This window comes from Acartia tonsa, chromosome 3 (genome assembly GCF_053477335.1).
Source record: "Acartia tonsa isolate MP-2025a chromosome 3, ASM5347733v1, whole genome shotgun sequence".
Classification (NCBI taxonomy): Eukaryota; Metazoa; Arthropoda; class Copepoda; order Calanoida; family Acartiidae; genus Acartia; species Acartia tonsa.
Window position 1 is genome coordinate 30,634,217 of NC_137262.1, and position 133,486 is coordinate 30,767,702.

Here is a 133,486-nt window from a genome sequence, read left to right on the forward strand (position 1 = left end):
AACTAGTTTGAAATCATTTTTTTTTTCCCTTCTACTTATCAGAAGGAAAGACTTGGTTTAACATGCCTCCCAAATTATTTATAATTTGCTTTGTTAGGCAAGGACAAAATAGTTTGGCTATATCATAAAATCTCCAACCCAATATAGATAAAAGGCATAGATAGCATTTCTTCTCCCTCTTTATTTCTAAGTGTGGAGCTCTTCAAGTCTATTTACCTAATTTCTTGGGGCGGAGCCTTTATGTAAGGGGTAGTAACTCCCTGTACAATTGTTGTGACAAAATCAAACGCTTAAATATTTTCTTACTTGTATGTTTTAGAGAATTAGCTATGTTCAAATTATTGTAAGTTCACAGTTTAATTGATGTAATAAAAACTTTATGAAATATTATAATTGTTTATCTCTAAACATTTATTTTCATACTACTTATGGATGTTGTCATCCTTGTCATTGTAATTTCTGACATTAAGAATATCTGAGAAAGGAAAAATCCATTCATACTCATATTTCTTACCAAGTTATTACATATAATCCTAAAATCATTCACTATCACGATTTAAGTGTACGCTACTGGTGTGTATGATTTACTATTTTGTATTGAGTTAAAGTTTGTGTGTATCAGTTACAAAACTTTCTTTTCTTGTTTTCTTTGTCTTTTTAAGGAGAGTTTTGTTTTATCAGTACAGATTACAATTAACTTGCAAGAATGTTGTGGCACAAAGTATTTTGATAAAGGAGTCTTGTACTACCTAATCAAATACTTCGTTCAGTTTTTGTTGAATATTTAATTCTGAATCTTCATTCTCAATAATTGCCTATTCAAGCATAATCATAACTGAATCATGTTGTCATATAAAAATTTGAGTTTTTTACCCTTAATACCTGAAGAATCTGAATCAGGTTATAGCAGCACATGTTCATTGAGTAATTCAGGTGCTTCAAGTTCTGACCTTTCACTTCCAGACTTGAATGATAATTGTACTATTACTGAATTGGACTTGTTTCTTGCCATTGCTGAAAAACTGATTTCTAGACTAGAAATATATGGCAGTGTATATTCAAATTCTTCTCACTTGAATAGCCATTTTCTATCCTATGAACATTTAAATGTAAGGTTACATTTTGCTCAAGCATTAGCATTTAATATGAAATCTATTACACATATTAAAAAATGTTGTGCTCTAATTCTTCAGATTGAGGAAAGTAAACTTGAGTGGCTAGTTAACTGTCCTAATCATCTTTTTCTATCTCTTACTAAGAAGACTCAACTTGATGTTTCAGCTGACACTGATAGCATTTATGAAGTTGGTTCTTTAGAGGTTGATGTTATTCCTACCAATCTCATACAAAACTCACATGAACTTCATGATAATAATGCTAGGTTTGACAGTTTGGATTTTGCTATTCCTTGCAGAAATACTATTTCCAACTCTTTACCTAAAGCTCAGGATCAGTCTTCATTCTCTATACACAGTAGTTCTTGTTCTAGTCATATTGAAAACATCAATCCAACTCTGGATAATGAAAGGAAGAAGGTTGATATTGTTGATAAAGTTCTGAATAATGAGATGTATTATCTTTCCAAGCTTTTGATTGCTACTTCCAGTAAGGATTTGTCTCATTCTAATTTGGTCTATTTGCACAATAGCCATGTTCCTGTCGTAGATAGGCAAATATCTTCACTTCAACATTCTCTCAGAGACTACATTACTGTCAAATTTCATGATGCTAAGTTAGCTTTATCTGTTGCTGATGTAATTAGGGATGCAATTAATTGGACTGTTGATATTAGACATCTCTTTCTCTCTAAGGAACTTTTCAAGAAATCTCAAGGCCAAAAATTATATGGTAATTTGAGTAAGTTTTCTACAGATCCTAATATTGACATTTACAGATTCTTCCATGAATTTGAGGCTTTAACTATCGATTTTGATTATTCTGCTGAAAGAGCTGAATTTTTGTATTCCAAGTATCTTGTTGAGATTCATCAGGACGAAGTTACAAGATACATGCATGATTATGAAGCTATCAAATCTTACATGATTCATAAATATGGGGATCCTAAACCTATTTTAATGAATCTTATCCAACCTTTAATTGATTTAACAATACCTGACAATCATTCCAATCCTGCTGTTTCAGTTCCATACTACAGAAAGTTTCAAGCTGTTCTTGAAACAATAAATTCTTACCTAGTTTCTAATTCTGAACATTCAAAGGAGTTTGAGGTGTGTATCTTTTCACAAGAGTTTCTTCATAAACTCTTACAGCTCATGCCTCATGATGCTAAGAAAAAATTCTTTAAGCAGATGGATTCGATTAAAGAGGATACTATTCATGTTAAAGGTAAAATAGCATTTAATGTTCTGTTGGATACAATCAGATTTCAGTTCAAAATTCATGATAGAATCTTAAAGCATGATAGTTCTGCTTCAAAGTATTCCAATTGTGACGAGGAGTCATGTATCTCCTATCACAAAAGGATAAAGTCTGTTAACATATCAAAGCAGCCAATTGCTGGTGGGAGATTATTTCCTTGTGTTATTCCTGGACACAATCACAGTGTAAATGAGTGTTCCAAATTCCTCAATCTTTCAACACAGGAAAGAGTTAAGCATAGGAAGGATTTCATATATAAACATTGTGCTGTTTGTCTCCAATCTTCTCTCTCATGTCATGGTGGTAAATGTATAAATATAAAATCTGTTCCACAGATTTTATTATGCAAAGGGTGTAAATCTATGAATAAGATTAATCCTGAAAGACCATGTTATTCTGTATTGTTTTGTCTAACCAATTCACATGGAAAACCACCAGACTCTGAAATCCTAAAAGGTTTGGAAATATACATTCCTGGATTTAAACCTCGTGTAGGACAGAGAGTTTCTATGGAAAAATTTTAAGAATCAAGATGATTAACGTCTTGTTTATCACCATCTGGTTGCATTCTGCAAAAATATCTATTTATTTCAATACCTATCAACTTATATTTTGTGATTTTAATTTCATTGTAATAATATTCAATTATTGTGTTAAAGGTTTCATTAAAAATTTTGTGAGGATTACCTTATTTAAAAAAAATTCTATTTTTATTAATACTGAGGATAGATACAAAGAATACTTCAACAAGTTTTAGAGAGTTTTATCAGTAAAGGGATTATTAGATACCTAACTGAAAAGCTCCCAAGTTATTTACACTATTATTATTATGGTAAAGGTTTTTCAAACAATATAACCATAAAAATGTATTTCTATCTATTTGTCAGTAGAGGTTTTATTATAAATCTAACTGCAAATATGAGTTATTTAATGTTATTATAGTACAGGTTTTTTTTTACAACCTAACTAAATAACATAATTATGACAAATCTTATTTTCAGTAGAGGTTTTATGATAACCTAACTGTAAAAGTATATATATAATTGGTGTTATTAACAGTATGGGTTTTACTAAATAACCTACCTGTTTACGAGGAATGTACGCTATTGTGTTGAAATCTTTGTTGCGGGAGTGTAACAAAATTATATTTGTTTAAATTAATGATTTATGATATTATTTCCACACAAGAAGACGACATTATGAGTTTCGCAGCAATCCCACACCAGCTCTAAATTGCAATATATTTCTATTAAAAATTGTGATTAGTAATTAACTTTGTGATCTTTGTGCTTTTAAGGATTGTATGATATTTAATTATTACTGACTTATTATACTTTCAGACTCCTTAAAGCATTCTTTTAGAACAATCTTAATGTCAAATTAGCTAAAGTTAATGTTCACAATCTTAATTATATATTCTATTATTGTCTAATTAAAACATATAAAACGTATCTAAATAATCAAAATCGTGGTCTCTTTATTTTCTATTCTAAAGGTAAGAATCCTTTTTCATGAGTTTAACTGAAAAAATAAGTACTGATAAATTTCATCATTATTTTAATATTTCCTTTAGGTATATTAATAGTTTACAATAAATAATTTTCAAAATGTTTTTACCTATCAATTTGAAAATACTGAGATTACCGTGATCATAACAACATTTTTTTGTACTTACATGTTATAACAATTATTTTAATCTTTTATGCATATAAAATGTTTAGGAAGAATAGTTGAATGCCCGTTTCTTTACAAAATGAACTAAATTTAGAAAAATATCATTACAAATTGTCAAGTAAAAAACAGGGGGATGTGAAACCGTAAGAATCTCTTGATTCTATAAAAAAAATGGAAAATCTTACCTAACCCTTTAAACCCTGGGTGGGTATTCTTATTGAGACTTTTTAATGCAGACTTTCAGTATTCAAGCAGTGTCATGTATTTGAGGGACGAATAGGTACTAAATTAATATACTATTTCATATTTTGATGTAGATTTGATTCACTAAACTTTGTGTTTGTTTTGTTTGTTTGAAAATTAACTTCCAATAATAAATCTATCAACTCCTTCTCGTACAGCCAATAGCAACACTCTTTCCAGTTCCTTAAAAATATTTTAAATCGTCAATAAAGGGGAAAAAGTGTTTAAAAGGGAAGTGTTAGCACAAAAATCTAAGGGAGGGAGGGTAAATTAGACTGAAAATTACTGCTGTACCCAGTCTTATAAAATACATAGTTAATACGATTATAATAATATCAACCAAGATATATTAAGACAATCAAATCAAAGTTGATTAGTTAGGGACCTGGCTTACAGTTGAGAACATTGAACTATTAAACAAAACTCTAAGATTACTTTCTATAGTTAGATCTCATCTCTCTACATAAGAACACCATATTTTCAACATAACAAAAGAAACTATATTTTTTTACTGGTGGAAAAATATGTAAATACCTGATAGCTTGAGGCATTTGGTAGAAGTATATAGTTAGAGCAGGTATAAGACAATGGCAGCCTACCACTTTCACCTTAAAAACATAAATAATATATATTAGACACAGTTAACTCGAAGCGACAGTAAGAGAAAAAAAATTTCCCAGGCATAAGAATAACTGCTCCTAAAACATCCCAATGAATGTATAAATTGAGTGGAAAAACGAAAATCTGGAAATGAGGGCTTTTCGAGAAAAAGCCAAAAAACACATTCTTGTGATATATGTGAAAAAAACAGTCAATCATTCATACTAAATTTATGCTATTAATCATTTCATTTTCATTTAATGATACTAAAATTAAGTTACTTTCTTATTTCTTGACTTAATAACTTTAGGGACTTTTTGATTGGTTGTTTCAATAAGTTGAGTGTTTAAATGTTTAAACACTAATTTTAATCTACAGAATGGGTAATTTTGTGTATCATCATTGGGGATGTACATCAATTTATTGGCCATTGTCTTATGTTATGACACACAATATTAGTTTGTTTTCCTATTGATAATGATCAAGTGATCTTTTATAGCATCCCTGTAATTGTCTACTTCATCTAAGTTTAAGAAAACCTTTAAAAAGTCTCTTTCCTTATTAATACCAACTTCTGATCTCAATGTATAATCAGATGAATATTTCCTTGTTTCTTCTATATGTTCTATTATACCATTTACATCATGCGATAAGTAATACTTCTTTTAACAATTGTTTTCTTATGAAACTTGGATGAGAGGAGAGGAAGGCAGCTACATGGGTGGGATTTTGCCAAAGGTCCATAGGAGTAAGATTTGTAGGATTATTTGGGCATGAAAAAGGGGTGTTGGACTGTTTCTGGGGTAGGGAAGCGTTGATGGAATGGAGGTAGCTTTGGAGTTTAGGACAATAGTTGGATCTTAATTGGGAGAGGATGGTTCTGTAGTGCCTGGGGAGTTGGATTTCGGAGGGGTTGATGTCAGGGGGAGCTTGATTAAGGACAGGATTAGGGGGGTAAGAATTTATGGCTTGGGTGACAGCTGAGGTGTGGAGTCTGGAGATTGTGGATTTGTAGTTTGTGGGAAGGAACATGGATTGAAGGGTGAATTTTTTGGATCTAGGGCCAGGGCGGGTTGTGACGTTGTGGAAGGATGGGTGGGAGTGTTTCTTGCCATTTTTTGTTGGAATGTTGGTTTACTATTGAGGAGATTTGGTCATTAAGGATTTGAATTTGAGGATCATGGGGGTTGGTTTCTCTTAAGGAGTCTCTTTGCTGGATAAGGGGTTTAGCAGACTGAGGGAGGGTAGGGTTGGAATTTTTGATGAAGCCAGCAGGAACAGTGTGTTTGGAGGCAGTTTGGAGGATTTGGCGGAAAGTGGCTTCACCTTAGGAGCAAGAGGAAGGGTCAGGAAGGTCTTCAAAAAGGGTTTCAGTTTCTAGGGTAAAGGTGTCCCAGTCTGCTTTATGGAAGTTGTGGAAGGTTTTGACCGGACGGGGGGATCTGGTGATTTCAGGAATGGAGAGGAGAATGGGAAGGTGATCAGAACGGAGGGTGGTAAGGGTGTGCCAGGAGAAATCAAGGGCAAGGTGGGCAGAGCATAAGGAAAGGTCAGGGGAGGTAGGTTGGCCATTGGGGGGAAGGCGGGTAGGGGAATCCTCGTTGAGGAGGCAAAGGCTGCTCTAATTGAGAGCTTCCAGCAGAGCCTCCCCACGATTCATGGCAGATTGGTCAAGGGTGATGCGAGTTCCAGGCAGGGTTGTGGGCATTGAAGTCACCGACTAGGATAAGGTCATTTGGATTTTCGAAAAGGAGGTTAAAGTCAGGAGTGTATTGTGGGGGGCAAGAGGAGTGTGGGGGGAGGTAAAGGTTGATGATTTGTAGAGGGGAGCCATTGCGGGAAATTTGGATGCCATCAACCTCAAGGGGGCCATTGGAGAGGTGGTTAAGGTTGAGGTGTGTGAAGGGGATGTCTTCGGCAATGAGGAAGGCTATTCCTCCACCAGGTCGGTCTTGTCGATTCTTTCCTGATGAAGTTATAGCCAGGGAGAGGTTTAGGATTGGATTTGCAGGAGAGTTTAATTTCTTGGAGGCAGATAATTGGGATGTTAAGGGTTGAAATAAGGTTGTGGAGTTCGTCTTGGGTGGTAAGGAGACCATTACAGTTGAATTGGAGGATGAAAGATTCAATAGATTTTATTCCTTGCAAAGTTCTTATAATAAAGCTTTGCTTTTTTACTTCATTTAAGTAGATGTTATTAAACTGTATCATCCTCTTAAGTTCCCTGGCTGGTATAAGTTTATCACTATATAAAGCTATTACTCTTCCTGTTGTTTTTGTACTAATAAAGTTATTAATTTACAGTGTTGTTAGCCTGATGTTTTTCTACCTTTTAGTTTTAAGATTATCTTTAACTACATTAGAAGTCATAATTTCTAACACCCTTTGATCTTCTTCCAAAATTACACCAATATTTCTTCTTCTACTTTTAAACAACAAGGTTGTAGATGGTTTCAACCATAACACATCATTGACAACACTTGACTGGCTTTAGAACAGGTAGACTTGGTATATATGTTTTAGGTTTACCTGCCTTGGAATGACTCTTCCTTTTATAAGTTGTTCCTAATGGAGTTTTTGCTATCAAACAAATACATCAGTTACAATAAATACATGCATAATTATGTGCTGTGTTTTTGCTGCCTTAGATATTCTCTGAAAGCCTGTAAATAATTAAACTGAAATGTTTTTAATAATGACATTAAAGATGCTGAAATGACTGATATAGATTGGATAAAATAACTGATTTAAAGTTTAGTAGTAAGGAATTTAAAAACATTTGAATTGTAAAATTGGGCAATTTTTATATTATAAAATTGTTTTTATAATTTAAAAGTTTTATTTTCAATGAAATTCATATCAGGATTGCTAGATTGTTATGTGTTTAAAAAACCTGCATAAAAGAAGTTGCAAATTGAACTAAATCAAACCTAGATTAAAACACCTTGTGACAGAAATTTGAACTACAACTATATATTTCATTCTGACCTAATTCTAAACTGTTGCAGTTTCAGAAATATGAAACTATGGCGACTAATAGAAAAAAATTTAGTATGAATTGATTGACTGTTTTTTTCACATATATCACAAGAATGTGTTTTTGGCTTTTTCTCGAAAAGCCCTCATTTCCAGATTTTCATTTTTTTACTAAATTGCTACATTCATTGGGATGTTTTAGAAGCAGTTAGTCTTATGCCTGGGAATTTTTTTTTCTCTTGCTGTCGCTTCGAGTGAACTGTGTAGAGTCGGCAATCCGAATCCGAAATCCGCCCAATTTTTAGCAAATCCAGAATCCTTTGAAGACAAAGATCACCCCCCCCCCCCCAATCTCTCCCCACCTACACCACCAAGTGGAGAGATCAGTAAATATGAAAAAACGGAGCTTTAGATTCTTCCCACTATCCGGTATAATATACCTAATCCCTTAATTTATTTTTTTAAAAAGCCTTTTAAAGTATTGCTAGGATCCGGAATCCAGAATCCGTCAAAAAATAAGAATCCGAATTCCGCGAAGAATCGGAATCCGGTCCAAATAGACGGATTGCCATTCCTAATATATATACAACTTTGCTTGCAGTATTCTGCTATTTTGGGAGTGATTTATATGCCTAGTGCAGAAACTGATACATATTAAACAGATAATAGTGGCTACGACCCTGATATCAAGGAGCTCTGTATTCTAAGATTGTATTCCAATACATAAATCTACAAATAGAATTCCTTAAAACCATATATGAAGATGAAGAAAAACTAAATCGTTTCTAAATCTTAGGCTTCAGACAAAAAAAACTTTCTACTTTATATAATTGGCTAATATTTCATTTACCTGTAAAACCAATCTGAAACTTTGGAGACAACTCCTTCCACCCCCCTGGAGGCAAGACTGATGATCCTGTCACAAACTGGACAAATTTTGCCATGTCCTCCTTGGAAAAGTGGGACAGAGCCGTCCAGAACCAACTCAAAACTGTAAGAAACCTAAAAAGACGTTTTTTCCAAGTAATAAACAGAAAAATGAGGGCTTTTTCCACAAGATGCATGTTGAGCAATGTACACCCCTTATTTTTAAAATTGCAAAAAAGGTTGGGGGTAGTTGTTTTCCCATGCCTAAACCCTGAGAAGCTTAATCCTGCGGACTATCACAAGGTGACAAGTAGCTAATATAAACTATCCTATCTTGACCTAAAGTAACAAGCAAGGGCTTGGTGCTTAGTTCAACAAGGCAAAATAATTTAAATAATGATTGCAAGCCTACCTATAAGATTCATAACCAACAGTAGTAAAATTAAGCTTTAAGTCTTCAACATTATATTCTCTTATTCCATGAAGCAGTAACTCCAACTCTCCCTCCTACATTTCATGTTATTATGATTCCTGTAATAATTAGGTACTATTTAGAAAGCGCAGCAACTATATAATCGTTACCAAAAAGTCAACAAATATTTGTATGATATAAGTTTTCTTTTATTTTTTTTATAAACAAAGATTCCTAGATCAACAAGTAAAGCATCTCTATAATAAAATTCTAAAAATGTAAGTATGTCCTAAAACAGAATCCTGTATTTGCACAATTTTGCAACAAGTTTATAATTTTTGTTCATACTTATTAAGTTTTAATACATGTTCATTTGTTATAGTATTTGATTTCAGAGCTTTGTTTTAAGGGTATTGTCATTCTAGTTTAAAAAAAAGATTAGGTATTACAATACAAAATTAAAGAAAACTGAAAAAAATAACGAGTAATCAAAATTATAGAACTAGTAAAACTTAAAGCGTGATTCTGTGTTTTTTTATGCATTCAAAGCATGGAAATTTATAACACGAATTGCGCAGCTAATATATTTGGCTACTTTATAATAACATTCCTCAAACATCTCGAGTATTTCTACAGGTATAATACTGTGCAGTCCTTCCAGCAGAGCATCTGTTTGCTTGGATACACGTTCAACCAGTAGGAACCTTTACAAGAAATTGTCCATTAATCTTTAAAAAGATGAACAAGTGCAGTACATATGTGTTTTGCTTATCAATAAGAGAGGGGGGAGGGAGTTCTGTCACTATTGGGAAAAAAGAGAGTATTGGCTTTGTCTTAGGAGTGAAAGGATAAAGTGTCACCCCCCCCCCCTTAATTGAATAAATATAGAAGATCTAGATTCCTACTCTATGAAATGAGTCAATAGGAAAACAGTGGGGGAACAATCGAGCAATATTATTGGTTAGTATGCAGATTTGGGTAAAAAAAGGGCACATCTAGGGCTATAAATCTATTATTTTTCACAAATAAAGTTTTCTTCCGTTTGTGTGTCTTGCTAAGATTGACCAAAATGCTCACTCTTCGATTTAAAGTCTTATTACACTAGTCCCAAAAGTCTTATAATAACGTTTTCTTAACAACCTTTGGGAATTTTGATTGGTTGGTTTATTCAGTTTTGTTTCCAAACGTTTCAATCACTAACTGTAATCTAAACAAGGGGTAATTGTGTATCATGGAGGATGGACATCAATTTAATGGCAATTGTCTTATCCCTTTAGTTCCCTGATTTATTATTTCTCTCCGAACTATATATAGTGAAAATAATGGAAAATAAACCTTGCAAGTCTGTAGATATATTCCTGCTTGTTCTTTTCATTCACAAGTTTGTGAGATCCTTTGCTGCATAGATCCAAGCTTTTTCTCACACCTGGTCAAGAAAACAGTTGTTAAAATCAAGGTTTTAATAATACAAAACTTTCGTCTTTAATACTTAAAAAATGAATTGAAAAGGAAGTGGAAAATTGTACATTTTTGCACGGAGCACTAGAAAGATAATCGTAAACTTATTGGAAAATTTTCATCGGTAGATTTTTTCGTTATGTTTTTCAGTTCGAAGATTTTTTCTTTCGGTGCTTATGAAAACCATGAGAAACATTGAAAGAAAACTTTGAAAGGCACTAAAAAACATTTAAAAATATTGGAAAATTAAATTGAAACTCTAATATTCATGGCAATCGATAAAACTTACTAGTGCGCGTAAACAGTGAAATCTCAAAGCATTGAAAAAACTAAAAACCTAATCTTAATGAGTTCGCTATTTTTTTTTAATGTTTGTAAAAATGATAATTTTTTTAGATGTTTTTCAAAACGGTTAAGGGAAAAATGTACTTCTTTATAGAAATAAAACAACTTTTTTTCCTGGGCTAGTTTCTTCTTCTTGTGTAAATGTAAGTTGTAGATCATCCACATTATTATCCAGAATATATTTGATCTTACTCTTGTAAAGTTCTGGTGCATCCACTGATAAATGAGTGTACAGAATGTCAGATCCTGTTTTTATTTAAGCATTACACTAGCGGCATTTGATGTTAAAAATTGAAAGAAAACAACACTTTTTGTTAAACAGGAATATTGAAATAAATCTTGGATAAAGTTACAAGGTGGTTTCGTCAAAGAGCCAGTCCTTAAAAAATTTTAAAAAAGAGGGGGGGGGGGGCTCAATATAATCTTAACTCATCTGACAATAATTAAACAAACCAAAACTAACACCCCCCCCCCCCCTCTTTGTATTCACTTTGTTTCAATAATAAGAAGAGAGGGGGATTTGTACTCGACATGGCACTTCTAGGAAAAACTACAATTCCTCTTTTTGCATACACACTAGTGACTTCGCCCCTCGCATCTAGGGGCTCTGCATTCAAAGGTGTAAGAAGGGGAAATAAAATGGGCTTAGATATGAAAATAACATAACCTAAATCTATCCCGGTACCTTCAATAAAAATGAGAACACAACCAGTTTAGTAGTTATTGAAATCTTAAGCTACAGAAAAAACCTTACTACTTTATAGAATAGGATTACGCAAGGTTACAAATAAAAATCTCCGTATAGTTACTGAGAATGTAATGCATAATTGCCTAGCATTTGTGTTAATGTGCTCTTACTCAGCTGTCCTTGTAAATTTAATCTGAAAAGGGTAGTTCAATGAAAAATATGTTCTGATATAGCTGGTTATTCTAAAATTTTCAATGTAAAAAATTATAAAGAAAAAATTAAAAATCTTAATATTCTTATTGCAAAAATGTTAGGTTTAAAACATTACGGATATAACAGCTATAAGCCAACAAGAAATATAAGAAAATTTTAACTCGATACTTCTTTGACTTTATTCATTTTAATTTAGACTAGGGGTGCTATTGATTGGTTGGGCTATTAAGTTGAGTGTCAAAACATTTTCACCAATAATTGACATCTACAGAAGAGGTAATTTTGTGTATCATCATTTGGATGTACATCAATTTATCGGCCATTGTCTCATCCCTAGGTGCTGCTACTATATAAATAATGCTAAAACTCACCTGTAAGTTCTACCAAAACATGACTCATACAAACATTTCCCCAACAACTTTCCAATTAATTTATAATGATCTGTTTTTACATGTTTAGGCGGGTATGGGTTAGGTTGGACCCCGTTACCACCAGCCTCCACCGACATGAAAATCCGGTTTTCAGGGTTGAATATAAACTTTGAGAACAGGTCCATCCATTCGCGGCGTAGACCACCTTGATCTAAACCATCCTCTCCCTTCAATCAAAGAATAATATGATTTATAAATAGATATAGGATTTACCTGGAATGAATATAAATATTGACAGGGGAAAATTTGTCAATAATTTAGCTTGCTAATATGGACCTCATTGGTCAGTTCGTTCATCCCCCCCCCCTTACCATAGTACAGGCAAACATTAAAAAGCATGAATAGAAAAATTCAAAAGTTCAGAAGGTATTTTTAATAAATCACTAAATATGTCAACTTCGTATTATACATTCTATTTTTATTATTCTTTGCCTCGAATTTGATGACAAATAGTTTGAGCCAGTCAGTTTTAGATAAGCTTCGCACACTCTTCAGGGTTGAGTCATAGATGTCGTGACGTTTGATTTTTAGGTAGACCTTTGAGTTTCTTAGATAGTCCACATTTCCTGAAAATATCATCAATAAAATAAAGTAAGGTTTAATTATCCTTTGTTGACTTTTATACATTCTCAATCAAGTGCTAATATACAATATATCTGACTTTACCAGTAAACATACCTCCTTAGCATGTAATGACAGTAAGAATTGAGAATTTTGATCTGATTGTAACAATCGATGTAGGTTTTCATCAATAAACAAAGGTTAACATAAGATTTATTTTTTGACCTTTAGACGGATATACTATTGGCTCTTGGTGATCTATGATATTCTTAGGCTCATTTATCACCTCTAACAATTCTAGATTAATTTAACTTAAGAAATGGTGATTTTAATAACCATTAATTGAACAAAATACTTCAAACAAAAACTAAAAAAGTTACCTAACAACTGCAAGTAAGAATTATTATGATAATCTCTGATCATCTTAGTAAAATGTTCCTTCTTCTCCTCCAGGGAGGAGGCAGCTCCGCCCATCCTTTTCTCCAGACAGGTATAGTAGCCAGCGGCCAGGCCAAGCACGTGTGGCCCTCGCAGAACACATCTAAATGAATAATTTCTTATTTTCTGTCAATGCGTAACTTCAATCAGTGACTGATAAGTCTGCGTATTGGTTTTGCTTTATATCTTTCCATTCTATTAACCATTAAGACAGTGCCATTTAGGCAATAGATTTATTACACTAGTAAGATGCTCAATCAGCCACATTAATCGTCCAACTTAAAAAGAGATTTAGTAACATTAATTATGAATTTAGGAACATAATCACACAAGTGTCAAATTTTGTTAACCAATAATTCAAGAAAATCTGTATTAATAAGGAGGTCTGGAAAAACATTTGAGGGTAGAACTGAACCGAGATATGAGTAATATTTTAAAATATTATGTAAGGGTTAATATCTACCTTGAATTTGGAAAACTTTCATTTATCACAACAAGTTCAGAACATTTGGAATCAAGGCTTAGACTTAACCGGGGACTTATCCTATAATTTTTATATACATTAGTCTTTACTTATTTCTAACAATTACAGCATGCTACTGCGGAATGAAAATATTACTTAAAATACATTTTTAATTGGCCGTAAATAAAAAACAATAATAATATTATTCATTGCGCGGTCTTATTTTTTCTTAATAAACGCTATTTAAGTATTTTAGAATTACCAATTGGATTATTTTATGTACTCTAATAAAGGGAAACTCGCAACTGACAATAATAACGATACCCCCATTTACCCCATCCCCTCCTGTCTGACGAACTGACCAATATACGATGTCCTTTTTGCAACCTAAATTGACGACAATTTTTTTTCATTTAAATATATCCACAATATATATTCTATATCCATTGTAAATGTATATATTCCTATGAGTGACAAGTGTCCATGGAATCACCTTCATCATGTATTCTTTGATTGATAATGTTTTATTTGTCAGGTACACATGTACTGCCTTAGGCTTCTCATACGTTTCTCCTTAATAAACAGGTAAAGTTAAAATTTGAACTTTTAGTTTGGTAGCAAAGCTAATAGCCTAATCTTATGTTTGTAGGCCAGCAAGACGTTCTGAACCTAAATATCTGGCACTTAAATATAATCTCTTTATATTTACTGCCTAAGTCCACATTTTTTCATTTTTTTAGTGTATGTACTTCTTCAATCAATTAACTTTTTACAAGCTTATAATTGCTTTACTTTTTCTTAGTTCCTTTATATATGAAATCTAAAAAGATATAACCAAGGATTTAACCAAGAAAGATGTTTACTATTGTTATTATGAAAATAATCCTACCTAACAATTGAACGAGATCTAGCTGAGTTGATTTATTGTGGATATCAGAGTATTGGTCAGGTAAACAAACTATTATCTGTACACTACATAGTCTATGGTCCTGAAATATATAATATTATAAATATCAGAGTATTAGTTAGGTAAACAAACTATTATCTGTACACTACATAGTCTATAGTCCTAAAATATATAGTATTATAAATATCAGAGTATTAGTTAGGTAAACAAACTATTATCTGTACACTACATAGTCTATGATCCTGAAATATATAATGTTATAAATATCAGAGTATTGGTCAGGAAAACAAACTATTATCTGTACACTACATTACATTGTCTATGATCCTGAAATATATAATATTATAAATATCAGAGTATTAGTTAGGTAAACAAACTATTATCTGTACACTACATAGTCTATAGTCCTAAAATATATAATATTATAAATATCAGAGTATTAGTTAGGTAAACAAACTAGTATCTGTACACTACATAGTCTATGGTCCTGAAATATATATTATAAATATCAGAGTATTAGTTAGGTAAACAAACTATTATCTGTACACTACATAGTCTATGATCAGAGTATTGGTCAGGTCAGGTAAACAAACTATTATTTGTACATTACATAGTCTATGGTCCTGAAATAAACAGGGTGCGGCACATAAATCCGGACTTTTTCTAATTTGTAATTGACTCAATTACCGCCCCTACCCGCCCCCTGAACCGCCTGCAGGCCCTGGTCACCATGTCCCTGTACAAACTGGCGAAGTTCTCCTTGATAGTGGCAATGAGGGAGGTCTTGATGGTATAGGCACGTCTATTGGTGCATGCTTCAAAGTAGCTCTGGGCCAAATAGTCCAATGGATTAAGATCTCGGCTGCTGGGAGGCCACATTTCCTTAGGGGATGAGTAACCGCAGGATCCAAATTCCTATCTTTCAAGCTACCCTTCGACATGGCGGCTCTTATTTGGGCCACAGTTGAGCTAGAACGACGTTTTATACCTTTTTGGAAATGGCATGAATATTTAGCTAGGGTTGTCAGCGCAACCCATAGTCTAAATCCAGATTCATGGTTCCATATGGGCCCCTGTAGACGAGAATCGTGAAATTTTCAAGATTTTTTGCGCTTTTGACATCTCACAATCTGCCACGTGTCAATTTGCCGGAGTACCACGGGCAAGTCAACTTGCATAGAGAACTCTAGTAATTTCTAGTACCTAACCTATGTATCTAACAGTACATTCAGTAAGTTTCATGAGCAATCTGCGCACTTCGAATTTGCTTAGTTGAACATATGCGCGGCCAGCTCAGAGTACACGTCCTACATCGTCCAAAGCTTTTTATGGGTAAAAAGCTCATTACCTATATTTTTCATAGTTGGGTCAAACGTCCTGATCGGTCAAGTATTCTTGGCACTATGGCCGTTTTAAAAAAGTCCGGATTTATGTGCCGCACCCTGTATAATATTATAAATATCAGAATATTAGTTAGGTAAACAAACTATTATCTGTACACTACATAGTCCTATGGTCCTGAAATATATAATATTATAAATATCAGGGTATTGATCAGGAAAACAAACTATTATCTGTACACTACATAGTCTATGATCCTGAAATATATAATATTATAAATATCAGAATATTAGTTAGGTAAACAAACTAATATCTGTACACTACATAGTCTATGGTCCTGAAATATATAATATTATAAATATCAGAGTATTAGTTAGGTAAACAAACTATTATCTGTACACTACATAGTCTATGGTCCTGAAATATATAATATTATAAATATAAGAATATTAGTTAGGTAAACAAACTTAACTATTATCTGTTCACTACATAGTCTATGATCCTGAAATATATAATATTATAAATATCAGAGTATTAGTTAGGTAAACAAACTATTATCTGTACACTACATAGTCTATGGTCCTGAAATATATAATATTATAAATATCAGAGTATTAGTGAGGTAAACAAACTATTATCTGTACACTACATAGTCTATGGTCCTAAAATATATAATATTATAAATATCAGAGTATTAGTTAGGTAAACAAACTATTATCTGTAAACTACATAGTCTATGGTCCTGAAATATATAATATTATAAATATTAGAGTATTAGTTATGTAAACAAACTTAACAATTATCTGTACACTACATAGTCTATGGTCCTGAAATATATATTATAAATATCAGAGTATTAGTTAGGTAAACAAACTATTATCTGTAAACTACATAGTCTATGGTCCTGAAATATATAATATTATAAATATTAGAGTATTAGTTAGGTAAACAAACTTAACAATTATCTGTACACTACATAGTCTATGGTCCTGAAATATATATTATAAATATCAGAGTATTAGTTAGGTAAACAAACTATTATCTGTACACTACATAGTCTATGGTCCTGAAATATATAATATTATAAATATCAGAGTATTGGATAGGTAAACAAACTAATATCTGTACACTACATAGTCCATGGTCCTGAAATATAAAATATTATAAATATCAGAATATTAGTTACGTAACTATTATCTGAACACTACATAGTCTATGGTCCTGAAATATAAATTATTATAAATTTCAGAGTATTAGTTAGGTAAACAAACTATTATCTGTACACTACATAGTCCATGGTCCTGAAATATATAATATTATAAATATCAGAGTATTAGTTAGGTAAACTTAACAATTATCTGTACACTACATAGTCTATGGTCCTGAAATATACAGGGTGAGTCAGAAAAAACTGAGTTTTTCGATTTTCAGAAACAACCAGAAGGAATACAGAAAAAATAATCATATGTCCTTGTTCTCTGTACAAAAGCACATCATATGAAACTTGGAAAAGGTGTTTTTCATTATCTCTAAAAATGCGGCCTCTATGATAGGTGTATGGTGTCAAAAAATGCCTTGTGTGAAAAATGTTGATCAAGAAAAATTAAAATAACTCATCTATTTTGTATAAAAAAATCTTAAAATTTCAATATTTATTTAGAAAAAGGTGTAAGAAAAGTACTTTAATGAGTTTTAAAGGTGAAATGCTTTTTGGCTCTTCACAAAAGCATTTTTAGAATACTGCAATTTGTCATTTTTTCATATTTCTTGATTGTGATGCATTTGGTTTAAAAGAATCTTTTATAATAACGTAGCTAATAGTAAAAAGAAAATAAACTTTTTATTTGACAAAAAAATCTCTTAAGATAGAAAAGTTATCAAGGTTTGAATTTTTAAAATAAAAATGCTTTTTAGAAACCCTACCCTATTTAAATGAAGTTATTATAAATGGATTATAACACACAAGTATAATTTGTCAAAAGGGGGCAGAGATTTTTAAGATTAAATCCAGTCTTGCACCAAATATAGAGGAAATTCAGGGGGAGGGCCGGGGGGGGGGGGGGGGAGGAATTTAGGTAACAAGATGAAATATTTCCGGTCATGAGCTGGTTTTCTAGTCATGGGTTATTAAATCTTAACAATAGATTACAACAAAACGTTTGATTTATAATGTGATAATTTAATTTAAATAAATTGTATTTTTAAGATGTTGAATATTTACATTCTGTTGAATAAAAATTTTAATAATCAAAAAAAATGTTTGCTCATCTTTTTAGAATGGTAGACATTTTTTTTTTATAAATAAATCTACCTAAAAAGTACAAAATAATGGCCGAAAAAGTCATAACACACACTTTTTGAAATCTTTATGCTCTAAAAAGCGCCGTTGTTTTCAGAGATATTCAAAAACACCTTTTCTAAGTTTAATGTATATTTTTATAGAGAACAAGAACCTATAATTGTTTTTTCCATATTCCTACTGGTTGTATCAGAAAATCGGAAAACTCAGTTTTTTCTGACTCACCCTGTATAATATTATAAATATCAGAGTATTAGTTAGGTAAACAAACTATTATCTGTACACTACATAGTCTATGGTCCTGAAATATATAATACTATAAATATCAGAGTATTGGTTAGGTAAACAAACTAATATCTGTACACTACATAGTCTATGGTCCTGAAATATAAAATATTATAAATATCAGAATATTAGTTAGGTAAACAAACTATTATCTGTACACTATATAGTCTATGGTCCTGAAATATATAATATTATAAATATCAGAATATTAGTCAGGTAAACAAACTATTATCTGTACACTACATAGTCTATGGTCCTGAAATATAAAATATTATAAATATCAGAATATTAGTTAGGTAAACAAACTATTATCTGTACACTACATAGTCTATGGTCCTGGGATATATAATATTATAAATACCAGAGTATTAGTTAGGTAAACAAACTATTATCTGTACACTACATAGTCTGTGATCCCGAAATATATATTTTTGAAACTAAAATTTATAATGGGTGCCCCTAGAGGCTAGGGGCAAGTCACCTAGTTTGAATTAAATTTATAATAAAATATTTACCTTATATAAAACATTGATTGTGTAAACACCAGACAGAATAAACCTGGCAGACAGAGAGATTTCTGACGACCTGCAAAATTATTCATTAAGATCATTTAAAAATATAACTATAAATTCTGTTTCTTGTAACTAAAGTATATACTACAGAATGTTATTTGATTTAACCAACTAATTTACCTACTTTAACCTAGTTTATTTAGGACTGTGTATATATATTTAGCCCTTTTTCGGTTTTGTTTTATTAGTCTAGGAGTTGTTTAATACCAATATCTACTCAACAAATACTTATATTATGCTACCTTAAAGTAATTCAAAGTTAGTTGCAAGGTTAAATCAGTCAAGGACCAAACTAATTTTAGCTTAATTAAAAATTCGTAGGTATAACATGAGAATTGCCTGAAAATTTCTCGTTGTTACGATGACATAGGCCAAGTGAATCCCTCTTCATACAACGTAATCAAACATTTAAAAATGCATTACCTGGATTCTACCTGTGTCTCTACTTCATTTAGATTCATGGAAGAATTTGAGATTTCTATTCGTACATCAGAACAATCACTTCTAAAACAAGAATTATCATTTCAAAACAAGCACAGCAATAACAAAATAACAAAAATTGTGCTACATTAAGAGCAGCTTTTTGTAGTATTAATAACGACAATAATATCCAGGGATCTGAAGGGATAAGACAATTGCCGATAAATTCATGTACATTGTACATCCCTTGTCATTATACACAAAATCATCCCTTCTGTTGATTACAATTAGTGGTTGAAACGTTTGGACACTTAAATAAACCAACCAATCAAAATTCAATAAAAGTCTCCAGGGTTATATGAATTAAAATAAGAAAACGTTATCATAAAACTTTGGGGACTATTGTAATAAACAGCCCAATATCATCTCCCTCCCTGGATAACATTATATGTTTTTTTCCCAATAAATTGTAAATAAATGAATGAAAAACTGAATATAGTATTTTATTAAAGTAATTTCATTTTAAGCATTGTATGGTTTAAAATGATTACCCCTTTGTGAAGGCTTTGTCATGAGACCAACGAGTTCGAAACCAAAATCTAAACCATAACATTAGTGAAAATTCAGGGATCTAAAGGGAGAAAAGATTGGTCGATAAATTTATATTTATCCACAATGATGATACACAAAATTGCCCCTTCTGTAGCTTGCAATTAGTGAAGGAAACGTTTGGACACTCAACTTAATGAATCAACCAATCAAAATTTAATAAAAGTCCTCAAAGTTGTTAAACCAACGAATAAGCGAACGTTAATTGAAACTTTGGTAACCAGTGTAGTAAAGAGCCCAATGTCCCCTCCCTCAAAAAAAAACCTGACACTAATTGTTAAAATAATACGACAATTCTAAAGCGAGGCTTTTCTACATTTGAATTAAGCTTACCTTGACGTATGAATGAGATTCTTGTATGCATCTTTTAACTTTAGTTGTGACTGTGTCAGTTGACCTAAAAAATGAATTCCCTTTTATTTTGGGTGTTTTAAAAAAAATAAGGAATATATTTTTTTTAAAGCGAAGCTTTTCTATAATTATGGTCGGTCCGTCCGTCCGTCACAAACGGATAGCTTTTTTAGTTAATTTAGGCATGTTAGAATTGTCCTATCGATGCACGGTGATTCCTTTAGTAGTTAGGTACGATTTAGAAAGTGTAGCAACTCTATAATCATTACAAGAATGTCCGTACGTCCATTTTAAACATGTTGATTTTTTTTGATTTTTTAACAACAAATTTTTTTGTGATCTAATCATCCGATTTTTGGTATGTTTATTCCTGGGACAACAAAGCATAATATTTCAAGCGAAGCAACTTTATAATCAAGCCCTAAAAATGTAAGTATGTCCATAAACATTATCCTGTATCAAGCAGTTTTTCAACAAATTTACACTTACAATTTTGCTTCAACTCTTATATATTTATATTTTGATTATTCAGTTCTGACACTATATAAGTGTTAATGTCCGTTTGTCCTACAGTTTCAGTGCTTCGCTTTTATGGATGTTGTCATCCTTGTATTTAGGTAATTTAATTTACTAAATTTCATATTAAGTAATTTTTTTTTGCAGCTAATTGTTAAAACAAGAAAATGAAGTGAATATAATATAAATAATTTCTATAGCATAAGTAATAAAAGAAACATAAATCATGTGCATTTTAAATTTCTTTTGACAAAAATCGCTTGGATATGCCTAAATAACAGTATTTCAGAGTGATCTTGATAAATCAACGTCTTCTTACCAAAATTGCCCATTAGATCCTCGGGAACGGCAAAAAACGTAAAAAATTCCGCCTATGGCGGAAAATAACGGCAAAACGGTTCGCCGGAGGTGGTTGATGCATAAATAACAAAAGATGTGCCATGAAAAGTTCTACAAAAATGAAGAAATAGTCTATGGCCCTAAAACGACTCCTTACCCCAAAAAAGGGGCAAAAACCGTCATAACGATGTGTTGGCCCCCAATGACAGCTGTAAAACACGTATAGGTTTCGTGATTTTTTTCTGAGTTAATTTCGTTATTGGTATAAGCTGTTCTCTACCTTACTTTATTTTTATTTTACCAAAAATTATACTTAACACAATAATTTAATTTCAAACTATTTTAGATCATTTTGTTTTCAATATTGAAGTTAAAAAAATTATAATTAATTTTTTTTAAATCCTCGAAAATAATTAATTTGGAAAAAAAATCCGCGAACTAAAATTTAAAAAATCCTCGAATTTAAATTTCAAAAATCTACGGGTATAAAAACGGTCCCAATTTTTATTTTGTTTCATTATATTCGTGACTATCCTCAAGAAAGGTTATCTGACTTTCATCAAGAAAGGTATTTTTTTTACTTAATTTATAATAGTTATCTATCGCATCGTATTATAGATAGCTTTCTGCGGATATTAAAATAAAAAGATTCAAGGTTCAAATAATTTTGTTAGATCCTAGGGTTTAACAAAACTGGTATTAATTATATAATTTTATAATATTTACGTAAGCATTTAAATTTGTTATTATTTTATCAAAATTAGATTTTGTGTATTAATTATATTTTATTTTTTAGACTACAAAGAAGTGAATCAGCCGAAAACATGACTTGGAATAAATACAATTTGGATTTGACCAAGAACCCGCCATGTGACAGCCCGCATCTGAACACGGCCCAGCTGTTAGGACCCATCCTGCCGCTGGTATCTGCCACCTTGTTCTTGATGCTGTATGTAACTCAAGATCCCTTAGAGTGCAATGTTGGTTTCTTGGAGTTCGCTTTGGTTGCTGGATGTATTAATTTGTTTATTGTCATCATTGGCCTGGCTTGTAAGATTATGGTAGAGGATGCCTTGGCTGATGGAACGCTAACAAGAAAAGACAATACTGTTGTCTGGCTTATTATTAATTCTCACTATGCGATGCTTCTGTCCCAGGTAATAATGTTCTTTGCTTTCTTTATCTACGCTGCTGTTACGTACAGAAATATAACGTATATGGACCGTGACAGTGAGTATTACTGTGCTGTACACATAACTCGAAGCAGTTACGGTATTTCAGCAATATCCTTTGCTTCCTCTCTCTATGCAACCCTGTACATCATTGCAGTCTGGGTATTTACAAGAAAGGGGGGGTTAAAAGACGACGATAGCATTCAATTGGAAGAGGTGATAGTTTCCCCTGCATCCTCCCCCGCCACCAGAAGTTCATCATCTGCAGGATTCCGCGCGTCACCTGAGCGGCCAAGGAGCATCAGATCCATGGATACATCCAGCTCTGATGATTCATCTGCAGGATTCCAAGCTTCATCTGAGCGGCCAAGGAGCATAAGATCCATGGATACATCCAGTTCTGATGATTCTGGCAGACCAGTTCCTTAACCATTTCATTCTAAACCAGTATTAGATAATGATTTTATGTATGTATTATTGTATTTATATGTATAGTGTATACCTTTTATTTATGTTAGTAATTTATATAATGTCTCGTATTCATTTGAATCCGGTGGATAGTAACCGGTTCTCATCAATACGAAAAAACTATGTCTAGCATCGTATTATATCCAGCTTTCTACGAATATAAAAATGTACAATTATAAGATTAAAGCCAGTTTTAATCTTATAATTGTACATTCTATATCCGCGGAAAGCTGTTTATAATACGATGCGAAAAAATAACTTATTAAATGCATAAAACCCTTTTAATAAAGTAACAGGATGTCTATACCCGTGACCGTAGCTCCACACGTAGCGCATCCGCTCGTATATAATAAAATAAGTAAATAAATAATAATAATATAATATATTTGAATTGTTTTTTACTAATATCCTATAATATAAAGTGGTAAGGTTTTTTGTCTGAAGCTAAAGATCTCGGAAATTACACGTACGAATAGGCTGTGCTTTTTTGGAAAGCTTTATAAATATCTTGTGATGGTTTTAGGATTTTATTATGACATCCCACGCCCTCCCCTAGAGGCTAGAGGCGAAGCAACTAGTCCTTATGATAAAGTAGAAGAATGTTTGTTTGTCTGTTTATCCATACCGAAGGATTTCGCTAACTGCTGAACCGATCGGGTTCTCCTTAACAGGGTAGCTTCTCATAGAAATAATTACCCCTCCCGCAAAAAATTGTTTAACTAAAATTATTTAAATATGAAATATACCTATCCATTCGAATTTTCATAAATATTTATCACGAAACCTATACGTGATTTTCAGCTGTCGTTGGGGGGGGGGGGGGGGCCGCAAAACTTAATAGAATTGACGACCTCTTTATCTGCCCCACCCCCAAAATATTATTTTAGATTTATTTCGCTTGTTGGATATATCCTATTCCTGCATTCGTTTGGAAATTAGAATCGTTACTGCAGAGAGTTTAATCAAATATAGAAATTTATGCTTTTATCAGTCTTTATTTTAATCTTATGCTTTATAAAATTGAAGCTTTTCTATATTTAGGGTCGGTCCGTTCGTCCGTCCATCCGAGATTAATAGCTTTTTTTTCATTAATTTAGGCATGTTAGAGTTGTCCTATCGATTTCAAACTTTGCACAGTGATTCCTGTAGTAATTAGGTACGATTTAGTTTTTTACTTTTTTAACATCAAATTTTTATGTGATCTAATTATCCGATTGTTCTGATTTTTGGTATACTGAACTGATTCCTGGGACAACAGAGTACAAAGCAACTTTATAATCAAGTGCTAAAACTTATGTATATCCATAAACATTATCCTGTATCAAGCAGGTTTTTCAACAAATTTACTCACAATTTTGCTTTGACTCTTATTCATTTAAATTCTGATTATTCAGTTCTGACACTATACAAGTGTTAATGTCCGATTGTCCTACAGTTTCAGTGCTTCGCTTTTATGGATGTTGTCATCCTTGTTTTCAGAAAAATTTGTACTACTTTAAATTAACAAGGCCTTTTTGTCTGTTAGCCAATTGCTTTCTGTTCCTTTGTCTTAATTTCTATTAGCTGATTACAAAATCGCGACAGGGTCTACACCCTGTGGGTAGTTACATTTCTATATCACTAACCTGGTGTCATAACCAAGGTAGTACCCGCGGCCCATGGGCCGGTAACCTCACTCTGCTCGGGGTCTGGAGGTCCTGTATGAATAAAATTAATTTACCTATTATTAATTTATCTTATAATAGCGGTTGCGCTCCTAGGAACTTGAAGCTCTGTATTCAAAACAATTAGGAAAGTAGTAGAATAGCCTAAATCCCCAAATTAGATGGAAAAATTAAACAGCCTAAACGTCCAGGGTCCTATAAGAAGTTCAATTAAATGGAATACTCGATCAGTTCAGTAGTAATTCAAATTGGAATCTTAAGCTACAGACAAAAAAACCTTACTGCATTATATAATAGGCTAACTCTTACGATTCAAGATGGAAATCAAAGGTATCTTTTACGAATTCGAGTTAAAAAAAATCAGATATTAATTTATACTGGACTCTTTAATAAATCCCTAATCAAACAAAAAAAAAAACAATCTCATATAATGAATCATACCTGGACAGATCCACCTGACCCAAGGGCTATGGCGAAACTCCCGACCATTTTAAGGCGAAAATATTCTTTATTCGTCAGCCTTTTCAAGCTGAAAATAAGCCCCTTTCTCCCCTAGAAAAATCTAATGATGAATCATACCTGGACAGATCCACCTGACCCAAGGGCTATGCCGGACCTCCCGACCATTGTAGGAGAAAGATATTCTGTATTCACCAGCTTGTTTGGCAGGGAATATCACCTGCAGTTCTCCCTGTACAAAGACAAATCATTAGGTATTAGAATAGACATACCGCAGCAAAGAAATTAGGAAAGGCTGAACAGAACCTGCACTATCACCAATATTCATTGGTAACTTCGTGTCAAAGTATCTGATAAGGGTAACTACAAATGGACACATATTGACTTTTATAATATACATCAATTTATCGGCCATTGTCTTATCCTTTTTTATTCCTGTGAATACTTATTTTCTGCCATGACAGGTCGTAAGTTACAGATTCCCTGTCTATGAGTATCTGACAGGTTTTGAAAAGACATGTGGACATACCCAACCTCTAGAGTAGGTGCGCTACTGGAAATACTTACATTCTGCCATGACAGGTCATAAGTGACAGGTTCCCTGTCTCTGAGTATTTGACAAGTAATGTAAGGAGATTCATCCACAACATACTTTATCACCTAAAGAAATAATCGTTTATTAATGTGTATGTATGTAGCCTTGATTATCTGAAGTTAGGATTCAAATGCACGAGGAGATTTGAGGTGAGAATCATCTGGCCAATCCTAGATTGGTAAGCTTCGCGCACAGCTGGGTGTATTCTATGTTACATTACAAGCTGACCCGCAATTCTCGTGGAAGCTACTCAATTATTACATCACCCTGGCCTAGAGTTTTGGCAGGTGTTCCATATTAAGCCACCCTAATTAATGGCACTCTCATATGAATGAGGAGCATGGACGAGGGAAAGCACGATTACAGTTGCTTGATAGGTAGGATCCTAACTTCCTACAAATCTCCCTTCTTACAACCTAAGGGCATCTCAGGAAGGTTGTGTGGTTATATTCTGACAAATTGCAACAGCATTTGTCATCCAAGTGCAATATCTATGAGGGGACTTGAACTCGGATTTTCCCAACCACAGCGTAGTGCGCTAACCACTACTCAATGGGACACCCTATCGTTTATTAATATTTTTTTTCATCGAAAGAAAACAAGTAATGTAAAATAGGAGGGAGGGAAGGGAAAATGGGCTGTTTATTACACAAGTCCCAAATGATTTATGATCTATTTATAATCGTTTTCTATTCGTTGGCTTAACAACTTTGGGTACTTTTATTGAATTCTGATTGGTTAGTTCCTTAAGTTAGGTGTCCAAACGTTTCAGCCACTTATTGTAATCTTCACAAGGGCAATTATGTGTATCTTCATTGGGGATGTACATCAATGTATCGGCCATTGTCTTATCACGTTAGATCCCTTGTACCTTAGTGTTAGATGCTGTCCAACTTTCAGGCCACACAACTACAACCTCTTTTCTTCGTGATCTGCAAGTAGAATTATTAGATCTAGAAATGTAATATAATAAAAGGATCTCTGTCTGTGTCAACGTTTAGGATATCAAAAGTGCCATAAAAAATGACGAGAAATCACAGAAATTTAAAACTAGATGCATTTTGTTCATAAAGGCATAAAAATAGAAATATAAAAAAATCTTACTTACTTGAATAGATTGACTGTTACAAAAGATATAATCCCCACTCCAAACCCTAAAATTATATGATATATAAATAGATACTTTCTTTGTTGCCCAAAAGAATCATTTATTAGCTTTGTATAAAATCATAGCAAGCATAAAAGCTGTAGAAGTAAAACATTTTCTGCCAAAGAGCAATTATATCATTTCCAATATGGCCTCGAAACCGATTAATATCCGCTGGATTAGAACAGGTTCTCAGCCGGTTCTTCGGATGATAAGACCGGAATCAAATCTATGATTTACTTTTACTAACCGCAGAAAACTGTCTATAATACAGATGCGATAAATAACTTTTCTTCATTTTCTATAGTTGTATCAAATCCCTATACATGTTAAAATTCTAAACTGGATATAAAATATGTGGATATATTACCAGAAGAAAATTTGTGGTCAATTTAGGTTGCTGACGTGGACCTAATTTGTTGGGTCAGCTCGTTCATCCAGTAGGAGGAGAAGAGATGTGGTTAAGGGGGTGGATAGAGGGTATCGTTATTTTAGCTAGCTTGGAATATCACTTTATTAGAGTACAAGAATATCTGGTGCAACATCAAAGTATTTATATATTTATTACTCTAGCCAATAAAACAACAAAGGATTGCTTCCTACAAAGATATTGCAAATTACCATATAATGCAAATTTAGTCCATCTCCAGAGGAAGGTATGAAACTGTTCGGGTAGACTGTACACAGCCAGGCTCACCCCCAGGGCCAGCCAGAACTCTTTCTGCCGGGAACTCATGTTTACTAAATTTTGGTTTTATACATTACAATAATGGATGTAGAATATACGTGGATATTATGTCACAGGGAAAAATTGTCGTCAAATTATGTTGCTATTTCTGTCATTTATTGGTCAGTTCGTTCATTCAGCAGGTGGGGTAAACTGGGTAGGGGAGAAGGGTGGATCGTTATCTTAGCCCGCTACAAGTAACACTCTATTAGAGTACTAGCGGATACGCCCCTAGAGGCCTCTAGAGACACGTAATTTTTTTTTTTGTCAATCTATGTTAAATCAGCTGATTACTAAAAATATTTTATGTAACATTTTATGTATTGTATAAAAACCTGTTTTGTTCACATTTTGTATTTACATAATCTGAAAATAAATAATTTTCAAGTAAAAACATAATAATATATCAAATTGGCGATGCAATATTTTGTTTACTTAAATTGGGACGCGGTGGGAGTAACACACAACATGTGTGCTTCTCTGACCGCTGCACACATTATTTGTGTCAATATTATTTGTTATTTGTGTGATAACAAAATCTTCGTGGATTCCTGATAGGTGCTTTGAAGATAGTGTTGGTAATCGGACACAGATGATTTCTGCCACCAAAAGAAGAAACAGTTTTCTGACTGCCTGCTTTTTTTCCTGCTACATCATCTCAAGCTTTTATTCAAATCTTTAGATTTCCTTTGTTTCCTTTCTTGGAAACATTGTTTGGTAACTTAACCCCATGACGCTTAACTTAGACGCCCGCCAGATGACCTACCTCCCCCCCCCCCTCCTCCTCACCAACAGTCTCACCACCTCTCTCCCCTCCAAACTTCTGTCAACAACCCCTCCTCATAACTTCAACTACACCTACGTGCCTACAAGATCTATAAACCCGCTAGAAATCCTTTGTGTGCTTTTATTATCTATTTTAGTGTGTGTGAAAGGGAAAATATTTTTCCTTTATTCTTGTGCAGATTCCCCCATATTTTATGGGGTATTTTCACCCGCAAAAGCCTAGGGGCGGGTTCGCTTATTACAGTGATACTTTCAAATCCTGGCAAGAACTCTTGTAGTCTTTTTATTATAAGACTACCTTACAATTTTGACTTTTCCTCAATTTTGTAAGTCCCCAAAAGAGCCCAGTAAACTTAAACTGGGACCCTCCACCTCCATAATCTACTCCTGCCCAAAATGCTTGCTATCAAACAAACCAACCAACTCTAACAAACTAAACTCAAACACCAAACCAATTTAAACATTATCAATAAAATTGTGTATTTAGTTTATTATGCTAGTTATTAATATTTTATATGTATAACAGCTAACCCTTAACCTACTAACACATATCTAATTTATTAATTTTTTAGTTCGTATTTTACTTATTTTATCATGTATGATTTTTTTTCTGTAAGAATAAATCATTTCAACAACAAATATGCACTTTAAATTCTAAATGTTTTGTTCATTAGGGTTATTGAATTTAAAAAATAATCTGAAAATTATCAAAAGTATAACTAACTATGAAAAAAACAGGGATCTAAAGGGATAAGACAGTGGCCGATGCATTCATGTATCCCAATGACGTTACACAAAATTACAAAATTGTAGATTGCAATGAGCGGTTGAAACATTTGGTTCTTAGAGAACATCCTAATTAAAATTCTCTTCCTAAAAAAGCAGGAACCTTATAGCGGATATGCATGTGGTAAAAGATCACTCCCATAATTTACGTTATATCTCCTGTAAAGTTATTCACTGACTAACATAAGAATTTCTAGTAAGATTTTCTTGTTTAATGTCAATGTTGATAACGCTATATATGCAATACGAGATGCGTCATTCATTTGTAAACAAAGACAATTATGTCCAAAGTTAGTGGAAGAATTCCTTAATGAACACTAAGATAATGTTGCCAAAATTTTTTTTCCAGTAGTCATAGTAGTGTACCATTAGTACCAACTACAGCTTGGACCGGATTCAGATTCTTGCAAGAATCCGTCCAAAAAAACGGATTCTCCGCGCGTACTGGGAATAATCTAAAGCTGTCCTTTTAGTGAAATGGGGGGGGGGATCTTTGCCTTCAAAGAGGGGGGGGGGGGGGGGGGCGTTAAAAGAAAAATCGAATTTTAGCCTAATAATTAAGAATCCGAATCCGCTTTAAAAAAAACGGATTCTGGATTCGAAATCTGGATTCCAAAATTGGCCAAACAATCGGGCGCATTCCGGATTCGGATTACCAAACCTAATTTAGACGGAGTAAAAAATCAGCCTTTTCAAGCAAAAGCAGATTTTCTTAAGTTTAAATTTTCGGTTCCTAATATATTGATGTTATTTGGGAATTATTAGATTGTTAATTTCAAATCAAAAACTTCACAAAGATTTATTACGCACAAAAAAATTAGGGTATAGTCATTTTCGTGGCAACGAACCTTAAGAGGCAATTCTTCGTATTTTTCACAGTAGCTTTTCTCCTATTTCTAGCCCCTGCGGGGCAATCACCTAACCCAATATAACCTAACCTAAAATATCCTATAAAAGCCATTTTAAAAATACGCAAATCGCCCCTTAAGGGGCGTAGCCACGAAAAGGACTATTCCCAAAGATTATACAGTAGGTGCGCCACTTAAAATACCAAGAAATACATGAACAAATTCTCAGATTTTAATTGCAAGAATAGAAAAAAAAAACGTAAAGCAATTGTAAAAAGAACACACACACAATTTAATTTAAAGTACATATTTCAGGTTGGGCTACTTCATATCCTAGCCGTTTTTTCAAAAAAACAAATAATAACAAATCCTCGGAAATTGGAAAATATATTGCATCACCATATAGTAGAATACTATAAAAAAAAGACTCATTTGAAATGATATATAGGAACTAGCATAGTATTAAGTTATTATCACAAATTGGGAAAAATGCTTACAAAGTAAGTAATAATATAAACATTATACTTAATCAGTTAAAAAGTATATAAGAAAAAGTAATAATATCTTGCCTTTCGGTATTAAAACAAGGATGACAACATCCATAAGTAGCGAAGCACAAAAATTGTGGATGGGAATACGTAGAAGTAGATTTAACGTGTATTTATTAAAATCAAGAATAGATTTATTGGAGAATATAAACACGAAACCTTGTTTTATTATGTATGATAAATTACATACTAGATGCACATAACAATGGGAAAAAATATTTTGAAACTGTTAATGCAAAAAAGTTTTAAAATTGGACCAAAAACACCAATTGGACCAAAAAAGATATGGGGAAATGTGTCAAACATATAAAAATAGCCAAAAACTTGCTAAAAGGTACTTTGGCTGCCATTGTTTCTTTTCTTAAAACGACAGAAATTTAATTTTAATATCTTTAACTGAAATTTTTTTTTAAATTGGACCATAAACACCAAAGATATGGGTAAAAATGTGAAAAATATAAAAATAGCCAAAAACCTGCAAAAAGGCAGTCTGACTGTCATTGTTGTTTTCTTCAAACAACAGGAAATTTAATTTTGATATCTTTAACTGAAAAAATTTCGAAAATCGGACCATAAACACCAAAGATATGGGGAAAATTGTGAAAAATATAAAAATAGCCAAAAACCTGCAAAAAGGCAGTCTGACCGTCATTTTTGTTTTCTTCAAATGATGGGAAATTTAATTATCTTTAACTTAAAAAATTCTGAAAATCGGAAATTTTTTTTTAAATTGGACCATAAACACCAAAGATATGGGGAAAATTTAGAAAATATAAAAAATAGCCTAAAACCTGATAAAAAGCAGTCCGACCGCCATTGATGTTTTATAGTTAATTGTGCTCCTTAATGATGGGAATGTTGTCAAAAAATTTCAGCTCTCTATCTTTTATAGGAGCCGAGAAAATCACGTTTCCCCCAATTCATTAATTACGGACGGACGGACAGACGGACGGACAGACGGACGGACGGACATAGTTAATTATAGAGTAGCTTCGCTACTAAAAACCAAATGATATGAAAGCATAAGAAAGGGAACATTTTCCCTCCAAAAATGATTTTGGAATCTTATGCATTTGAAACATAAGTAAAAAACTCACAGCTCAGTAAAAAAAAAAAATCATCTTTAATAAAAAGAATTTTAAAAATACATACGATTGACTTAATACTTATGAATACGAATCATATGGATTGAATTTTCAATGAGTAGGTATGTTAATGTAGACACACAAAGAAACCAAAGGGATTGTTCCATGAAATAGATTTAATTTTAGGAATATTTTTATTGTGTTTTTAACAAAATATTATTGAATTAGGTATGTAAACTTAAAGCTGACTTGGATGATTACTAGGTATAGCATCCTGTTTAGCTTAGATTCTAAATTCAATTCATTGAACTATCCCTTAACTTTTCATAGGCACAAATTAATATGGTTTAGTGTTCAGGTCTCGGTTTAAACATTTCTTGATACATTTTCTTCTCCTGAATAAAAAACCTATTATATAAAGTAAAAAGTTTTTTTTGTCTGTAGCTGTAGAATTCGATAACTACTAAACTGATTGAGTTCTCCATTTTATGAAAGCTTCTTTTAGGTCACTGGTATTGTTTTAGGCTATTTAATGTTTGGATTAAAAGTCTTGGGATGGTTTTAGCTTTTTATAAACTTTTTGCTAATACAGATTAATTTTACCCATTCTTTATTTTAAAGAACGCTTACCGATGAAACTTTTTTTTTATCGTTGACGAATCTTAAACAAAAATTTCAGTCTCATAGCTTGAACAGAAATAAAGTTAAATACATTTTCCCTAAAAATGAAATGATTCTCAAAGCGCCACTCATATACCGAATGACAATGCAATGTACAGACTGGATTGATCACAAGAATATTCACTTCAAATGTTTAGAGTTGGGAGTTGAGACAATCCCCTTAGCTATACAGACTTACAATAGGCAATAGAGTAGCTTCGCTACTAAAATGTGTCTTATAATTTAAGTAGGTAGGTACCTTTTTCTTTTTCTCTTCTAGGTGAATTTTACATTCTTGTACATACTTTTCTGCCTCTTTATTCTTTCCTTCTGTTAATTCTGTAACCTTAAACAAAAAATACCTTTTATTTCAGTGACTAGTAGTGGGTACGCCCCTAGAGGCATATTTATGTTAGCAACCTAATTTAAGGATAATTTTTCCCTGTCCTAATATCTACGTATATTCTAAATTCTACGTAAATTCTAAATTTACAATCCATTATGTAAATATTAAAGTACAATATCATTATTACAGATATTGACATAATTACCTTAGAAAAGCACTCTGAAGCTGTATCAAAATCTTTGAGGAGTTTGCAGGCTTGTCCTTTCCTGAACCAGGCCTTCTCATTCTTATCATCTATCTCCAAAACAACCTAAAAGAGATATTGTTTTCATGCAAGAATTAGTATTAAACAATTTATGTGATGTGTTCAAATGTTTCCACAAATACCAAAAAAATATTGATAATGATAAACCCAAGGGTAAAACAATTCGCAGCCACGTGCATCGAGAAAAAAATCCTCATCTGAAAACATTAAATAATGTATATGCCAATCCTCTAGTGGTCCGGGTAAATATGGATAATAAGTGTAGTAGGTGGAATACCATGGCCCCTATAATAGTCGTGGTATAGCAAGTAGTTACAAAGGACAAAGGACGTGAAATCAAAGAGCTGCTTCTGATAGTTGTTTAGTTCCTAATTTCCAAATGGTTGTTTGGAAATATCAGAGTATTTTTAGGCTCCCTGTTTGCCACAATTTATATAAACATAACTACCTATTCTATAGATTAAAATTATTGATAAAAAGTTCAAACACTGCTAGTTTGTACCAACCAATCAAGAGTTAAAAGTCCCCAAAGATTCTAATTTTTCATTGATAGAACGTGTTTGTAAAACATTAGGGAAAAGTATAAAATGTCCCCTCCTACCCTGATTTGAATGAACTTTATTATCCTTACCTCAGCAAAATGTTTTATTCTTTCAGGATTTGCATTCTCTTGCTGTAGCATGACTGCGCACAGGTTGTTGTGGACGGTTATATTCAGCTCTATACATTGGTCTTCAAGCTCCTAAAACAATTCTTATATCAATGAAAGTAATAGGATCACTAGAGTGTGTGTCTGTCCGTCTTTCTGTCTCTCTGTACAGATGTATTTCCCTAACCGCAAAACCTATTTGGTTCTCTTAATAGTGAAGCTTTTGATAGGTCCAGGGAAGGTTTATAAATATTTTGGGGGAGGGTACCGCCACCCTCCTAAAGGAAATGGATAGGACAATAGAATAATCTTCCCCTAAATTGAAATACTGCAAACAGAGAAGATCATTAAAACCTTTGGACCTGTCTTAAATTCACCCATGAAACAATAAAAAATATATTTACCTTTGGAATACTATTCTTTTGTCCAGGATGAACAGACAGTTGCTGGAGAAATGCTGGCGTGCCATGTAGATCTGTATCAATGCCCTAAATAAAATAATGATAGTCGTTTAAAAGGACACCTGCCTTGCTTATAAATTTTAATAGGTCTTGGTTTGTTTTATTATATGTAGTGCCATGCTCAAAAAGTCATATTATACTATCGCTATGTCGGGCACATGACTAGACAAATGAAATGCCTTGAGGATAACTGACCAAACAATTAAAATAAGGGGGTGGGGGTAGTTTTTCGTTTGTTTCATAGTCTTGAATGTTACATTGGGTACTGGGCAACCCTGCAGGTTAGGGCACCGTAGGATTAAGGCATAGGAAGAACCCCCCTCCCCCGCTTATTATCAATTTAATTCAGCAGGTACCTACTCGATACTTCGTGTGAATGCATCTGAAGATCAATAATCCACTAATCACCTTTAGAAAAAGTTTAGCTCTTTGATATTTTCCTGCTGCCCCTCTGAAATCTTTGGCTTTGTACAACTCATTTCCCTCATTTTTAAACCTAAATAAAAATATTTTTTTTGTGGACACATTACAATTATCCGAAAATGTACGGTATTTCTTTGTTTGATCAAAAATACATTTTTGTTACCCCTAAAGGCTCACACTGTAACACTCGATAATTATTATTAGAATTATCATATCGATTTTAAACTTTGCATGACGAAGCCTTTAACAATTAGGTACGATTCAGGAAACGTAGTAACTCTATAATAGTTATCAGAAAGTCCGTATATCTATTCAAAACACGCTGATCTTTTAACATTTTTGGCAACAATTTTTTGTAGGATATAATTATCTTATTGATCTGATTTTTAGATCAATGCTTCCCAGGACAAGGAACAATATTATAATCAAAGCATCTACAAAAAAAGTCCAAAAATTGAAATTAAGTCCTTATACAGTAATTGCAACAAATGTAGGCACATTTTTGTTACCAATTAAAGCTTATTATTAAGTTCCGGCACTATAAGTATTAATGTTGGTTTGAACTACCTTCTGAGTTAAGAGCTTTGCTTTTAAAGTTGTCATCCTAGTTGCATTACGTGCAATTAACATAATTTTTTCGGACGGAACAATAATATATTATAGTTTATCCGAGTCCAGTTCATCAATATCTTGCAGGTAATACCTTTTGGCTTCCTCAAGCTTTTGTTCAATTGACATTTTATTACTCGCTGTGTCCCCATTTGAAGCCATTTTAGAGATCTTATTTTGTCTGAAACTAGAGGAATAAATATTATTAATGCAAAGTTATTGTATTTACAGCATATTTAATATGGAACCATGTCTTAATTTTTTTATTAATCAAAAAATATTTAATTCATCTTTTATTTCCAGTAGGGCTTCGAAACCGATTAAAATCCACTGGATTAGGACCGGAAAAATCATGTATAGCAACGTATTACAGACAATTTTCCACGATTTTTTAAAGTAAAAATCATAAAAATTCCAGTTATGTTAGCCCAGGCCTTCAGTCCCTCGGGTCTAGCAAAATCTTATTATTTTTCAATTTAATATCCGCGGAAAGCCGTCTATAATACAATAGGTATGATAAACTTTCTATGCCTACTTTTATATACCTTACTTTCATGCAACATTTTTTCTTAGGATTGATTTTCACAAAAATATCTAAACAATCCGATTACAATCGCTAAAAGTCTTACCAGTTTAATTGCTAACAAACAAAATATGCCCCTTAGATCAAAGATTTTTAAACATTTTTCATAATTTTCGTTATAGATTTTTTATCGTGATTGCAAGATAACAAAATAAAAATAATTTAGATTATTTGATACTTTATTAACATTACATAATGACAATAACTTAAATATGGAACAATAGGTACAAAGTGCACGGCCTTTAAACAAAACACTTTTTTTCAGAAAACATTTTTTCTTCACATTTTTATTACATTTTGTACAAAACTTTTTACATAAATAATACAGTTTAATATGATTATGAAATACAATTAGTACAAATGCAAATAGTAGGTTTTTTTTTTAAATATTAGTCTTGATAGTAGCTAAGAATTTTTAACAAACTTGAATAAGTTGGGGTGGGAGGGGGGGGGGGGGGTAAAGGGATATGGCTTTCCCTTATCCCTAGTATTAGTCTTTAATGGATAATGATAACTTCAAAAAGAACAATTGCAATACTTTTAAAACCAATATGGTTTCATAGGAATCATGAAATAATACAAAAATAATAATTTAGTGAAGTTATGAAATAAATGAGCATTGATAAATGCGCGAAAAAAGCTTTGAAAAATTCATTAATCGTAAAATAGGCTTTTATCAAAAAAATATTTGAAATTTGTTTTTCAAAATCGAATATGAGCATGATTTTTAAGTCCACGTGGATTGACAAATCACCATAATTCTCCATCTTTATCTTTGAATGGAACTTCAATAACTCGCGGCTTCTCAATAATTCTGGCTGTTCTGTCACCCTTCTCCACAATACCTATGATCCAGGCTTGACTCCCCTCAAGAGATTCGATTTCCTAAAATATTTTTAATTATTATATCATAGAATCCATAAGATCGTTCCTTTCCTTCAAATCTTAACATGAGTGGGGGTGGGGGGGGGATGACGTAAAAGGGGCAGGGGTGTATATTCTACATGGGATCCCCTGCTCAGGGGGGGGGGGGGGGAATAAAAAATAAGTGGTTGGAGGGAAAAAAATGTAAAAATTAAGAAAACTGAAAACATTTTTTCCAATTCCCCCCCTCCTTGGTGAAAAAAACTTTTAAAAATGTGTGGTAGGAGGGATAAAATAAATAAAATATAGAGTTCTATAAATATTTTTCCATTTTCCCCCTACTGGGTGAGAAAAAACTATGGGGGGAAGAAAAACAAAAAATTTTGTAGCAGGGAAAAAAAAATCTTGTGCAGAATATACACCCCTGAAAAGGGGTTTCCCACAAAACAAATTAGAGATAGATCCCCTTAAAAAATTTGAACCCCTAATTATCAGGAATCAAAAGGGATAAAACAATGACAGAAGAATTGATGTATATCCCCAATGATGAATTAAATTAATAAAATTACCCCTTCTGTAAATTACAATTAGTGACACTCAACTTCATGAAACAACCAATCAAAATTTAATTAAAGTCCCCAAAGTTAATAAGAAAACGTTATTATAAAACGTTGTGGACTATTAAAATAAACAACCAAATGCCCCGTCCCTCCCTGCGAACTAGTTAAGTACATTTGCTATCAAAATGTATCGGTATTTACCTTGCAAAATGCAGCAGCTTGTTCTCTTGGTAAACAGATTAATAATCCTCCACTCATCTCACTCACCAGTCCCTAAATTAAATATTAAGTGTTCTTTATATCTTGATTGCAAGATATCTACAATTTTACCCCCTCCCTTCTCATTTAGATTTCACAAACAAAGTTCATTTTATTTTTTCCTCCAGTAAAGTGTATACCTAGGTATTCGGTCAAACAGTCACATTCATATGAAATACTGTCCTAAAAGTCAAAATACTTCTTTTTAACAAATACACATATAAGTTAGAACTCTAGGGGGCTAGGTGTCGCTTCGGGTATTAGACATCTCTCCACGTAAATACACATATATATCCACTAGTAAGTTTTTTTTTGTCGGTAGCTAAAGATCTCAAAATTGCTGGTCCAAATAGGTTTTATTTTTCAGGTAAACTTTATATGTTTCTTGGAGGTGGTTTTAGGCTATTTTCCTGACCACCCCAGCTATCCACTAGAGACTAGGGGTAAAGCAAATAATCTTGTATACACTTTAAGGAAAAAAAGAAGTGTAATGGTCAAGAAATAAATAGGTAAGATATACTTATGGAAATTTAAACACCAAGATTTTTTTTCTCAAAATAGTTTATACCTGTGAAAGTTGAAACATGCTGCCTCTTGCTTTGGCAACACTTGCCATCTTGGCAATTACAGGCAGGTTGTGGATTACAAAAGAGACCTCGTTCTTTTGGCATCTTGCTAGGGCCATGGCATGGCCTATAAAAAATATTTATTAAATGAAAGTAAGGTTGTATGTATATGATAAATAATTTTCTCGTATTCATTCGAATCCGGTGGATAGGAACCGGTTCTCATCCATACGAAAAAACTATGTCTAGCATCGTATTTTATCCAGCTTTTTTTTAGCCGGCGCCTTCGGCACCTCGGGGCTAAAAAAACTAGTTTTAATCTCATAATTGTACTTTCTATATCCGCGGAAAGCCGTTTATAATACGATGCGAGAAATAACTATTCACCACTTTTAAAATGAACATATCATTTAATTTACAAAGGGATGTTTCACTATAGTATTAACTATTTTGCCTCCAATTTGACTAATTAAATAAAATATCCAATCTTATATCTACTTTACTCTCTTATCTAAATTTTTGTGATTTATCAAAATTCTGCCTTCCATCTAATATTTTAATTAAAAAGGCCCTTTTAAATTTCTATTTAAGTCTTTACCTGAAGCTATTTATAATTTTCTACATTTAATCCTAACCCAGGGATCTTGAGTGATATGACAGTGACGGGTAAATTGATGTACATCGCCAATACCACTTCTTTAGATTACTACTATTTGTTGAAAAGTTAGGACACTTATAGCCAAAACCAACTAATCAAACTTTTATAAAAGTTTTAAGCCATCGAATGAGACAGTGTGATATGGTATAAAACTTTAGTTTCCATAATAATATACAGTCTCTCCCTTAACCTAACATGTATCCGAATCATTAAGTCAACTACCTAATTCTTTCTTACCTAAAACGCCGAATCCTGCAATCGACGTGGCGGCATGAGCCTTGTACTTGTGCATCAGTTTGGCGGCTCCCAGATTCAGCCGTGACATCACACTTAGGGCTCGGGAATACGATTTCCTAAACGTTTAGGTATGTAATAAACAGGGATATTAAGGGATAAGACATTGGATTAGAAATTTATATAAATCCATCCCCAAGTACCCTTTTTGTTGAATAATATTATTGTTTAAAACCACCACTTAAAATTCATAGAAGTACCCAAAAACAACGAAGATAACGAAGTTATATAACTTTGGGTACCAGTGTAATTTAAAAGTCTAACGTCCCCTCCCTTTCTGGAAGTAAATGTTACGTTATCCGCTACAGACGGACCAAACTTAATTATAAAAAAGCTTCGCTTTTAAATATGAATAGAACTTACTTAACATCACCCTCATTAACGACCATCTTGACCTTCTGCCACATGGCTGGGTTCGGGTTCTTCAACCAGTTGTAACAGTTGACAGCTATTTGGGTACCCAGGGGCTTTGTCAGGACCAATACGTCTCCTGAAAATATATTGATACAAGAATTAGGTATAATAAAATCAGATTGTCTTTCAAAATGTTATATTCTTTAACTACGACTCGAACGAGAACTTATTAATGAAAAAGGGAGGGGACATTGTACTATAAAGAATACTGGTACCCAAAGTTTTTTAAAAGGCTCTATCAATTTTTAGCTAAACTTTGTGTCCTTCTATTAAATTTTGATTTATTTGAGCAATCTAGACGCGTCCAAACTTTTCAATAGGGTTGGGCCGGATACATATTTGGCCGGATACAGGATATCCGGCTGATTTCTAATGCCGGATATAAAAATTTTCAAAATTGAAAAAAAATATACATATTTGGCCTGATACAGGATATCCGGCTGATTTCTAATGCCGGATATAAAAATTTTCAAAATTGAAAAAAAATATTTCTAAGAGGATAATACCGAGTAATTTTGTTTATTATGAATGGGGGTAAATAATAATTCATATACTAAAGTCAGGGATTCGGATCCGGATCCGCAAGGATCCGCATATTTTTGAGTCCAAGGATCCTTGGACTAAAAAAAAATGCGGAAAAAATGGAAAAATCTACCTAAATTTATATAAAATCTCAGACATTCTCTTGATGAGAGCCAATCTTTAAGGTTTAGGTTCAGACTTGAAAATTAAAAGTATTTTTGACTTTGAATTAAAGAATAAATATTTTTGAAAAATTTGGTGATTTTATTTTTATTGTCAAGGATCCGGAACCGGATCCTACCGGATCCGCACTGACCAAATTTGGAGGATCCGGATCCGCAAAAAATCAATGCGGATCCGAAACCCTGACTAAAGTAACAGGATGTTTGTCTGTCTATGTGTCTGTCTGTGTGTCTGTACCGAAGGATCTCGCTAACCACTGAACCGATCGGGTTCTCCTTAACAAGGTAGCTTCTCATAGGTCCCGGGAAGCTTTATAACTATTTTCTTGGGGGGTGGGACACCCCCAACCCCCCAAAAAAATGAAAAATCCCCCCCCCAAAAAATTTTTTTTTTAATTTGTTAAAACTAAAATTAAAAATGAGGGGGGGGGGGGGGGCAGGCACGCCCCCCCCCCTAAAAAAAAATATTTTTTTTCCTTTTTCTTTTAAAATCTAAAATAAGAAATTGAATTATTAAATTCGACTCTCTCCTCCTCAAGTGCCCCCTAGAGGCCTCTAGGGGCGTAGCCGCTAGTAATTCATATTCCATTGTCATATCTTGAGGGTAAGAAAGTAGCTGGGATGCAATGTCGTTTTACATACCTACAGTACATTTATCTGGAACATTATATTCTGCGGGAGTGCAGACAGCTGTAGCCACACCACCAATCATGCACCACGGGTTGATTACAGTTTCCCCGCCTGTGATGCGCGTCTTGGCTCGCCGCGCAGTGTCTCTGAATCCCTGAATTTAAAATGGATGAAAGGATGATTCTATAAAATATATGTGCCTAGTAAAATTGATCTAAAAATAATTTGTAAGATTAGCTATGTGAAACTATTCTTCACGCCAAGCTTCCTTTTTAGAGAAGCCACTTTCTCTTTAAAATGTCTTCATGTGGATCTCGCTAAATTATATTTCATGAGCAAATAATCGCAAAACTTGCTTCCCCTTATTTTGGAATAAATCGACGATTTTATGTTGATTAAGACATATTCATTTAAGATTGTAAATAATGTAATGATGCTTCTTTGAGTTAATGTAAAACGCAATAGAATAGGTCAGTGCTTATGGTTTAATGTGTTTCAGAGTGGACCAAGCTTGTAATGCTTAAAAATGAAGAAAAGCAAATGTTAAACATTACCTAATTTATAGAAACTTTAATTGACACTCAAATTTGATTAACCTTTCTTTATTCATAGTTTCATTACTTTCTTAGTAAGCTTCTTCACTGTTAGACGTAATCGTCCTTTTACATATTCTGGAATGTTGTTAAGTTTGTCACCTTAAACCAAGAATGAAGTCATACCTTAATCATGAGGGGTAAAATAATATCTCTGTCGCCATTCTCCATTACTTGAGATACAGACAGCTTCATCAATAAATTGTCAACCTAAAGTAAAAATGCATCTTCAAGTATTTTAGACAGTTTTCCACGATAGTAAAATGAGAAAATTCCTGGTTTTTTTTTTTAAATTTTACGCGGAAATAAATGCCTATATGATACGATACAACAAATGATTTTTCAGCATCAATTTCATAGAACCGGTATTAATTCAGCGGAAAAGATTTGTAGTATAAGCCATAATCGAATAGTTATGTATCGCATCTTATTGTAAACAGATTTCCGCGGAGAGTAAAATGAAAAATAGTATAAGATTAGTTCCAGTTTAGTTGACTCAAAGGTAGCTAATTATTTTTTTATTTTTATTCAATTATAATAGAATTTACTTACCTCACAAACTCCCACAGCATACATATTACTGAGGAGAGCAGTGCAGGCAATACGCCCCAGCATGTAGGGATCATCTATGATGGGATAAATAATTTCTTACCTCACAAACTCCCACAGCATACATATTACTGAGGAGAGCAGTGCAGGCAATACGCCCCAGCATGTAGGGATCATCTATGATGGGATAAATAATTTCTTACCTCACAAACTCCCACAGCATACATATTACTGAGGAGAGCAGTGCAGGCAATACGCCCCAGCATGTAGGGATCATCTATGATGGGATAAATAATTTCTTGTGTCTGGAGCATGGCCAGACCTGGAAACCTGTCGCCAGAACCAAGGATGGTCACGTCCATGCTCAAGCCTTGGCTTCCATCCTATATCAAAAAAACAATGTATTTTTTCTCTTAAATAGTATTAGCAGCGAAGCTACTGTGAGAGTGTGTCTGTCTGTCTAGCCCCTTTTATCTATAAGTGCAGATAATTCCCCTTTCTGTCAAAGCACTCTCTTTTACTCACCATTCCCTTCTCAGTTCCTTTATTTATCCTTATCCTCCCACTCACAAACTCTTTTTTTCTTATACTAACTTTACTTTACACCCTCATCCCTTCTTCGCCTACCCAACTCTTCCCATCCCTTCTTCTCCTACCCCTATCTTTCCATCCTTTCGTCTCCTACCCCTATCTTCCCATCCCATCATCCCCCTTCACTAACCCTTTATGCATACATTAATACGTGCAAAAGGTTTAATTTTCTCTACCTTAGATGGATCTGTCTCTGAATTCTGGATTGCTTTCAGTGTGTTGTCAATGGCCGCTGTGCTTACTTTACATTTCTTTGCTCGACACTCAGCGTATCTAAACAAAACAAAAAAGGATTAAAAAGGTTATCTATATATTTCAACAACAAATTAAAAATAAATGGTACCTAAACAACTATAGTAGGTGCTTTCTTAAAATTTATTTCTTGACCACCGAATTCCCCCCCCCCCCCACTATTTTTAATTTAAAACTTGTTTCTAGCCCTTGCCTTGGTATATTCCTACGAGGTACTATATATTGGCAACCGGGCTTTCTTTCCTTTACTTTTACTTAAACTTACGTAAACTAACCAAAATAACACCACAATAGATTTTTCGTCTGTGGTCCAGACTCAATAAGAGGGAAACCGCAAAATATTCTATTGAACCGAAATTTTTTCACGCAGCAAGGAGGAAGTGGGCAAAGGTAAGCAAATATTCTTGATGATTTTGTATATAAATAATACTATACATATAGATACAACTTGAACTTACTTTAGTAAACTGAAAGTTGAGGCTAAACCAACTTTAACTGGATCAAACGGCTCAGTTTCCTAAAAATAAATTAGCTGGTTAAAAAATATTTACATTAAATAGCTGTTTAAGAAGAATTAGGTTAGTATCAACCCCCTATAACACTAAAAATACACCACCCTCCCCTTGATTTAGGTTTAAGGGGGTTGTAAAAATTTTCGGGTGCACTTCGCACATCCACCTTTCAAAACCCTTTGAACACTACTAGAGGTAAATAAGTTTACTTTTACCTTTTCTGGTTGAGGTTTTTGTTTTTTGTTTGGTGGTTCATCCCCTTGTGAAGGAGCGGGGCTACTCCTCTTTGATACATCATTGTTCAAAATACTGTCAGTCTAAAAATATTATCAAATATATATATGTCTAATAAAAGGTAAATCTCTTTATTGTGAGAAAAGTATAATAAAAATTCTTTGGGTACCTACAATTATAATTAATACCTTTCTTACGCAGATTATGACAAATTATGAACTTTTTGTACGACTTCGGATTTTTAAACATACCTAATAAAAAAATATGTTTTACCTGTGAGTTGGAGGACTGGGAATTCACTGATTCAGACCGTACTAAAATAAATATTAAAGATTAGATACCTACAATAGATTTAAGACCCTAGATGGTCAATAAGCATAAATTCATTATCTTTAGGATGAAATATAAATGTAACTGCCTGTTTGTACCGAAAAAGATTAAGGGGAAAAATTATTTTAATTTTATTAAAGACAAACCCTTACCACTTCTAGAAGCTCCCTTGTCCGCGTCCGCTGAAGTTTCCTTTCCATCCATACTGTTTTCATTAGAATTTACAGTACTAGTATTATTTACTCCCCCATCAATCTGTAAATAAATAATATTAATCCCATCCATAATATTTACATTAGAATTTACAGTACTAGTATTATTTACTCCCTCATTAATCTGTAAATAAATTATATTATTCCCATCCGTACTGGTTTCATTAGAATTTACAGTACTAGCATTATTTACTCCCCATCAATCTGTAAATGAATAATATTATTCCAATCCATACTATTTACATTAGAATTTACAATACTAGTATTATTTACTCATCCATCAGTCTGTAAATAAATAATATTATTTCCATCCATACTATTTACATTAGAATTTAGAGTACTAGTATTATTTACTCCTCCATCAATCTGTAAAAAAAAATAATATTATTCCCATCCATAATATTTACATTAGAATTTACAGTACTAGTATTATTTACTCCCTCATCAATCTGTAAATAAATTATATTATTTCCATCCATACTATTTACATTAGAATTTACAGTACTAGTATTATTTACTCCTCCATCAATCTGTAATTAAATAATATTATTCCCATCTATACTGTTTTCATTAGAATTTACAGTACTAGTATTATTTACTCCCTCATCAATCTGTAAATAAATTATATTAATCCCATCCATAATATTTACATTAGAATTTACAGTACTAGTATTATTTAATCCCTCATCAATCTATAAATAAATTATATTATTCCCATCCGTACTGGTTTCATTAGAATTTACAGTACTAGCATTATGTACTCCCCCATCAATCTGTATATGAATAATATTATTTTATGTCAATTCTGTTTTCATTCGAGTTTACATTCCAGTATGGCTTCGAAACCGATTAATATCCGCTGAATAATAACCGGTTATTTCCCTCGTCAATATATGTACATAGAGACTGTAAAGCCCTTTGAGTTGAAAGCTTACCTCGTCCTGGCCGCTTGCGGCTGACAAGTTGCTATCTTCGGCCATCTGTTGGGCCCTCAACGCGTCGACCATTTTAGCAGCCATGGTTACATTCAATATCTAGGTTGGCAATCAATTCAGACGTCTTTATTTCTTCCTGAAATAGAAGCAAGTTTTCAAAAGAATTCTGGGAAAGGTATTATCGTAATCGGAACAAGATACCAAAATAAATGTGTTTTGACTACAGCCTAATATTCCTATATCCCAAGACCTTCTTTAACACTTTTTGCTCTACTTTATGACAAGCATGGCTATAATCCAATTTACACTGCAACAAATGCCGAGCAATACTGTAATGTGAGCAATACTGGAAAATATTTTTAATCGTATTATTGAAAATTGGTTACGATTGTGTAAATAAAAAATATTAGATTAAACTATCTATCGGCAACAAACAAACAAAAACAAGTACCTATCAGCGGATAATGATCTAAATTATGATACAATATTTATTTTATTGCATCGTATTATATATAGTAAAATAAAAAAAATATTAGAATAAAACCTTTTTTATTTTAGCCCCGCGAGGCCGAAGGCCCAGGGTAGTAATGCTTAATTAATCTTATGATTGAATTATACAGGGTTTCGGATCCGCATTGATTTTATGCGGATCCGGATCCTCAAAATTTGGTCAGTGCGGATCCGGATCCGGATGCGGATCCGGATCCTACTGGATCCGGATCTTTGACAATAAAAATAAAATCACCAAATTTTTCAAAAAAAATTTATTCTTTAATTCGAAGTCAAAAATACTTTTAATTTTCAAGTCTGAACCTAAACCTTAAAGATTGGCTCTCATCAAGAGAATATCTGAGATTTTATATAAATTTAGGTAGATTTTTCCATTTTTTCCGCATTTTTTGGAGTCTAAGGATCCGGATCCGCATTTTTTTGCGGATCCGGATCCGGATCCTTGGACTCAAAAATATGCGGATCCTTGCGGATCCGGATCCAGATCCGGATCCGAAACCCTGGAATTATATTACATATGGTTAAACATATAGCAAGTTTAAACTGAACATAAAAACATACCTTTCAGCAAGCTAAAACTTCTTTTGATGACCGCTAAAATCCGTATCTTCCATTTAATAAATCTGAAACAATAGCGCCCTGTCATGTCTTAGAAAACAAGACACAAAGTCATAATACCAAACAAAATATTCTGCGGGTCTCAAAATTATAATAAAAGATTTAACTATTAATTTTTCCTTTTCTGAATTGATTTGCCAAAATAATAATTAAAACAGCTGTAAGTTAAAGTGGAAGAGTACAAATGTAAGTAACATTATATCCATGAATATTAATTTTCTTAGTAATAATTTATAAATCAATTGCCAAAATTAATAAGTGTTGTATACTAAATACGATGCAGGGGTAAAGAATAAGTTTGTAAATTGATTTTTTTAGTTACAAGCAAATTATGAAAATAGTTTTTCAAAATTGAAGATACATTTCCCCCCAGAAAATATTTTATTTAAATTAGTTGATAAAGTTTTGCCACTTCTATCTAGGTATGCCTTTTGAAGTGGCAAATGTTGCCCCTCATGACAGTAGAACTTTCAAGTTAAAAATTGCAGGTAGGGGGGGGGGGGGGGGGGGGGGAGTGCATCTTCCCTTTATTCAGTGAGAATTATGTACAGTATACTAAACTAATCTCAAGTAAATTTGTGTCAGTGTGGTCTCATATGTTCAGTGACAGCAAATAAAAAGTTGAAAATAAGGGAAAAAATAAAAGAGATTAAGCAAAAATCTACAACAAAACATATCTGTATTATACAGCCATTAAACATTAATGACCTGGGCCTTCATCAAACAGACATTCTAATTTTAATCCGACTGTTTACTTCAAGCAAGACATTTTGACATTCAAGATTTTAATCTTACTTCAATTCACAATCTCAATTTTATTGGCAATCTGACTTTGTGATATTTAAAATAAAACAAAATCCTTGACATGCACAGCTGGTTTTATTAGTACACAATAAACATAACAGCTGATTAATAAAGGAATTGTTTTGACTGTAATTCAACAAAGCACATATAAAATAATGATATTTAGTGGGTTTAAATATTGACATAAAAAAGCAATTTTCTACGACAATATGTAATATGTATGTATATAAAACTTTTAAACTATACTTGTATCTTCGCCCTTAGATATTAATTTACATTCTCATTTGGACTCTTTTTGTAGTACTAGCCAAAGTACCTTAGAAACCATTAAAAAGAGCCAAATAGATCAGAATGTAAAAATATCTTAATAACAACCCATTTTAGTACAGAGGAGGGACAGGCAAAATATTGAAGACAAACTAAATTTGCTACCCCCCTTGTAATTTTGAAAAAAGTACTTAAAAATCGCCATTATTTTATACTATTAAGCAAAACAATAAATAAGATATTTTACTTTGATTGTTAAATAATACTAAGGAATAAATAAAATGCATTAACATATTTTTTTAGGCGGTAGGTTGTTACTTTGCATATCTACATATAATGTTACATAAACAAATAGATTAGATCATGTCAAAAAAGCTGCAAAATTCCAATAACCATGCTTTAAGCAATACTTTTTAGCCCAAAATCGGGTTAACTGATATTTTAATTTATTAGAACCAAATTACCAATATCTACAACAGTTCTGAGACAATCAAGATTTAACAACGCACTATTATAGCGCAGCTAAAGTAAACGGACGAAAAATAATCTTTTTTGCACGTTTTGTTGTACTGTGCAAAAATATGTAAATTAATTCTAACTGGCCGCTTGCCTTAGGGTTTTCAATGAATAAAGGAATGCTGCGGCTTTTTGACTTAATCCAAAAGATTCATTAAAAAAATAATTTTCGAACATTTTCTTTTAGACGTGTTTTTAAAGTAACGTTACAGTACTTCATTTCATAGTCGAAAATTATTTTTTTTATAGTTATAGGGGGCAAAAAAGAAGGGTTAGAATTATTGAAAGCTAAACTTTTAAAATTACATTCCCTATGATAAAAATAATATTTGCATTAGAAAAGAAAAGAAACACTACTTTTTAGTTAATAATTTTTATAAATAGATTAAAATAATAAGAGATATGAATGAGTGCATTATTACACACTTTTAAAAGTCATTGTAACTATAGTTTAAGTTATATAAGAAATGTGTAAAACTAATAATAAATTCAACACATTCGCTTGTTGTTGTAGTTGTTAAGAAACACACATTATCATCATCATGAGCAAACTTGCACAGTATTCTTTCTCACAGTACCTCTCTTGCTCTCTCTCCTTCCACTCCGGTTACATTTTTTTATTACATAAAGTATTATTTATCATTAAAAAATTTCGGGCTCTTTTTAGCATTTTTTAAAATCATAATTATCACGCAATCCCGCAGTTTTTGGGGGATTTTTTTTATTATTTTTTCACTGGTGTAATAACCACACTTTCTGCATGACGGGCAGGCCAGGGCACACTTCAGCCAGTTTGCCAAAAATGACATCTGCAGGGCTAAACTTGAGGAGTTTTTTTTGTCGATGGACGTTGATTTTGGATTAATCTCGGGTTTACAGACGTTTTTGATGATTTTATTTTGCTGTGATTTGATTATCAAAGACAGATGATTTTTTTTGTTATGAAGAACCAAATGTTCCAATAAGCAAAGGCTGGTAGGAGTACAATTATTTTCTTATTCTTCTGGTAGCCACAAAGATGGTCAAAATTTTGCAGGTTTTAGTCCATTTTAAAGTGTGGTTTGATTTGGGGTGTTAATTTTAAGTGAGTAAGTGTGTGCTTGTTTTTTTTATTTCAGGGAGGAATGGAACAGAAGTTGGTTATGTTATTTTTAACGGGTTTAGTTGCATTACAAGACTGTTGTTGTTTGGTTGAGGGGGAAGGAGGCTACACTTAACCCCCTGAAATGTTAATTTTATGGGGGGGGGGGGGTAGTAGTAACATATACTCCCCCCAATATCACGTAGAATTTTATCCTCTTAGTGAAGTGAAACAAGCAGTTGTAGCTTGGTCGGATTAGACAATGTTTATCATTTTAATTTAACTTTGCACACTTTTATTTTAAAAAGTAATGTTGTTAAAAATGTGCTGCTAACATGAATATTGATGATTCAATGCTAGTTAGCGCACATAGTTTATCTTCCTATCATTTTAAAATCCATTTAGGAAAGGATGCTTTAAGCATTCTTCAGCTGTAGCGCGTTTGGTCGGATCAAACTCGAGCATCGGTACTAACCATTGCGCAAACTCCTCCGCAATCTGAAATTAAATATCTCATTAAGAATAACTTTTTGTTGTGAAAGTTCTTATTTAGGTAAATGGTTCTTGTGTGGTTTTCGAACCAAAGTAGTCTTTTATACCTAGAAAATACACAGGTAGAAAAAAGTGTCATTTGATATTTAGAAAGCAAGAAAAATTTAAATTCAATCTATAAGTATTTTTGATATTTTAATTCTGAAAATTAACTTTTAATTATCGGAACTATTATTTATCAGAGTAATTACTTCTGTTATAAACAAGGATGAAAACTATACAATCAGTAGAAATGAAAAAGAACAATAACTTATTTTTGTGTCAGAACTCAACTCATTAAGTAGAACATTAATTTGTACGTCTAAACAAAATTGTACAAAGCACAACGGTCTAAGGGTGGAAATTTGGCAAAAAAGTCATGATTAAATTTTCTTATTTTAACTTGATATTATTGATTTACATACCCCAGCCCATGCATAATGGACAAGGAAAAGAAAAAATAACGTTTAGAACGAAGTTTTTTTTTACTTCAAAGTTGGGTCAAATCAATATTTTTTGAAGGTCAAAAATCTACTTTTTATTTTCTACCTAGATATGAAAAATAATTTTTTTTTGCATAAATATCTATTAAAAACTAATTTCGTTCATATTCTTTACAAATATATATACCAAATCAATAAATAAAAACATTTTTATTATATATTTTACCTTAAAAGTGTTAATTTTATGCTTTGAAAGTAAATTTATGAAAAAATTTTCGTCATTTTTTTACTGAAAAATTTAGCAAAAAAAATTAGTTTTCCTCATATTACTCCTAGTTGCGCTACCGACCCCATACCAAACCATATATGATTCTAAATTTTGAGAATATAATACAACTTTAAGTGAAGTTTCCAGAGTGGGGTCGGTAGCGCAACTTTAAAAAATTTTAATCTGAAAATTGCCTGTAAAACCTAAATTTGAGGGGGGGGGGGGAATTACAAACCATAACAGCAATCTTAATTTCTCTGTTATTCCATTACTATTAAAGATAATTGAGTAAAACTTTTTAAAATTAATCAGTAATTACTAGAGGAACAATAATTTTTAAGGAAAACCGCGACTTACCCGCAGTTCCCGCAAAACAAGCCGCCGCCCGCAGATTTTAAAAAACAAAACATTTATTGCATATAGGTCATTTCTTTTTTGATTTTAGTGTTTAGGGAAGGTGTTTGCAACTCTAGTCCTTAGAAGGAAAGTACAAAAATGAATTTTGTAGTAGCGTAGCTACTTTCAAATTCGCTAAGTCCGTCAGTCTGTATGAATCGATATGTAAACATCGTGAATTTCTTTGCTACGACTCAAGACGGTTGAAAGAAAATCTTTTTATGAACATTATCTGTACAAACAACCATCTACTGTAAGATTTATTTGGTCCGTCGGACTGTTGTTAATTCTCTTACAGACATAAGATATCTGTAGGGAAAATTTGATCTACTAAGCAGTTTTATTTTGTAAGAAAGCTGATTTTTTGGTGATGGTTAAGCTCACCAACAAGCATCTACTCTTTAGTTCACTTGGTCCCCTCATCTGTCTGTAAAACTCTAAGAACATTAAGATTTCAAAGAGTAAATGTGTTCGTTTCTTCTGTCTTTTTTTTGTAAGATATGTTATGATTTAGCTGGCAAATACTGTTTTAGTCTATTACTTGGTCTACCGGTTTTTCATTACTGTTCTAAAATGAATTAAATTTTGTTTGATATCAATTTTATGATGTTTATCTTATTTTTGGTTAGATAGGAGGGGGGGGGGGGGTGAGGGGGGCATAGATACAAAAAAATATTTTGGTCAGTTATGAGAATACTTTTTTCCTTTTAAACTCAGTATAATACCTTTAAAAACAGTAAAATTTTAACTTCTGGTTTGGTAGTAGAAAGGGGGGGGGGGTGGCGGTGTTGGCCCCTGTAGGCCCTTGAGGGACAGTACTAAATTTAAATAGATACTTCTAATGGTAAACTATACAAGTAGAAAAAATAGACATAAGGTACTTTACAAAAAAAATAATCAATATCTTTAATGGGAAGCTCGATTATCCAGTCTCAATATTCATTTTCTTTAAGTTTAAAACGACCTAACCTCTCTTAAATAAATTATAAATATTAAAAAGCAGTTGTAAGTGGATAGTAAAAGGTGTATTATAATACTTTTATTTAAATATATCACTTTTTTTATTGACTCCAAACAGCCAAATGAGGTAGCAAATAACACGGCGGAATTCGGCGGTAGACGGCGGTTTCGGCGGGAAATCCTATTATTTATTAATATTCGTTTATCTAGGGTAGTAATTGAATCAGGTTAAAAATTTGGTTCAATTATCTTTAAAAATAACAGAGTAGTAACATAAATTATATTTTAAAAATCACCCCTTTTTGGTTACCCCCCAATCACATTCCTGTGCACGCACCTATACATGACCAACTTTAAAAAGTTGCCTAATGTAATATATTACTCATAACTTTTTATTTTAATGAATTCGGACTGGTAGAAGTGTAAATATTTAAATTTGATTAAAGCTATACCAAATTTCCACTAAACCCCTTAAATAGACCATAGTGCAAAGGGAGGAGTAGGTTGCGCTTAAAATCCGTAGGTAAAGGTGTGAGTTTTAAGGCTTAAAAATAGTAATAGAACGATAATATTCACTAAATATGTGTATTTCTTAATCCGTAGGTAAAGGTGTGAGTTTTAAAGCTTAAAAATAGTAATAGAACGATAATATTCACTAAATATGTGTATTTCTTATTGAAAAGAACTATAGAGTATAGACAAAACATTTTTTAAAAAGTTAACATAAATTTTTATCGTTCTACTACTGTTTTTAACTTAAAACTCACAACCTTTACGGATTTTTAGCGCAACCTACTCCTCCCTTTGTTGCAAAATTGCGCAAATTCACGGTACAGTAAAATGATACAGATGCTTAACTTATAGTATTGTACCTTGTTATCCTAGGAATTATTATCATAAAAATAAAATTAATTGGATAACTTATCATACAAAAAAGTCAAATTGAGCATGTTTTAAATGGACGTAGGGGCTAACTGGTAACGATTATGGAGTTGCTATGCTTGATAAATCGTATCTGATTGTTATAGGGATCATCATGCAACGTTGCAATTCTAAAATGTCTAAATTAAAGAAAAGAGCGTACCGTTAATGACGTACGGACAGTCAGAACCTAATTGTAGAAAAGCTTCGCTTTTTAAAATTTGCTCAAAATCTGTATACCTGTGGGTCCCACTCGTACTTGTCCGTGAGAACATCAAACAAGGGCCAGGGCTTCAGCTTTGTTATGTTGCGCAGCTCACCATTCTTACGGAAAAACTCTTTGCTATACTTTCCTACAAAATAACATCATTTTAGAATGGATTTATTATTACTTGGATCTTACACAAGTTTATCTTGTTCTCTAATAAAGTAGAACTGTAAGCTGGCCAAAACGATACCCTCAATCCACCCCCTTACCCTATCCCCTCCTTACCTCCTTACTTGATGACGTCGCACAACTTTAGTAATGTGGGCTAGATGGTCCTTCACCTAATTAAAACAATTAACCCCTACGGGAAACTAAACCTAGCCTAAAGTGGCTATTTGTCTCGGAATAACTCCAAACAACTCAATAATATTGACTACCATTTAGATTAACCTTATGGGAAACTAAACCTTACCTGACGTGGCAATTTGTCTTGGGATAGGTCCGCACAACTCAATGATGTTGACTACCATTTAGATTAACCTTATGGGAAACTAAACCTTACCTGACGTGGCAATTTGTCTTGGGATAGGTCCGCACAACTCAATGATGTGGGCTAGATGGTCCTCGTCGCGACTGTAATCTTCACCTAAAATCAATAATTAGTGAGATGTTGCTCTAAAAGGGCTAAAATCAGGTGTTTTGGGGTATTTTTAATGATTGAACTTTTCCTCTTGGAGTTTTCTGTTAATATTGTTATTACTCTATTATTGCTAAATCAAGCCTCTAAAACAACTTACATTAGAACTACTTATTTTATTCTTGTAAATACAATTTCTTTAACCAATTCTTCATATTACATTTTTACATGGCATGAAAAAAAATAAAAATATTGATATGTACTGTTGTGTATCCTATATTACAATAGGATATTTGTATATCTTTGTAAAAAGTTGATAGAGAAATTTCTTCTTTAAAACAAAAGCTTATTAAAGGGACATTAATTAAAAGAAGATTCATAAAGAATGTTGCTTAATAACAAACATAAAGCTAGACTAGAAAACACAAACCAAGCAAAACAAAATCATAAAAAACTATATCCTACCAACAACTTAATTTTTTTGCATTTTTATTTGTAAAAAAACATTAATTTCTATGAAACTTACCTATCCATGTATTTAGACTATGTCTAAATACTTTTTACGACAGAAATATTCTTGAGAATTAATGTTTTTTGTTATAGTGAGGTTTCTAATTGATTGTTGACGCATATACGATTAGTGTTTCACCTCTTTCTTATTAAGATTTGTCAGTACTTTTATAAATAAATTTTTCATAGAATGACCAACAAAGATTTATTTTCGTATTTTCATTCATTTTACAAATTCTTATACATAATGTTTCTTTGTTGAAAAAAAATAATAAATTGTGTAGAAATATATCCACATATGTATTTTTTAATGAATTATATCTCCTGAACGGCAGAAAAGTAAACTTATTTAATTTGAGTAAGATTAGGTAGTAAGATAGTCTGTTAACCTATACTTGAAATCTTAGCTGTCATTTATGTACTATCTATCTACTTCTAAAGATCCTAGAACCGACTTTAGGGAGTTGTGATAAAGGAAAGACAGTTTTGATTCAAGGTATATTGGAGTCTTGTTTTATGTAGCCACATCGTTTCAGCGGTTAGCAAGATCCTTCGGTGCACACATACAGACAAATAGACATACTGTTACTTTTATATAAGGATAATAAGTATTCAATGTTAAATTATTAACAGAAGAATTCTCTAACCTGAATGTGGCTCAAAAAGATAGTCTCCAGTGGCCAACTCGAATGCCATGCATGCCAGCGACCAAATATCAGCTGGAGGTCCATAGCCAGCTCCAATCAACACCTGGAAAACAAAAATTGTTTTTAAAAAATGAAAATAAGTTTATAAATTAGGGGGGGGGGGGGAAGTTTTGACACATTTGCATAAACCTGGTGCCTAGGCTTTATCTTTGGACTGAGAGGATAGCCTAGGTTATTAAAGATAAAATCATTCTTATATGATGAATTTCACGAAGTTTTAAGATTTTTTTGCCAGGACTCCAGGTTCCGGAGCTGCAGGCCTCCAGGTGGTCTCTGTACAGGTAAAAATAATTTTTTTTAAAAAAGTTACAGGTCAACTTAAATAACAAAATATGCATCTTTTTTAATGTTATTCACATATTTGAAGAAAAAAACATGCATATTTTGTTTCATAAGCTGACCTCTAAATCATAAAAAAAAAATTATTTACGCAAATGTGTCAAAACTCCCCCCCCCCCCTCCCTTATTTATCAAGGATCAAAACCAACAAAGCAAATATTTGTACAAAATGTATTGTAGAAAAGTCAATACTATTTTAGTACTGTGTATAACTGTCTGCGAAATAACCTAAGCGAGGAATAGATATTTTGATTTTGCTGGCCACGGTAGCTTTCTTAATTTAGCTTGCATTTTTAATAAATATAACAATGGATATAGAATACCTACGTGGATATTGTATGATTTTCTAACAAAACTGTTTCTCCCAGCTAACTAATATAACGTGCCCCCCATCCCCTTCCCTGACCAATGAGGAACTAACCTATATCTGAGGATTATATTAAAAACCTAAATTAAGACGAAAAAAATTCTCCAGTCACAATGTCCATGTATTCTAAATCAATTTATGCAACTTATGCCAGCTTTTGGTGAACAATAGTGTTAAGACGGACAGTCAAAATAAAAAGTAGCAGAGAAGCTACACTACAAGAAAAGCGAAGGCAGCGTACATACCTCAAGAGCTCTGTATTGTCTGGTCTGAATTTCCTCTGTGAAATGATGGTCCACCCAGCAGGCGTTACCCAGGTCAGCTATCTTCACCTGAAGGTCAGGACACACCTCGCGACACGGGTCAGGCTTCAGTCCTAAGCAAAAACAGGGATGACGAAATTCATATAAGTATAGGAAAATAAAACAATGATTAAAACAGGACTTACTTCTCCGTATAATTTGCATAAAAAAAAGGAATACTTGAAATGTAGGTACTTAAATTTCATAACGTATGTTGATATTCGAAGCTTTTAACATTGTGCCTAATTATACTAGGAATCAACATTCAATAAATAGAACAGTAATATAATGTTCTATATATGTTCTAAAAGCTATACAAAAATCAGAATGTTTAAAATAATCGTCCAAACTGTAACCTGCCCAATTATCCTTTAAGGGGAATCAACAGAAATATTTGGGGTTAATATCAATTTAACTCTATTATCCTATCCCTATAAACTTAAATTGATGGGTGTATTACTTTCGAATATTTATCATTTACTTAATATATACTATAACTATAAGCAAACTAATTTACTTTATGACTCAGTAGTTCAGGATGGTTTTATTTACTTTTATGAGTCATCAAATAATCACTAATCAGGTATATGATATCCATTATCATTTATAAATAATAAAATCTCTATCAAACTCATGAGTCATTATAAACTGATTGTTATTATTATTACTAGTGATGGGAATCCGAATCCGGAATCCGAATCCGGAATCCGCCCAATTTTCGGCCAATTTTGGAATCCGAATCCGGATCCGGAATCCGTTTTTTATAGCGGATTCCGGATTCTAAATTGGTAGGCTAAAATTACCGTCTTTTTTCTTACAACTCCCTCTGTTTGAAGGCAAAGATAAAAAAAAAATTTCTACATAACAAATTTTAATAATTACTAATGTGATGTAAATGTTTTAGTTATGCTGGAAGTCAACACTTTAAACAAATCAAGGCTTCAACCAAGTAACATAGTGATAAATTAACGAAAAAAGCTATCCCTCTGTGACGGACGGCCTTTTAAAATACTGCTAGAATCCGGAATCCGAATCCGGAATCCGCAAAAAATAAGAATCCGGAATCCGCAAGAATCCGTCACTTTTTTTGACGGATTCCTTCAGAATCCGGAATCCGAATCCGGCCCAAAAATTCGACGGATTCCCATCCCTAATTATTACTGTCTGTCAATCTATCTGACTGTCTGTTAATCTATCTGACTGTCTGTTAATCTATCTGACTGTCTGTTAATCTGTCTGATTGTCTGTCAATCTATCTAACAGTATGTTAATCTGTCCTGTATTAATCTATCCAACTGTCTGTTATCTATCTGACTGTCTGTTAATCTATCTGACTGTCTGTTAATCTATCTGACTGTCTGTTAATCTATCTGACTGTCTGTTAATCTATCTGACTGTCTATCTATCTGACTGTCTGTTAATCTATCTGACTGTCTGTTTATCTAACTGACTGTCTGTTTATCTATCTGACTGTCTGTTTATCTATCTGACTGTCTGTTAATCAATCTGTCTCTCTGCTATTCTATCTGTCTGTCTTTTAATCTGTCTGATTGTCTGTCAATCTATCTGACAGTCTGTTGATCTGTCCTCTATTAATCTATCTGTCTCTGTTAATATGTCTGTTAATCTATCTGTCTGTCTGTTAAGTTATCTGTATTTATGTTAATCTATTTGTTTGTCTGTAAAACTATATGCATGTCATTGTCTGCTTATCTATCCGGTAATCCTTCTGACTTTTATCAGATAAATACAAATAAAACTTAGATTTTAATATGTAATGTTTACCGTCAAAGGCAAAAAATTAAATTTTTGACCAGGAAAGTCCATTGAAAATAGATTAGAATACACCTACGCCCTAGGCAAACTTTAAAACTGTTTACCTTTGGAGTCATTGTGTGCATTGAAATTGACGGCATCATTGATCTCACTGCTCACACTGATAGATTTCATACTCTGGTCGGCAGCGTTATCCTCCTGCGGTTCAGACCCATACTTGTTGTACTTAATTTTACACTAGCGGATACGCCCCTAGAGGCCTCAATGGACACGTAAAATGTTTTCTTTTCAATCTGTGTTAAAATCAGTTGTTTACCAAAAAGTGTCAAAACGTCTGCTAGGCGGCTCTAGTTATTTGTTTTTATATTTGGCAATTTCTTTTGGAAGGGTGGTCTGGTGGTACCCTCTCCAAAAACATCTATAAACCTTCCCAGGACCTATGAGAAGCATTACTGTAAAGGAGAACCTTATCGGTACAGCAATTATAGAGATCCTTCGCTACACACATACAGAGGTCCTTCTACTTTATTATAAGGAATTGGAATACAAAAAAATTAAATAGTATAATGGTTGAAATTAAAACAAGTAACTTCCACCAGATGAAACTACTTTTGAAACTAAACCTAAGGCACTTGAAAATGTTTACTTAAATTACAAGATTTGTCAATATTAAAATGTATGCCAGTTTGTACACTTACAGCTAGTGCAGATTTTCACCCAACAAATAAGAAAACGAGATTTTAAAATCGGATTGCCTTCTCCTTCCCTACAAATTAGCACAATTTTTATCAAGTATAATTTCCTGGCACTCTGCGGCGGGTGTGTCTCCGCCCTCTTGTACACTTGGGCCGCTAGCGGCAACACCATCTCCTGGAAATATGCAGTATTTATTGACTTAAAACTTTTAAAACATACTTGAAAACTTGGCTAAATTTTTAATCTTGAAAGCATATATTTTACTTTCTAAATCAATTCAATGTAAAATGGGAAATTTAGGGTTTATCAGGGGTGAATATTCTGCAAATTTGACCCGGCTGAGGGGGGGGGGGGGATAAAAAATATGTGGTTGGGGTGGGGGGGGGGGGGGTGAATGTAAAAATTAAGAGAACTGAAAGCATTTTTTCTCCCGTCTTTGGCGAAAAAAACTAAAAGAATATGTGGGAGGGGGAATAATATGAATAAAATAAAGAGTTTTGAGAATATTTTTTCATTTTATCCCCTTCCCTGCTGGAAAAAACTAGGAGAGGAAAAAAAATAAAAATTTATCTTGTGCAGAATATACACCCCTGGGGTTTATTGTAAAAACTTTCAGATTAAAAAAAAAAATAAAATCTTTTAATTTAACAAATAAGTTTTCATTTAGGTTTCCAAAGGTTTTCCAAATGTAAGTGCGATTTTTTTTGGTAATCTTCTTTTAAATCTATGAGCTGTATTTTAAAAATACTGCATATTTTCCTGTATCATTTGTGACAGCAGAGTCAGCAACTGTCACTTCACCATTCTTTTTATCACCGGCACAATTAGTTTCAACTTCAGCAACAACATCTTCGGATTCCTTTGCTTTCTCATCATCCTACAAGAAAAATTATTTTAGTAAAACTTTAGGTGTGTCTAAATATTACAGGAATCAATCGTCATCTATCAGACGAAGACTTTGGAAATTACAGGATATATTGTGAACTACATAATGCACGGGAAAATAGTGACAGGGGGATGAGAAGACATCCAATATGAGGAAAATTTCCATTGTTTAATTTCTTTTTGTTAGTTCCAATACACACTAGAGAATCATGGCGATAGTATATGGGGCAATTATCCATCCATTCAACTACCAAGGTTTTACTTTAGCAAGTTTTTATCCATCTATCCTTTTTTTAAAATTTGATTTGCATAGGACTTATGAAAAGAAAAAAACTTTCAAAGAACTTTAACGTCACATATTTGAATTTTTAAAATTGTTTTTACCTTGGCCTCCAGAGAATTGTTTTGGTCCCTTTCTTCAGATTTCTTGTTTTCTTTCTAAACAAATAAGAAACATATTACCTAGCTAGAATAAAACCCTTTTCCCCCTATCATTTTATTTGTGTATCTTTTTAAAATCATAAACATGTGATGTCTCCCTAACCTTAGTTTCTGTGTCATTAAGAGTAGAATTTGTTGATGATTCGTCCCCTTTATTCTCTTCGGTTTTCTCAGATTCGGTTGTCTAAAGAGAAATATTATTATTCGGGGGATAGAAAAATTTTGCAACTTACTAAGGACCTGGATATGTGTCTATTAATATCTCTAAAATAGTTAATATGAAACTTTTATATTTCAAAGAAACGTGTGTTCTGGTGCTATTCTAGACAAAACAAACTTTTGAAGATAATATTTATATTTGATGCTTATAGTAATTTAGGTTAGATAGAATGAATCTTGAGGGATCGTAGTCTAAGGCCCCGCCGGGTTAGAGCCTCTCACATGGATTAATGAAAGCACCTAGCCTGGCTTATGCAAGGTAGAAAATCGGAATGAATGCTAAGCAGACAGACAGACTAAAAAAATATTGAGAAATCAGCGCTTTACAAACTTTAATTACTATCATTACTTTTTGCAGATTATAATCAGGTTGGAAAACAACTGACTTTTCAAAAATTATAGTTTCATTGAATTTATGCAATTTGTTGTACTTTTATATGATTCATTATATTCAGTAGCGCAATTTTAACAAAATAACTAGTGTATGTCTTTAATTTAATGTAATAAAACATTTGCCCAGTTTTACAGAGGCTTTTATTAAATTACTTTGACCTTATTAGTAAAATGCCATTTCTATTTGTTTTTAGCTGTAAATTACGTAAATCCCTTAATGGGTAAATAAGAAATGTTACTTTTAATTTCGTAAATATTTTTACAATTTCCTAATGTAAAATAAGCAGCTACAATCTCTTAGTAGGCAATAGTAACGCTTCTCTTTAATTAGAATATGAATGTTAGAAACGTTTTATAAAATATCTGTAATCAAATTAAATATGTATTTTATTCTATTCTTACTAATAATTTATATACTTTAAGTTCTTCTTAATTAATGTTTTGGCTTTGTCTATTAATAGCTGCTATACTTAAGAACTAAACTGTTCTTGTTTTGTTTACGGGTAAAAAATAAAGTGGGCATAGACTTTCATTATTGTTCTTCCTTTCAATTTGTTAAAATATTGACTTTGTAAAAATAAACTTTCTTTCTCTACACCACATTTCCTACCTTCCCTTCCTCATTAGTAGATCTTGGATTACCCCCCACTACAGAAATATATATTTCATACAGGATGTTTCAGAAAGTATAAAGATAAAAAATCCTTTTTTTGTTTTGTTTTTAACTATAATAGAGGCTACGCCCCAAGCAACTAGAGGCTCTGTTTTTGAAGGGATAAAATGGGGTTAGAACAACAGCTGAAAACAATTTGGAGCTAAGTAAAGAATACATGGAGAACTTATTCAGTGCAGTAGTTTAAAAGTTTTATTCAAACAAACAATCAAAACAATCTTAAACGAAAAAAGCAAGGTTTAGATAGAGGAGATACAATGTAATGTTTTCCTTCAACTAAGATACTAAAATTATTGAGTTAGATTCAAATAGAAAATAATCTGGTATTCTCAAAAAGAAGAATGCTACTTAACTCAAATTCCTAATTTATCATTTTTTTCTTTTCCGAAAGAATAATTGTAAACTATTTGAGACACCCTGTAGATATTCTCTTGAAAGAGAAGTTTATTATCTGTTCTCAGCAGTATACAGCACAAAAATAATAGAGAAAGTTAGGATCAAATATTTTTTCAAGATTAAGGTAAAAAAAGCTACCCAATAGAAAAATTATTTTATTTCTTTTCTTAAAAAGTACAGTATGCAACTTTTATGCTTTCTTCAATATTGACAAAAGTCTATTTTTGCGTATTCAATGTTTCCTAGATTTTTTGCAACAATTTTTGCATGTTAAGAGTATAAAAGTATCTAATTCAATTCTAAAAAAAAAACGTTTTTAAAGTGTTAACAAGAACCATTTTATTCTTAAACAACGGAGAAAAAACAAGATAAATAAATATGTTTTGGATTGAAAATAGAAGTAAGCTGTAAAATATTTAGGTAGTATTGTACAGCAATTCGCATCGTGTTTGTAACACATAGAAAAACTGACTACATTTGACATAGTCACTAGTGGAAGTACGGAAATACTAGCTATGGAGTAGCTGCGCAAATAAAATCGTTCCAAAAAGTATAATAAATGAAGGCAGGGAGGGGACATTGGGCTGTTTATTACACTAGTACTCAAGTATTGTAATAATGTCTTCTTATTCCTTGGCCTAACAACGTTGGGGGACTTATTAAATTTTGATTGGTTGGTTTAGTTAGTTGAGTGTCCAAACGTTTCAACATATAATGGTAATCTACAGAAGGGATAATTTAGTGTATCACTATTGATGATATACATCAATTTATCGACCATTGTCTTATCCCTTTAGATTCCTGTATTGAATGATACAATGTATTGCATTCTAGTTCTTTTTCTTGATAGTCTATCACATGCAATATTACATATATTACATTCATAAATATCTATTTTTAGGTTCCTTAGATCTGAGCTGCTCAATATTTACATATGTAATTTTGTAGGTTTAATAGAACAGAACGACAATCAGAAAAATTTCTTTTGTAGTAAAAATAGTATTCACATCGTTTAAAGAAGCCGTGTATTACCATAATACTGTACAATATAGTTGGGTATTTTGGTCAAAAAGACAAACAACCCTTTGATTGCACGACCTTTGTCTGAAAGTCCCAACTGTGCAATTGTAATGAGTTGCCCCTGTTTTGGGTGTAGGCATTCCCCCAACTAAAACTATCTAACTCTAGATGCCTGTGCTATGTATGTTGACATCCTTGTCCACAAATCAAATAAGCTAGAGTAAATTCCCTTTTGCCCGACGATACTTAATCATTTCATTTTATTGAAAATTTGTTGAGACTACAATTTTGTTTTCCTAATAACATTTATACACAAACAACAAGTATCAAAAGTGAATTAGAAATGACGAAAGCGTCAAAACGAAGAAATAAACAGAGAGTAAAGCGGGAGGTATTCTGTATAGATTTCGAAGTTTGTAGGCATAGATTTGTTACAGTAAAACAGCTTTATGAATTGACTCGACCCTTAAAGTCTATATAAATTCTTAACAAGTCGGGTATCTAAAAATTTTCCATTTTTTTCTACTTGATTTTTTTAATTAAAAATTTTCTTTTGTTAAATATCCTAATTAGTGTTGTTAATGTGTACAAAATCTTTAATGGAAAATTTTTAAATTCATTGGCATAACCCCGTCAACAGTTAATAGAACACAAAACGCAAATCCAAATTAATTGTCCTTCTCTCCTTTCTTAGACAGCCCTAACTCTGTAGGGCCTATACTTGCGGATATAACCTAACCTAGTGTTATAAACAAATGAAAAAAAGTTAAAAATCTTATACGTTTGGCGGGAAAGGAAGGGGGGGGGGCACTTTTTCACTATATAAGCTTTGAGGAAAATTGCTAATTTTGTATTATAAAAAGTGCAAAATGAATGACATAATTTGATAATATGTGGGAGATATTGTCAGATTATAAAGGTACATTTATCAAATATCTTATTTGGTAGTAGAAAAATATCTATAAAAATAAAATATTTAGTTACCTAATAAAATAATAGTAAGTACATAAAGCTTATATTCAGGGTATTTTGTAAACATAGACATTCCCTGGAAAGTACAACAAATTTCAATCAGCATTTCCTAAATCTTTAGCTGCAGACAAAAAAAACCTTACTACTTTATATCATAGGATAGCAAGAGAAAGAAAATTAATGGTATCATAAATTCATAATACCTAATTACGTTGGACTATGGCATATTTTCCTAGATACCTAATAATGTTTAAGATATAAAAATATAAACCTGATTTTGTTCAATTATTGGTGCTTCTTCAACGTCTGGACTTGTAACACTCATGGCCTACAAAACAAATTTTTAAAACTTTTTTAATTACCTAGGTATGCCATTTATGTTCATAAAAACCTGACTACTAAAAAAAAAGAACACGTAAAACAGCTTTTTGCCCATAAAATGTTCTTATGAAATACCCTTGAGGTTAGGGACAACAATGGTATTAATGATAGTATTTGAAAGTTTTAAACCAAAAAAAAAAAATGTAAGGAAAATCTATTTAACTGCCAACTTTTCCTACTGTTAAACTAATATTTGAAAATGTCCTTACAAATATTTATACTGTGAAAAAAAATTGATTAAGATTTTTTAAAAATTGCTCTTTAATTTTATTCTATTTTTTATTTTTATTTTAAGTGTTTTATTATTTAGGTTTAAATAAAGTAAAAAAAATTTCAACAATAACATGAACAAAAATGAATGAAAAGTATAAGCTAGAATGTTTTTTTTCTATGTATGATATACGTCTATTTCCACAGCAAAATTCCTGCTGGGCTGTAAAGGGTGTAACATTAGTTACAGGATTTAATAGTCATGGATAATTCTTCATTTTGGCAAAAAAAATTATTTTTCTTCTAAGCGAAGCTTTTCGACAAGAATTCTCTTTTTTTACGCCAAAACGGATAGCTTAGATAGAAAATTCAGGCATTATAGAATTTGTCAATAGATTAGAAGCCTTGAATAATATTACACTACTGTAACGTAGTATATAGATTTTAGAAGATTTGCATCTCTATAGGTAGTCATTTACAGTCTGAAAAAAAAGGTTTTTCTTCTACCAAAAAAAAAGATATGCAAGATCTATGTATTATCTTATTAAAAAGAATAAAAAAATTTTAAAAAGACAAATCCATTAAGTTATTAATGACATAGACAAAACACAAGCAACAATTTGTTTGCCTAGAAACTAAACATTAAGATTTGTGCGGTTGTGTGTGTGTGTGTGTAAGTGGGTAGGTGGGTGTGCTTTGCTTCTGAGCATATATACATCTTATAAACAAACAATAGATAAAACATTTTTAGATGCACAATATTCAAGAATTCTTTTATTATGTATTTAAAGGGTCATTTTTTTTTTTTTGGGGGGGGGGGGGGGGGATGTTAATTCAACTATCTCGTTATAAGTGCATAATTTGATAATCCGAATTACGTTACGAAACTTTGCTTGCTAACATGGGATTCGTTTATTGGTCAGTTCGTTTATCTAGTCGGAGGGGAGGGAAATGGGTAAAGGGGGAATAATAATTTTAGTCCACTGCAAGTTTCACTTTATCAGAGAACATGAAAATATGGTGTAAGATCCAAGTAATAATATATTGCATCCAATATTATAGTACCTATTAATCTATTCTATTTGCTCGTATAAACAGACTGTCAAATACTACTTTACGACATGTTGTGTAATATATAAAAATGCGCCTAATGATGCATGTTAGTTAGTTCATGTTAGTTGGAGAAAAATATTTGCATCTAGGTATTCGTGGGTATTTAAAAGTAGCGCAGCTACTTTACAATTCCAATATGCCCGAGCCAACTTTGATATTTTAATATGCATATAAAATTAATTTTACAAGCTGAATTTTACAAAAAATAACAGCAAAAAAAAATCCTAAATATGACTCTTTCCTAAATACATTATCTTATTTGGACAATATATACTAACCCCCCCCCCCCCCCCAAGGACGTCCAAGATTTTTGTTTGGGGAGGCGGGGGGGGGAGGGTAAAATAAAAAAAAATTCAAATTTTTGGGGTACCAACGGAAATACCAAATTAATTTTTTTTTTTTGGGGGGGGGGGGAGCGGGTAATCTTTATATCGTATAAGCAAGGACGTCCAAGCTTTTTTTATTAAGGGGGGGGGGGGGAGGGAATAATCTTTTTTTTTTAAATTGAATGCCCAATGTATAGACGATAGTAAGTAGATATGCCACTCAAAATTTATCTAATCTTTTTGGGCTATGGACGAATTTATTCCCATCTTTAAAAATCACTTAAAAATATTTCTAAATGCGTAAACTAAGCACAAATGTTTAAGTAATTGGACAAATTCTGCTGTCTTGTAAAATAAAATAATCCATTTCCAGTATGGCTTTGAAACCGATTAATATCCAATGGATTATAACCAGTTCTCAGCAACTCTAAAAAATCAAGTTTAGCGTCGTATTACAGACAATTTTCCACGCATTATAAAACAAAAATCATAATATTAATACCAATTTTATTAGACCGGGCCTTCAGCATCTCGGGTCTAAAAAAAACTTAATTTAATTTTATAATTTTTCATTTTAATATCCGCGGAAAGCTGTCTATAACACGATTTAATAAATAACTAATATATTGTTCAAGTTAAGTATAGGTAATGTTGACATAATCTGTCATTTTTTCAATAGAAATGCATTCTTTATGCAATTCAGTTTTGTTTTTCATTTGTTTTTTCCCTTATCGCTAAGATTGTTTCAATTTTTATAATAAAATACATATCTAGCAGCACAGCTACTACATAACTCGGGTTTGTAACACCGTCCGTTTGTCTGTCCGTTTTTGATCGAGAATTTTGCAAAAGGACAAAAAAATCATATTCCATATTATTTTTTTTACAGTTTACTGTTCTGTAGATATTGCTGCGCTTCAAAATTACTGAATTTAATTGTAAAAAGAAACTATATGCTTTTAATAAAATTATCTATTGAAATGATCTATAAATTAGGTCAAGTATCAATAAGTTGAACTAATCAGATAAAGAAATATAATGTTACAATCAGTGTTCAATCATTTCTTTTCTTATAAATTGTGTTTTGTTACAGGGAGGAAGGGGACAATGGACTATTTATAATAAAGTTTTTTATTCGTTTGCTCGTTGATGACCATCAATTTATCAGTCGTTGTCTTATCCCATTAGATCCCTGGTTTTGTCATGATCAGAGTTATGCAATAAGGCAAATAAAGAATCATATAAACTAAGTGTATTCATATTTTACATATAATATAAAAATATCCCTGTCCCAGATATTGACGCTTCCTTAGCCTCGAATCTGTTTCGCTGATCTTGCATAACAACCAAAATATTTTAAAACAGAATAGCAAATAATTTTTACGCAAAAAGAATTGGGGAGAGTTTTATTACTCATAACTTTCATGTTATTTCTTATTAATTTTAATTACTAACTGCTATTGGACAATAAAATCGTACGTTTTGTACGAACAGAAAAGTTTTTATGCGTTTTGTGAAGCCATTTTTACTGGTTTGTAGGTGCACCTCTAGTTTAATGCCTTTCCCAAAGAAATTTGCGTTCTCTCTTTCTCTTTGTGACAAAACTTAGCTTAGTGTAGGTAAAGATTATTTCATGGGCGTGCTACAAATTGGTGGGTGTGCTGTTCACAACATATACATTAAACACTCCCCATAAAAATTCAGTATGAACCTTCTCAAGTCAATTTTAGGAGGGGTACAAAATCTCAGGGGAAAGACAAGGGCCGATAAATTGATGTACAATCATCCCCAATAATGATACACAAAATTACCCCCTTATATAGATTGAAATTAGTGGTTGGAACGTTTAAACACTCAACTTAATTAACCAACCAATCAAAATTCATTAAAGCCCCCAAAGTTGTTAAGCCGACTAATAAGAAAACATTATTGTAAAACGTTGGGGACTTGTGTGATAAACAGCCAACAGGTGGTACAAAATCCTGTGCACGCATTTAGATTACAATATCACAAAATGAAAGCGAAAAAATATACCAGTTTAAATGTTTGTAAGGAAAAAGAAACTATTTCAGTTTCTACGCTTAAAATCATTTTATAGCAGAAAAATACTTTGAAATTTTGCTCTAACAAGAATTGAACAACCGTATATTATCGAAACTCGAAAAAAATAGAGACTTATTAAATCCTAGATACATTTATGTTAAATATGTCCTCTAGGTTTTTAACATTAATGAAAAATTGTCAAGATTTAAGTTATTTTAGAAAAAAAATAAGGCAAATCTTCCTCTCCCTCAACCAAAACATAAAATTAGAAAAGATAGGTATATACACTAAATTCTTTCTACGACTACGCCCTAAAAAGCTTAAGTCACATCATACCATTTGGAAAATATTCTGTAATATAATAAACAGCCTTGAAAATATGTAGGTATAAAAAGATTTATCCTTTCTTGAAAGTTTAAAATGTACACACAACATATTTCAAAATAAAAATCCTCCAAATTTTTGGGTAAAAATCTGTCAATAACAAATTCTGGAAACATTTTTGTGTATGACTTAATCAAATTCAAATCAATCTTTGAGGTTAGGAGGAAGCGAAAAGAAAGATTAGGGATAAGTAAACAGATGGATAGATTCTTAAAATATGAATATGCTAAAACCTTAAAACACTATTAAAAAAACTAATTCTCAATACTAAAAGATATCTAAATCCAATGTCTACACACGGTTGGTTTTTTATTAAATGAATAAGTTAGGGTACAATGTTTGGCACTTTCGATATAAGTAAATGATAATAACAAAGCCACAGAATACAATAATACCTTCAGAAAAATCGATGAAAATAGTTTTCATACTAAATTTTGGTTTTTTTATATTTTTTCTAAAATGTCATGACAGAAGATGTAAAATGTCGTCTTAGTTTTTTGAAAGGATTAATCTTCTCTGAAATCTAAATTATCAAAATATTTTTTTGGTAAATGATTATACGATATATGTCAAACATTTTATCAGAAAGAAATATTTAAAATTGTGAAGTAGAAACCTGAATAATTTTTCTTGTGGAAATAGTTTTCTGCAAATGTTGATAAACATATGTCTGCTAGCATTAAGATGTTTGTACTGCCAATACACGTTGGGTTTTATTTAAATATTTTTTTTAAAATGTTCTTTTTTTACCTCGTATACCAATAACGCAAATTTGCTATCAGGAATTTAGGAACATTAAAAAAAAATATTTTTTTGTTTATAATTAAAATTTTTTTTTCTATTTCTATAATTTCAGTTTATGTGACACTCCTACGCCTGGAATTATTAATGATTTGAAAATGGATAATTTAGCAGCAGATTATAGAAATATGTGCAAAAAGGGCAGTGTGGCTGTGGCTACCGTATGCCTAAAACTAGCTTGTCTCTGCTAAGACTGCAAAAAGTGCATTATGGTATAATAATTGTTGCAATAAATGTATAAGCATAGGTGTATGTAACCCAGACACCTATCTGTTTAAAGTGGTGGTGACCTTTTTATCTACTAAAAAATTGCTTTCTGCTCTTTTGTATTCTAATAAATAGCGCAACCCTCCAAGTTATGGCTACTTTTCATGAACATATGATCTAAAGAATAAGCTCTGACGCAATGTCATATAAGGATATTATAATATTCATTAAAAAAATTGTTATTTTTGCATATATGTTACATTTTACAGTGTTTTGTGGCTCAAAAGAAAGACAATTAAAATTTATTTCATATTATATAGTTTAAATTGCATAAGATAACCTAGAAATAGTAAGAAAGTCCCTTTCTTTTTTTGTCGTAAAACAGAAATTAACAAAGATTTTTATTAAAAAACACCTTAGTGTAAAAATTAAAAATTTTAAATATGGTTACAAAAAGATTCAAGGGGGGGGGGGGAGTTTGTACACTTATAGGAAATGAAATTCAGTACCAATGTTTGGGAGGGTCGTATGGGCTTGTTTTTAAAGTTATCAACCTAATTCTTTTTGTAGGCTCTCTTATATGACTTGATATACACGTATTTCTTTGAAAATTGAATTTCGGTACTTTCCTTCTAGGGGCTTGTGGAGCAAAAGACCCCCCAAAACAATAAAAATATGAGTTCTGACCTTATTTTTAAAGATATCGACCTGATTTTTTCTTAATAATACTTTTTTAACATACCCGAATCAACGAACCATTACAGATTTTATTTTGGGACTTTCCTTCTAGGGGCTTGTGGAGCAAGAGACCCCCAAAACACAAAAATATGAGTACTGGGCTTATTTTTGAAGATATCGACCTGATTTTTTTTTATAATACTTTTTTAACTTAACCGAATTAACGAACCATTACAGATTTCATTTTGAGACTTTCCTCTTAGGGGCTTTTGGAGCAAGAGACCCCCAAAACACAAAAATATGAGTACTGGGCTTATTTTTGAAGTTATCAACCTGCTTTTTTTATATAAAAATAATATTTAAACATAACCGAATCTACAAACCATTACAGATTTCATTTTGGGACTTTCCTTCTAGGGGCTTGTGGAGCAAGAGACCCCCAAAAATCATAAAAATATGAGTTGTGGGCTTCTTTTTTAAGATATCAACCTGATTTTTTATATAAAAATACTATTTTAACATAACCGAATCTACGAACCATTACAGATTTCATTTTGGGACTTTCCTTCAACGGGCTTGTGGAGCAAAAGGCCCCAAAAACACTAAAAATATGAGTTCTGAGCTTATCTTTTAAGATATCAACCTGATTTAAAAAAAAAAATACTGTTTTAACATAACCAAATTAAGAAAACATTACAGATTTCATTTTGGGACTTTCCTTCTAGGGGCTTGTGGAGCAAGAGACCCCCAAAATACAAAAATATGAGTACTGGGCTTATTTTTGAAGATATCGACCTGATTTTTTTTATAGTACTTTTTTAACTTAACCGAATTAACGAACCATTACAGATTTCATTTTGGGACTTTCCTCTTAGGGGCTTTTGGAGCAAGAGACCCCCAAAACACAAAAATATGAGTACTGGGCTTATTTTTGAAGTTATCAACCTGCTTTTTTTATATAAAAATAATATTTAAACATAACCGAATCTACGAACCATTACAGATTTCATTTTGAAACTTTCCTTCTAGGGGCTTGTGGAGCAAGAGACCCCCAAAAATCATAAAAATATGAGTTGTGGGCTTCTCTTTTAAGATATCAACCTTATATTTTTATATAATAAAAAAATACTATTTTAACATAACTGAATCTACGAACCATTACAGATTTCATTTTGGGACTTTCCTTCTAGAGGCTTGTGGAGCAAAAGACCCCAAAAACACTAAAAATATGAGTTCTGAGCTTATTTTTAAAGATATCAACCTGATTTTTTATATAAAAATACTATTTTTTTTAACATAACCGAATCTACGAACCATTATAGATTTCATTTTGGGACTTTCCTTCTAGGAGCTTGTGGAGCAAAAGACCCCAAAAACACTAAAAATATGAGTTCTGACCTTATTTTTAAATATATCAACCTGATTTTTTTTGGAACACTTTTTTTAACATAACCAAACTAAGAAACCATTACAGATTTCATTTTGGGACTTTCCTTCTAGAAGCTAGTGGGGCAAAAGACCCCAAAAAAATATTTTTAGAGATATTGAGATGATTTTTTTCATGAAAACTTTTTTCACATGTTTGAACTAGGTAGCCACTAATAATTTTATTTTGGCACTTTCCTTTTAGGGGAAAGTAGGGTAAAACACATCCAAAACAAAATAAATTGAGTTCTCAGGTTATCTTTAAAAATAAGCTCAGAACTCATATTTTTAGTGTTTTGGGGGTCTTTTGCTCCACAAGCCCCTAGAAGGAAAGTCCCAAAATGAAATCCTTAATGGTTTCTTAGTTCGGTTATGTTAAAAAAGTATTATTTTAAAAAGATCAGGTTGATATCTTTAAAAATAAGCTCAGAACTCATATTTTTAGTGGTTTTGGAATCTTTGCTCCACTAGCCCCTAGAAGGAAAGTCCCAAAATGAAATCTGTAATGTTTTCTTAATTTGGTTATGTTAAAACAGTATTTTTTTTTAAAATCAGGTTGATATCTTAAAAAATAAGCTCAAAACTCAAATTTTTAGTGTTTTTGGGGCCTTTTGCTCCACAAGCCCGTTGAAGGAAAGTCCCAAAATGAAATCTGTAATGGTTTGTAGATTCGGTTATGTTATAATAGTATTTTTATATAAAAAATCAGGTTGATATCTTAAAAAAGAAGCCCACAACTCATATTTTTGTGTTTTGGGGGTCTCTTGCTCCAAAAGCCCCTAAGAGGAAAGTCCCAAAATGAAATCTGTAATGGTTCGTTAATTCGGTTAAGTTAAAAAAGTATTATAAAAAAAAAATCAGGTCGATATCTTCAAAAATAAGCCCAGTACTCATATTTTTGTGTTTTGGGGGTCTCTTGCTCCACAAGCCCCTAGAAGGAAAGTCCCAAAATGAAATCTGTAATGGTTCGTTGATTCGGGTATGTTAAAAAAGTATTATTAAGAAAAAATCAGGTCGATATCTTTAAAAATATGGTCAGAACTCATATTTTTAGTGTTTTGGGGGGTCTTTTGCTCCACAAGCCCCTAGAAGGAAAGTACCGAAATTCAATTTTCAAAGAAATACGTGTATATCAAGTCATATAAGAGAGCCTACAAAAAGAATTAGGTTGATAACTTTAAAAACAAGCCCATACGACCCTCCCAAACTTTGGTACTGAATTTCATTTCCTATAAGTGTACAAACTTCTCCCCCCCCCCCTTAGTTTATTAAATGTTTCATTTTCAGCAAATGACGATTAATCTCTATTACAAAGAATAAAGTGTAAAAAGATATTCTCGTTTTAATTTTAAGCAACTTAAAATGCATTTTAATACCTTTTAATGATTTATTTTTTAAAACATCATTTTATAAAATGTTATTGATTTTTAAAGTTATATATTAGAATGTTTTTAAATTTTGTTAACATTTTGTTTTAAATGTAGAAAATTGGCAATTCTAAATATTCAAAAAATGATTTTATTAAATTTTCATCACTTAAATTGCATGTTTGATGAAATTTTCAACTGATAATTCAAGAAAAATCGTTTAAGTTTTATTATATTTTACTTTGAAATGTAAAAAAAATATAATTATTGTCAAAATGTGGAAGTTATACTTTCCTCAAAAAAAGACCTAAAACATGCAAATTAACACGTGTAATGAGATTTTTTTCTTTCAGGTTTAATTTTAAGTAATTATTGATATTTTTTGTAAAAAGGATTTTATATAAAAAGTTTTAAAACTCGAGTTATGTTGTGGTTCTAAAAAAGGTTGCGAATTTATGCAATTTTCTTGCAAAAAAATTTTTCTAGGATTTTAAAAATAGCAAAGGGTGTTATTAGACGTACTCACAGATACAATTGCTAAGTCATTTTGGCCAAACACTAAAATAAAGTTTTGACATCTGAGGGTCTAACCGTGTACAGTTTACAGATTTTTTATTGTATAGTGTATAGGTACTAGGCCTATAGACCGAGGCTCGGACTAACAAAACTATAATTAATTTTATGATTTTCATTCTAATCTTAATAAATAATTATGTGTAATGCGATGCAATGCGATGCAATGCTATACATGATTTTTCAGTATAGCTGAGAGCCGGTTCTAATCCAACGGATATTAATCGGTTCCGAAGCTATACTGAATATAATTTTTTTTAAATTTCTTTATTCCTAGTTTTTATATACATTAATGAAGGTGTATAAGCGTAGCTGGAAAATGAGGAAAGGATAATTGTAGACACTTGGCATTTTTCAGGATGTTAATCTTGATACACACACACACACACACACACAAACACACATGTTTGTACACTTAATCACACACACAGATGAACACCTGAGGTGAATTCTTAAAAAAACATTTGCCTCACTAAAAGGGGGGGGGGGGAAAGTGACACTTTTTGAAACCATTTTGCATGGCAGTTGCTTTATAGGGGTACAATATGGAACTGTGAAGAAACGGCGGAGCAACCGCCGAAAACCGCCGAGAAAATGCAAAAAAAAATTCGGCGGGAAACGGCGGTTTTCGGCGGTTGCGCCGCCGTTTCTTCACAGTTCCATATTGTACCCATATAAAGCAACTGCCATGCAAAATCTCAGACCTGTCACTCTTTTTTTAGTTGAGTTCCTTTGTTGACTTTTAGTTTTGGTTTCAAAAAGTGTCACTTTCGCCCCCCCCCCCCTTTTAATGAGGCAAAATTATCCCCTCTAAATTTTTAGCGAGCCTTACTGATTTTAGTGAGGCAAATTCTTTTTGAGAATTCACCTCAGATTATATATCTTAAGGGATAAGAGAAAGGACAATAATTAGTTCCTAATGATTATAAACAAAATAACCCCATTAATAAAATTATTGGTTGAAAAGTTTCGACAAAACCATTTTCGAACCTACCAATCAAAATTAAATATAAGTACCCAAACTTTTTGCGTAAGGATAAAGAAAACGCGATCATAAAACTTGAGGTACCTATGTAATTTATATTGCTATGTCCCTCCTAGGTAAACTTTAGAATCTTATTACTTTACAGTCTACATACACGAGCAACTGGTAGTGTGGTATGACTAAACCAACGTATCTTATTCAATGAGATAGACTAACCCTAGTCATATAGAAGCTGCACAAGTAACAATTTAAACTAGGTATTGACATAAATATGAATAAAAATTCTATAAAAAAAAAACTCTTATTTTTCAGTGAAATCAAAATCACAGATATAAATTTTTCAATACAATACAATGTATTTTTTTGTGTTGTGTAAAAAAAATATTTTAGGTACACAAATTAAATATTTATCCCTCTAAAAATGTAAACTATTTTACTTTTTCTAAAGAAAAACAATCGGCAAAAAGTGTTGTTACTGATTTAACAAACAAAACATACATTATGCAAAAAATAAAACTTTGTAGTTTTGCTGCATCTTTCATATTTATTGGCCAATTTTAGCAATTAAAAGCACCTACACCACTAGAGGCCTCTAATGAAGCGGATAGGAATAAGAAAGGCTTTAAATCTCATGAGTTTTTTAAAAAAAACATGCATGGTAAAACAAATCATCATTAAAATCCCATGTAAAAAACAAAGGGGGAGCACCAAAGCGTTAATGCAATGACAAATAGTCAAATGTCATTCTAGCTGCTAACAAGAGTTAATTTTCAGATACCTAGTGTTAATTCATTACTGTCGATGTTTTTAGTATAAATATTTTTCCCTGTGTAAAATAATAGAGTTAGTTTTTCTATACATCTATTAGATAATTAGGATCTCAATTTATTTATTTTTTATTCGCGTGATATAATCATCTTTGTAAACCGTAAGTAAAACTAATGTTTAAATAATGTTCTTTACTTTAGAAACATTCATATACAGATAAATATTAATTTTTGTTGGCCCAGATTGGTTTAGATAGTACGCCGTTCTGTATGAACAATAATTTGTATTTTTGCAGTGATTTTACCATAATATCACATAAAACTTAAGTGGACCACCAGAACAAAAAAAACCTCCCCTATATACAAATCTTTGATATGCAACATTTTCCAACTCTTAACAATATCTATACCACGTTAAAAATCTAAAATTAAATGGGAGTGAGGGGGGGGGGGCGGTCTTGTGAAGAGTTCAATACAAAAATTATAGAAATTGCTGACATTACCTCTGATTTAGCAGATTTTTCCGACTTCATATCGTCCTCCATGTGGCCGTTACAATCTGTGGGAAGACTAGCCAATCCGTTCTGCAAAACGGCCAAAAATAAAACATCTTTTCGCTGTGAATAAAAGAATAAATTCTAAATAAACGACCATAGTATGCATTAATTGATTCGTAAGGATAAAGACTATGGACGATAAATTGATGTGATTGTACATTCCCATATAAACAACCCCTTAAATAGTGGATGTAAATATTCATTTATTTCCCTGGTATCTCATTTATATCCCTGGTATGATTTTAGAAGATTTTTTATTTTTTTTGGAAGATTTTATAATTTTTATTAATTACTAAAAGAAAGAAAATAATCTCCTTTTTTCATAGCCGGGAAATAAATGAAAATTAAAAACCAAAATTAAACCACATTTTAGCATAAAAAAATGAGTTTTTTGTTTAAATGAGAATGATATTCCTGTCCAGTTTTTTGTTTAGGAATGAATATTTCTTACCCTCGTGAATAAATGATGACCTATCGGTCCATCATTTATTCCCTCGGGTAAGAAATATTCATTCCTAAACAAAAAACTGGACAAGAATACCCCATTGTACAATACATCCCCAATTATGATATTATGCAATTGTAGTTATGAATAGTGTTTTCATGCGTAGGGATGAGATACACCCTGAATCAATAGACCATTTAAATTTAAACAGATATAAGACATGGCATATTCCTAACATGAAGATTATTTATTATTATTATACATACTTTATTTAACACCCAGACGTAGAATGTAAATACAAATCTATACATCTTTAGTGATTATATGAATTTATTTAAGATATGACGTAATAAGCTATCTATCCTAAACTAAAAGAGGATGGGGTCGAGGGGACAACAATCATGGGCAATATATTTCATCTGTCCTATCAAGAACAAATCGTATTTTCTGACAATCCAAGTTCTAAAAATATTGAAACATAATGAATGACTTTCTCTTTTTATCCAAAAATATTCAGAGAATCCAACGTTACAATAATATCAAATAGTTGATCTAACGAGTGGAAAACAAAGCAGAAAAAAAGTGTAGAAATATTTAATAGTCAATAATATTAATGAGGTAAGGGATTGTTTACCAAGGTTTTTGAATATGACAAAACTGTGACTTGTAACTTGTAAGATTATACAAATTAAAATTTTAGTAAAATATTGGAATCTTAAGATGAAAAAATAAGGTAAAATAATGTATTTTTTATCTATATATATAAAATCAAACTACGTGGTATTTTGTATTTTTGTATTTGTAAATCTATATTTTAACGCCAAGATGTTTTAATTTTCCTCTTGTTTTTCTTCTTCTGCTTTAGCCTGTGCATGCTTCAAGGCATCCTAAAATTATAAAAAAAAAGATGATTATAAAATCTATAAGTAACTAAGGGGGGGGGGGGGGGGTTCTGACACATTTGCGTAAACCTGGTATATAGGCTTTATCTTTGGACTGAGAGGATAGGTAATTACAGATAAAATTATTTTTATATGATGAATTTCCCCAAGTTTTAAGAGTTTTTAGATTGGCCTACAGGTTCCGGAGCTCCAGGCCTCAAGGTGGTCTCTGTACATGTAAAAATGAAGCTAGATCAAACTTTTTTTCAGAAAATGATTATTTATGTGAAAAATTTACATTAGAAATCTCGAAACATGGTTTTGACGGCGGCTGCTGTACTTGGTAGCTGTTAGCCGCCGCAGCCGGCAGTGGGTAGCTTAAATAGCAGCCGGTTTTTATGAAAATTTTTTTTTACTACTTCACTATCCGGTTATCCGGCGTTTGAAATCGGTCGGATATCTCCCCCCTCTCTCCCAACACCTCTAGAGATCAAGTCCCTTGTTGATAGGGGCAAAATCTCTAGCAAATAAAATAAAAGAAATAATGAAAAAAGTAGTTGTTTACTTGTAATAAATAATATTTAATTAAGACAGATTTATGTAATAGCACAAAATGACAAAATGTAATTATTATGATAGTTATCCATCCATATCATACAGTAAAAAACTAAAAAAGAAAGATCCAAATTTAAATTAAACTTGCCATTGTTCTCATAAAAATACTGTCTTCAATTTAAATGCAAATAAAAATTGCATAATCTTGAGAGCGAATTTGCTGTAGTGTTACCCTAATTTGCAAAAGATGTTCATACAAAGTAACAATAAAATATAATAGAATGAGCGTTAAAATTAAGAAAAGAAACATTTGAAAATGCTTTATTGACTTCAATTCAAGGTAAAAAAAACTAAAAAATTTCAGGGATCAAGTGATAGTTAGCTAATTATCTATTTTTGGATCTACTGCAGTTCACGGTAAAGTATTGCTGGTAACGAATATTGCCAAAAATCTATGAATTTTAAAGGCTGCTAGCTGCCAAACGGCTGAACGTACAGATCATTCCCGCACACTGTTTTAAGCGGCATAAGAATGCCTACAAATAATCTGGAAAAGCCATAAATCAATAATGCATAATTATCTCGCAGTGCAGAGAAATGCGCGAAAAAGGCCTATTTTTCTTTAGTGAAGTTTTCCTTGTGCATCATTCGATCTTTGCTATTCCAGATTATTTGCAGGCCTTCTTATACCGCTTATAATGGTGTGCGGGTATGATCTGTACGTTCAGCAGTTTGGCAGCTAGCAGCCTTTAAAATTCATAGATTTTTGGCAATATTCGTTACCAGCAATATTTTACCGTGAACTGCAGTAGATCCGTATTTTTTTTTACTACAAGTTAGAAACATCCTAGGAGATTGACTAAGGGGGGGGGGGGAGTTTTGACACATTTGCGTAAACCAGGAGTATAGGCTTTATCTTTGGACTGAGAGGATAGGTTATTAGAGATAAATTCATTCTTATATGATGAAATACCCGAAACTTTAAGATTTTTTTGATAGGCCTCCAGGTTCCGGAGCTCCAAGCCTCCAGGTGGTCTCTGTACAGGTAAAATTGAAAAAAAAAATTTTAAGAGTTAAAGGTCAACCTTTAAAACATAAAATGCATCTTATATTTGATGAAAAAACATGCATATTTTGTTTCATAAGCTGACCTCTAACTCTTCAAAAAGATGTTGACTACAAGGTAAAAACACCCATTAAAATCGCAGGGACAAAATGGCAGTTAGTTGATAAAAACATATTTTGAATACATCTTTTGACTACATGGTAAAAAAACCTATAAATTATCAGGGACTAAATAATAGTAAGCTAATTAACACTACTTTATTCGTAACAAGGTTAGAATATTCTGCAAAACTGCAAGGACATAATAGTTGCTAATTAACAAAAAGATATTGCCTACATGATAAAAACACCCTATAAAATTGCAGGGACAAAATGCTAGCGTGCTAATTGACACCGCGGTGCAATGGTGCAGTAAACTTCTCATCGACACGTTTCTTCAAAATTGCGACATGTTAAAATATTGGAAATTTAAATTATTGTCAGATTTGTAAACAACGATGCACAGGATAATAAAATATACTTCTTACATTTCCATCCTAAGGATTCTTTCTGAGGTACCTTGTAACTATTGAAAGGAAGATTGGGACGTGGATTTTTACCATCTATAAAAGGGAAAATTTAACAAAACAGGACTGTGATAAAGGATTTATTTATCGTTCATTGTCCTATCACTGAATCCCTGCATATTACTCTAAAAACATATTATTACAATATACTAATACTAATATTTATCTAAAATTGGTTGTTTTGTAAGTCAACTATGCTCTCACTTTACCAAACACTTCCTCCCTTTTCACACTTTCCCTTTATTAGTCGGAATTTTCTAGCATAACAGCGAATAAGTAAAATTAGCTAAATCAAAGGTTACTTAGGTAGGTATAGGCGTAAAATATCTATGTCTCTGTGTGTGATCTGCTACATAATAACGTGGCAAAAAATAAGAAACATTAAGCAAATAAGCTTTTTAAACAAACATTTACAGCATAACGTTTACTGAAACTTTTTTGTTTGGTTTGTTTGAAGACTAAATTGCCAGACGCTCTCTGGAAGATTCTAGAATACACTAAAGGATCGCAAGTATGCCAGATAATAGAGTAAAGTACATTTAGAGTGGTAAAGTTCTTTCAAATTTGGGTCGTACGTAGGTCTATATGTAACTGATAGATTTATTTAGGAATGTTAAAACTATTCTATCGATTTCAAACTTTGCATGATAATTCCTGTAACAATTTAGTAAAATTTAGAAAGCCTGGCAACTCTATAATCATTACCAGAAAGTCTAAAGAAAATGTTTTTTTTTTACTTTTTAAACTTTAATTGTCCTTTTTATCTGAATTTTGGACAATAAGATGCAATACAATAGAGATATTCTTTCAGGAAGGGTGAGAACAATGGCGGCGGTTTATTTAGTGTCAATCTATAAACTCTTTCCTCACCTATTATTGACAAGCTTAATATATGTAGCTAGTAACTGCTAAGAGGATAGGAAGAAAATGACATTACAATATAAGTTGATCTTTATCCTTATACTTTTACTAGATGACTAATGAACATTGCATAAACTATGGTTTGATCACTCTAACTAATCACCATTAAATAGCTAAGATAGGTATTGGCATTAAGGCAAAACTTTTAATTTGTTGGCCAAACTTTGAAAGGTGGGTGCATAGAGAGGAGAGGAAGGGAGAGAGAATGAGAGGAGAGGAAAGGAGAGAGGAGAGTAGAGGAAGGAAGAGAGAGAAGTGACTAATTCCTTATTTTAGGATATTCAATGAAAAGGTGTAAAACGTGAAAAATTACCAAAATCCCTATGCGCAATTGGTCGGAGATTAGTTCGTGGTTATGCTTGAGTTTCAATTCCCCAGTTCCCATAGTCATTGACTATTAGTCAATCAAATATTATCTCTTTACACAATAGAAATTGATTCGATCAAACACTAATTAACTGAATTCTAAAATTGTTCATTTAGAAAAAAAGGTTGCTTTAAAGGAAAGGGCGAAGGAAATCACATTAAAAATAAAAATAACATAAGAGATAAATCGATTATTCTTTTTTTAAAAAGAGTTACATAGTTACAGACACGGCGAGAGATACAAATCTTTTAAAACAATTTTTGCGTGTTAAAAAGATTAACAAAATAAATCCTACCTCCATTAACTGTTGATTTCGCTTTTCTCGTTTTTTCAACCTTTTCTTTTTGGATTTTGACATATTAGCCGTCAGGTCAATTTTGCGCAATTCCTTAAAAATTATTGTAAATTATTGTCAATTCTTGGTAATATCCTCTTAGAATTTTTTTTTCAATTTTGAAAATTTGAAGACAAGGACCTTTTAGTCTTTAAATAGCGAAGCAGTATGTAACACAGTTAACAGCGAAACTGTAATTAAATAATTAAAAATGTATGATAAATCTTGGAACCTATTTAGTAAATGTACTGTTAAGACTACAATCAATAAAGCAACAAAGCTTTTAATATAATGACCATGTATTTACTATTAAGAGTGCCTTAGCTCCAAGCTTAATATTTTGTAAGACTCTGTATTTATAGAAGGCAATTGTAGAATACTCTAAGAATTAATAGGACGTACAGACAGACACATACCCTAGTTATAAGAGTAGCTGCACTACCAAGGTATCAACAAGAACGAACACCAACCTTAGGAGCTGTGCTCATGGCGGATCCAGGTAGTTTGAGTCCAAGTTTATGTGATTGAGTGGCCTCTGCTGCCAGACGCCGGATATGCTCGTCATCAACGCAAACTAGTAATGCATATATTATTACTTGGATGTGTTACACTTACATTAGATTTTCATGTTGTATAAAAAAAATGAAACTCGAATAACGATGCCCTCCATCCACTTCTTTACCCCATCCTATATCCTCCTACTGGATGAAAGACCTGACCAAAAGATGAGTTCTATGTCAGGAATCTAAAAAAATTGAAGACAATATTTCCCTGGCATAATATCAAGGCATATTTTCTATCTATTAAACTAGGTACAAGGAATATCATGTTAGACACTTTAAATAAATTAAATAGTAAGAATTTTTTACTGTAGCTTAAGATTTTTATGACTAATGAAACGATTGATTTTCCCTTTCAGTGAAGCTAAGTTTACATAGTCTATATTTTTAGATTTAAGTCTTGGGATGGTTTTAGGCAAAAAAAAATTTCTTTCCCTAGCTCTTTTAAAACAGAGCTCCTAGATATTAAGGGCGCAGCCGCTAGACGTAAATAATAAAATAAAGCCATCTTTAATTAGGTACAGAAAGAACTTAATAACTAAATACCTATTAATCAGTTTTATACTAAAATATAATTAAAGATTACATTGTTTGTTTTCTAAATAAGGGTAATCCATATTGTAATAGTTTTGTAATTTATTCAAAGATTAAACTAAGAAAAAAGCTACAAGTTGGGTTTAACTTAGGAATAAAATAGATAAATCTATGTTGTATAATAGATAGCTATATCTACAGACAGGGTGAGTTGAGTAATGATATCCAGAAGAATAAGGAAAAGACTAAAAATTAGGGTTAGCAATCCGAATCCGGGATCCGCCCAATTTTTGGTCAATTTTGGAATCCGAATCCAGAATTCGTTTTTAAATAGCGGATTCGGATTCTTAATTGGTAGGCTAAAATTAACGCCTTGAGTTTTTTCTTTCAATTCTCCCTTTTTGAAGGCAAAGATTATCATCATTATATATAATATCTTTTAAAATCTGGTTCGATTCTCGACAGTGAATCATAGAGAACACCAAGAACATTAATTTTTAGGACATATGTAGCACTTAATTTTTTTTAAAAAATTTAAAAAGTCTTTTAAATATTGAATCCGGAATCCGAATCCGCCAAATATAAGAATCCGGAATCCGCGGGAATCCGCCATTTATTGGACGGATTCTTGTAAGAATCTGAATCCGGTCCAAAAATTTGACGGATTGCCATCCCTACTAAAAATATTAACCTAATTCAATTATTTTTAGAGTGAAACCCCATAATTATTAATAACATAAAATATCCTTACCTAGTACATTTTCTGGTTTAATATCAGTGTGAATAATCTTACACTTTGTGTGTAGATAGTGGAGACCTTCCAACACTTGCTTCATCATTATCTTTACATTCTCAAGTGGCATACCCTAAACAACGAGGTGATTCCATTAAAGATATCTCATGAGTTGAACTTTAACGCCTTCAACTAGGGATTTCCAAGCTTTTTGTTTTGAGGAGGGTAAGGGCTGAGCCGCCAGCCGTTAGCCGTTACTTATCCAACTTTTTGTTCGATTTGAGGAAAATAGACCTACCAAGGATTAATCATGCAAAATTTCTGATCGAAATTCGAATTCTAAGTGCCATTTATACATTGATTACGAGATGGTTGCATTAAACCCCCCCCTCCCCCTTTATAGAAATCATTAAATGGGTTCAACCGTATTCTTATAAAGTTCTCTAAAGTTGACTAGATAAATAATCAAAGTTGCGACATTAGCCTACAGGAACATCATTTATAATTTTCTTCCCTATATCCGTAAGGTTCTTGACCTAATGACCATAAGTGCAGAACTCTGTCCATCCTAAAAACTTAGATGTACCATCTTTGTATCTGAACTGTAAATTCATGTTTGTAATTAGCTACTTATGACCTTTTAAAGGTTATTGATAAAACTAAGTCTAGGAATAATAACCATGATAACATACCTGATAATTATTTCTAATGATAAATTTGAGTAAATTGTGTCCCAGCACCTCAAACACCATACACACGTGCGTCCCGTTCACCCCGTGGATCTTAAAGTCGTCCAGCAGCATGACCGTTCGCTCTCGGAGCGGGTCCGAGGAGTCGGATTCTCTGACACATTTCAACAGTTTGATCTCGTCGAGGGCGGTCTCTGTGTAGTGGGAGGCGCTTTTGACCACCTTAAGCGCCACAAACTTTTTCTCCGTTAGGTCCCAACACAGCCACACCGTGGAAAAGTGACCCCAGCCAAGTTTCCTATAAAACAAAAAGGAGTTATGAAAAACACATTTGAAGAAAAAAATCTTTAGAATTTAAAATGTTTTATCACATTTAATGAAAGAATGTTGCTATTATCATATTCAAAATAAATGCTGTAATAAGCTTTAAAATATTTAAACACTAGTCTCTCATTGGACACAAAATGACGTCCAATAAGAAAAAGGAATAAAAATATTGGAAAGAAAATTATTTTATTTCAAAATTAATTCTTGGCATTTTGGAATAAAAAATATAGGGGAAAGAAAATTATTTATTTCAAATTTATTTCTGGTCTTGAAATAAAAATTATTATTTTTTGTCAATTCCTTTTTTCAGAGTATAAAATGAGAATAAATTTTCCAACATCATTATTGATTTCTAATTTAACATTTCATACAGTGGGTAATATTTATTTCAACATTTTTTGTCATTCAAAATCAAGTGTCACAAAAATAATAATATTTAACATAAAAAAGAAATTTTTAAAATAATTTTGTTTTCTTTATTTGTTGAAGATTTAAGCCCAAGCTTTTTCTGACGGGGGAGACCCCCCTCAACCCCCCCTCTCCTGAGGGGGGAAACCCCCCTCGACTCCCCCCCTGACACTCTCTTCTTTAAAACTTTCATTATTTCTGTAATTTATTCTAACTATCTTATAAATTTCAAAACATGAGATAAAAGGAAATAATTTGCTGTACATTATTAAAAAATTTAAAAATTGTAAAAAAAATTCCAACATGATTTTTAATTTTAAATACAAGAATATTTTTTCCTATATGATATGTTAAATTTAAATACAGGAATAATTTTGTACTGTGGAATTGAAGAAATAAATGTTGTACATTAGAGTGGCTTGATTTTCAATGATTTTCTAATTTTAAATGTGCTACATACACTTTCTGTCTGAACATCATATAAGAGACCAAAAAATGAAAAGAAAATATTTTGGATAATGGGGAGGCTCGCTGATGCATGTAAACTTTTAGAAAGACACTTGTGGGGAGAATTTTTTTTTTTTTTTTTGGGGGGGGGGGAAGCAATTATTTTTCTTTCAAAGTATAGCTTTATGCACCTTCCCAATTTTGTCTTGAAGAGTAGAATAAGAATAAAAAATCTGTTTTGAAAACTATTGATCCTAGCAAGAAAAATCCATAAATAAATTTAAAAACCAAGAGATTTTACATTTAATTTAAGATTTTTCATGCTTGGATGAATATTTTTTAAAACCAATTTGATATTCTTATATTAATCAACAAGACAAATTCAAAAAGATGCATAAAGCAATACTTTAAAAGAAAAAAAGTTGCACCTCCAGAATAAACTTCTAAAATTTTTAATGCATGGAAACACCTTCCCCCCATTTCCCCTCAAGGACAAAATCAATTTTTTATATTTAGGTTTCTTATATGACGTTTAAACTGTAGATGTTGATTACAAATTCAATGTCCAAACTTGATCCACTCTACTGTACATTGTTATAATTTAATATTTGATGTGGGTATAAACATTAGACATAGATGGTCAATCTGACCCCATTTTTTTCTTAAAAAGAAACCTTTGTTCACTTTTTGTTGTATATGAAATACAGCCCTATAGGCAACATTATTTGCAACTAAATTTTGCAATGATATAATTTTTAGAAAGCTAACTTTATTATAAGAAATTAAATTATTTATAACTAACTTATTATATGTTGTGTCATACGCTTCACATTATATGATGAAAGAAATATTTTCTTCATATATTTTACCCAAGGAAAGCTTTAACCTAAGATATTCAACAATTTATAGCTGATACATAATGTAAACAAAATTCCCTTGTGCTGTCTCTAGGTTATCTCTATTGTACAAATGATCGTACAAAAGAGGAGGAGAGAGAGAAGGAAATAGACAGAAAAGTGAGGGAGGGGGGAGGAGGAAGAAATATAGAGAAAAATAGACAGAGATATTTATTGTTCACCCTTAGATGATGTAAATTTTTTGATAGACTTTTTTGAATTTAAGAAAAAGATAGAGAATGAGACAAAACCAAGTATCATATTTTATTAATATTGCTTATACAAGAAAGGTCATTCAAAATTATTTCACCATTATTAAGGTCAAGTGACAAAAATTTAAATTTCCACCTACTTCGCCCCCAGAGGGGGCAATAGTAGAAGGAAAATTCAAATTTTGATCACATGACCAAAATTGTTTAAATAATTTAATATCCTTTCTAGCATTCACAATATTACGAAAATATGATAAATAACTATTCTGGGTATCCATTATCCGTCCAACCAACATAATTTTTGATAGCATACAATATCTTCTCTTAAACGAATGATATGGTAAAAATTCACTTAAAGTTAACTTTGAAATTAAAGGTAATGAGTAATAAGGTTTTTTATTATCGGTTTCAATATTTTTGTAATAAAAAAAATCTGCTCAAACCCACCTTATTACATGATATCTGGAACTGAAAAGATCTCCAATTTTGACCGGATGATAACCTCCCTTGCAATAGTCTTGTGGTGCTTCTTGTTCGTCGTCGTCGCTACCAAGAATTTCCTCTTCCTCGTCGTCCTAGGAATATATAATTATGGTGACACCTGTCAGGAAGACAAATTTAAACTCAGTTTTTGTTTTACATCCTATAATATAAAGTAGTAAGGGATTTTTCCTAAAGCTAAAGTCGATCTAAGAAATTACTGCTGGGAATGGGTTCAACTTTTCAGGGAAGTTTTATAAATGTCTTACGGTGTTTTGGATTATTTTTCTAAACCGCCCTCCCCTAGATTATAGGATCGAAGCAACTAATGATATTATAAAATAAATCATGAGTGAATGAATAATGTAGCTTTTGTTTTAGAGCTGGTGTTTAAGGGTACTTTAAGGGTGGTGGGGAATATCATAATGTAAAATAAACAGTAGAAACTGGTTTTAGTTCTTTAAGTTTGACTTAAGTAAAAAAAAAAGTAAGAAACCAGCCTAAAACGAAACTTAGATATAATATAAAAAGCCTAAAACCATCCAGGGACCAATCATAAGAAGCTTCCTTAAAATAATCGGTTCAATAGTAAACGAAATCTTAAGCTACAGACAAAAAAGAACTTGCTACTTTATTTAATAGGATAATCATAATAAACATATTATTTACTAAAGAAAAATAAGACCTTATATAGTTGGTAAGAAATTAAATTTGGTTGAGAATAATTCACCTTAAATTTCAAAATAAGATTCATTTAATTTAATCACTGTTTTGTTGAAAATAAAACTTACATCATCAAAACTTTTACTCATATTTTGTTCCTGTTTTGCCGCCCTCTCGCGGGTCACCACGCCCCCCTTGGGGGCTCCCCCACCCTTCTTTTTAGGAACTTTGCGCTTCTTCTTGGCCTGTATCGCCAAGATGCGTCTGTTGACCGCTGCTTTCCCGCTCATTTTTATGATGTTATGCTCCAAAACTTATTCTAATTAACAAAAAAAATGCATTAATTTAAAGTATTAAATCAAATAATTTCACTTGCAAAACTTCTTTATGATTTTTCTTTTTTGTCTCTGAATGAATCCTAATTGAATTGGAAATAGACTCAGAATATATAAAAACCATAGGTTTAATGGTTGCCTGGCCACTTAGGCCACTTACATTTAAAAGAAACTTAGTACCTAAGTTTATCATAAAAACTTTCCATTATAACCGATAAATACAATTTATTAATGATCGCGATTTTGAGTAAAAGTCTATTTGAAAAACGAAAATTTTCGTAATTTTAACCACAAAATGAAAAAAAAATCAAATCTAACAATAACTTAATTATTACCTAGTATACAATTTACCCAAAAATTTCTACATAACAAAATTCTTGGTTTGAAATTGACATTTACACGGATTTCCCATAATTGATAACAAAAAATATGAAAAATATTCACAAAAAAAAAACTCCTCATCAATGGCCTTAAATTTAAACCAAAGGAAATTCATCATTTCTTTTATATTCAAATTATTTAAATATTCTATAAAAAATCTTATCTATATTACAAATTAAGTAATAAGTTAAATTCCTATTTTATAAATAAAACCCAAAAAAATATTATATTAAGGCGCATGACGCACATGTACGTACTTTCCAAAATTCAAAACAATCATTTTTCAAGCCAAAGTAGAATCCTTTTACAAAAATTTTATTATTTGACTCTATTATAACATATAAACAATTATATCTAGACTTATAGTTATAAATAAAGAATTTTCGCGAACAATTAAAAAATTGCGTGTTTTTTACATAACAAAAATAAAATGCAAAATACATAGAAAAACAAAAACATATCTATACTTTAACATCACTCACTTGTTAATAATATATTTAATCATTATTTGGTGACGATTAAATTATCATTAATTTGGTACTATTTGAATAAGTTATGAAAGGAATTTCGGCACAAAAAGGTGATGTCCTTTCTTTGAACGGGGAAAAGATTTCACTGACTAAATTTGTAACGCGGCATTGGCTTGCGCAGGACACATAATTGAGGTAGTAGATATATTATTATTTTAGAGAAATACTCAACAATCCTCAAATTCACAATTATTTCCAAAAAAGAACCAATTTCATATTTTAAATCATTTAATATTAGCGTCTGGGGGAATTTAAGGGGGGGGGGGGAGGGGGAGGTTGATTTCGACAACCAAATTATTTTTACTTTTAACTGTTATAAATCTATCTCAACCATAACATTAAAAAATTAGTACCTACTGCAACTTCATAACGAAATATATTTCAAAGAAAAAAATCTTCATTATCAATCACATCTCTTCAAGTGAATCAAGCAACGTGGTACTGTCCCCCAAAAGGAGAACTCGGTTTAGCGGTTAGCAATGTCCTTTGGAACACATAGATCAACAGACAAACAGACAGAAATTCTGTACTTTATTAATAAGATAAAAACTTTTTTAACCCTTACAGATTGGGGGGGGGGGTCATATTGACCCCCCCCCTCTATTTTTTCAATGTCATTTTTTTGTAGGTAAGATAGAGAGTTGTGACTTCATGACTTTTTAAGTTTAGTAATTATACGTCGGCAAGAGTTGATTTTATTAGGATATCTGGTCTGTGTCGGTCATGGTGTCCGGTCAAAGTCGGTTGGGTAGCACTAAAATAAAAAAAAAATTCTAAATAAATCTTAATTTCTACATTATGACTTTGAATATAAGGTAGAAACCTAAAATTTTTTTGGTGAATGAGAAAAGTGGTGTTATGACCATTTGTTCACACCCTGACCGACTTTATGACCGATTTTTGTCCGGCTTTTACTACAAACATATATCATGAATATCGTGGCTTCTATTACAGCTAGAGACCTATAAATTTTTTTGGTAAATCCTTGAGCAATAATTAACAGATAAAAATATTAATTGGCGCCGCTAACCGCCGTTTTACCGCCATAACCGCCAAAAATGGCGGTTTCCGTTATTTGCCGTTTTTTGGCAATGATCAGAAAAAATAATTTTTTTGTTATGAAAAATAAAAGTTCGTCCTAAAATTTGGTCATCCTAGCTGCAAAATTGGCTGCTCTACAGCTGTTTTAAAATTTAGCGGCTGGCCGCTAAAAAGCGGCTAAGGAGCGGCCTGATCCCTATGACTAGAAAAAGTAATTTTCTCTAAAAATACACAAAAACCACTAGAAAAAAATTTTACGTCTTTATCTGTAACAGAAGCCGAGATAGAGGGGGGGGGTCAATATGACCCCCCCCCCCAATCTATTAAGGTGGGAATAGGGGCCCGATCTGTAAGGGTTAAAGTCATAGCATCTCCACAAGTGTACCTTTCTTGCTGACTTACTGATTCACTCAGACATTGTCTAGACACACTCTTAACTAATTATTTTTGTTTTGTTTTTAAAATAAATTAAATTCATATCTTTAGTGTACTAGTGTACTATTGTATTTCATTACTAAGAGCACTTGTTGTGAATGGTTGAGGGAAGAAACCCTCCTGTCTCCTTTTCAATTTTAGTTTTACATTTATTAAGGGATAAGGGATAGGAAACCTGGCCATAAATTAGGTCCCGGCCTAGTTTTGAATGGGATATTGCAACTTTTACCATTTCCTAAGTAAATGACATTACTGGAGGCAGCTCCTAATTAGCTATTGCTCTAAACCAATAAGGATCAGCTTGTTTTGTATCAACCAATAGACAATTGGAGGCAGGCTATGTAAAAACCGAGGCATATTTCGAAGCAGACATTTCTAGAAAAAATCATGATTTGTTTGCTTCTAAAAAATAAATATAAATGGTGTTTGATCACATTAGCTTAATTATTAAATCTGCTCAGAGTTAAACAACAAATAGGGACCATAAATAAAAAACAAAAATAATGGAATTATTTTTTGGAAAGTGGTTAGCTACGAATTTTCATTTGGTAGTTCATAATTTAAATGTTGTATTTTGAATTTTAAAGATTTAATATGGAATTGATACAACACCTTAACCTTAATATTTGTACTTTACTTTATACAGTACAAATCTATTATTACATAATAGTATCCAAGGAACTTGATAGAATGTTACTCAAGTGCATACTAATTTATTTATTTTGAATTTCAATTAGCAATGATATTTTTAAATATAATTTTTACTCATTAATAAAATTACAAATAATACAACCTTAAATCTGTCTTAGGGAAACCCAATGATAGCTTTCTAAAAAATTCAAATTACTAAAGTAAAAGATAAAAAAAATTTTGAGAGAAAAAAAAACATGATAACATGATTTTAACAAAAGCCATTAATATATTGGTTTATAAAAAGTTCAATTTTTACTTTAGACTAGCTACCTGGATTTTATTCTATACTTTATCTACACACACACACAGCTGATTTCATTAGCGTTGATAACAAACTAATGCACCATCCCATAACTGTTTTTTTAGGCCTAGGCTTGTAACAGGCCTGAAATAATATTTTTCTATGTTTCCCATCTCTTATCCCTGCTTTTATTAGTTGTTTTCAGTCTTTTTAGTCTTATCTTATTGTCTCATGGTCTACAACATACCCCTGATATACCAACCTAAAGGCGTGCAAAGCACTTTGTAAATTAGACATTTTGACAGATCCCCCCCCCCCATCCCCAAGCAAATTATTCCCAAGGGGGGGGGGGGGAGGACTAAAATTGAAAATATCCTCCCTTTGTTTGCACAACACTGGTGGCATCCTAAAAAACTCTCTCATCAATGTTTCTCTCTGGCAAAATTAAAACCAGAATAAAAACTTTTCTAAAACTGAAAGTGTAAACTTTTGCAATTCATAAAAAATGGCAGGGTCAATTATTTTTCTAGATGGGAGTTGATTTGACTTGGGACGTTCCCTAAAAAATTTTGGGGTATAGTCCCTTTCATGGCCAAGCCTCTTAAGGGGCGTTTTTTCGTATTTTCACAGCAGCCTTTTCCATTTTTCTGGCCACTGCGGGGGGCTCTAACCCTGCGGGGCAATCTCCTAACCCAACATAACCTAAAATAACCTATAGAAACTAATGTGAAAATGCGAAGAAACGCCCCTTGGAGGCGTTGCCACGAAAGGGACTGTACCCAAATTTGTTATTTTAAGTTCTTGGATGTTACTTTATATTATAAAAACATTTTTAAAGATAAAGCACAGTATCTCTCTATTTCTTTTATTACATTTTTACACAAATGTCGTCGTTTCTATTTCAAAAACTAATATGAAGCAGAGGATTTTTTCACTTCCTTCCTTTATTTCACTCTTTGTGTCTAAGATGATGAATTACCCAAATTATGATAAAAAAAATTATACTACCTGAGGTGGATTCTTAAAAATCGCTTATTGGGTAAATTTGTTTTCGTGAAAAATCCTCCAAAATCACATAAAAAATCTACAAAAATTAGATTAAATCTTATGTTCATAACCCTTCTATGATTTTGTTTAATTTTTGTAGATTTTTATTGTGATTTTGGTGGATTTTTCACGAAAATTATTTTTAAGAATCCACCTCTGCTGTGCACATGCACACCCATAGACACAATTATCAAGTTTTGCGCTCAGTCTGCAAATTTTGTGCAAAATATATTCATCTTGTTTGCACTGAAATCTGTTACAAATTTTTACAATGAAAAAATAAGATTAAATTCAATTGCATATTAATTGCGTAATTGAAATCTTGAAATATCTAGATTTTATATTATTGTTTTACACATTAACAAGTTCAATTGTGCTAAAGATAGGGCAGCAATAACAAGCCTATGATATCTAAAAAAAAAGGTAAAAAAAACCTTAAATAAAAAAAAGAGACTGGAAGGACATAGTGAAAGTATGCGCAGAAGCGTGCATAAGGGATGTATTGAGAGAATGTGCTCCCCTCCCTCCATGACAAAATAAAGGAGGGTGGATAACCCCATCAAACAGGTGTTAAATATAATAATTATATTAGCAAGATTAACGCCATCCATAAAAGTGAAGCTCATTCAAGTATTGCTTACTGTGTGTTTCGATTACTATTAAGTAGTTTGCTGTCTATGTAAGTTTTTTTTTGTTCAGTAGGATCTATAAAAGTACGGGTTACTATAATTTTACAATTAATGGTCCTCTGCTGGTTTAAAGCTATTTTTTTAAAGAAGGCTAGGGGAGGGGGAGATCGCTTCCCCTTACAAAAGGTATAAAATTATATGAATAAAGGGTAGGGGAGCAGTCATAGACGTCCAAGGGGGGGGGGGTAATGGGGCGATTACCCCCCCCCCCCCCCAAACCAATTTTCCAAAAAAAAATTCATTTTACCCCCCCCCATTTAGAATTTACCCCTAGCCTGGGGGTGCCGTAGGAACCCTTAACCATTTAAATATTACCCCCCTCAAACAATTTTGGGGGGGTAAATATAATTTATCTAACTTAATGGTGAGGGGTCCAGTCCAGTACTCGCTAGGCACTTGGAGGGAAATCACAACGGTGATCGTTTTGCATAACAGCTTTAAATATTCTTACACAAGTGGATGTAGAATATACTTGAATATTATGATAGTGGAAAAATTGTAGTCAATTTAGGTTGCTAACATGGACATAATTTACTGATTAGTTCTATAATCTAGTAAGAGGGAAGGGGATGGGGTAAAGGGGCCCAGCAAGCAAAAGGTAGCATTCGAGTGTGCTATCGATATCGTAACAGAGTAGTAAATACCCCCCCCCCCAAAAAAAAAAAAAAAAAAAATTGTTTGGGGGATGGGGGTAAATGCTTGGGGTAAATTGTAAATGGGGGGGGGGGATAAAATGAAAAAAATTTGTGGGGAAATTCGGTTGTGGGGGGGTAATCACCACATTACCCCCCCCCCTTTTTGGACGTCCTTGCCTACGTCCTTCTTCTGCATCCTGATTTACGCAATTTTACGTTGAATTTATGTACAATTTTATATAGACTTACAAATTAATGTTCTATTTCTTAAGTTCTGACATTCTACAAGAGTTATTGTTCGTTTGTCTTTCCTTTTGAGCTTCACTTTTATGGATGTTGTCATCCTTGTTTTTATTTAGTCCGAGCTTTTATGCTTATCATCCATAATTTTATCTTATCTCTGCTCATTTATTAGTTTGTTATTTCTGCTCTATATTTACACAACTAATACCCCGTAAATTATTTTATTTAAACTTATTTCTAATAAATATTATATAAAGAGTTTCATTGGCTAAACTATTATTGTGATTATTTGGTATAATACATGAAAATGATATTAATAGGCCCAACTGTATATGTAAAAAGACTAGTGAATTATTGTTAGTAAGAGTTTAACAGTTCGTTTATGTTTTAGAAACTTATAAAGATAGATAATTTAAATGTGAAGCCATTTTTTTTTATTTCTTGTAAAGTATAACTGAAATTTTATAGAAATTTGACATTTAAGATTATTAAGATAGATCAAACTGTATAATATTTACAATATATAGAGTTTCATAGGCTAAACTTTTATGTATTTATTATGCATACAAAACCCTTTTTTGGAAGGGGGGGGGGGGGCGTTAGAAGGTACAAATACCTCTTTCAGTTCGCACGCCACTGTCTACTTTCATAGACCCAACTGTATATGTAAATTTATAAACTCTATGTAGAGTTTTATAGGACAAACTATTTATGTGATTGTTCGGTATACTAAAGGGTGAGCAAAAAAAAATGCGTAGATTTTTAAAATTCAAATTGCGCGGCTTGTGTTAATAGCAGAAAAATGTTACGCATACCATTAGAACCGTTAAAATGTCTATTTTTTGGAAATACAAGAACGATTCCTCTGCTACGTATAGTTAAGGAGCTACATGTTAAAATGTCCCAACTGACTTAAAACTTGACTTGCGAGTAAATTTTGGGACATTTTACCACCTAGCTCCTAGATTATTTGTAGCACAGGAACCGTTCTTTTATTTCCAAAAAATACAGTTCATAGCGGTTCTAACGGCATGCGTAACATTTTTTTACCATTAACACAAGCCGCGCAATTTGAATTTTAAAAATGTACGCACGTCTTTTTGCAAGAATTATTGTCTAATATTTACTAATATACTCGCAAGTCAAGTTTTAAGTCAGTTGGGACATTTTAACACGTAGCTCCCTAACTATACGTAGCAGAGGAATCGTTCTTATATTTTCAAAAAATAGACTTCTTATCGGTTCTAATGGTATGTGTAACATTTTTCTACTATTAACACAAGCCGCGCAATTTGAATTTTTAAAATCTACGCATTTTTTTTGCTCACCCTTTATATTAAATTACATTCATAGGCCAAACTGTACATGTAAAAAGAATTAGTGTTAGAAAGAGTATGTAAAAGTTAAAGTTAATTGATGTTTTACAATTATTAAAGATAGATAATAAATGTAAAGACATTCTTTTGCTTTATATTTTAAGTTAGTTATAAAAATTTTATATTTCTTACATTGCTTGCTAAAAATATACAACCGTACATTTATAGAAATTATAGAAGCCGCTAGTGTAATTATATAGACATTTTTTTAGGGGGGGGGGGGTTGTTGTTGCAATTTTTCTCGAGAGGGTTGTGGTACCCTCCCCCAAATTAGTTATAAACCTTCCCAGGAGATATATGAAGCTACACTATAAGAGAACCAAATCGGTTTAACGTTTGCCAGACCTATCGGTAAAAACAGACAAACATAGATCCTGTTACTTTTAAAAAAAGAAATAAAAGTGTCTTTGGCTATCATAGGCTAAACTATTTAATTGTTTGTTCGGTATGCGCTATAAAAAGATATTTTCATATGCCAAACTATAAATATAATTATATAGGCATTAGTTTATATACTTTCTTTCTCTCTCTATGGTGACTGACACATTGCTTAAATGAAAGCAAAAATACTATAATGGTATGTGTGTAGTGTGTATATTACAATATTTTGGTTTTCTATCACTTTCGCAAAAAAAGTTCCATGAAATCGCTAAAGTCAGAATGTTAGGACACCAGTCTGTTAAGATCTCGATAACCACTGAACCAATACAGCTCTGTATTTTAATAGTTTCTGAGTTTGTTTTAGGGTATTTAATCTTTTTATGTTAGAGATGCTGCTGCAGCCGCTTGTTATTGTAAAATGATTGATTGCCAAAAACAAGATATTTGACTATTATAGTCTGGTTTGATTAAAGTAACATTTTAAGTTCTTTATTAGTTATTTATCGCATCGTATTGTAGACAGCTTTCTGCGGATATAATGGTTGAGAACCTGTTGTAAACCTGCGGATATTAATCGGATTCGAAGCCATACTGAAAAAAAATATTATTAATTTCTGATTTTGACGGTTATGTGCTGAAACTATTGCACCTCCAATATTATTTGATATGCACTATTTTACATACATTATTTAACAAATATATGTTATTGGAAGAAAGCTATTTTTGTTTTTAGTTAAATAGAGTACTTGTCAGTTCTAATATTATTGGTTAGTAGTGTTTTTATTTCAATTCAGAAGAGCGTCAATAATAAAATATTTGAGAAAAAAAACACAGTAATTTCAATGTTTTGCAGATATTGTCAAAAACATGAATTTTTGCTATTATAGTTCATTTATGTTTTTGATACAAATGAACTATAGATTTAAGTTAAATGGTGAAATTTAACATTTACCAATGTAACAGCCTGAAAAATTTGGACATGACATGTGCTAACATGCGGATTGACAAACCCTATATATGGAGTAGACGCGAGCAGCAAAAAAGATGAATTGTCAATAGGTAAATTATGTGTATCTATCTATCATTATTATTTAAAGTATGACAATATTGTGAATATAAGGGGGGGGGGGGTTAATTGGGTTTTACCTCCCTCAAACTTTGAAACCCCTTATTTAAACCCCCTTAATTCTTTTTATAAAAATACATTAGATTGTCCTCCCTCAAACCTTTGAAACTCCTCATTTCAGCCCCCTTGAAATAAAAAGCTTGGATGTCCCCGCCAACCGGTGAAACGGATACCTAATCAACCTTATGAATAAATATTTTTTTATTATTATTATTATTTTTATTTCAGATTTTGATGAAGAGAAAATATGTAAAATGACTTTGTTAAGTACTTTAATAAGGAATGTTACATTTAATAGACATGCCATGTTTTCACTTTTCTGCTTTTACGTTTTCTCTTTTCTAAATTCAGGGCTTGGCAGCCGTGCATCAGCCGCTTGTAAGTCTCTTTATGATTTTAAAATTTAGCTGGATGTCCAAACCTGTTCCTAAACAGATAATACATCCTCATGGTACACCCCTAAACATGCAAGATTGCAAAGGTGATTTAAATATCCCAAAAGTCTAATGTTCCTTCTTGATAAATCCTACAATAAAAGAAATAAGGTTTTTGCTAAAGTCATTGTAAAATACTGGTCCAAATAGGTTGTACTTTTCAGACATGCGTTTTATATATCATAGTGTGGTTTTAAGCTATTCTTCTAAACTCTCCCACCCTCCCCTAGAGACTAGGGACAAAAGCAACTATTAGTTATAAAAATGTAACATTATACCAAAGGTCCAAAAGTATGATACCCTACTGTTCTGGGGTAATATCTGGTATCATAGTTGTCACAATATTCAACATTATAATATGGAAGGAAAATGGATATAGAATATACATGGATATTATGACAGGGGGGAAAATTATCGTCAATTTAAGTTCCTTACATAAAACCCATTTATTAGTCAGTTCGTTCATCTAGTAGAAGGTAAGATGGAAAGGTTAAAGGGGGTGGATGGGGGGTTGTTTCACTTTTATTAGAAAACATAAAAATCTAACGTAACATCCAAGTAATAATAATATCCATTGGAAGGAGCCGAAACAATGTGATTTGAACATATTAAGAAACCGCCACCTGACTAGTTTGAGCCAAGAAAATTCAGATTATCCACTGGTTACAAATTCTAAGAACTATGCAAGGTAATTCTACAAAAACAAGGTTGATAACATCCATAAAAGCGAAGCACTGAAACGGTAGGACAAACGGACATGAACACTTATATAGTGTCAGAACTGAATAATCAGAATATAAATGTATAAGAGTCGGAGCAAAATTGTGAGTAAATTTGTTGAAAAACAGCTTTTTACAGGATAATGTTTATGGACATACTTACATATTTAGGACTCGATTATAGAGTTGCTTCGCTTATAACATTATACTTTGTTGTCCCAGGAATCGATATACCAAAAATCAGATCAATCGGATGATTAGATCACATAAAAATTTGTTGTTAAAAAAGTAAAAAAAATCAACATGTTTAAAATGGACGTACGGAAATTTTGGTAATGATTATAGATTTGCTACGCTTTCTAAATCGTACCTAACTACTAAAGGAATCATGGAAAATTTGAAATCGATAGGACAATTCTAACATGCCTAAATTAACAAAAAAAGCTATCCGTTACGGACGGACGTACGTACGGAACTACTCTACTTGTAGAAAAGCTTCGCTTATAAAAATTTGTCCATACGTAACACAGTAATAACAAGCTTAAAGTATTTTAGACTAAAACAATGATGACAACATTAATAAGTAGCAAAAATCTTAAATGTAAAAGTAAGAACTTAGAAAAACAAAGCAAATAGAAGTATTAACAACTGATTAAATCAATTTTTAGTAGCAAAGCTACTCTTTAATTCACTTTGTTCGTCCGTCAGTCCGCAACACTATAGGGGGAACCCTGATTTTCTCGGCTCCTATACAAGATAGACAGCTGAAATTTTTAGTGAAGATTCCTATGACATATGCCCATCTAATCTATACATTGTATTTTCCATCTGTCTGTTATTTGGGGTGCTAGATCGATTCCTAGATTTTCAAGTTTTCATGATTTTCTCAATTCCTTTTCAAGATAGAGGTCTTAAATTTTCAAGGATGATTCAATTTTAGATTCTACTTTTTTTTACGAAGTTTTGATAAGATTTGTTTATTAATTGGGGTGCTAGATAGATTCCTAGATTTTTAGGTTTTCGTGATTTTCTCTATTCCTATTTAGGATTAACAACTGAAATTATCAGGGATTGAATATGATCATATTTTACATATTTCTTTGTCTGTTAATTTCGGTGCTAGATCGATTCCTAGATTTTTCGTGATTTTAAAGGTTTCCTGTTTTACCTATTTTTGATGTATATCCCTTATGAGAATACACAAAATTGACCGTTCTGTATAGAACAATCAGTAGAACAATGCTTAAACGCTTAATTTTGAACCAACCAATTAAAATTAAATAAAAAAGTTATTAAGCCAATGAATAAGGGTATAGGAACTAGTGAAATAAACAGCCCAATTACCCCTCCCCCCCCCTGATTACCAACAGTCAGAAGGGATGCTTATTAATATAAGGAATATTCACAAAAAAATTCGCCCGTCTATCTTAACTAAACTAAACTTTAAACGTTGCTGACAGACGAACATTTTTAATCATAGAGTGGCTCTACTACTAAAAAGTAAATTGGAATATAGAGATATACAAATTAATATGAAATATTCAGTAATGTAATTTTCTCTGAATTAAGGTTAAATTATATAAAAAAGATTGCCAGAATAAAATTTATATAACATTTCTCAAGAGTAGTACAGACCAACCTACAGAAAGACAAAGTAGTCTTAATCAACATTTTTTCTGAAATCTATTTGTTTTAGTTCTATCATTCGTGAAATTTTTAAACAGGGGAAGGAGATTTTCTCAATTGCTAATTATGGAAATTGATTATAAGGTTGTCCACAATTTTTCTGTGCATAGCTATCCTTCTTTAATTATATTGTTACTTATGCATATTTTTATTATTTCAGGATAAATTTACTGTGTATAATAAGCACACACCCAGCTAATTTTAGACTAAAAGTGATGAACATAGTGAACACATGGGCCAAACGCTGTGATAACGTTGTCTTTACAACACCCAGCTATAGTGACAAACCTGAGGACAAAGGTTTCTGGGATAATGTAATTAAAGATCCCAAGATTAAGGTTCTTGAAGTGAATGGGACGTCGTCTAGAAAGGACCTCTGGGTTAGACTAAAGGATGGATTTATCAAGTAAATATATAAATATATTTTAGTAGCTAACTAATCTACAAGTCTTGTGCGCTGTTCTGTTAGTTGCTTGGACGGTAGGTAATGTCATTGTCGACACTACACATATTTTGAGTCATTAGGGCAAAAATTTGAGTATAGGATTCCGGCAAGGAATAGTGAATTGAGAAATAGGTATGACATAATAAGGAAACTAATAACTTTTTTCAAAAAAAATATAAAGGGATGGGTCGAAGGACGTCTAAGCTTATTTTTGAGAGTGGTAAATGTATTTTTTTTAATTTAAGGGGAGAAATAAGAGGTTTTTAAGTTTGAGGGGGATATTCACCCCTTTGCCCCCCCCCCCAACCACTTTTGACGTCTATGGGTTATCAATCTTCCTCGCCCACCAACAGTTGCAACATTCGGTCATATTTATTCCACATAAGATCTAATCTACTTAAGGGTGATATTATATAACTCTAATTTTATAGTTTACGAATGTTTTTGTTTTAGAACTTGGAAAATATACCAAAATTTTGATTTTGTGATGAAATGTGATGATGATACACATGTCGTCGTTGATAATCTCAAATACAGGCTACAGAGTATGGATTCTAGGTATTTATCCTTATAATAAAGAAACATGATGTTTGTCTGTCTGTCTGTTTGTTTGTTTGTCTGTCTGTTTGCACCGAAGGATCTCGGTAACCGCTGAACCGATATGGTTCTCCTTTACAGTGTAGCTTTTTATAGGTCCTGGTAAAGATATTAGATATTTAGTGGGAGGGAAATCGCCACCAGAAAACAATGACTATCTAAAAAAATTTGTTTTAAGTATAGTGGTCCCCCTTCTCTCTCCAAGGACCACTAGACACCTTTAGGGGATCTTGCACAAAGTAGCCTCGGACAAAGTAGCCTCCGGACAAAGTAGCCTTTAGGACATAGTAGCCTTGGACAAAAAAGCCTCCGGACAAAGTAGCCTCCAAGAAAAGTAGCCTCCACTGTTAATAATTGTCATGGCCGCAGCGCTCGACCCCCTGGCCTGCCTAGCCGCGGGTGCTCAGCTCCCTAGTCTATAACCTAACCTAACCTTACCTAAAAATTGTAAAACCAATACTGAAAATTGTAAAAATCTACCAACCATTGCATTGTATTATTAGTTATGTAAATTAGGAGGCTACTTTGTCCGAGGCTACTTTGTCCAAGATTCCTTATAGGGGCTTAGCCGCTAGTCATTATTTAAAAGTGTGTGTCTATGTAGCTTGAGATCTCGTCAACCGCTGGACTGACATGGTTCTCATTTACAGTGGATGGGCCAAGAGAAGGTTTTATTACTATTTTAACTCTGTATCATAACACTATATGATGAAATGGTAATCTCTATTGGAATAAAATTAGTATGATGTTACTCTAAACTAAAAAATCTTTTGTTTTAGTAATAAAGAAAAAGGATAGAGGAGGCATTACTCATATGTAAGTCTCCCCTCCGGGCAGGAACCCAGTCCCTATTTTTCAAATAAGCTAATAGCGTCGGAAATATAAACACAGCCAAGTCCATTCAAAAGAACAAAAAGCAATTAGCTAGCAGGCAAAAGGGGGACGGTATTTGTCTAGATTATACATTTATACTTATACATTAATTGTTTCAGTGCTAAATCTCTATTGGGACATGTGCTACATTCTCAAGACACAGTATTTATGAGCGGTGGTTCTGGTATGGTTATCAGCAATGCTGGTTTCAAGGAATATAGTTAAATTCGAGTTTAATTTTTAAAGAAGTTGTATCAACTTTTTTTTTATAGCTAGCCGGTCCTTTTAGTAAGTAGTAGATGTAAAATTTTTCATAGAATTCAGATATGCAATCGGTTTTTTTTGTAGACCTCTTATTTTTTAAGTAATTTAAGTTTAAAAAAAAAATGAAGTCGATTTTAAGGTACTAAAATGCAACAAAAAAAAGAAAGAAAATGGCCATTATGAACAAAAATAGTAAGGTCTTTAATTTGACACCTTACTTTTTCAATTCTGTCAGGTAATTATTGAAAAAATCGATTTTTTTAAACCCACGAGAATAAAAACTTTGAACTCAATTTTATCATTTCACAAGTAAAAAAATATGGGTTCATATATACCTTTAGAATCAGAAAAATATTACGAATCCATTGTAAGCAAAATTGAAAAAAAAAGTTTACAATATAGTATATAAACTACAATAAAAGGAATTATATGAAAATATCATATTATATTGTACAGGCAACGTTTTAACTTTTGAATTGAGTATAAAAATGGGAAGGGGGTATAGAGGGGGTAAAAAAGGGAAGACGATAGTGTTGCCAGAACAAAAAATACAATTGGCCATTTTTTTAATTTTTAATTTTTTTACTTTTTTCAATTTTGCTTACAATGGATTCGTAATATTTTTCTGATTCTAAAGGTATATATGAACCCATGTTTTTTTATGTCTGTTTGAGAAAATATTTAGGTCTAAAGTTATTATTAAACCGAGGTTAAAAAAAATAGATTTTTTCAATAATTACTCAACAGAATTTTAAAAGTAAGGTGTCAAATTAAAGATCTTACTATTTTTGTTCTTACTGGCCATTTTCTTCTTTTATTTTGTTGCGTTTTAGTACCTTAAAACCGACTTAATTATTTTTTTTAAAAACTTAAATTACTTAAAAAATAAGAGGTCTACAAAAAAAACCGATTGCATATCTGAATTCTATCAAAAAATTTACATCTACTACTTACTAAAAGAACCGGCTAGCTATAAAAATAAAAGTTGATACACCTTCTTTTAATAATATCTGTTTGTTTAAAACATTGTTTATTATATAAGAATAGTTATTTATCGTTTCGTATTATAGACAGCTTTCCGCGGATATCAAAATGAAAAATTCTAGGATCAAAAACTGATTGGTTAGCCCCTAAGGGTCGAAGGACCGGACTAACAAATCTGGTATTAATTTTATATTTTTATATTCGTGGGAAGTTGTCTACAATACGATACGATACATGATTTTTCAATATGGCTCGAAACCGGTTCTAATTCAGCGATTATCGTTTTCGAAGCAATACTGAAAAAAATATAAATTTTTATTCAAGAATGGCAGATTTTATTTTCACTTGTTCTTTTTCTCAATTTTATAATATGGACAATTTTCTTACAAAACTAAATAAGTACAAGGTACTTACATAGAGGTTAACATAAATGAATAGATTTTAGAAAATAATCTACCAAGAGCATTACTAACAAAAATCCACTAAATTTAAAATTGCCTATAGGACTTCAATTAATATTTAACTGTAAAGTATAAACTTGAAGGAAATCGTTGAAAATGGATTTTTAAGTAAAGAGAAGCCATGTGATTTTCCTGTAGTCAATAAACAACAAATTAATGTAAGTTTGTTTTTAGTTGCGCAGCTACTCTATAATTCATTTTCTCTGTCCGGTAGTCAGTCCGTAATGCTATGGGGAATTGTAGTTTTCTCAGCTTCTATTCAAGATAGACTGCTGAAATTTTCAGTGAAGATTCCAAAAATATATGCGAATTTAGTTTTTACATTGTTTTGACCGCCTGTCTGTCGTTCATACTTCAAAAGACATATACCTCATTCTTCAAAGGTTTAGATTTTTTGTGCTTTGCTACTTATGGATGTTATTGTCAATTGTTGGAATGAGAAGATAGGTTATTAGGGATAAAATCATTCTTATATGATGAATTTTCCCCAGATTTAAGATTTTTTGGATAGGCCTCCAGGTTCCGGAGCTCCAGGCCTCCAGGTGGTCTCTGTACAGGTATAAATTAAAAATAAGATTTTTTTTGAAGAGTTAGAGATTAACTTATAAAACAAAATATGCTTCTTTTTGATTGTTATTCACATATTTTAAGAAAAAACATACATATTTTGTCTCATAAGCTGACATCTCACTCTTAAATTTTTTTTTTTTCATTTTTCCTGTACAGAGACCACCTGGAGGCCTAGAGCTCCGGAACCTGGGGGCCTATCCAAAAAATATTAAATCTGGGGGAAATTCATCATATAAGAATGATTTTAACTGTAATAACCTATCCTCTCAGTCCAAAGATAAAGCCTATACTCAATGTTTACGCAAATGTGTCAGAACTTCTCCCCCCCCCCTTGCTATTTGAAAAAAATATTAACACAAAATATATTGTCTTTCATCCAAAAGGTGCTAATTTACTTTGCTATTTCTTATTTTTCAGTTTTATTCTGCTCTTTATTAAATTTTTTCATGTTTTTTTCCTTTCAGTTTTCACATATAGTTATTTTACTCAAATAGTTATTAGTTTATTGTTTTTTTTTCTTGAAGTTTGACATTTAAAGTTTAACAATAATAATTACACTGTTTATTCAAGAAAATAAAAGGTCAACTTGAGACTAAAATGGAAAAAATATACAAATAATCTAAATAAGAGTGACTTTCTAATAAATAAGGGCCTAATCAATGTAGCTAAGCAAATTTAATCAAATTGTTTTTACTTTTTTATTTGATTTATTATATCTTATTTATTTTATTTTTAGGTTCAAGCAGATGATGATTTACAAATAGGAGGTTGTGCTAAATTATTAAATTTTACGGTAAAGTTTTTCTATATTTTTTTAACATTTATTAGATTTATAAATTTACACTAAAAGGAAACAATTATTACAGAAAGTTTTCCACAAATAATAAAATATCAGTTTTGTTAGCCCGGACCTTGAGCCCATCTTAGACAACAAAGCTAGTTTTAATATTATAACTTTTATTTTTAATATCAATGGAAAGCTGTCTATAATACGATACAATTATATATATTTCAGTTTTACTCAAGCGAAGAAGATGGAAAAATAACCTTCTTCCCATTCAAGCTAGAATCTCATCTCATACCTGAACTAGTAGAAAGGTAGTTATAATAGAATAAAAATTAATCTTCAACCCAATGTTTACCTTTTAAGCTGGAATTTTATCTTATACTTGTACTAAATATAAGGATCAGTGGAAATTGAATTAAACTTTCCCCCAATTATTTCCCCATTCAAGCAAGAATCCCATCTTATTCCTGAACCTGTAGAAAGGTAGGAATACTGGCATACCAATTAATTTTCACCTTAATATTTTTTAATAGAATCTAATCAAATTTATGAACTAAGAGGGCCAATTAAATCCCTCCCCCTCCCTCTTAAATAATTTCCTATTCAAGCAAAGGTAAGATCTAATTTGGACACAAAAAATGTCCAGAAGCTTAGGAGTTAAAATAACAAATACTTTGTTGTATTAAAATAGATTAACCATTACCCGAAAAACTTATTTTTGTCATTATTTGCAAGTTAGGTATTGGTTATATTGTTTTTCTCAACATTAACGTATACAACTACGGCCACGCCCTTAGAGGCCCATAGTTGAACTTTTGCTGGGAAAATCAACCCTCAACTTCGCTATACATAATTTCATATTTCATGGGTTTTTTTATAGTTGATGGAGAGACACTAGAGTAGAGTGTAATGATATAGTTGTTCAAGATTATGTTAATATTTTAGTTGGTGGAGAGACACTAGAGTAGAGTGTAATGATATATTTAGTTGATCAAGATTATGTTAATATTTTAGTTGGTGGAGAGACACTAGAGTAGAGTGTAATGATATATTTAGTTGATCAAGATTATGTTAATATTTTAGTTGGTGGAGAGACACTAGAGTAGAGTGTAATGATATGGCTGTTCAAGATTGCCCAGGACAATATTGTTCAAGATTATGTTGATATTTTAGTTGGTGGAGAGACACTAGAGTAATGTGTAATGATATAGTTGTTCAAGATTATGTTAATATTTTAGTTGGTGGAGAGACACTAGAGTAGAGTGTAATGATATATTTAGTTGATCAAGATTATGTTAATATTTTAGTTGGTGGAGAGACACTAGAGTAGAGTGTAATGATATAGTTGTTCAAGATTATGTTGATATTTTAGTTGGTGGAGAGACACTAGAGTAGAGTGTAATGATATATTTAGTTGATCAAGATTATGTTAATATTTTAGTTGGTGGAGAGACACTAGAGTAGAGTGTAATGATATATTTAGTCGATCAAGATTATGTTAATATTTTAGTTGGTGGAGAGACACTAGAGTAGAGTGTAATGATATGGCTGTTCAAGATTGCCCAGGACAATATCCAGTTTCCTTCCATTATGTGGAGCCAGTCCAGCAGTACTGGCTGGAGTACCTGCTCCATACTGCCAGGGTACATAAAGTACAAGAAAGTAAAGACTTAGAAGTACAGAATTCATTGTTTGATGACGGTGAAAAAGAAGTGTCATTATAAAGCTCTTTATAGTGCCCATAAAAAGGGGATACATTTACAAAACTTTTGGCCGAAGTATCCTGAATGACGTCATACTAGACTAGTCCATTAGTCATGATATCATTCTGAATTTTTCAGCCAAAAGATTTTAAATTAATCCCCTTTTTTATAGGCACAATACAGAGCTTCAGTCATATTATTGTCATAATATAGTCATGATACGACCAAAAAATGCTCAAAGATTGTGTATTTGTAAACTGCAATGTGCATTAGATACGAAGTGGAAAAAATGTGTAAAGTTTTCTTTTTACCTAATTTTTCTAGTCTTTTTTATGAATTTCAAAAGTTGAAAATTTTTAATATTTTTCTTTTAGGTGCTAATATCTTAGTCAAACTTTGATTTCAGTCAGAAAAAAATTAAAAAATGCTATCTTTGCCAATTTTAAAGTAAGAATATATTAAGTAAGAACTTTTTAATTAGCATATTTTGTGTTCAATTGTTACTAGATTTGCATTTTATTTTTATTCTTTAAAGACAATATTATTCTTCAGTTAGCTGTGATTAATTAAAAATATACAGGGATGCAATTTAATTTTATACTTAGATGTGATACTATTTGTACTAGTTGTTCTAAAATAAAAAGATATTTTTAACTATTTCTGTAGGTATATATTTGACTATGAAACACATTTTAAATTAAATAAAAACCACGAAACCTTTCAAATATGAAATAATTACAATATTTTGAGAGAAACCTCTTTTCAATACAGAAACTGAAAGATTCATAAGAGATAAAATATTGAGATGCAAATTACAATGTATTAAATCTTGCTTATAAATCTTGAAATAATAACTAGGGTAGGGCGACAGTAATTTTTCTTTAAGTATGTGATGCTCTCTTTAATATGAGCAGATGCAAAGTATAGTTACTACCACACTACACTTTATAAAGTATACACCGATGGGTTAGTGTTCATACATAATGACTAAAGCAAGAAAAAATGGATCAACTGCAGTTCATGGTAAAATATTCCTGGTAGCGAATGTTTCCAAAAATCTATGAATTTTAAAGGCTGCTAGCTACCAAACGGCTGAACGTACAGATCATGCCCGCACACCGTTTTAAGCGACATAAGAAGGCCAACAAATAATCTGGAATAGCTAAGATTCAATGATGCACAGGGAAAGCTCCACTGAAGAAAAAACGTGTAAAATAGGTCTTTTTCGCGTATTTCTCTGCACTTCGAGTTAATTTTGCAGTCTTTAAAATTCATAGATTTTTGGAAATATTCGTTACCAGGAATATTTTACCATGAACTGCAGTTGATCCGAAAAAATATATCCATTAGTAGCTATTGTTTGTCGAAAATCCATGAATATGTAAGCTTCAAATAAGGTTGTAGTTTTTAGTGTAAAGAAAATCATTCTTGATAATTTTACTAACAAATATGTCAATAAGCAAGGAAGTTACAATATGTTGGTGATGGATTATATGTGATTACAGTGTTCTAATACAATAAAGTAAAACTTGTAGCTGGCTAAAATAACGTTAATCCCCTTTAAACCCCCACCCCTCTTACTAGATGAACTGACCAATAATTGATGTCTATGTTAGCAATTTATATTGACGACAAATTTTCCCTAACATAATATCCACATACATTCAGTAACTGGACAAAGTGTCTCAAAAATCAGCCATGTCATTAAATGAGGGATTATCCATCTTTTTTTAGAGGCTTTCTTTCTCACTTCTTTCTCATCACCCTAATTTTTATGACGTCACATGGCTGATTTTTGAGACGCTTTGTCCAGTTTCATATTCATTAAAGGTAATCATAATTTGCCACATTGCATTGTTTTAAAATAAATTATTTTCCGTGTTGTATAAACACCCAATAGCGATGAGTTGTTTAAAGTCAGTGGACCACAACCATGAGAGATCATTACACATATCACTATTGAGCATCAGGAGGGGGGGGGGGGGGGGGGGTAAGCACCTGAACAATTTTTTTTCTCTTCTGCCTATCAAAATTAACAGTAACTTTGAGAGGCTAAAAAAGAAAAATAATTTGAAGATATTTAGAAAAGGGTAATTGTAAATGACAATAAACAGGGATGAAAATCATTACAATTTACAGTTCCGACTACCATTAAGATTTCATTCAAATTAAAGGGTTGATTTTCTGTTGGATGTTACTTAACCTATATTATGAAACCCCATTACAAACGGATGATTCAATTGGGTTCTCTAGATAATGTCTTGAAATCGAAGGAGAACCCTGCCCCAACGAGATAATTAGTACCACCGGGTAAAGGTTGTGCCAATTAAAGGGTTGATTGTCTTTACTTTTACCCTTCTAGGGGTTATTTAGGTTAACTGTCAGATAATGAGACTTCCAGAGTACAAAATTGGTGATAAAATTTTTGTCCAATTTTCTTATTTCTTTTCTCCTGTGTCGATTACACATTTTTTGAGGAGTATCAGAGTAGCAGTGACCATTCAATTCCGCAAAATGTTACTATTCGAAAAAAAGACAAAAATAGCAAATAAACAAGAGAGGGAGTATACTTAGGAATCTACAGGGATAAGACATTGGCCGATAAATTGGTGTACACACCCAATAAAGATATAGAAAATTATCACTTCTATAGATTACAATTAGTGGTGGAAACTTTTGACACGCAACTTTATAAACCAACCAATCAGAATTCAATGAAGTCCCCAAAGCTGCTAAGTCAACGAATAAACAAACCTTATTAAAAAATTTGGGGACAAGTAACCAGCCCAATGTCCCCTCCCTTCTTGGTGTTTACTGATAATAGTGAAGCAAAGAGTTAGGGACAGTTTGTGTATAATAATATATTGTTGACTATTGTTGTCCTATATAAGGAAACTTGTGCGTAAGTGAATGCACACCCAGAGTAGCATCTATGAATATACCAGAGAGTGAAATTTAATATTATTGCTTTAAGGAGAATCATGCTTTTGAAGATTATGATTTGATAAAATTTCTTATTATCAAGGTTTACCACGCAAAAATTCTAACTTTCTTGCTCTACAAGAAGCTGATTTAATTGAAGATGGAGAGAAGCCTCAGTTGTTCTTAATGTCTACTTCATTAGGTTAAACATTTTAAAGACTCGAGCCTAAAACTTCACGGAAACTGGATAAAGCAACCAGCAGTATGTACATTGTTATAATTATATTAGTGTAGCTTTAAAATAGAAGTTTAAAAAAGATCTACAAAATCTAATTCCCCCAAATGTAATTGAGTGTAAAACTAACTATAAAGATTATTACCACGTTATTTTATTTCTATACAGAGACAGAATGGTAAAATTATTGACTGGTGACATTTTTAAAAATTGGTGTCCCTACAAAACATCATAATTAATAGCGGGGCTAATCTATAGATAAGACGTGTCTGTATCTTTATTGTCTTTTCATAGAAACTAATGTAAGGGCATAAGCTTTCTTTTTTAATCTAGACTTTCTTTTATTGCTACTTTTTCTTAAACATACTTTCATGTAAAGCTTACTTAAATATAAGACATTTGATAAAGCTTTTGAAAATATGCTAATATTTTCAATTTGCTGTATTGTAGGAATCAAAACACTTCATAGATTTATTATCCAGTAAACCAATACCCAAATACCATATGAAAGTTGAGTAAGGTTGTTTCGGAGAGTTCATAGATTAATTTGGACAACCTTAAGTTTAAAAATTTGGTTGACAAGTGTTAAATGCATAAAGGCATTTCTGACAGACCAATCATTACAATAGGTAAATAGAGTAGCTTTCACATGTACACTACTTTACTGTTCTATATGAAATTATATTTATTGTCCGAAAATACCTGCATATTCAATTTCTCAACATAATACACATAGCATCTAAGTCAACGAGAATTTTAAGCATGCATTACCGACAGACAAACCATATGAAACGACATTTATAGTATATAGATTTCTATATTCTGTATGAAATTATATTCATTGTCCGAAGACCCCTGCACACTACTCAATTTCTCAATATATTACACATAGCATCTGAAGTCAACGAGTCGGAATAAAATCTATTTTCACAATCAAAAGCCCGTGAATGCGCTACTTGAATGGATATAGAATAAACGTGGATATTATGACAGGGGAAATACTGTTGGCAATATAGGTTGCTAACATGGAACTCATTCATTGGTCAGTCCGATCGTCCAGTAGGAGGGGAAGGAATGGGGTAAAGGGTATGATTGTGGTTGTGGTTATTTTAGCCCGCTGCGAGTTTCACTCTCTTAGGGAACATGAAAATATAGTATAACATCCAATTAATAATAAATCCAATGCTACTTGTCGTGTTGAATAGGTGATAATATGGGGAACATAGAACAACAGGGAATTTAAATATTCATTATTTTCTTTATAAAAATATTTTTATGAAGAGAGAGATAGCTCAGTAGGGGTAAAATTATGAATCACCCCTGTCCCACTCAATGCTAACTAAAGACATAATATATAGAAGTTAGGTGAATTTAGCATATATCCTTATATAAAAGTAACAGGATATTTTCTTTCTGTGTGTAGGATCTCGCTAACCGTTGGATATGCATGGATCTCCTTTACAGTAGTACTTCTTATAGGTCTAGGGAAGATTTGCTACTATTTTGAGGGAGGATACCTCCCCCCTTTCAATAAAAATTCCACCCCTCAAAATTTTTTCTTACTTTTTCTTTTACAAACTAAAATTGAATTAAGGGTCTAACTATTTTCAAGTGCCCCTAGAGGCCTCAAAGGGCCTAGCTGCTTGTTGATAAATATAGTGAGGTAGAATTATTTTAGTAATATTATATTTAACATTTCAAAATTTGACATATTTATTCAAGTTGCATTGATACATAAATGATTTTGAGAAACAATGATATATAATTAATTTGATAGCACAATTTAAAATTTTCATAACATAAGTTTTATTTACAATTTTATAGTATAACTAGAATTTTGGACTAGAAATTGTTTATTAAAATAATACAAGAAATGACTAAAATTCAAGATATTTAAATTTCATTTAAAATAGATGTTTTTCTCTAAGTAGTGCCTCTACTCTATAACTTGTTTAAATGGGAAGTCCGTCCACTTCACTACTAAAACAAGAATACAGCATTTGCGCAGTTCTTGTTATCTCTTTTGTGTATTTACAATTACCCCTATCCCCCCTCCCCCTAGAAACAGTCAAAAACGCTTGCAGCTGAGAGTATCTGTATTTTATGGTAAAAATTATTCAGAAATTCTTACTTATTGTTACTGTTAAGGAATATATCACTGCATTTCTGTTTACTCTTATTTTCCATCAATTATTAGCTTGCTTTTGCTTAGGGTTGGGCCGGATATCCGGTGTGGCCGGATATCCGGCCATTTTCAATATCCGACCGGATACCGGATATTGAAACTATCCGGCCGGATATCCGGCTCTATAATTTTTTATACTTTACACTTAAAATCTCTGCTTTTAAAAATCAAAATGGCTATAATTTTCTTATTATTGAAGCTAGAAGAACATTTTTTCTGAATAAGTTTAACTTTATGTAAATTTATATAAGATTTCTGAAGAAATTGTTTTTTACTACTTTAATATCTGGTAATTTGGCCGTTTATCCGGCCGAATATCCGGTAATTTGGCCGGATAACCGGATATTTGCCGGATATCCGGCGTTGGCCGGATATCCGGCATTTGAAATCAGCCGGATATCCGGTATCCGGTATCCGGCCAAAAAAGTATCCGGCCCAACCCTACTTTGCTACTGTGTTCAATACTATGAAACCAGGCTTTCAGTTGAAATGTTAAGCTTCAGATTAAAAACCTTACTATTTTATATAATAAACGTAATTGTTCTTGTTCAAAATTAATTAATCTGTTTCAACATTAAGATTCTGTTCCTCATTACTATCCTCCTCTATATCATCATGAGAAACTTCTGACTTTATCCGTAGACTCTCTTGACTAATATTAAAAATGGCCGCCGGATGATGCACTGGCGACATTGATTTATCATGATCTGGCGACACTGTTGTTCTGGAATGTTCTGTTGTGGCACGGCCAAGGAGATGATCTATGGAGAAGCTTGTTCGTGCTGGTCTGCTAGATTCCCGGGATTCTGCTATATTGTCATCTGCCTTTAACGCCTTAATATAAATAGTTTAATAATATACCATTTCGTACATTGCAATTAGTGGTTGAAACGTTTGGACACTCAACTTAATGAGCCAACCATTCAAAGTTCAAAAAAAGTCCCCAAAGTTGTTAAGCCTATAAATAAGAAAATATTATTATAAAACTGTGGGGATTAGTGTAATAAACAGCCCAATGTCCCTTGCCTCTCTGAAACTATCTGACATTCATAATTAAGATGTCTAAATGAAAATTTCAAACCTTTTGAAAATGTGAAGCCATCATTTGTCGTTGAAGATGTAATAAATGATGATTTGTATGTCTTGCAACTAAATCATTCTCTCCTCTTTCAAAAGCTAACAGAAAAATATATATAACTTTAAAACCGAGTAATATAAGTTGGATGATTAAAACCGGTTCTAAACCATACTAAAAAGTCATGTAAATCCATTATTGCTAACTTTTTAAAATCTAATTTATTTTTCATATTAATATCCGCGGAAAGCTGTCTATAATACGATGCGATAAATAACAATTACCTTGGTTATCATTATCTGTCCTTGCAATATGACTAGTACTATTATCAGCCGCTCTGGATGCTGCTGCCGCCAAGGCTGTGGCTGCTGAAGCAGCTGCTAGCTGTTGATAAGCTGCTGGTGACTGGAGGCATTGCTGAAACCAGCTGGCCGTTGTTTCACTTGAGCTACCTGAAATACAATTCTCTTTGGTTTCTTTCTTTATTTCGTCTGCTGAAAATTATAAAATAAAACGTCAGTTCCCTCAAAGTATCTAGTCGAACACAAATTATTTTGAAATAATTGAAATTTATGGGAGGGTTAGTTTTTCTTGTATTCATGTTTTACTTTACTTTGGGTAAGGTAAGGTTACATTTGGAACAAGGTAGCCCCTATAACCTAACCTTACCTAATTGTAAAAAAATTATCGTTCTCGGCCAGAGTCATAGTTTTATCCCAACTGTACAAAAAATTAAAATTGAAAAAAAAATCTAAGTGGATACCGCCAATAAATGTACACGCCACGGAAATATAGTATTTAAAATTTTCAATGTATACCTGTGTACTGCGACCAGATGCCAGGGTAGAATGCAGGTATAGGCCATGGCAGGGTGGGTGGTAGAACTGGTCCGCTGCGACCCACAGAACTTCCTTGTTCTTGTTGTTGCTGTTGCTGTTGCTGATGGATTTGTGTCATCCTTGTCTCTCCTCCCTCAGATGTTGTTGGGGGTCCTGAAATTTTGATTAATGAAAGTAAAGTATTAGGTAATTAGATTGTCCCATCTACTAGGGATGTTTAAGAACGATCACTCTTTTATTCATTAACACATAGATTTTTGTGTACTTTTATTAAATTGTGATTTATTGGCCCCAATTTTTATTACCAAATATAATCAATACAAAGTAATATTATTTTCTGTCTTATATTGAAAACATAGCTGTTGAAATTTAAAGCTTCACAAAAGTGATAACTGGAAAAACAAGCTAATTACTAAACATTAAACAAACTTTCTAATATAATATATAAGTGAATATAAAAATAAATTAAATAGAATAATCAGATAAGAAAATAAAGTTTGCCTTTCTACCATCATTTAAAGATATTGGAAAGATAAGGTATGTTGGTATTTACACAAAACAGCCTATTTTCATTACAATAAAAAACTTGATGAAAGAAAAAAGTAATAATTGCAAAACTTCTCCCAAAATGTCATTGCTCTGTAGGAATATCTATCTATATAAGTCCGTCTCTTTGTAAGTACATCATTATCAATATACAAATACATACAATCTCCATTTTTACTTTGTTAGGGTATTTAATCAGTTGCTGTATTGATGAAATCATTTCATTTCATAGTCTCCGTCATTTTATGCTTGGGTATTAGGTTTTGCTATTGTGCACTGTTATCTTTGTGTTATTTTTAGCAGAAATGTTTGCACACCATGAAAGTTGCATGAGCAGATCACTCTGTAAATTTCCTGTTCTGGCCATCGTGTGTGCCATCCTGTGCCTGCCATTATGATCCAAGCTCTCTGCTGGAGGGTCAGAGTTACACCTGCCATACTAAACTTCATCCACCCACGTCACACACAAACACACACACGCACGAACATTAATTTTTACACTGTAAAAATTATCTGTTGATAGTAGATTAGTTGGATACCGATACAGTACTCAAAAAGGCAAATATAATTTCATAAAAGAGGATTTTATCGGAGGGTAGGAAGGGGACATTAGACTGTTTATTACACTATTCCCCAGAGTTTTACAGTAACGTTTTCTTATTCGTTGTCTCAACAACTTTGTTGACTATTATTGCATTTTGATCGATTGGTTCATTAAATTGAATATCCAAACGTTTTAACCACTAATTGTAATCTACAGAAGAGGTTTTTTGTGCATCATTATTGTGAATTTACATCAATTTATCGGCAATTGTTTTATCCCTTTAGATTCCTGAATTAGAGTACATGTTTTTTTTTACAGTGGTTGAAGAAAGCATCCAACTCACGTAATGTTTGTTGAACAGAAAGCTCACATTTTCCTTAAACTTTTTTTCTACACTTTTCTTCTTTCCATGCAACCAAACTTGGTTGAAAAGTTGAGATTAATGGACTAGTCTTACTCTTCTCTACAGTTTTAACCTGCCATGCAAATTCTAAAAGAAATAGCATTCCCCCTTGTATCATAATGCAAAATTAATATTGTAATAAAATTTTCCTTCTAACGATTATCTCCAAAAATCTATAAACTTTAAAGGTAAACAGCTGCCACCCGGCTGAAGGTAAATGTCATGCCCGTACACTGTTTAAGGTGACATTAAAAGGTCTATAAATAATCTAGAATAGCTAAAATATAATGATATACAAAGAAAGTTTCACCGTTTGGTCGTTAGCTGCCTTCAGAGTTCATAGATTTTAACTAACAGGAACATTTCACCGTGAGCTGCACAAGATTCAAAGATTTTAATTTCTTTCAAAGAAATCTAAGATTGGTATTTACAATACCTCTATACACATGATGGAGTTAAAACCACCCAAAATATAAATAGTTGTACATTAGTTTTTAGTTTTAGTTTTTTTTAAATCGACCCTAGTTTTAAAAAGAATTCTTTTTGTTTGAAGAATGGGAGCGGGGATTTTATTCAATTCAAAGGGCGATTTCTCTTGAGGTGGTGGAGGTACCTTCCCCTAAAATAGTTATAAATCTTCCCTGGACCTATACACTATAAAGAAGAACCATATCGGTACAGTGAGATCTTAAGCTACAGACATAATGACAGACATCCTGTTAATTTTATGTTAGGATAAAATAGGACCTCTCAAAGCTTTTACCTGGATCAGGTTCCATAATAGGATGTCCCGCATTTCTTAGAATTCTATTAATTGATGATACACTGGGTATACTGGAGGGTTCTACGGCTCGCTGGGCAACAAGCTAAATAAAAAATCAAATCTATGTGTTAAAGACAAGAAATCTCATCAACTGCTCTTAATATAAATTGATAGAAAAATATTTCTCATTGTAGTATTATTAAAAATCTTAGAAAAGCAGTATTTTATCAAAATAAGAAACAATGACATACTGATGCACAGCTAGACCTAAGCTTCAGGCGGACGGATGAACAGACAGACACCATTCCACTTTGAATAATGGAAACTTTGAAAAATCCCGTAAAGGAATACCTGTTCCCTAATTTCCCAGGCAAACATTCCAGGATTTTCTGTTTTAATTCTAACAATTCTTTTAACCACACTTGGAGTTGCTACTTGCTGAAAAATAATACCAATTAAATAAGGTTATTTTTTATAATCGTCATACCTCCGTGAAGGATAGCTCTTATTGTTGATATAGGCATTTTATAATTGTCCTATCAACTTCAAACTTTACATGATTATGATTGTTGTGACAGTTAAGTAACAATTTAGAAAGTGGAGTAACTTTTTAATATTTGCCAGAAAGTTAGTAGGTTTTTTTTTACTTTTTGTTAACATTTTAATATGAAATTATTATGAATTATTCATCTGATTTTTGAAATTATGATTCTTGGAATGTTAGAAGTGAAAAATGTAGACTCTCTAATTAAGTCGTTCTCAAAAGTAAGTATATCCTTGACTGTATCCTGTAATTAAGCACTTTTGCAACAGATTTACAAAAGTAATTGTTTAAAATTATGAAGTTACAATATACTTTTATAAATTTCAACAAATTTCAGCTTTCCCTCTATGACGATATCCGTCAAATTTTAGAGCTTCATTGAATACATGTTATCATCCTTGGTTTATTAAAACCATACCTTATGTTTAGCCCCACCAATGGAACCAGGCTTAACAGATCCTGTTTCATAAAATCTTGTCAAAATTTTTGAGACACATCCATGAGAGACTAGAAGTTGCCTAAATAAAAGAAATTTTAAGTGTTTACTCTTTGGTTAACTTATGTAGTTAGTTTTTGATCAAAATTAAAAAGTGAGATTTTTGTTATAAACTGTGTAATTAAGTATAATGAAAATAAGGTCTTCTCCGTTCCTAAAATCATGCAGATACATTTTCAATGTATTTTAAGAGCAGTTATTTTAAGTAAACTTTAAATGCTCGATCTTTAAACATTCCTAATGCATTGATATCTGTATAATTTATAATTTCTTATTGGACAGGTACAACCAATTTTCCCCCAGTAAAAGAAATAAAGCCCTTAAAACAATATAATGATAATATTTTGCATTTTATTATTGATAACAATTATAGCATGCTATTTTATAACTTTTTTCGCATTCATGCTCATGAAGTTTTTAAATTATTTTCATTGTGTCTGCAAAATCTGAAAAAAAGCAATTACCTTGAGATATCACAAGGTCTGACACCCATTAGGGCCAGTTCAACAATCCTTCTTCTTATTATGTCAGGTAGAGGTCGACCATTTACAAAGACACCACCCAACTGGTTGATGCCAGCTTGCCCTGAAATAATGAAAATTGATAAGCATTCCCAATGATGATAAATTAAATTACCACTACCTCTGTAGATTGAAATTATTGGGTTGAAAAGATTTAGAAACAAATTGTTTTTAAAGTTCCAATCGAAATTCTATAAAAGAACCTAAAGTTTTAAGCCAACGAATATGATAACAGGGTATCAACTTTGGGTACCTGCCAGTCTAATTTACGTTCTAATTTCCTCTCTTTCTCCGAGTTTAATAAATATCATTGTTTTAAAAATATATTCTCATAACGTAAATAAATTAAATCTAAACATAAGTTCATTTTCATTTTTTTCCATCAACGAAACTAAAATTTTTGTTGTGAAATCTCAAATAAATTAAATTGCTCGATCCAGATATATAGTGTTTTTTTGGATTTGAAAAAAAATTAAGCACATAATAAATCATTGAAGAATCATAAAATAGTTATTTATCTTATCGTACTATAAAATAAATAGTTATATATAAGATTGAAACCAGTTTTATGATTTGTATTTTTATTTTCGTGGAAAATTATATGTAATACGATGCTATACATGATTTATTTAGTATGGCTGAGAACCGGTTCCAATCCAGGGGATATTAACTGGTTTCGAAGTCATACTGTAAAATAAATTATTTATATTAATATTAGAATATTTTTAATAGCAACCTGAATGTGGCATCTTTCTGGAAGACGAGGGACCAGCAGATTTCATAACAATTTTTTAACTTTCAATTTTCAATAAAACAGTCTTTTTTTTTGATGTTTGTTTTTTATATTTAAATTCACCATAAAATCTCTTAACAAATGACTAGTTATGACTGAAATGATTTGCTTAATTCCTATTTGGCGGCATATAAAAGAATATCATACTTTTCTACCCCCCCCCCCCCCCCCCCCTGGAATATTTCTGTTAAAAGTCAAAAGTTATTCCCCCTCCCCTTTCCAGTGTGCGTAGCATATCCCTAACCATTCCATTTATGGTTAGAAGCACATCATAATACTTTATCCCCCCCCCCCCCCCCTCTGAGTGGTGGTTCTAACCTTTTCCATTGCGTTCCAATTCCCTCAAGAGCACCGGTGTTTTTCAAAAAAAGCAAGCAAAAACAATTTGTAAAAAACACAATTTTGTTCCTTTGAAATTTTAACTTTTGTACCATACAATTTTATTTAATTCTTTACCTGTCTATTTTAACTTTCTTGAAAGAATAATTTTAATGGATTTATTTTTCTTTATTTATAGATACGTTTGTTCTACCTGCAACTTTTGAGAGTATGTTTATCATAAAGTAGTTCTTTTTACATTGAAATGTAAGGAAAAATGTATTAATCTCTTGATAATAGCTTATTAGTGAAAATTTTAGTGGCAAAATAGTCTTCTTTGAGTGCTACATTCCACCCGTAAATTCATCAAAACAATATTTTCTTCTTGAAATTATTTAATTTTTTTTAAGACATTGTATAAACACTTTTAAAGCCCCCTATTTTGTGTGTGTGTGTTTGTGTGTTCTCTGGGCGTAACTATAACAGTCTCGCCAAGAGCAGCTAATCACAGCACGGGAATACCATACAGTTCCGCCACTCACAACCAATAGGAATACGGGAATAGAATGGAACTAAGAATTTTCTATCTTTTGATGATTCAATTGAAAATCTTTCAAGTTTTTGATACTTTATCTATAAATTCTTGTTTTTAACTAAATTTTCATGGTTATTATATCTTAACAGAGTAAAATTAACATGTTTTAAGCAATGCGAACGATTTTAAAGTTCTTTTCTTCAGAGCCAATTTTTATTAGAGAGACGTTCAATCTTTTTTAAAGTAACAAAGAAATGTTTGGGCAAAGATAAGTCAAATAAACAGTCTATATCTTCCTAAGAACTAAAACTTAAAAAAACCCGAATATAATGGATAATAACAAAAAAAATCTTATTGTCAAATAAACTATAAAAACATACGGACAGACGGACATTTCAAATTATAGAGTAGCTTCGCTACTGAAAATACATAAATCTAATCATATTTATAAGAATACGGAGATTTAATTATTCAACATTGTTAATTTGTGTTCAGGTTTTGACCAAAGCTTTGGGCATGTCTTACTTCATTACTCTGCTTGGCTTACCACCTAATTATAAACTTAACCTATGTATTTTTAAAATCAGATATTCGTATACAAACTAAACTAGTTGCTTTGCCTTTAGCCTCTTAGGGAGGGCGGAGGATGTTAGAAAAAAAGCCTTAAAAAGTTAAAACCACCCAAAATGTTTACAAAGCTTCCCTGTAAAGTACAACCTATTCGGACAAGCAGTTTGTGAGACCTTTAGCTTCACAAAAAATCTTTTTTACTATATAATATAGAATAAGCATATTTGTACTGAAAAGCCGAGCCATTCAATTTAAATTCAACAAGCACAACTTAAAATAGGAATAATTGTGACAAAATATGTGGAAATATCAGGGGTATAGGGATTGTTAATTGAATAAAAATTGTTCTGTCTAAATAGCAAAAATATCCGGTATAAGGAATAGGCACATAAACCCTGTAATCTCAAGGGATAAAACAATGGACATTGATGCACATCCCCAATGACGTTACAAAAAATTACAACACTCAATTTAATGAACCAACCAATAAAAATTCAATATAAGACCTAAAGGTAATAAGCCAACAAATAAGAAAATATCATTATAAAAAATTGGGGACTAGAGTAATGAACAGCCAAATGTCCTCCTTCTCTATCACTGACTTACACCAGTTGTGCGCCAAAAACCTTTCTGCCTGCATGAATTCATTAAAAAATAGAAAAACACAACAAACAGGTTAATTAAATATTGAAGAAGATCAATTTATCATCAATTTACCTTTCCCTACATTAGTAAAAGTTTGCAACTTTTCTCAAGGTCGATTTAAATGGGAATATTTTAGAGTTGAGAAAACTTGGTTTCTGTATAAAATGATTGAAAACGATGGACTTTCAAACTTATATGGAATGAAATTTAAATGGAACCAATGTAAATATGAATATGTAACGTAAGTTAGTACAGGACGTTGCCAATTATACAACTAGCAGAAATACTGTCGATGTTAATTTGTCAAAATAGTTTACATGTATTGAAATTTGACAGAATTCTCTTGATTTTGCAGGTACACTGACAAACTATACATATAACACTTGCATTTTTGTATCAACAAGGGTGACAACATCCATAAAAGCGAAGCACTGAAATGGTAGGACAAACGGACATTAACACTTGTATAGTGTCTAAACTGAATTATCAGAATATAAAAGTATAAGAGTCGAAGCAAAATTGTAAGTAAATTTGTTGAAAAACTTCTTGATACAGGATAATGTTTATTGAGTTTATGGACATACTTACATTTTTAGGATTTGATTATAGAGTTGCTTCGCTTAAAATATTGTTCTTTGTTGTCCCAGGAATCAATATACCAAAAATCAGATCAAACGGATAATTAGATCACATAAAAGTTAGCTGCTAAAAAATTAGAAAAATCAACATGTTTAAAATGGACGTACGGACATTCTGGTAATGATTATAGAGTTGCTACGCTTTCTAAATCGTACCTAACGCATACAGGAATCATCATGCAAAGTTTGAAATCGATAGGACAATTCTAACATGCCTAAATTAACGAATAAAAGCTATCTATCTAGGACGGACGGACGTACGGACGGACGTACGGACGGACGGACCGACCCTAATTATAGAAAAGCTTCGCTTTTAAAAATTGCACTACGATAATTAGAAAAATATGACTAATTGAAAATGAGATGGTTAATCATATAACTCTAACCGAGTTTAATAGTTATTTCTCGCATCGTATTATAAACGGCTTTCCGCGGATATAGAATGTACAATTATAAGAATAAAACTAGTTTTTTTGGCCCCGAGGTGCCGAAGGCACCGGCTAAAAAGACTGGTTTTAATCTTATGATTGTACATTTTTATATTCGTAGAAAGCTGGATATTATACGATGCTAGACATAGTTTTTTCGTATGGATGAGAACAGGTTTCTATACACCGGATTCGAATGAATAAGAGAAAACATTTTTATGATATCTAAAATATTAATATTAAAAAAATACATTATACATCTAATCAACCACATATCTTTTTTTTTACAATTTGAGCTCTATGAAGATAAAAGAATTTATTTTAATTGATAATGAATTCTTCTTCTCTTACAAACCTCCATAGAAAAAACATCCGCTTTTCTGTTAAACACTTATAAAAGTGTGTTAGATTAACAGATTAGAGCATTTACAAAATTAATCCTAGAACATTTTTTATCATTTTTCACCTCGCTGATTTTTTACATAAAAGTAAAGCTATTTTGACATGTATCTAAAATAAAAAAAAACATAATTGTAAGTTAAGTTCTGTTTTTTAAAAGCGAAGCTTTTCTATTATTAAGGTCAGTCCGGCCTTCCGTAACGGTTAGACCTTTTCCTTAATTTAAACAGGTTAGAATTATTCTAACGATTTCAAACTTTGCAGAATGATTCCTATAACAGTTAGGTACGACTCAGAAAGCGTAGCAACTCTATGACATGACAAGCTGATTTTTTGAGTACTGTTTCCTATTATCCTATTACAACAAGGTACTATATTATAACCGAACCATCTCTATGCAATGTTCTGGCACTCTACAAATATTAATGTTCGTTTAAACTATAAGCTGATTTTATAGCTTCGCTTTTTATAGATGTTTTCATGCTTGTTTGCAAATAAATGTACATATATCTAAAATGATATATAAATTAATGCATGGAATTTTTATATTTATATTAAGAATTGAAGCATGGATAGAAAAACTTATGAAAAATAAACTCTTAGGCAACTGATTAAGGTGTTAAAACTCGCGATATTATGTTCTCTCCTATATCTAACAAGGATGACAACATCCGTAAAAGCTAAACTCAACAAATCAGACGAACATAGAAACGGCGCCTTTAATCTTACTATGGTATGTTATTTCGACATTTAAAAGAACGTAATACTTTCTGGTGATGTTATTAGTTGCTAAGCTTTCTATATTATACAAAACTATTAGAGGAATCATTTTGAAAATCATAGGACGTGCGTAAACCAACGATAAGAGTTATCTGTTAAGGTCGCACAAGCGGACAGACTAATCTTGATTGTAGAAAATCTTTTAAAAGTGGTGTGCGAGTGTGATAAATAAAAGTTTAAATTGGCGTGTGAGTTTCCTATAGAAAGGAATCGTTTTTTATCGCAAGTGGATACCCAACACCCCGTCTATGTCTTTAAGGAATTTAAATCCCCCTGAATTTACCATAAGCCTATAGGTCACTCCTAACTTAACCTAACCAAACATATCATAAAAGCGGGTTTCATAAACTAACCATCTACAGAAAATTTTATCGTCATTATAATAGTAAAGGTTAGGTTAAGGTTAGAAGATTCCCGCAGATAATACTTAGGGCTCTACAGGGTAAGAGTCACCCACAAGAGCAAGATATAGGGTGAGGCGAGGGTTGATTGGTCTAAAAGTAGGTTTTCGTTAAAGTACATGAAACTTTTCATCCTATTTAATAAATGAACGGGTAGGGGGTGATTCGAGATTCGTTGGTCATAAAAAGGATCTTGCCTCTGAAAGTGTGAGCACCCAAGAGGTCCCTTGGGAGGCACTGGAAGAACAGATAGGGTGCACCTAGGATTTAAGAGTGTTTATACATTGTAGCTAAAACTGTGTAAAAATATGTAACAAAATTAAATAAAAATTAAATTGCTTGTCTCAAATAAAGGCACATGAATGACTACTATATAATGCCCGGTTTTTAAAAGCGAATCTTTTCTATAATTATTAATAACGAAGCTTTTCTATAATTATTAAAAACGAAGCTTTTCTATAATTAGGCTTGGTCCGTCCGTACGTAACGGATAGCTCTTTTCGTTAATTTAGGCATTTTAGAATTGTCCTATCGATTTCAAACATTGCATGATGGTTCCTATAGGAGTTAGGTACGAGTTAGAAAGCGAGGCTACTCTATAATCGTTACCAGAAAGTCCGTACGTCCATTTTAAACATGTTGCTTTTTAAAAACTTTTTTAACATCAATTTTTTATATGATTAAATTATCCGATTGATCTGATTTTTGGAATACTGATTCCTAGGACAACAAAGTACATTGTTATAAGCAAAGAAAGTCCTAAAAATGTAAGTATGTCCTAAAACAATATTCTGTATTTCAGCAGTTTTTCAGCAGATTTATTTACAATTTTGTTTCGTTCGACTTTTCTACATTTATATTCTGATTATTCAGTTCTGACACTATACAAGTGTTAATGTTCGATTGTAATAACCTTTGCTGCTGATTAATAAGCTTTTAATCGTCATTGTTTCGATACAACAAAACACATTATCGAATGATTGAAGTTTTTAAAATGTGTATCCTTGAGTAGAAAGTAATAATTTTTGCCTGAGGCTAAAGATCTCGGAAAATGCTCGTCTGAATTGGTTGTACTTTTCAGGGAAGCTTCATGAGTTACCGGAAGGTTTCAGGCTGTTTTAAAGGATAAAGAAAGCAATTACAAAATAAATTTCAATTTTGATGAATTTTGTAAGAACATCACATGGATTCTTATCTGTTTGCTGTAATTAAAAAGTTTTTTTCTAGCTTTTTCATAGAAACACTAATTCTGGATAATTTTGACAGAAAGAGAATTTGTGAATCCGCCCACTTCATTTTACAATTGAATGAATCTTATTCAATCATAAATTTCTTCATACTTCTATTGGGAAAATGATATAGTATTGAAATTCTGAATTTGTAGCTAAGGTGAACAAATCAATTAAAAATGTATGTATGTATAAATGTATGTCTTTAAAAGGTTTCCCAAGAAAGAATTATGATAATATTTTGAAGTTAAACAAGAACGCATATTATAAAGTAAATGGGTGGTATTGTCAATAAATCAGAGATTCTCACATTTGTATAATGTAGTTTATTTTTTAAAAATTCCTCAAATTCTAACAATAAACAATACCTTAAGTAATATATAACTTGTTATTGCGTAGTGATAGAGAAGCAGACTGACGGACATGTTATTGTTTTACAGTAGTGGCGAATCGATGCGCACGCCACTGTTTTTGGAGTAGCTGCGCTGATAATAAGTATCTAAATGTCAATTAATAATAATATTCCCAATGTAAATTATTAATGTGAATAACAATATAACATATCAATTTGATTTATTTATTGGTCGTGGGCGTATGCGTATATATGAAGAAAGGCACATAGAATAAGAAAGGAGAATTTTAAAATTTTTGATCATTATTTAAATGTGGGCGGCTGAGAAATACAAAGCCGCAGCGGCTGAGAGGGCAAGGGCGGCTTAATCGAGCCGTGCTCCTGAAGGCACCTGTAGGTTCAGACTTTCTCTTATTTTTTTTATATAATACATCAAATTGGTGTAAAGAATAATAAAATATTTACTTTTTGCTTTTTCTTGAGAAGGATGCAAATATAAATATTCCTTAAAGAATAAAAAAAAAAAAAAAAAAAAAATCGGAGAAGAAGGGGAAAAGCAAGAGCCTAAAAGTATGACCGATACGTAAAGAAGCTCCTCTACTGAAACTAAACTGTCATACATTACAAAAGCTAATGATTATTTTACCCTTTAGCTACTATGTGTTTGGTCTAATAAAATTCCATTCTATTATTATCTTTTCTTTGGACCACACATATAAATAGGGATATGTGACATGTATTCTAAAAATCAATACACAATAGAAGTTATAACAGACCAAAATTTAACACTTAATGGTCGTTGTGGAAGGGGAAGGGGGGTATAACGCCCAAACCCCCATTCAATCTTATTATTTCTCTCCCATTTCCTTTGTGGATAAGGTAGAAGGCTTTAACAACTGACTTTTTAAACATGGTGATACGATATACCCCCCACCCCCTCCTAAACGATAAAGGTTCGAAATGGGAACCGAATTAAGGGATTGGAGGTTCAAATTAAAAATTTAAAAGATATTTATGATGTGTTTTACCCTCCCTACAGAATTTACCTTTTAAATTGTCTTGTGTTTTAAAGGGAGAATATTAAAAAGTCTTTCTTCAATCTTATAAAATTCTGCATTTGAAAATGCGCATTACTGTTATAAAAATCTTAATTCATCTTTAATTTACATATCTCTCCAGTTAGTTGATATTTCATATTTAAGAATAGTTGCTCCTGTTGAAGCATACAAACACATATTAGCAGGAGAATATAGGAAGCTATAATAACCCAATTATAACAATGGATTATCATACTTCTTAGACATACATATATGTATGTTTACTTTTAGCTATCTTGTTTTCCTTGCAATGTATGTATAGGTAACTTTTTAAATCATGTTGCGATTTAATTTGACTATAGAAAAACCTTGTAAATAATGAAAGTAGTTTAGAAATTAAAAACAATTTAATTTAATTGGATAAATAACCTTAGCCTGTTACATAAAATATATATATTCCTTAACCTAACATTCATAAGATAAATAATAGAAGACATAATTTTGAGAAGTGGGTTATATTCTATTTCGAGGGTTATTTTCCTTATAGGCGGGTTGTCCTTTTCCCTCCTACCTTATAGACTAAACCAACCCTGAACCTATGTAAAGCTTTCCAGAAAATTGTTTGATTCCTAGTCCAGCTGTTTACGAGGTCCCAATTGAATAACATTATACATATATTCATGTAAGGTTAAGTTTTACAATTAATTGTAGTACACTTATCTTTTATAAAATATTTCTAATTAATTTTTAAAAATAATGTAAAATGATTTAATGGATGAAATGATTAACATAGATAAAGATATTAATGCAACTGTATAAAGCACCTGCTATTATAATGCGACATACATACATTCTTTGGTATGTCTATTTATATATATCAGGGAAAACGTATGGTTCATTTTGTTAGAGTAAATATATGACAACATTCATATAAGCGAAGCTCTAAAATCAGACGGTAAGACAAACGAATATTGACACTTGTAGAGTGTCAAAACTTAACAAAATCTAAAACTATATATTATGCAAAGTTGCTTAAATACAGGATTCTGTTTATGAAATACTGACAATTCAGGTCTACATTATAGAGATGCTTCGCATTTAACATTATACCTTGTTGTCCCAGGAATCATTGTTCCAAAAATCAGATGAATATAGAATAAATTAAAATTCATCATGTTTTAAATGGACGTAAGACATTTCTGGCAATGCAATGAATATAAAGATGCTAAGCTTTCTAAAATGAATTAATTGTTACAGGAATCAATATGCCAATCATATAAATAACTTTACCTTCCCGTTTATCTCTGTGGTATCTATAGTAAGAGATATAAGTTTTCCGGAATTTTAATGTAGGGAGTAGATTTGAAATCTGCATCAAATTTTAAGGATTTTTTTTATAAAATTCGTTTTTTGTATAATTCTTTATCTAAAAGCGGAAATACAAATTAAGTTAATTAATTTTGGCATCTGTGATTGGTGGATTTAAAAAATCTGCGCTCTGATTGGATGTCGTACATCATTCAACCAATTAGAGCGCAGGTAGTTTAAAATCTACCTATCCTATTGGTCAAAATTAATTAACTTAAAATGTATTTTCGCTTTTAGATAAAGAATTTTACAAAAAACGAATTTTATAAAAAATCCTTAAAATTTGATGCAGATTTCAAATCTACTCCCTACATTAAAATTCCGGAAAACTTATATCTCTTAATCTATAGGTTAGTATCATTTACTTGATAAACATAAAGTATTTCGATCATGACACATTATTCCATACATACAGTCACATATCATTTTATAATAGTACAGGACTCAAGGCATAGTGAATTACATCAAAAAGCCTATTTTATATGTAATTGTGATGGGAAATTTTCTTTCAAAAATGGTGTATGTAGTTGTTGTAGTTTTTTAAAGTCAAAAGTAACGCTTTAACGCTGAGTGGTCATGCCTAACTTTTCTCGTATTCATTCGAATCCGGTGGATAGGAACTGGTTCTCATCCACACGAAAAAAAACTATGTCTAGCATTGTATTATATCCAGCTTTCTACGAATATAAAAATGTACAATCATATGATTAAAACCAGTTTTTTTTGTTAGTGCCTTCGGCACCTCGGGGCTTAAAAAACAGGTTTTAATCTTTTATCCACGGAAAGCTGTTTATAATACGATGCGAGAATAACTATTCTTAGTTAGATACAAATCTCATGAAAAAATTATATTTGTGCCTGTGTAAAAGAAAATTTATAAAAGTAAAATAATAAAATCTTTTAACAATGAAAAGTCAATAAAAATCTAGTGTTTGAAAAAATATATTTACAGGGTCATTTGTACTATGATTATGTGTAGTAAAAATAGTTTGAATATTTCTTAGATTTTTAAACTTTATCCTTTTATCCCGTGAAATTAAAAACTATCTATGTTTATATGATATTATCATCGCAAGATCAAAATATGATCTTTCCAACAATAATGGTCACATGCCATCCAGTGTTTAGGTTACAATGGGACAGAAGGACCTAGTGTTCAGACAAAACATCAAACTTTAAGTTTAAAATTAGTAAAACAGGCCTAAAGAAAGTTAACGTTGTTACTAGTTCTCTGCTTCTCATTTTGATTTAAGTACATGATTCATTTTAAGTAAGTTTAGGAGGATTTTCGAAATAGACTATTTATTCGTAAATATATTGGAAAAATACAAAATTTTTAAATCCTGCATAAAAAATAAATTTTGAACATTACACTTTATTGCAGTAACACCATGGGGAAATCTTAATTCAGGGGGGGGGGAGGAGTTACGGGGCGTGAGCAACCATCCATTACAAGGGTTAAGTATTCTGCTGATAAGAAATAAAGGGAAAATATGAATATTAGGGGGGAGGGGGGGGGGGGGAGATAAAGAGGTCAGTGGTTATTTGGTTAATAATACTATCATAGGTATAAAAGTCAATGTTAATAGACTTATCAAGAATATTTTTTTATTAAATTTAATTTGACTTCAATTATACACTGCACAGTATAAAATGTTTTTAAAAATATAAGATGTAAACTGAATATAAAAGTGTTTGGGGGTTTTAGTTTGAATTGTACAAAAAAGTATGTAAATTTTTTCATCAATTAAAAAGCTATATGAGGGGTAATCTTGTTTACCATATTTGGTAAGAAATTTTCTACTGTCCTATTCAAATATCCCATTGTCCCATCCCTGTTTCATAGGCTAATGTGATGTTAAAATAGGGTTAATTAATGATTGATTATTACAGATATACAAAGATATTATCATAATAAAGAGTTTTAACACTCAAGCTAATATCTTACAAAAGAAAGTAGTCTTTTTTTATTAAAAAATATTAAACTTAAATCTAATGTTATCATCATATTTAGCGATACCTGCTTAATTAAATTGTAACTTATAATTGATCAATTAACTTTATTTAAAACTATAAAATAAACAGCTTACTGGTTATCAATATCAAACTTCAACTCCACCCACCAAATATAAATGAAAATAAAGACTAGTTAATTAAAATGGCGTTTGAAAAGTTTTTATAATTTAGTGTTTAAATGGGTAGCTATAACGACAGACTTGGGGTGGGGCATTATGGGGGGGGGGGAAGGGGGTTGCAATTCAGACTTTTTCAAGATGTTTGTGGACATACATATTACATACAGTTATCCTGTCACTTTAGTATATAAGATAATTTAGGGCTACTAACTATGAGTATGACTGAAATTTTAAAAGACGTTTTGCTATCTTTAAAAGAAAGTTTAGCTGTTTCAAAGAATATTTAGCTGTATGATAACAATCTCGGATATTAACTTTATACATGCAATAGATCTAAGTAAATAATGTAATATAAGCACAACTACTTTATCCTTAAATAAAAGTAACAGGATGTCTATGAGTGTGTCTGATTATCTGTGTGTTCCGAATTATTTCGCTAACCACTAGACCGATATGGTTCTTCTTTACAGTGAAGCTTCTCATATGTCCTCGAAAGTTTTATATTTTGGGATGGGTTGAATTAACCCCGATTGCCCCAAAAGTGCCACTAGAGGCCTGTAGGGGCGTAGCCGCAAGTAAGTAAATAATATGATAAAAGCACAACAACTCCATAATTTATATCTATTAGTCTTTTATTCAGGCAGTTCCTACTAACAATTGTACAAGATTATAATCCAAACATATACATATATAATCCAGTTTTGCAATAAAAATATTACAATCGAAAGCATTTCTTATTTGTGCAATTTTATAAAAAAAATTACCTTCCCTTTCATGGATGTTTTCATCCTTTTTAGATAACTGATTTAACATTTTCCCACAAAATTTACCATTCTAAAAATGACTTAAATCAAAATGTGATTATCCTGTTATTGCTTCGCTACTTTTAAACTTAATTGACTTGTTCACTTAATAGATTTTACTACCTAATTGAATAACATAACATTATATACTTTTATACTTGATATATCAAGAATGACAAAATGTTAAAATTCATTTTCAAGTTTGTCCTTAAGCGAAAGAAAGGCGAAGGACATAAGAACTCATAGAATTTACATAGGTTTCATAGACATTTCAATTAAGCAGAACTATCGAGGTACCAGGTACTTCTGGTGCCAAGTATCCATGTAAACGGCTTTTCTTTGGCCAAAAGCGAATAAAAGCAGCAAAAAAAGGTCACAAAGAATAGAATTTAGTATTCTTAAACACATTTATGATTTAAAATATTCTTGGAAATACTCTTGGACTGCTCCTGTGGCCGCCAGGATGGATGGATCTATAAGATATTTAAACTAAAAGTTGTATATTTGTGCATTTTGAGAAGACAGTTAATTTTGATATGATTGTACTTTCTATGCTAATATTTAATGCCAAAAAAACCTCGGGGGAGGTTTATTATCGAGTCCCATCTCTAAAACACATTATCATGACTAGATACAGATAAAAAACTTTCTCGTATTTATTCGAATCCGGTGGATAGAAACCGGTTCTCATCCATACGAAAAAACTATGTCTAGCATCGTATTATATCCAGCTTTCTGCGAATATAAAAATGTACAATCATAAGATTAAAACTAGTTTTTTTTTAGCCCCGGTACATTCTATATCCGCGGAAAGCGGTTTATAATACGATGAAAGAAATGACTATTCTTTTATGTATCTTTATATGTCTTTGACAAATCCATATGTAGTTGACAAATATAATTGTTAAATAAAACGATTGAGCTTACGGTAGAATAACTTTTAGTATGGAATATGTGTATTGAAATATTTATCACATATGAGTTAGACAAAGTAGATATGTAAAAGTAAATTAATGCAAAATAAAAGAATATACTGTGTCATAGTTTGCAAAACTTTACACAAAAAATCAGAATTCTACCTTTCCCAGCAGCTGAGAAATTGACAAATTTATTTAGCGGGTTGTTTTACTATCATAAGATAATCTTAATACATTTATTTCATATGTATATGTAAAGACTATCAGAAAAACTCTTATCCTTGAAAACCTTTCAAAAGAATCATTTTTGAAAAAAAGTTAGAGAAAATAATTCTATTATTTCAGTAACTTTTTTTTTCCATAGTTCAAGAGATTCCCTTTACCCCAAAATATAATAAAGTAACGCAGCAATGGTCAATGAGGCATAAGAAACCTCAATGATTTTTCCAACATATATTTACACCAAAATATCATTTACACAGAGTAATTAGAATAAAATAGAATAGAAAGGTCTTACCTAATTTCGTTCTACAGGCCAGTGATCTAATGAGATAAGACATTGGCCGATAAACTGATGTAAAATGCACAAAATTACTCTTTCTGTAGATTCCAATGAGCAGTTGAGCCCCCAAATGAGCCCCCAAAATTGTAGAATAAGAAAACGTTATTAACTTTGGGGACTAGTGTAATTAACAGCCCCCCAAATATGATGTCCTATCTATTAATATTGCTCTATGTAATAGTATTGATGGCACACTCACACTTAATTATTTACTCCATGATAAATATGATTACTACTCTATTAATATTACTCTATGAAAATAAAAATATTGATGATACACTCTTTATTATTAACTCTATGCTAAATATGATTTCTACTCTATTAATATTACTCTATGAAAATAAAAATATTGATGATACACTCTTTATTATTAACTCTATGCTAAATATGATTTCTACTCTATTAATATTACTCTATGAAAATAAAAATATTGATGATACACTCTTTATTATTAACTCCATGCTAAATATGATTTCTACTCTATTAATATTACTCTATGTTAATAATAATATTGATGACACACTCTTTATTATTAACTCTATGCTAAATATGATTTCTACTCTATTAATATTACTCTATGTTAATAATAATATTGATGACACACTCACACTTTATTATTTACACATGCTAAATATGATTTCTAGCAGGTGTGCCCACAATGCCACAACGCAAATTGAGAAACTCTAAAGTTATGAACAGTTGTGTAGGAAGGTGGTGATGTAGTCTCCCCGAACCCTGCCAAATAGACGAATACCTGTACTGTGCCAATAATAAACACCCTAAAAACATGTTAAACGAAAATGCCAGCCGTTTAAGAGGTCTTACACAGTTTATATACAGATATAGAGATCCTATTTCTTACAATTTGAAATTAATTACTGTCTCAACCATGACACTTTGGTTGAGCTTGACTTCCGAATTAGCGGGAAGTTCACGAGATCAGTTGGCGAACATACAAACCCCCAATACCAGGAACCATCAAGTTTCAACAGCAGGTTTGAATATAGATTTATTGATGAAATTATTTCAAAGACCTGAAATTACAAAATCAATTAATTCATAATTCCAGTTATTTATAACCACGTAATCTTATTTGCTTTTAAAAATCATTTTTCTCTACGGTAAAAAATCTTTGGAAACTTTGGCTTTAAAGGAAAATTATTTGGTTTAATAAATCATTGTTGAATGCAAAAATAAAGGCACATAAAAATTACTAAAACATATATTAATCATAATTAAGTTCATGCTTAGCTGGCTAAAGCCTTTTAAAAACTACATATAATCGTCCTATACACCATTCTTCCTTATAAAATTAACAAATTCTACCTGAAGTTCTTATGGTTTCAAATCCCTGATATACTAGGGTCGTTCACACACTATGAGACCAATGATAGGCCCAATTTTGTTCTCCGAAATCTTCACGCTCTCATATCTCATTCAAAAGTAAAGAACGTGCGCATCAAAATAAACAAACAATCCATGCCGCGCCACATTATGAAGGGAAAGCCATAAAAAGACGACATTTGCGCTTAGTTTTCGGATACTGATAAGGAATTAATTTCGAACTTGATAAACACAAAGCTTCCTCGAAAAGAGGTTAAGACACACCCCCCGTTTGAAAGTCAAATTAACTTCCTTAACGAGATTCAAGGTTTTTTTGCGCTGAGCACTAGCAACATTTCTCACTAAACTCAACTCACCATAATCACATGAGAATGGCCACATCCCGAAAACGTGACAATTTTGCTCCTAACTAAATGAAACCCCGTGAAATGCATACACAATATCATACCCCTCACTAGGACTCATAATACCTCACATTTTAGGATAGAAGGATGGGAATTGGTTTGTACCATACAACATTCCATGCACATGACAATCACAGATCACATACACAATCCTAAAATAGATAATCCTATTAATCATGATGTTGTAAATATAACAACTATACTAAATAATAATCATTTCATAATCAATAGGTAATAAATCATTATTAATAAATCAATAAGTACCTACGAAATCAGGTTGAAATGTAAATGTAAACAAATAATGGTAAAATAAAACAAAATAAATCTTAGACAAGAAAATTAAGATTTATAGGTACTTAAAACTAAATTTGTTAAGCATCAAAAAGAGTAGTAAGAAAAAATATTTCAAAATCCTTGGGCAGAAAGTTTTTCAAACCTAATGAATAAGAACTGTAATATCTTAATCAACAATAAAACTTTTTAATACTTAAAGAATAGCAAAATAATAATATCTTCGTTAGAATTTTCATTGAAATTATGAAAAAAAATACCAATTTTTCTTTGTAAAAAAAAATATGAGACTTTAAATATGAATTTTCAATCATTCCTTGATCTGAATAAAAAATGTTTTACTTGATTGAAATTCATATATAATTTTAAAAAAAATCTGCTAAAAAAAATACTTGATTTTTTTTTCTTAGAATAAATATCGAATCACGCAACCTCGACACATTTATTCCTTTTTGTTAAACTTTTCAGGTAAGTTTTATAATGAATTGTACTTTTGAAAAGAATTTAAACTCAATAAAATTAAATTTGAGCATATGAAATAGAATAAAATTCAATCGCATTTCATTTGATTCTTATTTTAGGCATAAAAATAGGCATATGAAAAATGTGGCTTTTTACTAAAAAAAATCTCAATTTCCATAAAATAAGAATCAATTATTAATCAATTTTTAACAACTGCCTGACTGATACAGCATGTTCTTCTAGGGGAGATTTATCTGTCAGCCTGAACAAGACTCTTGCAGTCTTTCTTCCATCCTCAAACATCTCATCAGCGGATTGGTACTCGTAACCAGAACTATATCTCCATCAGCTAGTGGCTCCGCCATCTCATCCTTCCACTTGGACATCCGTAATATCTTCGGTAGGATCTCCTGGCGGTAGGCAGTCCAAAACTGGGCAGACAAATCTTCCAACAACTTCAACCTGGAGGAAATTTGGTCCTCCGGTTTCATCGCCACATTGCACAACGGCTGGCGGTCAACATTTCCCAGCAGCTGGCCAGGGGTAATCAGCCGCCAATTCTCCACGTCGTTCGCAGCTTCTATCGTCAATGGTCTGCTATTCATCAACTTGCTAACCTCCGCCAACAGTACCAGGAGCTCGTTGAAATTAACAGAACTATTCACCAACTTCTTGGACAGCAATCTCTTGGTTAATCCCACCATTTTCTCAGCTTGCCCAATGAAATGGTGGGCTCGGGCCGGGATCTGAGACCAGGAAAACTCTACCTGGCTTCCCAACTTCTGCTCTAAAACCTTGCGAGCACCGGATAATTGTGTGCCCATGTCGCTTACTATGACCTTCGGCAGACAATGAACAGCTTCCAACTTGCGCAGGGACAACAGGATACTGCTGGTATCATACTTTTCCAAGGCATCTAACCATAACGCCCCTGAGAACCTGCAGACCACCACGAACACCCACACCTTCTTCGTTGCTGTCTGACTCCTCGTTTTGGCGGCAGCTCTCCTTGTAACCAGCGGACCCATCAGGTCGACTTGCACAGCTTCAAAAGGCCTGCTCGGGACCAACTTGTCAGGTAACACATCCTTCATGGTAGTACGACATTCCTTAGCCCTCTCAACACTGCAGGGCCAACACTTCTTCACTTCCATGATGGACAACCTCCTTGCCTTCACAATCCAGCACCAACGGCGGCTCTCAGCTACAGTTCCACGGACACCAGAGTGAAGCTCAACATGCGCTTCTCTCATAAAAACAGCAGCTAACCAATTACCAGGCTCCAAAATTATTAAACCTGGCATGTCTTCAAATATCATTTTACGGCCACCAGTAATGGCGTCAATGACTGGCTGTCCACGACCAACCATTTTAAGAATCCTCATCTCCCTGGTCACATAATTTCCTCCGGGACCAACGACAGGCCAGGTCAATGATACTTCATGCACTAATGGATTTAATGACGCATAATTGCCTTTAGCGTCATTTATCCACTCATCCTCTTGGCTTCGTGACACAATGAAAAGTTCCGCCGCCGCCATAAAATTGTACAAAGACGGCTTGTACACAGAATCTGCGGCTGCTACATGACTACCAGCAGCTGTAGTCTTACCATCTTGTCTGCTCTTTAGCTTCTTCAACCAGGTGTTCGCAACTTGCAGGACAGCTGCCATAATACGTTTGGCCTGTCCAAATGATCTCCTGTGCTTAAACCTAAAGACATCTTCAGCGGCTTCTCCGGCAACT

At 32.0% G+C, this 133,486-nt stretch overlaps 8 protein-coding genes across 10 annotated transcripts; 2 read left to right on the forward strand and 6 right to left on the reverse strand.

Annotated features, from left to right (window-relative positions):
• Positions 1-4,405: 4,405 nt before the first annotated feature.
• On the reverse strand, positions 4,406-28,031 carry LOC145313896 (apoptosis-resistant E3 ubiquitin protein ligase 1). 2 transcript variants are annotated; one of them, XM_080153552.1, is made up of 25 exons: positions 27,955-28,031; positions 27,514-27,633; positions 26,854-26,899; positions 26,617-26,677; positions 25,718-25,810; positions 25,271-25,382; positions 24,653-24,724; positions 20,515-20,578; positions 20,124-20,171; positions 19,576-19,656; positions 19,096-19,165; positions 14,638-14,737; positions 14,211-14,321; positions 13,749-13,827; positions 13,228-13,388; positions 12,719-12,852; positions 12,227-12,453; positions 11,786-11,835; positions 11,068-11,200; positions 10,487-10,576; positions 9,760-9,855; positions 9,152-9,244; positions 8,723-8,874; positions 4,831-4,904; positions 4,406-4,479 (listed from the first exon to the last, which is right to left on the reverse strand). In XM_080153552.1, exons 2-25 carry the CDS (start codon positions 27,626-27,628, stop codon positions 4,414-4,416), a joined length of 2,328 nt encoding a protein of 775 aa, XP_080009678.1. In that variant the 5' UTR covers positions 27,629-27,633; positions 27,955-28,031; the 3' UTR covers positions 4,406-4,413. The 2 variants fall into 2 exon arrangements, with proteins under 2 accessions (XP_080009678.1, XP_080009679.1); XM_080153553.1 differs by lacking the exon at positions 20,124-20,171.
• Positions 20,822-23,411, forward strand: LOC145313899 (uncharacterized). The gene is made up of 2 exons (XM_080153557.1): positions 20,822-21,955; positions 22,184-23,411. Exon 2 carries the CDS (start codon positions 22,212-22,214, stop codon positions 22,986-22,988), a length of 777 nt encoding a protein of 258 aa, XP_080009683.1. The 5' UTR covers positions 20,822-21,955; positions 22,184-22,211; the 3' UTR covers positions 22,989-23,411.
• Positions 28,032-31,679: 3,648 nt separating the features above from the next.
• On the reverse strand, positions 31,680-35,322 carry LOC145313901 (tetratricopeptide repeat protein 9C-like). The gene is made up of 7 exons (XM_080153560.1): positions 35,180-35,322; positions 34,462-34,549; positions 33,997-34,080; positions 33,575-33,685; positions 32,884-32,988; positions 32,592-32,678; positions 31,680-32,067 (listed from the first exon to the last, which is right to left on the reverse strand). Exons 1-7 carry the CDS (start codon positions 35,245-35,247, stop codon positions 32,020-32,022), a joined length of 591 nt encoding a protein of 196 aa, XP_080009686.1. The 5' UTR covers positions 35,248-35,322; the 3' UTR covers positions 31,680-32,019.
• A 1,008-nt stretch (positions 35,323-36,330) lies between these two features.
• Positions 36,331-41,875, reverse strand: LOC145313898 (inactive selenide, water dikinase-like protein). Its single transcript, XM_080153556.1, has 8 exons — positions 41,762-41,875; positions 41,336-41,419; positions 40,629-40,770; positions 39,232-39,358; positions 38,812-38,927; positions 37,919-38,043; positions 37,294-37,365; positions 36,331-36,553 (listed from the first exon to the last, which is right to left on the reverse strand). The coding sequence occupies exons 1-8, from the start codon at positions 41,822-41,824 to the stop codon at positions 36,419-36,421; spliced, it is 864 nt and encodes a 287-aa protein (XP_080009682.1). The 5' UTR covers positions 41,825-41,875; the 3' UTR covers positions 36,331-36,418.
• Positions 41,876-41,916: 41 nt separating this feature from the next.
• LOC145313900 (uncharacterized) lies at positions 41,917-45,970 on the reverse strand. Its single transcript, XM_080153559.1, has 8 exons — positions 45,896-45,970; positions 44,825-44,960; positions 43,830-43,932; positions 43,621-43,661; positions 43,329-43,430; positions 43,060-43,118; positions 42,526-42,622; positions 41,917-42,141 (listed from the first exon to the last, which is right to left on the reverse strand). Exons 2-8 carry the CDS (start codon positions 44,906-44,908, stop codon positions 41,932-41,934), a joined length of 696 nt encoding a protein of 231 aa, XP_080009685.1. The 5' UTR covers positions 44,909-44,960; positions 45,896-45,970; the 3' UTR covers positions 41,917-41,931.
• Positions 45,971-48,787: 2,817 nt separating this feature from the next.
• Positions 48,788-86,906, reverse strand: SRPK (SR splicing factor protein kinase). Of its 2 annotated transcripts, XM_080153554.1 has the most exons (19): positions 85,709-86,906; positions 84,885-85,012; positions 82,151-82,445; positions 81,477-81,591; positions 80,102-80,205; positions 79,593-79,685; positions 75,782-75,829; positions 74,444-74,524; positions 62,952-63,008; positions 59,111-59,191; positions 58,951-59,004; positions 58,439-58,558; positions 57,786-57,853; positions 57,090-57,181; positions 55,153-55,283; positions 54,142-54,244; positions 52,910-52,993; positions 52,380-52,492; positions 48,788-49,118 (listed from the first exon to the last, which is right to left on the reverse strand). In XM_080153554.1, the coding sequence occupies exons 1-19, from the start codon at positions 85,868-85,870 to the stop codon at positions 49,011-49,013; spliced, it is 2,037 nt and encodes a 678-aa protein (XP_080009680.1). In that variant the 5' UTR covers positions 85,871-86,906; the 3' UTR covers positions 48,788-49,010. The 2 variants fall into 2 exon arrangements, with proteins under 2 accessions (XP_080009680.1, XP_080009681.1); XM_080153555.1 differs by lacking the exon at positions 59,111-59,191.
• An 8,059-nt stretch (positions 86,907-94,965) lies between these two features.
• Positions 94,966-104,912, forward strand: LOC145315194 (glycoprotein-N-acetylgalactosamine 3-beta-galactosyltransferase 1-like). The gene is made up of 10 exons (XM_080155237.1): positions 94,966-95,010; positions 95,448-95,526; positions 95,743-95,855; positions 97,733-97,978; positions 98,471-98,575; positions 99,607-99,697; positions 101,277-101,354; positions 102,503-102,559; positions 102,782-102,864; positions 104,064-104,912. Exons 1-10 carry the CDS (start codon positions 94,988-94,990, stop codon positions 104,275-104,277), a joined length of 1,089 nt encoding a protein of 362 aa, XP_080011363.1. The 5' UTR covers positions 94,966-94,987; the 3' UTR covers positions 104,278-104,912.
• Positions 104,913-110,043: 5,131 nt separating this feature from the next.
• Poxn (paired box pox-neuro) lies at positions 110,044-116,213 on the reverse strand. The gene is made up of 9 exons (XM_080155238.1): positions 116,066-116,213; positions 115,273-115,393; positions 114,731-114,830; positions 114,120-114,206; positions 113,769-113,871; positions 111,492-111,665; positions 110,958-111,125; positions 110,680-110,774; positions 110,044-110,432 (listed from the first exon to the last, which is right to left on the reverse strand). Exons 1-9 carry the CDS (start codon positions 116,109-116,111, stop codon positions 110,157-110,159), a joined length of 1,170 nt encoding a protein of 389 aa, XP_080011364.1. The 5' UTR covers positions 116,112-116,213; the 3' UTR covers positions 110,044-110,156.
• Positions 116,214-133,486: the final 17,273 nt, after the last annotated feature.

Excerpts from the sequence above, each read along its gene's own strand:
- LOC145313899 (XM_080153557.1), top strand. The coding sequence starts at position 22,212 with ATGACTTGGAATAAATACAATTTGGATTTGACCAAGAACCCGCCATGT.
- LOC145313896 (XM_080153552.1), bottom strand. The coding sequence starts at position 27,628 with ATGAGTTCCCGGCAGAAAGAGTTCTGGCTGGCCCTGGGGGTGAGCCTG. Across the intron at positions 19,657-20,123 it reads GACAAAGCCTTCACAAAGGG|AAGTGATTGTTCTGATGTAC; the intron begins GTAATCATTTTA and ends TTCTTGTTTTAG. Across the intron at positions 4,905-8,722 it reads GTTTCAGATTGGTTTTACAG|GTGAAAGTGGTAGGCTGCCA; the intron begins GTAAATGAAATA and ends TATGTTTTTAAG.
- LOC145313901 (XM_080153560.1), bottom strand. The coding sequence starts at position 35,247 with ATGGCTTCAAATGGGGACACAGCGAGTAATAAAATGTCAATTGAACAA. Across the intron at positions 32,989-33,574 it reads GAATAAAACATTTTGCTGAG|GTTGTTTTGGAGATAGATGA; the intron begins GTAAGGATAATA and ends TATCTCTTTTAG. Across the intron at positions 32,068-32,591 it reads TAGAAGAGAAAAAGAAAAAG|GAGAAGAAAATGTATCAAGA; the intron begins GTACCTACCTAC and ends TTTTTTATTCAG.
- LOC145313898 (XM_080153556.1), bottom strand. The coding sequence starts at position 41,824 with ATGCTGGGGCGTATTGCCTGCACTGCTCTCCTCAGTAATATGTATGCT. Across the intron at positions 39,359-40,628 it reads TCCAGATAAATGTACTGTAG|GAGACGTATTGGTCCTGACA; the intron begins GTATGTAAAACG and ends ATATATTTTCAG. Across the intron at positions 36,554-37,293 it reads AAGCTGCTGCATTTTGCAAG|GAAATCGAATCTCTTGAGGG; the intron begins GTAAATACCGAT and ends AAAATATTTTAG.
- LOC145313900 (XM_080153559.1), bottom strand. The coding sequence starts at position 44,908 with ATGGCTGCTAAAATGGTCGACGCGTTGAGGGCCCAACAGATGGCCGAA. Across the intron at positions 43,119-43,328 it reads AAAAACCTCAACCAGAAAAG|GAAACTGAGCCGTTTGATCC; the intron begins GTAAAAGTAAAC and ends ATTTATTTTTAG. Across the intron at positions 42,142-42,525 it reads CAGAGACAGATCCATCTAAG|GATGGAAGCCAAGGCTTGAG; the intron begins GTAGAGAAAATT and ends TTTTTGATATAG.
- SRPK (XM_080153554.1), bottom strand. The coding sequence starts at position 85,870 with ATGAGCGGGAAAGCAGCGGTCAACAGACGCATCTTGGCGATACAGGCC. Across the intron at positions 81,592-82,150 it reads TCATTAGAAATAATTATCAG|GGTATGCCACTTGAGAATGT; the intron begins GTATGTTATCAT and ends CTCGTTGTTTAG. Across the intron at positions 79,686-80,101 it reads CCATGAGCACAGCTCCTAAG|GAATTGCGCAAAATTGACCT; the intron begins GTTGGTGTTCGT and ends ATAATTTTTAAG.
- LOC145315194 (XM_080155237.1), top strand. The coding sequence starts at position 94,988 with ATGACTTTGTTAAGTACTTTAAT. Across the intron at positions 95,011-95,447 it reads ACTTTGTTAAGTACTTTAAT|AAGGTCCAAAAGTATGATAC; the intron begins AAGGAATGTTAC and ends AACATTATACCA. Across the intron at positions 98,576-99,606 it reads CTACAGAGTATGGATTCTAG|TGCTAAATCTCTATTGGGAC; the intron begins GTATTTATCCTT and ends TAATTGTTTCAG.
- Poxn (XM_080155238.1), bottom strand. The coding sequence starts at position 116,111 with ATGAAATCTGCTGGTCCCTCGTCTTCCAGAAAGATGCCACATTCAG. Across the intron at positions 115,394-116,065 it reads CAGAAAGATGCCACATTCAG|GGCAAGCTGGCATCAACCAG; the intron begins GTTGCTATTAAA and ends TCATTATTTCAG. Across the intron at positions 111,666-113,768 it reads TATTATGGAACCTGATCCAG|GACCCCCAACAACATCTGAG; the intron begins GTAAAAGCTTTG and ends TCAAAATTTCAG.